This window comes from Muntiacus reevesi, chromosome 5, assembly GCF_963930625.1.
Source record: "Muntiacus reevesi chromosome 5, mMunRee1.1, whole genome shotgun sequence".
NCBI lineage: Eukaryota > Metazoa > Chordata > Mammalia > Artiodactyla > Cervidae > Muntiacus > Muntiacus reevesi.
Window position 1 is genome coordinate 76,414,230 of NC_089253.1, and position 144,179 is coordinate 76,558,408.

Consider the following 144,179-nt stretch of genomic DNA (forward strand, 5'->3'; position numbering starts at 1 on the left):
ACCTTGCCTCTTCCCAAGCAAGGGCCTGGGTTATATACACACGGGGGTTGACCAGATGCAGAGAAACTCAAAGCTAAATACAGCTAACGGTGGAAAGAGTCCATGGGGAGTGGGGAGGGGAGGGGGGCAGTGGCCAAGGCTACATCCGGGCTCTTTCCACTGGGTGGGAAAAGGCGTTCAGAAAGAAGGCAGAGCTTTAAAGGAGAAGTAGCATCCAGCCTCTCAGACTTAGTGTTTTGTGCAATTGAAAAACCCACAAAATAAATATAACTTAAAAACCTCTTACATGACACTAAAAGCACATTTGGGACAAGCAGTTGAGAACCCCCCTCCACTGCTAAGCAGTGCTGAACCCCAGGAGCCCCGGGGCCCCAGGAGGCCACCCACTCACCTGCGTGCAGGTGTGCACACCTCATCCCTCCCTTCTGACACCTGCAGGGCCAGGACCCAGGGGGTCCCCGCCTGGACCGGGCTGGCTGGGGGAGGTTTCCAGACTGCCTGAATCCCATTCCAGGATCCATCCATCCCACTTGGACAACGGAGGAGTGGGGGACAGCGGGGAGAATGGGGTGCAAGAGAGGTGGTGTGCAGGAGAACTAGCATGGGAAATACAAAACCCTCAAACCCCTAAGTAATAGAATAACCCCACAGAGATACCACTTTCTACCATTCACATATATACTTGTAACCCAAAGCAAAGAATTGCCAAGAGGAGGCCCTCTGGGGCACCTTTAATGAACAAATCACTTGTATATTAGCACGTTGTTTGCAAACAACTGGTGTCTGCTTAAAGTGCTTGGAAAGTTTGTTCTCTTCAATCGGCTAAGCTGGTCCCCTGTAATTTTTGTTCATAGCGTTATTTTGCTTTAGCAAACTTTTTTTCTTAGATAGAATGAGGGTAACTCGGCCAGCCCCTAGTGGCGCTTTACATCTGAATTCATGATGTCCCAGGCCTCTGCCCCCCAGACAGTTGCAGCAGAGACCCCCGGGGTCCCTTCTGACCCAGCTGACCACAGCTCCCAGACCCCAAGCTGACTTTGGCGCTTCTGCCTTCTGGGGTCACGTGGTGTCACGAGCTCTCTAGTGCTCAGCCAGGCGGGGGTGTGACCTTTAGCAAGTCTGCCCACACTGGAGCTCACTGCTGTTTTGAACAAGAGCCAGGAAGTTGAAAAGTGATTTCCTTTTTTAAAATCTGTACTTACACATCCTCGTGTGTCCCACCCTCCACCCCCACCAACTGTCACTCACCCAGGATGAAAAGGGAAATGTAAGTCATGCGGGCAAGTTGACAGTTCCCCCAGAGACCCTGGGGTGATGGGGGGCAGCCCAGGAAGCCCTCCCTGTGGACTGGTCCACCAGGCGCACACCTGGGGACACATCCACTCCACATGTCCCCGGAGCATCTCCCTGCAGAGCAGTGGGCCCAACCTCCTGTAGCACAGGTGAGCACCTGGGGCACAGCACCAAATGGCCACAGAGCTGGAGTTTTGTTCTTAAAAGTCATGTGAGATCTACATCCTTCTCAATAATACAGACCTACTTGCTTTACAACTAAAATAAGGCTTACAACCCTAACCCTAACCCTATGAATCTTCAAGCAACCTAGAAACCCCAGGAAGAGATGCCTGGCACCTTCCACATATTCCGGAAGTTGCTCCCACCACATTTGGGAAATGGGTCTAAGCCCTCCAGGCTACTAAGTGTATTTCAGGGGGAAAATGATGCCAGTGAGCCAATGTCCTGCTTCCTCCTTGCTCAGCACTGGCCCGAGGCTCTGCCCCCTAACTGCTGGGCAATCTGGGTTTCATGAGAGCCCTGGGTGTGCATCAGGGGGACCAGCTGGCACTAGGAAGTGGGGAGGTGAGAGGACAGGAGAGGAGTGTCCTCTGCAGGTTCTTTCTTCCCTTGACGCTGCCTGGGCCCTGGCCCGCTGCCATCCAGCCCTCAGGACCTCTCAAAGTAAGGGGGAAAGTGGGAGGCACAGGTGGGAGGCACAGATGGAAGGCCCCGGGGGTCAGGGGACATCTCTGAAAGCTCAGGTTTGCAGAGTGTCCCCCTGAATTCATGCCAAGACCACAGAATGAAGAACAAAGCTCCTGCCTGTGCCCTCCTGGGAAGGTCAATGTCAGAGAGCACAGTCAAGTGGGATCTGGGACCTTTGGATACTGGGTCTATCCCACTGCTGGGACGTTTCAATACCCAATGGGAGGGGTCCTTGCTTTGGCAAACCTACAAAGGTCGCCAGAGCATCTCTGGGAGTCCCTCGGCTGATAAACAGAGCATCTTTTATTCACGGCCGACATTCTGTTCCCAGTAGTTTTGTGCCCCAAATACCAGAAAGCCTGGCAGCAGGTCGCCACGTCCAGAGAAACAGTGGGCCCATCCCCAAAAGGGTAAGGCAGAAGCGGGCTACACCTAACAGTGCCATCACAGGCACCAGCCACCAGGGGGCAGCAGGCCCCCACAGGTAACTTGCCCAGAGGCTGGGGGGCTCTTCTGCTAGGGTCCTCTCTGGAGCCAGGAACCCCATGGCTGCCTGAGCCTCCCTCCACCTCTAAACCCTACTGGCCTCCCAGCAGGCAGTCAAGCCTGGGTTTGGGCATTTCTCTGCTAGTAGGAGACCCTACTGACAAAGAAAGTGGAAACCCCAGCTCCAAGCCCTTCAATAAGGAAGTAACCAGAAAGTCTCACCTCTTCTACAAAGTGTCTTGTAGTGCGGATCGATCAGGAGGGTCAGTGCTGGGGCTTCCACCCAGCGGGGGAGTGAAGGAAAAATTCAGCGGGAGAAGGAAAGCAAGGGGGCAGAGGCCAGGGCGGTGGTGGGGCGGGGCGGAGGGTGGCCTCAGGCGAGCGGGGCACTGGGGCACATTTCCGTCAGGATGTCGATGAGGTTGTTCAGGCCCGAGAGGTAACCGTCCTCCCGGTTCCCTTCCTGCCACGGGACATCGTGCCGCAGGGTCTGGCCCTCGGGCAGGGGCGTGGTTTTCCCGAAGTCGATCATCCACACCTTGGCCTGTTCCTTCTTGTCGTGGATGAAGAGGAGGGAGCTGCCGATGACCTGGAGGGGAGCAGGGAGATGAGGCCGGGAAGGGCCAGGCCCCGCCCTGACCCCCCACTGCTGCAGACCAGGCTCGGGAAAGCTGGAGACCTCAGTGTGAGGTGGGCAGAGCTGCACTCAGGTGAGGCCCAGAGCCCACGGCTCCATTCCCCCATTCTCTCCTGGGCAGTAGAGCCCAGGAGGGTGGCCATGCCCAGGGCAGAGTACATGGGATCCAGAACACGACCACCCACAGTGTGAACAGAGCCAGGGAGGAATGTCCAGGGTGGCAGGCGCTGTGCATGTGTGTGCATGTTCGCACGTGGGCCTGGGCTCCCCAGCAAATCAGGGTCTTATGAGCCCCTCTGGGCACTGCTGTCAATCCCCAAATCCTCTCTCTCTCTCAGGCGCCTCGCGTGCTGCCTTCTGCCCTGCTCCAGAGTGGTGCCCTGAGACCTGCCTGCCCTTCCCGAAGATTTCAGGGTGGTGATGGAGGGCTACTTAGCTACTCCAGAGGCTCAGGGATCCTCGTGTGGGAGACACAAGTCTGCCACAGCCACTCAGAACGGAGGAGCCCCCGCGGCTGGGAGGGAGAGGGAGGAGAGGGCGACGGGACCACAGCTCACAGTCCCCGTGGCTGTCCCGGGGAACCTGGCAGATGGCTGCAGTGCGGTTCCTGCGTGGAGTGAGGGGCCTGACCCGGCTGCAGTCAGCCTAAGGACGGCCCCCGGGCTTCGGGAGCAGGTCTGCTGGTGTGGGGGGTAGGCCCACAACTCAGGCAGGCGCGCCCCGAGGTCATGGCCCACCACACAGAGCACAGGTCTCCGCCCCTGAGGACAAACGGCTGACACCTACCTCGTGGCACTTGAAGAAGGGAGAGATTTCCAGGGTGGCCCGGATGTCCTTCAGCCGGTCCCGGTAGGCAATCTGAGAACAGAAAGATGCCCAGATTTTTAAATATATCGGGGTGGGGGGTGGGTGGGGGGTGTGGTGGCTAGGTGTCATTTAGCCCATTAAGAGTCGCTGACGTCAGTATGAGAGGGTCCTCACACTCTTATTTCAACCTCCTCATCTAGAAATGAAGAAACTGAGGCGCCATGAGGGCAGGGCAGCTGGGGCCCTGACCCCACGCTCCCTCTACTCCACACTGCCTCGTGACAGGAGGTGCCGGGGTGGAGGGGAGTCAGCTCCAGACGCCCCTCGCACAGGGGTTAAGTCTATTCTGGAATGCCAGCAGTGTGGAGGCAGCACCCAGAGAGCCCGGTTGCCATGGTGCGAACTTCCTGACACAAACTTAAGTGCCCTGAACTTTTGAAAAGAACAGCATAAAAGAGCCAAAGCCACAAATCCCTCTTCCAGCGGCTTCTCCGCAGAGCTATGCTGGCCCTGGGGTGTCCACCCTCCCGGGGTGCTGCAAGGAGGGAAGCCCGTTGCACACAAGCACTTAGGGTCCCCTCGACGCCCATGTGGAGCAGCGCCAGCCTGGGGCTCAGCGCCAGCAATGAACCCCTCTTGTCCAGGCGCAGGCACCGTGTACTCTGTAGCAGCTCTGCTGAGCTGGGGCACCTGTCCCATGCCTGAAGCCTCTGGCTTCATGAAGCTCTTACCACGGGGGAAAGTCTTCCGACTGGAAAAGGCAGGAGGGAGACTCCCCAGTACCAGCCAGTGCTGAGTCTCCTTGGAGAAGGGCTGTCTGGGTTCAGCCCTCTAGCTCAGCAGTCCTGGGGAGCCCGTGCAAGAGAAGGCACCTCTCAAGCGGGATCCAGGGCCCACCTCCCTGGTGTAGTCAAGTCCTTGACGGTCACAGGGTGCCCTGTAATTGGGGTGTGGGGGCTCAACACGCCCTATCTCACATGATCCCAGTGCTCAGAGCATCTGTCCAGCCTGCCTACAGCAAATGAAGTCATCTGTCACGAACTTCTGCCACCCACACCTCCAGGCACAGAGAGCCCGTCAGTTCTTGCAGGGGAGGGGGATGTGACATCTCAGCCCCAACCCCCGCACACTTCCGTCTCAGCCTGGTGGAGGGCTGGCCAGGCCTAGAAGTGCAGGGACCAGCAGGCTGCCGGCCCACTGGGTGTGTACCCCAGCTCCCCCGCTTTCCTAGCTGTGTGCCCTTGACCACTCAGTCTCCTCATCTGTAAAATGGGGACAAGGATGCCAAGCCGCTGCAGGCAGCTGCTGTGAGGGTTTGGTGGGCACTTGGCGTAATACTTGGCAGGCAGTGGGCAGGGGGCGGGGGGGAGGCTAGAGGAACACAGCGTTGGAAAGGACTGCTCTGAAGGGGATGGAGACGTTTTGGGGAGCTGAGTTCCTGGCGAATGGAAAAAACGAGCACATGTTCACCCGCCAACAGACTGACAACCACACCACCTCCCTCTCCTTCCAAGCAGAAGTTTGAGGCCAGGGTTTTCTGCATGGGTACCATGGCTCCGTCTTGGGCTGGGCAAGAACCCCCAGAGAGGGCCCGGCCCCTGTGCAGGGGGCATCTGACTCACCAGGATGTTTGGGTTTCCTTTAGTGAATTCTTTGAAGGCCTCAATCACTTGCTCCCTCGTTTTGGTCTTCTTGAAGTCCCGGTTTACAGAGCCATCTTCTTTCTGAGAACGACACCCACCCGGGAGGCAATGCAGCAGACAGCCCACAGGTGGGCACTGCACTCATTCCCCCACCCCGTGCTTCAGAGCCAGGAGCCCCAAACTGAGCCCCAGGCAGTGAGGTGCCCGCGTGCAGCACCAGGAGGTAGGCGCCGGACTGACCGGGCACGGGGCGGTTAATCGGACGCACCGCAGAGGGCGCCTGGCCTGGGCCCTGGCTGAGGAGAAGGAGCAGATGGCACCAGCGTCTCAGGCAGAGGAAGAGCATTAGGAAGGCCTGGAGGCCTGAGGGGCGCCTGGGCCAAGGTGGTGGGGCAAGGCCGTGACAGCTGCCCGTCCTGAGGATCCCGAGTGTGAGCAGCGGGGTTCTGAGAGAGCCTCACGGGTCTCCACTGCCCCTAGAGGCCCGGATCCTGGAACCGGGGTGCCAGAAGGTCCCTGATGCCCAGGGACGCCCTTGCTCACCACAGGAGAGAGGCGCCCCTTGCCCCACGTTCAGATTGCCTTTGTAATTACAGGTATCTGACTTAGGTTCCTTGAGAGCTGAGGTTTAACAGCCCACCCGGCTCCCAGCCCCGCCCAGCACACAAAATGGGTCCATTTCCTGAGACCAGTGCTAAGTCTGTTCCAGGCAGACCAGGCAACACGTGGGGCTTATTTAGCACCTCCATGAGAAAATCTGTTCTTTAAGATCAAAGAGTGAGCAAGGATGGCTCCCCTAGGAGCCCCCAAACGTGGGTCTGTGCACCCCAGGAGCTGAGCTTAAGGCACTGTGGCTGCCTCTGCAAGAATGGGCAGGACCCTGGGCAGCATGAGAGGGCTGTGGGCTGGGCCTTCCCCACCCCACAGAGGGTCTCTGCGGGTGCCCTTTCCTGGACCAAGGGAGGGGAGAGGCTGGTGAAGAGCTGGTGAAGGCAGCTGGCTTCTCTCAGAGCCCGAGAAGACGGGCTGTGGGCTGCTCCCACACAGCTGGACAACAGAGACCAGAAGATCCAGCTTGAGAAGGAGAGAGAGGTGAAGAGGAAAGCAGACTGCCTCAGACAGATCCAGAAAGGAAAAGGAGCGCTGAGAGGGAGAGGATGTGCATATAACAACACTGGACACAGAACACAGCAAAAGCTGCTTTCAGAAGACAAAGGAGGGGCAAGTGGCTTTCTCAGCTCGTAAAGCAGCTGTTCCGGGGGCCAATGCCCAGCAGAAACTTCCACCCAATGCCATCTACAAGGAAGCTGCCCTGGTTTCACTCGCTCAGGATTCATGCCCTACACTGGGCAAGGGCTGGCCAACATGAGCCAAGAATGGACAGAGCAGAGATACCCAAGAATGCTCAGGGACTGTCCTCCACTGACAGGGATGGCTGCCTGAGACCGAGGGGCTAGCACCTCACACCACGCTGCTTGAGGCGAAATGCACGTCTGAGCTGACCGCCAGATCCAAACAGCAAGGGCAATGTCTAGGAGCCGGGGTCTGGGGAAAGCATTCTCAGGCCCTACTCAGATGAGTGAAGGGGAAAGAAAGGAGAATGAGGTGGCTCAGAAGTTGGGGGGTGGCCTCGGTGCAGGCTCCCCAGAGGTGTTTGGTGACCCGGACAGAGCAGTGCCTAGTCCTGCCCACCTGGGCAGACGACTCGGATGTCAAAGCAGCTAGCAGGCTCCCTCCCTTGCCTGCATCTCACTCTAAGTCCTCATTTTGGGACCCTGGGCAGAATGAGCCAGCTACCAGCCCTGGCATCCAGGCAGGGGCCTCCTGGGTGGGTACTCAGGGCTGGGCATGGTCTAGACTGAAGGCAGGGTCATTGGCAGAAAGCTTACTGCTGGGCAGGGCTAGAAGCTACCCCTGCTCCAAGACCCCAGCCCCCCTCCATGGCCATCCTACCCGGACTCAGATCAAGCAGTAGGCCAATTTCCCCAAACGTGTGCCCCCGGGGCTGGCTGCCCATGCCCTGGTCTATACTGGGAGGAATCTTACAGCCTCTGAAGGACCCCTGGGGTGAATGTTGGTGGAATCCAAGGACCCAGTCCTTTCCCACCCAGGAGTTGGGCGGCTCAGGCAGCTTCAGGCCCCACCTGGCCATCCTCACCTTGATGCCCTCAATCCTGAACCCGAGGGTGGCCGTGGAACTGATGGTTTCCCTCCACTGCATGTACCGCGGCTTGGTCACGGCCCGCTGGGCTTTCTCCTCCTCGGTCGGGGCCTCTGGGTCCACCTCAATCATCTTCTGGTACATGTCCTTCCGGAGGCTGGGCTTCTTCCGGGCCTTGGTGAGCTCCTCCTCCAGGTAGGTCCTGCGAGGGAAGGGAGGCCTCATGAGGGCCACTGGCTGGACCGAGGCCCACTGGCGCCTTGCCCGAGGGCTGCAGACAGCTTGGCCAAGCCAGGCTCACCCAGGGTGGGCACACGTTGGGTTGGGCTGGGCCTGGCTCTTTACAGAGACTGGGGCAGCCTTGCCTAATGGGGCAACTTCATTCTGAGACTGGGAAGGCCTGACAAAGCTCAAGGAGCTCTTCCTTCTCGGGGAGGCTCACAGGACCAGCAGGGGAGGAGGAGGCAGGGCAGCTTGGGAGCTCGTCCTGCTGGGGTGAGGCTGGGGAGGGGGCTGAGGGCAGGTCCATTCAGGGCCCAGCCTCCCTGCCCCCCATGGCTGCCTGGGACGCTCCCAAGAAACGAGGGCTTCGGAAGCCAGCACCTGTGTGGGTCTGGGAGCATGTTCTGTCCCTCTACCCTGCCCATCTCCCTGGTGCTCCTGAGGGCTCTCTCTGAAGAGGGAACACCTTCTTGAGTAAAAAGGCCAGGCTAGAAGGCGGTCTCTGAAGGAGCCACAGTGCTGGAGGGAGAAGCATGATGATGGGGAGGAGAAGGGAGCCTCGGGGCTCCTTTTGCTACAGAAGAGACATGCTGGGCTCTTCCTGCCTCTCGGACACCAGGCCTCAAGAAGATGCAGTTAAGCAAACTGTTCGCCGCCGTGCCCTCTGCACAGGTGTTGGGGGCGGGGCGGCAGGGGGGGTGGTGGGGAGCCTGCAGGCCCAACTGGCAGGGGTTCCCTAGAAATCAGCAGACATAACAGAAGTGGGGACGGTACAGACTCTGAGCAGCCTGGCACTGAATTCCTGGCCGCAGGCCGCCTCCCTGACCCCCAGGGCCAATGGGGTGAGTCACCCCCCTGCTGCACACCCCAGGGCCAACGGGGTGAGTCAACTCCCCTGCTGCATATCAGACGCCCACCCTCCTCCCTGCTACTATTTCAAACTCCCCGTCACCCCCGACAATGAGTTCAGCAGCTGTCTATGACCCTTCCTGAAACAGAAATCTGCAGCGTCAGTTAAGTAGACGGAAGTTTTCTTCCCGGGCCGGTGTGGGTGGGCATTGCCCACACAGTAGCCTGTGACAACCGGCCTGGCCTCCACCTGCCATCTGTCCCCAGGGGCTTTGCTCCACTGACACCCACCACACCTCCAACCGGCCAGTGTGGGACTCAGAACACATTAGTCAAATCTACATCTATTAAAAAGTTTCCAGAACCACTGGACCAACTCTTAACAAGAAAAAAGTAAATCTGTGGGTGTGAACTTGGGCCTGGTCATTTAGGACCTTCCAGGGAGTGATGAGGGCTTCCTAGGTAGCTCTGCTGGTAAAGAATCCGCCTGCAACGCAGGAGAGCCTGGTTCGATTCTTGGGTAGGGAAGTTCCTCTGGAGAAGGGATGGGCTACCCACTCTAGTATTCTTGGGCTTCCCAGGTGGCTCAGACGGTAAAGAGGTCGCTGCATTGTGGGAGACCTGGGTTTGATCTCTGGGTTGGGAAGATCCCCTGGAGGAGGGCATGGCAATCCACTCCAGAATTATTGCCTGGAGAATCCCATGCACAGAGGAGCCTGGCGGGCTACAGTCCATGGGGTCGCAGAAAGTCGGACGCGACTGAGCAACTAAGCGCAGCACAGCACAGGGAATGATGACCAAAAGCAGGCGGTCTGCCTCGGTTGTGTCGTCTACACACACACACATGCATGCACACACCACTATATATACACCCGTGCACACAAACACCACCGTGTGCAGAGCCAGGTCAGTGATGATGACAGCTTCAGGGCAGAGGCTGTGGGCAGGCGGCTTCTGCATGAACTTGCGTCATGCTGGCCCGTGCTATGTATTTGTGTGTGTGGTGTGGAAGGGGCTGCCATCCCAAGGCTCCTGAGTGCACTGCAGAGGCCTGCAGGGCGGGTGGGTGGATACACTTCTGCAAAGGTTTCTCAGTAGCTCCTTACACAGGAAGCAAGCCTCAATGTCAAATCCCTCTCCACATGGGGCTTTCTCCAAAAAGGGGCCCGCGTAGCTCAGTTTGGGCAGAGTTGCTCACCTTTCAGGGAGGAAAGGGGCTGGGCAGATGCCTACAAGGGTCACGAGCTGGATGGTGGGGTCAGGGGTCCACTGGGAGGTGTCGACACTGGCCCAGCCCACCTCGTCCACCCCTGTGGGAAGGTCACGACTCCATGTCATGTGGAGGAGCAGAGGCCCAGGGGCGAAGTCACAAGATGAAACAGAGGGAGGGCGCCTCTCAGGAAGGCAGCTGGCTCATGAGGAGCCAACAGGTGACACAACAAACCCACCCATGCCCACCACCCTCCCCAACCTGCTTCCACAAGGGCAGAGGTGCTAAGGCAGCTTGGTCTCTGCCTGCCAGCCCCTGGCCCGAACATCAGGAAGACACTCCTGACTCTCCAGACACAGAGATACAGGTTAAATCGAAGAAAACTCCCTAGAGCAAAGCGGGCTGATGTCCTTGTGGAACCGGGGTCCCAAGAACACCCCTCCTTAGGACACCATAGGTGCCTCCATCACCCTCTCCTCAGGCCCCACCATGGCTGAGGCTCAGTCTGCTGACCAGCCCTTCCACCACAGTGACGAGTCTGTGACGAATCTGAACCCCTCCTGCTTGGGATGCAGGGTCTGTGGTGGCCCCGGCTCCGGCCTCCTCCTTCTGACAACCCCAGAGCCCCTGGGAAGGGCCAAGCTGCAGCCCAGGCTAGACTGGCAATCAGAGGCCGGCTGCGGAGGTGGGCGGTGTGTCTGTCTGGCTGCGTGGCCCTGATGAGTCCCTTAAGCCACTGGTGGCCGAGGCCTCCTGCCCCAGACTGGCCTGAGGCCCATCTGCCAGGACTTGCTGGAAGAAGTCCCCAACACTCAGAGCACAGAAGGGCCCTCCACGCTCAGGACCCAGGAGACAGGGAAGGTGGGGCTGGAGGGGGACTGGTTTGGGGGAGACTTATCCCTTTCCCTCCACTCGGGCCCTCACTTGCCCACACTTTCAGTCTCCAAGCTCTGCCCAGGACTGAGCTAACTGTGTCTCAGCCCTGCTGGTGGCTCCCGAGAGCCCTGGGTACAATGGGACAGAGGCTCCAGGTGGCAGGGGGAAGCGGCAGCCTTGGTGAGAGGGGAGGCTCCTGTCCCCCCAGCCTGCCAGGGAACAAGACGGGCACACCGGCAGCCTTTCAGAACTGACTGGTCAGGCATTCTTCCCACGGGGTGTACTTTTTTTGGCCGTGGTCTGACTGTACAGCGGGTGGGATGGAAGAGCAGTGGCCAAATGGTGGCTGAAGGGACATTCTGTCTCCTCCCTGGTGGGCTGGAGATGGTGAGACCCCTGGATGGAGGGAGGAGAAGGCTGGGGACAGTGTCACAGCAAAGACTGGGACCTATACTTACCCACCCCTTCGTCCCCGCCCTCGGGGCAATGCCAAGGGGACTCAACGGGCCAGCTTGCAGGGTCTGATTTTATGACACAACTCCCAGGAGGAATGAAGAGGGAAAGAAAACTGACCAGCTTGCCTGCTTCTCTCCTGCATGGACGCACACACGCACGCATGCACACACTCTCACACACACTCCTCTCTCTCAATCTCCTCTTTTAGGAAATAAAACTGCTTAAACCATCCAAAGCAAACACAGGCTCCAGCTGTGAGCTCTGCGGCTGGGAGCCTGGTCTCCCCAGCGGGCAGCGGGTGGGATGGAGGAGCCTGCGTCTGGCCGCCTCCTCTCGGCACCTGCAGCAGGGCTCTCTGAGGCCTGCGGGGACTTCCCCACCCGCTGCCCTGCTGGGGAGAAGGAGTTACCCTGTGACTCCTGAGGTGAGATGGCCAGAGTCTGAGAGATGAGAAAACCTGACCAGCAAAGCAGGGACGGCGGCCAGGTCTCAGGCCCTCTGGGCTCTGCTCACACCACCCTGTCTCCTCCAGCCCACTCTTCCTGTCTCCTTCCCTCCTGGGTCCTGTCTGGGCAGAGTCTGGGGTGGGGTGGGGGGCCCCAATTCCACACACAGGCTGCCCACATACACATCTGGCCATGTGTTCAGCCCCTGACCCGGGAACACGCAGCTGCCAGGCTGGGGCCACCACCGCCCCAGTCCAGAAGGCAGCAAGCCGGTGCCTGCTGTCAGGGGACAGGGGCGGGAGAATGGGATAAGAAGAGCCTCCCTCCCGCCGCCCCTCTCCTAGCCCGTGTAACAGGAAGCCGCCCCCCTGCTTGCCCCAGCGATCCCGCCTGACCAAACAGGCAGCCCTCTCCGTGGGGAGGCTCTGCACCCCGCCAGGTCCCCTCGGCCCCTGGCTCACTGGAGAAGGAAAGGGGTCGTCCTGGGCAAAGCCAGCCTCCCTGTCCCCTCTGCACCTATGCAAGATGACTGGGGTTGGGGTCCACCCAGACCCCTGGCCCCTCCTCGCACACATAAGGCCTCAGGGACCACCCAGAAAGCCTCCGCCTCCTGGGATCCCTGAGCGCCGCCGTGCCCAGGATCTGCTGCCCGGCCAGCTGGGTGCCGAGGAGCGGGCGGGCCCCGTCCCAGAAGCCTGGCTCACCTGACGCCCATCTTGCAGTCCATCACACACGGCGAGTCGAAGTCAGCCAGCAGGTCGTCCATCTGGTTGTAGCGCTCCCCGTCCTTGACCACGTCCCCGTGGTAGGCAGGCACGAAGGGCTTCAGCACGTCGCCCATCAGCCTGTCCAGGCAACGCTGCTCCGACTCGCAGTGCTTCTTCAGGATCCTGCCGTTGGCAGCCGCCTTGAAGCTCCCTGCGGAGCGAGGTGGAGGAGACCCTGGGTCTCCGGCCCGGGCCCTCCCCACCCTGACCTCCCCCTGTGGCACACACACCCCTCCATCACAGGAGATGCTGCGGGGTTGGCTAAGCATAGGGCTCAGGGTGTGCCCAGGTCCCTGCTGGCGCAACGAGCCCTTTAAGGGGACTGGGGGCAAGTCCCAGTTTCCCCCACACCCAGACGGCAACTCTGGGCTGGTTTCCCGACTTCCCAGACCCCAGGCTCCTCCTCTAAAGTTGGAAGCAGAGCAGTGCTCACAGCTGGAGGGTGAGCAAGACTAGCAGAGGTTCTGGGCAGGACCTATGCACCCCACTCTATGCAATTTCTACCCCCCACCCCACCATCAACCCTTACCAGCCATGAAGGTGTCTCCACTCTCAGTGGAGAAGCCCTGATAGGATGGGACTTAGTGCCAGGACAGCGAGAAAACCTGGGCACTCCACATTTCTGAGCCACACCCTCAGGCAAGTATTGAGGAAGGATGTCCATCGGCCTGCCTTGAGCTAGGCCAACATGGTTGAGGATATAAAAAAAATGTCAGACCTTGCGCTGCCCTGAAGTCCACAGGCAGCCACTGAAAACCCCCCTGATGATGGATGGATCATCATTACAAAGGATGATGCATGACAAAGGGCCACGGCTAGTGGGCTAGACAGCTCTAGATGTCCTCTCCTGTCACTGAGGGCCACCTGGAGACCTCACAGCTAGCCCAGGGCCTGGCCACTGCATCCCAGCACTCCACACCGTCTAACACTCATGGAGTGACCTGCTCGTCTCTCCCACCAGCTACGAGTATCCTCTGGGGCAGACACTGTATCTGCATTCGTGCTGTTACCCCGAGGAGCACGGTGAGGTGAGCATACAAAAGGCACTCAGGGAAGCACTTAGCTTTGTCTCTTTGTCCAGGGTGACAAATGGCAGGCAAGCTAAAAAGATGGATGACTTTGTTTTATTGAGTTAAAATGAAAGCGAGATTGAGAGAAAGAGATTGAAAGAGACAGAGTCTGAAGAGAGAGATGTGTGATCTGTGAAGGGGTGATGCAGACTATGGAGAAGGAGATTGTCACGTGCATTTTCAAGGCAGTGTTAGGGCCCTTCTCTTGGACAGCATGTCTGTTCGGAACCTTGAACTCCCGGAATATCCAGAGCCACCCCCGACACGTGTTGGTCGCCTCCCCAGAGAGCCAGACGTCCCGGGAGAGCTGCAGCTACCTGCGTGTCCTGCCAGCTGGATCCAGGGGTACTTCTTCTTGAAGGACATGACAAAGGGAGACCAGTGCACCATGTTTTTTATTTTCCTCCATGATTTGCTCTAGAAACAAGCAAACGAAAAACTCTACGTTAGAAGCAGAACTACTACTTTCTGGTGAGAATGAATTCAAAGCCAGGTAAGCTCTGGCCACAGGATGAGCTTTGGGGTGAGTGCCACACCCCAAAGCAGGCAGTTCTGAGGACCTTACCTCCAACATCTATGTGGCATCTATCTAGGGGGCTTTGCCCCCTTGTACAAACGGGATGAGCAAAACACCCCGAATCAAGGGGACAGGCTCTGACGCACTGTGAGAACAGAGGACAGGGAGGGCAGGGGTTCTCCATCCAGGGCTGACCCCATCCCATGCCAGTCCCCTATCAGGGGACAACTAAACCAATACTGCCCTTCTCTGTGCCCCTCTCGGGGCTTCAGCTTCTTCATCTGTCTGGGGAGGGTTTAGTTGCTCCCCAGGTTCTTTGGATCAGTGGACACTCTAGGACTCTGGAAAGTGACCTCTCTCATCCCAACAGCAAGGGCTCGTAAGGGGAAGACCAGTGAGGCTGTGGTCGCCCCTCGGCAGCATGCCATCTCACTCCGCACTGGCACAGGCGGCGGCAGCAAAGGCAGCTCTCGCCTGTGAGAAGTATGAGGCGACTTTAAAGGGAATTCCCCGGGACTGCAGTGCCACCAAGGCTCTGGTGCACACCGCGGTGAGCAAGCCCGTGAGGCTCCTTCTCCACTGTACTTCTCCTTCTCAGGACGTTTCTTAAATGAAAACTGTGTGTGTGTCTCTCTGTGTGTGTATAGGAGGGGCTCCTTGGGCAGAAAAGAGAACTAACCTTTATTGAGCACCTTACTTTATTTTCTCAGCAAGCATGGTAATCATTGTCATTTCGATTTGCAGAGCCCCAGCCTCAGACAAGTAAGTAACCCAGCAGCATTTAAACCCTCACCTACAGGACTCCTTTTTTTAAAAAATCATTTTTATCCTCATCAATAAACATTTCCCTGTATAAAAATATCTCTAAACGAACTTTAATAAGAATGGGTTATAGACCTGAAGATCAAGTGTCCCCAGACTCGAGCCCCTGAAGGGGGTGATGAGAAATGAACTGAGAAACATTTCAAGTTCCTGAGAAGCGGATCCCTGAACCAGCAAAACCACAGACAGTAAATCTCCAAGACTGTGCTGGGAAGGCGAAGCTGGGAATTCTGCAGAAGAGGGGGTCCTGCCTGGACAGGGTACCCTGGAGAGGCAGCTCCTCCTTCCCGGTCCTGCACCGTCTGCCAGCAGCCGCCCAGAGGATGCTGAACGGACTCCCCAAGGTTAAATCAAGGTTAAATTGGTCTCCTTTGTTTTTTTTCTCCGTGGTGAGACTCAGCTACTTCTGTCATCAAGTTTTCAAGTTGAAATTTGTTTAAGGAGAAAAATTCTTCCCTACGTGAACCTGGCAATGTTTGCCCCATGCCAGAAACCCTCGCTCTACCGTCAAGACCTACTCTATCCTTAAGTGAGGGCAGTGCTCTGCCAGGCCACATGACAAAGGGCTGGGCTCATCGACAAGGGTGTTTTTCCTAGATCCTTCTGATGGAGATCACCGAAGAAGGCTGAGGAAAGTCAGTGTTTCTTATCTAAGCACCCAGAAGGCTGCATAAATACTCAGGGCAGACAATGCATGAGGGCAGCAATGGTAAAATCTAGTTACATGAGACAACCAACCAAGTGATGGCCTGTTTCACCCAGGGGGAAGACATTTAGGTGGGTCCAAAAGAAAAGTGCAAGTGATCACCATCCTCTGGTCACACTCCTGCAACAAAGCTCAGAGGGAATGAGGGTCCCACAGGTTCAGAGCCGGGTCGGAGGCAGGGGAAGGTAGAGTGTTCTCCATCCAGGGCTGAGCTGACCCCATCCCACACCACTCACTCATAAGGGGTCAACTAAACCCGCACTGACCTTTTTCTTTTTTGGCCTTGCGGGTTAATTGCTCCATGGCATGTGGGATCTTAGTTCCCTGACCAGGGATCGAACCTGCATCTCTCATACTGAGAGTTGGGTTCTTAACCACTGGACCACCAGGGAAGTCCCCCCACATTGCCCTTCTTCACGAACACTCTCGGGGCCTCAGTTTTCTCATCTGTCTAGGGAGAGATGGACAACTGGTCCCCCATGTTCTTTGGTCCTGTGGACACTCTAGTAGGTCTCTGAAAAACGACCCCTCTCACATCCCAAGATCAAGGGCCCCTCAGAGGAAGACAAGAGGCCCCGATCACCCCACTGCAGCGTGTCATCTCATACTAGATTTGCAGATGTGGTGATAGCAGAGGACCCAGGGAGGACTGTCAGCTGCCAGGGTGGGGCTGGAGGTGGGGTGATGCGAAGACTGAGGTCTGCTGGGAAGGAAGGCTGTGACGGAGGCTGACCCCCAGAGGCGGTCTAGGGGCAGACTCGAGGGGGCAGAAGACTTCTGCAGGCAGCGGGGCCTGTGGGAACAGAGGCCCAGGACCGAGATTTAGAGCAACTGGGCTATGTGTGCTGGGAACGAGAGCTGGAAGCAGTGGTTGATAAACATGAGTAGGGGCTGAGATGGTTGGACTCAAGGGACTGTGGTATGGGGGAGACAGGCTGCCCTGGGCCTGAGCCCTGGCTCCATCCAGTCCTCACTGACCTGGGACATGTTCTGGACCCTCCCTGAGGCCCTATTATCTCACCTGTAAAATGGGAATAACATATAGCTTCCTCTGATCCCAGGAGGTAAAGCCATTAGGAGTTCACAGGCACCGAGGTGTTTGTGGAAGAGTCTTAGCGGTCTGAGTTCAAGGAAGAGTGTCCTTGAAGTCACCCCAGGAATAGTCAGTCTGGAGCTAAGTTTACTAAGGAATAAAGGCCATGGAGCTGGGGCTGGGCCAGACCCAACCAGTTGGGAGGCAGCTCTTTGGGGACCCACTGGGACCCACCGGGCAGTGGGCCTGGGATGCAGGAGACAGGAGGGAACTGATGCTGGCTGAGAAAAGCCAGGCTCCGGCCCAGCAGGGGCATCTGAGCTGTGAATCCTCTACGTCCAGGGGTCCAAAAGGGAGAAGGGTGCTCCAGGGCAGGGGTCCTCTGACAGCTTATGGGACCCAAGAGCCTCCCAGTATGACCGAGCTCTGAGTAAACGGGGCCTTTTTCTGGGTAGCTTCCCTTTTCCCACACCTCCTCCACAAGGAAGCAATTCTTCAACGTGAAAATGGGCCCCACGTGGCCAAGGCCAGAGAGCCCGCCCCTTCCAAGGTGGAATATTCCACTGGGCCGGGTGTGCACACCAGGGGATTTCTCAACTGCGCTGGCAGCAGCACACAGGGGATTTTCCTGTGGTTTTAAATAGCAGCACCCAGGCCATGCCTAAGGTCGCTGCCAAACATTAAACAGAAAAGCAGATCCCGGTCCAGGCCCAGGAAAGGAGGCTGCAGGGTGATCATGGCGCCCCCACCCCCAGCCCATAGAAGCGGAGAGAACAGAAAGGTGGGAGATCGCAGAGAATCGGTTCCCCTACGATGATGCCAGAGAGCCCAGCACCCATCCAGGAACCACCTGCTCCAGGTAGAAGCCATGTCCCAGGCAGCCAGTTCCAGAAGGCAGGCGGGGGGCTAGCAGTCTCCATCCGAGCCCCTTGCTGGAGGAAGCCACAGTCCTCAGAAGTAGAGGCCAGGCCTCTCCCCCAAACCAAGACAGGAGGCCAGCAAGACAGGAGAACAGCCCGACAATCTGGAAGAATTTCATCTCGAGGAGCTGATCACCTTTTCTCTCCGGGGAGAGCCTCAAGAGCATCAGTCGCTGGAATCAGACCACAACCCCAGGTCTCGAGTTTCCTGAGCCCAGCTTTGTCAGACACATAGGCAGCCCTCACAGGCCTTGAAGGTGGTGTGGCCAAGGGTGCCTGGTCCCTCCTCCAGGGCAGCGCTGGCTGCCTGCTCATCTTGCTGGTCCCGGTTCTCCATCACCTCCCAGTCACCAGGACTATCTGGACACCCTCTGCTGACCCTCCCTGGAACACCCCCAAAGCGCCACCTGCCTGACACGCCCCCTGACCTCTCTGGGTGGCGGGGTCCTCATATGTCAATCTGAGGAGTCCGCTAGCTGACTCAGGCAAGCTCAGCTCTAATGCACTCCTTACTCACAAGTGGATCTGGAACTGGCTTAACTAAACGGATAAGCCCGGGTGTTCCTCGCCAGTCTGCTGAGCATGAGAGAGCAAAGGGGACGGCTCTCAGAAACTGCCTGCAAGCTGGCATCATCTGTCACCTCACCAGGAGGGCTCATTTCCCTAGACATGCAACAGGATGGGCGCCAGCTCCCCCAGCACTGGGCCTGGTGTGCGCACTCCTGACTCATCACTTATGGGCTCTCACTATGTGACAGGAGCTGGGCCGGGAACTTTATGGCCTCATTTCTCATCTTCAAACTACCCCATGGTGGACAGGAGTCTTTCCTCTGGAAGATGAAGAATCTTACTAGTTGAATTGTTTCCCAGTCATTCCATTCTCCTCCCAGCCTACAGGTGCCAGTTCACCCTGGGAACCTCACACCAAGCTAACAACAGCGGTGTCTACCCACACGCAGAGCCCCTTCCAGCCCAGAGTACGCTGGACAAGGTGACGGGGATAGAAAACTGGGCAGGAAGGACAAGATTTCTACACGGTGGTTCTCCCGGGTGGCCAAGGCACAAGGCTGCTCAGGGGGAAGGGTTGTTCAGGCTGCTTCTTCAACAGAGGGGCCCAGAGTGTTTGGGAGATGCTCCACGACCGGCCAACAAAACCCCGGACAGGTCTCATTCTGGAGCTGGGCAGCGGCCACTTCCAGCTCAGCCAGCAGGTGACCTGGGGCTCGCCCATGAGTCAGATCAGACCGGCTAATCATTCCTAGACTGTGGCTAGGATTCTGTACTTGGGGTGTTCTTGGGTGGCATTCCAAGGGGAAATTAAGCCCCACAAAGCTGATGGCCTGTCAAGCAGGGTGGCAGGGGGGCGGGGGGGGGGCGCGCGGAGGTGGACATCTCTCACCTTGATTCTGTGCTGGATATAAGTCAAACTGCAGACTGGAAGTAAGGTTTTTCGCAGGCTTGGACAACCTGGCTCCACAAATCTCTAGATGACTGCCTGCATGCCTGGGCTAAATAAGCGCTGGTCTGCGTTTTGCTCTGTTTTCTTTACCTGCGTGCAGGGCAGGAAGGCCTTCCACTGATGTTTGCTACAGCCCTGACCTCGCTCTGTGAGAGGTGGGGTTTTGTTCTCTACTCTGGCTGCACGGGAAAAGGCACGGAACCCTAATGCACTCAGAGAAGTCCAGAAGGATCGGGAAACAGCCAGCCCCAGCGGGCAGACACTGGTCCTTTAAGACTCAAGAGATGTGTGGTGCTCTGACACTGCTCTGGCCAGTTCCCTCCCTTCATACCTGACTTGACAGGAGCTCAAATATTCAGAGAATGTGGAGAGGGATTTGCAGCGGGAGAAAAAACCCAACAACAACAAAACCCCAACCCTCTTCAAGCTTGAGGTGTCAGAAGTCACCCGGAAAGAGAGTTTCAGAACCTGGCAGACACGCACCAAGCCCTCTCCAGCCACTAGGTGCCTTTGGAAGGCTCGGGGCCTAACACATTCTGTCTCACTTTTCCCTCCACATCTTTGCCCAAAGATTCCAGGCAGATGTGAGTTTACTCCCTATAAGCGACCCCTCCACCCAACACACGGAGCCTCAGAGCACCCGGGGCAGCCGTGGCCAGGAAAGCTGCTCCTCACCCCCACTCTGGCCTGAACTCGAATCACCCGGAGCCCTTGAGAGCCCAGTGCGGAAACCATCCACTGGCCGGTGGGGCTGCTGGGGCCCCAGGGAGGAAGCCTGGGCAGCGTCTCTGATTGTGTGTTTATCTTAACCAGACTCCAAGCTTCCCAGTGATGCTAATGGCTCCTGGGCAAACGCTGCACTCTGGCTGGTTCCCCCAGCCAGTTATCTGCCTTGTGCCACATGGAACGTTGCCGTAAGACAAATAAAAGGGCTAAACGGGATGACCTCAAAGCCGGGCCATCAAACAGGCAAAAAGGACTGGTGGAGACGAGGAGGAGGAAGATGAAGACGGGAAAGCAGGGACCCAGAGCCAAGGCTAGGGGATGAGGGGGCCTCTGGCCACCCCACCCACAGCTGCTGTCAAGATCAGCTGTATGATACACAGGGTTCAGTGCAAAGTGAAATTCAGGCCCTGGGTCCAGAACTTGTTAAGAATATCAGGATTGGGAGGCAGAGCATGTAGCAAGCGTGGGGCCCCTTTGAGGGCCCTCAGGGACTGCACACTCTCACTCCTCCCGGGAAGCCGGCCCTGACTCCTGGAGTGGAAAACGCCCCTGCTGTTAGGCGGCTGGTGACTTGGGGCTTACAAGGCCTTCCAACTCCTGACCTGCTCCTCTCTGCCGATGACCACAGACTGCTGGGAGGGGAGGGCTGGAGATTGAAGATGTCTAAGATTCTCCTTGGGGGGAGAACCTTAGCAGTACACCCCAAAAATCGCAGAAGGGGAATGATGTCCTCAGCTCCCCCTTCATTCACCCTCTGCACATTCCTCAGGGCCTGGCCTTGCTCTCTCCTTCCTCGTGGCCTCTTTCTCGTCCACTGAGGGGGGAGTGGGCCCGGCAGTGGCGTCGGAACCGAGTGCCAGTCCAGTCCCTGCTACAGGAGGGCGGGTTGCCCAGGGTCAACATCATCTTCTCCTCAGCTCGGCCCACATGGGGCCTGCTTCCTGTCTTCTTTCGAGCCACCGCCTGCCCCTCAAAACCAAGGCCGTGTCTCTCCACAGAAGTCGGGGTGGGTGGAGGAAAACAGGGTAGTGACCTGGGGGAGCAGATGCCCTTTTGCTAGAGGGCTGCCTCACACGTAGCAGGAGGTTTCCAGGCCTGGGGCCCCTCCCCCACTCACACACGGAGGTATCTGCAGGTCACTAAACAGCTTCGGGTTTTGCTGGTGGCTCAGATGGTAAATAATCTGCAATGCAGGAGACCTGGATTCCATCCCTGGGTTGGGAAGATCCCCTGGAGTAGGGAATGGCAACCCACTCCAGTTACCTGGAAAATCCCAGACAGAGGAGCCTGGTGGGCTACAGTCATTGGGTCACAGAGTCAGACACGACTGAGTCACTAAACATACACACACACAAACACACCTTCTCTCTCAGGACTGTGAGATTCTGCAGGCAACTCCTGGTTCCATAAATCCCTCCCCACCCGCCCTCAACACTTTTAGCCACCAGGGATTTTTCACAAGCATGGGTGCAGAAGCAAAGGATTCTGCTAACACCTAGGCAGCTCAGAGACCCCTTTCCCCAGAGGCTGTTCCTCTGAGTGGGGTGTTCCCAAGGTGTCATGGGCATACCCGCTCCCCACTTTTCCTCTGGGTGAGTGTAACCCTCCAGAGACCCAGGAGCCCCTGCATCTAGCTCCACCAGATACTCAGCCAGTGCTTACTGAGCGGGTCCCCGGAAAGGTCACCACAATGAGCTACGCCTACAGCTGCAAGAGGTCCCCCATGGCTCACGAGGAGGGCGACCACATCCAACGTGACCCATCAGAAACCTAGTCAAAGTTGCTCGAAGCAAGATGAAGTTGCAGGCTGCTGAGCGCTCTGCTCCCCTCCTGATAGTCGCAGCGGAGCCTGGACAGTCTCAGACAAGCAGGCCTCCTGAAGACAGCTCCTCACAACCCCACTTCATCCACGGCAGCTGGCCTTCCTGCAGCTTCCCTTCCCCTTGGCCCTGCTACGCCTGCCGCTGTTTCCGCCCCGCAGATTCTCTGTACTACCCCCCTCCACCTTGAGTCTGTCCTAAGTCCTCTGCCTCTGAGGCAGGCCACAGCATTGGATTTTGTTTCCAAAAGGCACATGACCTAGGTTTTGGAGCTAGAATGATCCCTTGCTCTGCCGCTTCCCAGCTGCAGCTGTGAGCAAGTCTTTGAACCTCCCCTGCCTCAGTGTTCTCATCTGTAAACTGGGCATGATAACCTCCCACTGGCCACCCCACCAGGTTAGAGAGAGAACTGATGAAGTGGTAACACATATACATGGGTGCTCTGTATACTGTCATCGAACAGGTGAACCTTAGATGTTCACTTTGTTTGTACTTCTGTGTACAAGCTTTTTTCTTTCTTTCCTTTTTTTAAAAAAAAAATGAATAGTTTTCTCCTCTGAGGCATAAGAGACTGGCAGAAAATCCACTGGGCACTTCTCGAGGGTCAATCATTGCCAGTGGCAAGAAGATGAGCTAACTGTGTGACTAACTGCTTACAATGCTTCCCTTTGGATGTTCGAGGTAGCTGGGAACCCGCAGGGCGGCTCCGGGTCCTCTGAGCTCCATGACTCAGGGGGAGCAGAGGCGGCCAGCGCCCAGGTGTCTTGACACCAGTTTCTGGTTCAGAAAGTCAGTAACATTGCTAAAAAGAGAAAGAAGCGCTTCCCAAAGAACCCCACTTCACACCTGTGTAACTCTGCCAGGCTCCAGTGGAGAAAATAATAAACAGTGAGACTGCTGAACGGATTTCATTTTATACTGGGGTTTACACACTCTGTTTAATCCCTTTCCCAACGAGTTGTTCCCTCAATAGTCTACTCTTTCCTCCAGCACCTCCCTTTTCAGTTAAGTAGATCACTTGGCTAATTTTTATTTTCAGATAATTATAAAGAGTATCCTTTTTTTTTTCCTGAGTGAAAGAGATGAAGGGAAATCTCTAAAATATCAGAAAAGGGAAATTATCTCTGTACCCCATGACTCTCCAAAGCAATACTGCTAGAATCCTTTGCCTTGCTGCTCACGTGTGCGTGCGTATGCGTGTGCATATGTGTGTTGGTTAGTGAGGATAACCGGGCTTGTCCTCAGAGAACTCAGAAAAATGTTATCCTCAGAGGCAGAGAAATCACCTATTAAATGCCTAACATGTCATTAGGTACCATGCTCATATCTCATGTAATCCTCACTCACTACATGCATCTAGTTATCTCCATTCTGCAAATGGTGCAACATGTTCCGAGAGGTTAAGTAACTTGCCCAAGGTCACACAGCTTCCCGGTGTGCTCCAAGGATCTTGTTTTGTTTCAGCCAACAGGATAACTGGGCCCCCATCGTCTCTCCTCCAGTTAAAAAACAGTCTCAGATAAACAGCAAGTGCTTTGTCAGAAGAGTGACCTTTCAGATGGAGTAGGTCTGAATAAAGACCTGCCTTGCCCTCCTTTCCAAGCTGTTCCCAGCACAGCCTCCCTGACACACACTGAGGGAAGGCACAGTGACAAAGCGCTGAAAGTGGGTGAAGACGCCCCTGCCCCGGGAGGTTCGTTCTGTGTCAGGGCCTTTGTTCTGCTCTTGCAGAAGTCTGAGCGAAAGGCATTGAGTTGTCCATGTTTGGAAAAAATGCTTTTTTCTTCTTTCTTCTTTTGGTCTTTCTAAAAAAGCAGCTTGGGTTTCCCTAGTGATCATTCTTTCCTCCGCTGGGGAAAAGCCTGTGCTTCTCCCAGGCGGCAGAGCTGAGGCCAGCCAACTTTGTTCATTGTACTCGTCTGGCAGAGCCTGCCTGTGACGGCAGCTGGGTGCAGGCCCAGGCAGGTAGAGGCCCCTGGCTCAATAGCTCCGTCCTGAAGCCCTGGTTAGAAACTGACTGGGGCCAAAAGTGAAACCTGCCCCTGCCAAAGGGAGCTGGGAGCCTGGAGGGGAGGAGGGAAGGCCTTTCAAAACCTAGACACCAAGGATCGGAAAAATGAAGCCCAAGAACTTGGCAGGGCAGGTAGCTCCGGCTAAAAATAAGGATCTGCATTTGAAGACTCACCGTCTTCCTCCTTTAACAAACAAGACAACTCCCCTAAAAGCCAAGTGCAAAAACACTTTTTGAGAAAAATCCGAGTAGTGTTGAGTTTAAGCTGTACTGCCTCCTCCTGCCCCTACATGATGTTCCCACAAGCTAGGTGGTTCAGAACACCTTTCACAGGGTCTATGCCTGGCACGCTGTTTCCTCACCTGTCCTGCAAAAAGCCCACAGAAGAGGGTGAGAATCACGCTGAGGGGTGGGGTGGGTGGAGTACCTCCCCCAGAACCAACGGCTGCTCTAGGGCAGGAGGACGAGAAGAGCCGGCCCGCGCCAACCCCAGCAGGCCCGGACCCCTCGGCTCCGGCGAGCCCGAGAGGCGGGCTCTGGCTCCGTGTTCTCAGGGGGAGTGCTCTGTCCTCTCCGCTCCTGGTCGGATTCGAGGGCTGCTCTGCTCCGGGTCTGGAGGGCAGGACCTGCTCAGGACCCAGAGCTCCTGACAGGAGTGTGCCGCTCAGCCTGGCCCTCCCTGAGGGAGGTCCACCTCCGTCGGTCAACTCCTAGTGGCACATTCTGGCCAAAGCCAGGAAAACCCTGAGCAGCAGCCCAGCTCTTCTCTCCTGAGCAACGGCCTCTGTCTTGCTGCAACCGGAAGCCCAGATCTGGGGACAAGGGTAGCACCTGGCCTGGCACACAGGGGTCCTCCCTCACAGCCACTCTCCCTCCTCGAGCATCACCCAGAGTCCCTGCCCGAGGAGGCTGCCCAGGCCCAGCTGGCCACGGCAAGTCCCACCGAGCGCTCCCTGAACACCTGCAGGCAGGATCCAGGCCCCACAGGCGCACGCGGCCGCCCCAGACACCTGTGCGCCCTCCTTGCCCACACTCACGCTCTTCGCCGCCCTTTCTGATTCCCCAGGGCCATCTTCTTGTCCTACGACTGCTCCACCCCCAGGTCCTCGCTCATGCAGGTGCTCTGCCTGCAAAGCCCTCTGCCCTCCTTTGCTTGATCCACATTTGACCTCTGGCTCCAGCCGACAGTGCTAGAATCTGTGAGCCGGCTTTATCTTCTCCATAAAGCTTCTCAGACCAGCCACATACTATTCCAGGGAGCCTCTCCCTAGCAGGATAGGTTTTGAGAGCTTTGGGATTCTGGTGGGCTGTACAGAGGGTATCAGAGGGTACACTTCTGGAGAACTGGGAGTGTGTCCTCACACTGCTAGACAGCCCCCAGGCTAGACAGAGTGGAGTACAATATAACCAACCATGTGACTGATGAGAAAAGCTTACAGACCCAGCCACAAGGCATGGGCTGAGGCTCTGCTACATCCTACCTCCTAGAAACTACATGCATGCATGCTAAGTCACTTCAGTCATGTCCGATTCTTTGCAACCCTATGGACTGTAGCCCGCCAGGCTCCTCTGTCCATGGGATACTTCCGGCAAGAATACTGGAGTGGGTATTGCGGTGCCCTCCTCCACGGTATCTTCCTGACCCAGGGATCGAATTTGCGTCTCCTGTGGCTCCTGCACTGCAGGCAGATTCTTTACCACTGAACGACTGGGGAAGAGTCCCATAGGAGCTGAAACAGACCTAAACCAGCTCCTACCTCTCTACACTCACGTGCTTGAGCTTGGATCTTTCCAGAGACATCTCCAGGGGCCATACTTGTGGGGATTTCCTGTCCAATCTGCCTGGGGTTCACCACACACCGCTAGGCTCCAGCACGGCAGACCCGGCCCCAGGGGCCTTTTCACATGCACTCCTGAGGGCCTGCAGGCTGTTCTTTCACTCTGGTTCATGAAGAACTTCTACCAATAATTCTTCCAGATCCACCCTCTTCCCCTCTTCCTAACTTTACAGGAGCTGGCAATCAAGGGGCTCACAATCCTGCCAAACCAGCTTTTTTTTTTTTTATTGTTACCCAGGAATGGAGGTATCCTTCACCCAAAATGGAAATGCTCCGAACACTCCCTACCAGGCAGCCCCAGCAAATGCTCTATCTCTGATTGAGAAGGTCATGGGCTTGGCTCCTCCTACCTCCTCCCTCCTGGACTTCATCCTCTTAAGAACTAAAAATAATGGAGCGCTAGAGGAAAGAGGCTAGACGGGGGAAGCAGCTGAAAGCATAGGAAATGCTTTGGTGCGCAAGAGCCTAGCCCACCTCTCCCACCAGGAGCCTGCTGGGGCCGCAGGAGCAGAGGCTGGGGGGGGAGCCGACAATTGCAGGAAACAGGGAGTGGTCAGGGGGCAGGGGAAGAGCCCTGGGGGTGGGGGTAGCAGCTTCTAGCAGCTGACTTCCTAATGGACAAAGCTCACAGGACAGAAAGGTTCAGCCTTTCCTCTGGGAAAGGGCACCCGGGGCCCTGCCCAGCTGGTGGGGGCCGCCCCTCAACACACACCAGGTCCCTTCCCTCCCGTCGCCTCGTTCACCCCTCCCCAGAGATTTTATTTTTACTTTGGTTAAAATGCAAAAAACAAGTTGCAGAGGGTGGAAATTTACTGAGGTCTTTACTGGTCAACAGACAACTGGCACTGAAGGCTGAGCACCCCCAGCGCCCCTCCCGGAGCCACTTCCTCACAGGGACCAGTTAGGACAACCGCAGCTCCAACACACCTCCTTCAGCCCAGTCCCTCCTTCTCAGCTTCTGGGATGTAAGGCTGGGCAGGCAGTGGGGTGGAGCCAAGAGCACACATAAATACGTGGTATGTCTCCAGTGTTTAGGCTTCCCAGGTGGCTCAGTGGTAAAAGAATCCTCCTGCCAATGTGGGAGACACAGGAGATGCTAGTTCGATCCCTGGGTGGAGAAGATCCCCTGGAGGGGGAAATGGCAACCCACTCCAGTACTCTTCCCCAGAAAATCCCGTGGACAAGAGGAGGCTGGTGGGCTACAGTCCATGGGGTTGCAAAGAGTCAGATATGACTGAGCATGCATGCATGTATGCTCGAGTGTTTGCTACAGCTAGACACATTGCTAAGTGCTTCGTAAGTGTTGTGTATACATAATACGTGTATCTCAACCTGTCACCTAGGTCATTTCATTAGCCCATTTTACAGTTGGGGAAACTGAAAAACAGTTTGCAACTTGCCCAAGACTGCAATTTGCCCAATTACAAATGGTAATTGGCAAAGCTAAAATTTGAACCCAGGCAGTCTGGCTTCAGGGTCCAAGCTGTCCATCCCTCTGTTAGGGTGCCTCATTGGTCATCTGTAACATGTACCATTATACCAGATAAACCCAGGTTTAGATCCTGCTATTCCTGGCTGGGAGTATTAGGCCAGTTATCAAACCTCTCTGAGCTTCAGTTGCCTCCTCATTTGTAAAATGGGAATACCACCTACTGGCAGGGTTATTTTCAGGATTAAAGTCTCTCTACGCAGTGCCTGCGACAGAAGAAGCCCTCGGCAGAGGTAAGTACTGCAGACCTCTCGTGTGTCCAGTCTGGTCTGTAAGCCACCTGAGGACAGGAGCCCGTCCACGGGATGAAGCACACGGAAGGGTGCTTTGCACTGGCTCAGCAGGGTCTGATCACCTCCTTCTCTACCCCAGCCCTGGCCTTCGGAAGCCACCTTTCCAAGAGGAAAATGCAGAGGGTGAAGGCCACAGACATCAGGCAGTGGGTCCCCAGGAACAGGTCGACTCTTTCCTTAGGCAGAGACTTCCTGAAGTCCAGAACTCCCAGGAGCCCTTCTAGGACGGGTATGAGAGGCAGTCTTGCCCAGCAACCACCAGCATTTCCTCTATTTACTGCTGACCCTCCCCTCCCACCACCCCAGTCTTCCCCCAGGGACCCAAGATGTGAAAGAAGTCACTCCGCCTGTTCCCAGGCAACAGGCCCCAGGCAGCTCTGACAGGTGGCCCATGTGGAAACAGACTTCTTCACCCCATGCTTTGTTGTTCCGTTGCTAAGTCGTGTTTGACTCTTTGCAACCCATGGACTAGCACGCCAGGCTCCCCTGTTCTTCACTATCTCCCAGAGTTTGCTCAGATTCATGTCCATTGAGTCAATGATGCCATCTAACCATCTCATCCTCGGTTGCCCCCTTCTCCTTTCTGCGTGCTAAGTCACCTCAGTCATGTCCGACTCTGTGTGACCCTGTGGACTGTAGCCTAGCAGGCTCCTCTGTCCATGGAATCTCTCCAGGCAAAAACACTGAAGTGGACTGCCATGCCCTCCTCCAGGGGATCTTCCCAATCCAGGGATCGAAGCTGAGTCTCTTAGGTCTTCTGCACTGGCAGGAGGGTTCTTTACCACCAGCGCCACCTGGGAAGCCCCTTCTCCTTTCTAGAAGATGACATTTAAAAGGCCAGGAATCTGAAAGGAAATTTTCTGCAAAATGTGGAAGAATGGAGAATGTCCTCTTCTCTCCCTCCAGAGCTCACAAGCACAACAGCGCTGCTTATGGAAACAAGCTTCTCCTGCGTCAGCAGCTCAGATTTTCCCTGTATTTTCTCAAAGATGCTCTGAGACTGAAATCTTCTGGTTATAAACTTAAGAACCCGAGGATCCTACTGTGTACATAGTATTAATAGAAGAGACAAGAACTCCTCACTCCTCAGCTTGATAAAAGTTTTCTTCTCTAGGGAAGCACATTCACAAAATAAAAACTACCGTTTAAATAGTTTCTGAGACCCTAGAAAGCACTTGTAAGGGTGTTGGTAAAAAAGAGGATACTCTGGACTGACACCAAAGTCAGATTTTGGGGGAACTCCCACCGAAGGCATTTCTAACAAGGAAACTTTTCAGGAAGAGCGTGAATACCACATGAGAACAAATCATGTGCAGTATCAAATATTTAGCTATATTTAGAAAATATTTCCAAGCAAGACACATGGGTGCAATTCATGTTTCTGACAGATGACACTGATTTGCCTGTGGCTGAACGGCGCTCAGCAAATAGGAAGGCGGGCTTGCAGAGGCTCGGAACTCAACTGCGGCGGCCCTGCCCACCAGAGCTGAGGCAGAGCTCTGAGTCACCCAGCCTGCCTCTCCCGGCCAGGGCTGTTCTGGGTAGAGGCCTGTCTCAGTGAGGCAGTCATGCATTTGTTCACGTGCAGACTGCTGGAGGCACAGGAAATGGGTTGCCAGAAAGACACACCAGTGAACCCCCAAGTATGAGCAAGACTTGTCAGCCATCAGAGGTGCAGCTGTCCCCCGGGTCATCCTGACGTCTGTCGGTATGTGTGATTTTCATAAACAGATTGACTCATCGCCCGTCCCCATGCCTCTCTGTCGACTGGGGCCCTGAGTGCTTACTTGGCACTTTACTGCATAGCAGGAGCCTCCCAGGGCACCTCTCATTCCCTGAGCAGCCCCCAGGGGCCAAGGGGTTCAGTCAGGCTCGGATCCCAATCAGGGGACAGACCTGGGGCTCCTGCCCCAACTCCCATCCCTGGCAGCCCACATGCCCAACTGCAGGGGGGTCTCCCACACACCCCACGACCGTTTCCTTCACTTTTCTGCTTTAGGCTACAATGCATTAATGTTTATCTCACACTGAAGTATTTTCAGCAGCTCTTGGGATAATTAAGTTACTCAGGGAACGGATCCTAACACCGCCTTGGGGATCTCCCGTGTTAAGACACAGGCAGTTGGTGATGGACAGGGAAACCAGGTGTGCTGGAGTCCATGGGGTCCCAAAGGGTCGGACACAACTGAGTGACCGAACTGAATTGAAAGCCAACTTCTGCCACAGTCTCTCCCAGCTTCTCCCTCAGATGTATAGAGGAGCTAACCCCCAACCCAGCATCAGCACCTGCATATGGATGGTGAAAGGTTTTCTACATAAGGGACACCCCACCCTCTGCCTCAAAGCTTGATCTACAAAACTCCCCCCTCTTGCCCACATGGCTTACGGAATGCTTCTGATTCCCTTAGACGTGTTTTCAGCCCCTTCCAACTAAGTCGGGGGAAGTGAAACGTTATTGAGAGATGCAAGTGGGTTGTCTGGAAAACATATTCTCAGATGGCAGAAGCTGAGGAACAGGCTTAATGACCGAGGGTCCTTCCAGCCAGCGGGCCTGAGCCAAAGCAACCAGAGAGACCCTTGGAAGATTGGCTGCTCCAGACAGACTGGGCTTAGGTCTCGCCAAGTTCCAAGCCTCTGGGCACAGGGAAAAGGCAGGAGTGGAGAAAGCGCTTTGTCTGCCAATCCACGCCAAGTGCAAACCTCCTTTGCACTGTCCACCTGTCATGTGCCGGGAGCCCAGCAGCTGAGCTGGGTGCCTGGACTAGGCGTGAGAGCTTCCCTCCAGGGTAAACCCAGCCGCAGGGACTCCATCCCAGAGAGGGGGGCACTCTGGAGTCTCATGGTTACCCTGGCCCTGTCACAGGCTCTGCCTCCACCCCAGGTCTCTGGGGACAGCCCACATTTGGGAACTGTAACATAACTTCTAGGGAACAGAACCAGCTGGCTCATCTATCCCCCTCGACTTTCGATGCTATTATTAGGGCACATCTGTCTCCGAGTGAGGTCACCAAGGAAAAACCCAAATGGAGAAAATATTTTCAAGCCGTCGTCATTTCAATCTTTGGAAAAGGAAGCGAGGCAATAAACTGCCAGAGAACCCCAGAATTCATGGTGACCCAAGAGGAAAATGGAAAGTATTTGCCCTGGGAATGCAAGCGGATGAGCTATTTACAGGGTGCTTGGCCAGCAGGGCGCGGATGGACCGGCAGCTCCTGGGACGATTTCCTCTTCCCCAACTTCCCAAACCCTTGGCTGGGGAAGTCAGGCGGCGGAGTTCCCCCTCAGCCCCAAAGCAGACCCAGAGGAAAGCCACGAGCAGCTGAAGGACGCAGGACCGAGCTTCCAGCCAGTGGCCAGCAGACTTGCTTTCTTTGCCAACAATTTGTTTTGTTCGAAACTAGCTGCCAACATTTAAAAATCAGGACATTTCACACAAACATCCAGATTTCCAGCTTTCTTTGAAATACTGTGCTTCACACCGCGCCCCCACCCTCCGCCCCAATTTGGGGTGATGACCGTCTGTGGGCAGGAGCTAAACTTTACACCTTGAGATGGGCCTTCTGTCACCTGTCACTGGGTGTTCACCTGCGTTACCTGCCTGGCCTCTGACAGCATTCAAGCTGAGTTTCTGGATGACAGACAAAGGGGATCAGGTTCCAAGGATGCCTTAGGACCTCAACTGGTTGTAAGAGAACCACTCACTGCCATGTAACATGATCAAGTCACCTACTTCCCTGAGTGTCTATTTCTCCATCTGCAGACAGTGCAGAGCACCACCCTGCCTCTCGGACTGTAGGGAGGATGATGTGGGAGAATGAGGGGAATGCTTTGAACACCTGCCCACCCCACAGGCAAGGTGAGACATGGCCATTTACGTCTAAAGGATAAAATAAAACACTCAAAGAAAGGTGCCCTCTCTGATTAGATTAGTAGCCGGGGAGAGGGAGGCAAGAGGTGGCTCAGTGGTTACTTAGGGAAGCTGAAGGAGAACCCAAGACTTCTGAGCCACACAACCAGGCCCAGCCTCCTCACCAGAGAGGTGCGACATCACTGGGTCATGGCTGAAAAGAACAGGCTCTGATGGGCTTCAAATCAGAGCAGAATTTAGAACTAGGGGTGACCAGCACTTGGGATTGCCAGCTATGGCCCAGCCTTGGGGAGGAGACGTTCACCATGGCATCACCACAGTGGGTCAGGAGAAAGCTTAATGTCTTAGCCACAAAACTTAACACTCAAAATACTAGGGGAATCCAAAAAAGTGGGGATATATGTATAGCTGATTCACTTTGCTGTACAGTAGAGAGCAACACAACTTTGTAAAGCTTTTGAACTGTGGTGTTGGAGAAGACTCTTGAGAGTTCCTTGGATTGCAAGGAAATCCAACCAGTCCATCCTAAGGGAAATCAGTCCTAAATGTTCACTGGAAGGACTGATGTTGAAGCTGAAACTTCAATACTTTGGCCACCTGATGTGAAGAACTGACTCACTGAAAAAGGCCCTGATGCTGGGGAAGATTGAAGGTGGGAGGAGAAGGGGACAACAGAGGATGAGATGGTTGGATGGCATCACCGACTCGATGGACATGAGTTTGAGTAAGCTCTAGGAGTTGGTGATGGACAGGGAAGCCTGGAATGCTGCAGTCCATGGGGTCACAAAGAGTCACACAACTGAGCGACTGAACTGAAATGAAACCAACTATATTCCGATTAAGTATGGGTGTCCCTGGTGGCTCAGACGGTAAAGAATCTACCTGCAATGCAGGAGATCTGGGTTCAATCCCTGGTTTGGGGAGATCCGCTGGAGAAGGGAATGGCTACCCACTCCAGTATTCTTGCCTGAAGAATCAAGGAAGAGAAGAGCCTGGTGGGCTACAGTCCATGGGGTCACAAAAAGTCAGACATGACTCAGGAACTAATGCACACATAGATACTCCAATTAAAGTTTTAAAAAAAGAATGCTAGGAGAAACCAGAGGGTCCCATGGCCTCTGAGTATTTCACAGGGCAGTGCCAGCTGCACTTTTAGGTGTAGACCCACACCAGAGCCAAAGGTCCTGCCCAACCTCTCTCTCTTCCCCTAAACCTGGTGAAAATGAGAATAAAATTATAAACTGGATGGTAGAGGGCCAGCCACCAAGGGGCTTCTCCTGGACAAGCAGAGGTGTGAGTGATAAATGCCCTGGTCTCATGTCCACCCTGCAGTCCTCCCGAAGGCGATGCATAAAGCACAGGCTATCTGCAGGGAAGGCTGGTGAGAGACCGGCTATGAAACGGGAAGAGCAGGGACCACCGGATGGGATCCTGTGGCCAGAGCACCTATGGCTGGGGGCTGGGGATGTGAGGTGACCAAGCCACCCAATCAGGGTGCCTCCCCCAAAGCCAGAGGCTCTCAGAAGCCAGAGCCCAAATGCTCACTGCTTCCAAGACAACCAGCTCCTTCAGAGAGCATCAACAAGACAGGAGTCCCACTGCTTGCCCACATACCTAACTGGTTTCCTGGTGGCTGGGGACTTACGGGGCTTTGGGCAGAGTCCTGTCCTGATACCCGTTCAGCAGGCCTGACAGCAACTAATGAGGATCACAAACTATGTGGGAGACCTGGGGATCTCCCCTCAGGGGAGCTAAGGAGACTCTGGCCTGATGTTTTCAGGACACTCAGCAGATGGTCTAAGGCCCCCGATTTTATCTCCCTTACAGCTCTCCCATCCTTATCTGCACCACCCTGTGCTTCTCCCATCTTACCTGGATTAGACGGCTTCCCTTTCTCCAGGTGTGCCTTCCTCCAATTCCCCCTCTGCATCTCTTTCTACAATGTAAAGCTCATCTCGCCAATTTCAGCAGACCCCTGCCTGCTTTAAACCCTCAACAGCTTCCCCAAAGTCTTCAGAACAGAAACCAAACTCCTTCAGAGGGGCTCTTGAGAGCTCTGGCCCAGCCACGCCCCTTCACCCCCTGTGCTGAAGAAGAAAATCTGACCTTTCCGCCAAGACACATCATGTGGCTTCATGCTTCTGAGCTTTTCATGCTGTTCCCTCTGGCTGGAGAGCCACCCTCCTAACTTGCCAAGAGAGCTGGTCTCTATTCTCTCAAACCCTGCTCACTTATCACCTCCTCTCTGCCCTTCCCCAGACCCCACGTCCCCTTGCCCAACACATGAAGAAGCTCATTGCTTCCTTCCCTGGAGAACTGCTCCTCCACACCCTGCACATTCATTTGCGGCTCCCTTTAGAGTACAATCAAATTATCTGGTTGTACCATGGGTGTCACTCAAACTACAGCAAGCAATCCGTGAGGTCAGAGAACGGCTGAAAGCCTAGGCCCTTGCTCATGACTTTCCCAGAGTCAAGAAGCAATCAGTGCCCATTACACTAAAGGGCTAGTGCCCTCCGAGACTCTGAGGCTGCTTGGGAAGGCAAGAGGGGGACTCCTCCAGAAGCCCCAGTCCTCACTGTGGAGTCTGGCTGAAAGCTGTGATTCCAGAAGCAGGAGGAGGAGCCTCACACACACCCAGAAGTCAAGATCCAGAGGTGGCAGCCTCTGAGGCCTTCATGAGGTCCTGCCGCCAGGACCAGCCCCTCAGGGAGAACCCCAGACCTAGGACCCAGGCAGGTCACCCTGAGCAGGCCCCCTGGCCTCTCCCATCCCCATCAGAGGCTGGTCCAGGCTGCACACAACTCCCAGAAGGGGTTGGCTTCCTCCCACAGACCCAGAGCACGGCCTGGACACAAAAGGGAGGCGGAGCCCCTAAAGGTACCTTGTGTGAACCCTAAACCCTTTAGGAGCCCCTAAAGACACCTAAAGTTCACCTTGTGAACGCTGGCGCAAGAAGCAGCTAGAGTTCAGGCCACTCTGTGCAGGCTCCTCACTGCAGAGAATGCCCAGAGCGAAGGGACCTGTCCAGATCCCAAGCTCAACAGAGAAGAATCCAGGTTTCTACAAACCCAGGCCAAAGCTGGTTCCACAAGAGTGCCCCCTCCCTTTGTCGGCTGTCCTCTCCAGAAGCTTCTATCCTGACTGAGAGCAAACAGTCCAGCTTTGCTCTCTCCTTGGCCCTGTCCCGACAAAAACAGCGTCCACTCACCTCCCCTGCTTGTGAAATCCAAAATCCCATGATCTCTCCTGCCTATTCCTCCTCGTTTTGCCCTCTACCACCCAGGACAGTTTGTACCCGTTCCAATTCAGCAAGGTACACCAACCCTTACAGTATGTTCTAGGTTCAGTGCTGAGTCCTTTATGGGGGATAAAAAACTCCATTAGAGGGTAGAAAATGTTGGTGATTTTACAGAGGTTCAGATACGGGCTATAGGAAGTTAGCTTAGTTGGGAATCAGGGGAAATACATTAAGGAAGCTCTACAGGAAAGGTGGCATTTAAGCTACATCCTGGAAGATGAGGATGGTGCAGAGGCTGTGTGTTTGTTTCAGGTAAGATTTCAGCCCTGGGAAAAACATAAGCAAAACAGAGAAATAAAAGCACATACAGAACAGCAAGCAGCTTAGCTCAACACCAAGCCCAGGCGAAGGGGGGCAGTTTGCCTCAGAGGCAAGCAATTAAGAGGGTTAACGGTCTGCTGGGAATTTACAATAATAAAACCAATCAGCTTTTTATTATCACCACAAGCTGGCAATTCTGATTGAACATATTCCTAACCTAACATTTTGTCTAATTCCTCCAAGCCTCTTATTTAACTCTAAACAACTGAGCACATGACCGTTTAATTTTTAATAACATATGTAAGCTTCAAATTCACCGATTTATTACTTATCCTTTACCCTCTGAGCCACCAAGCAAGCCCCAAGAATACTGGAGTAGGTAGCCTTTCCCTTCTCCAGGGGATCGTCCTGACCCAGGGGATGGAACCTGGGTCTTCCACACTGCAGGCAGATTCTTTCCTGTCTGAGCCGCCAGGGAAGCCCATTACTTATCCTTTAACAAATTTATTGTATTCTACACAGAAGTTGGCTTCCTTGTGACTCAGATGGTAAGGAATCTTCCTGCAGTGCATGAGACCCAGGTTCCATCCCTGGGTCGGGAAGATCCCCTGGAAAAGGGAATGGCAACCCACTCCAGTATTCTTGCCTGGAGAATCCCATGGACAGAGGAGCCTGGCAGGTTACAGTCTGTACGGTAACAAAGAGTTGAGCACAACAGAGCAACTAGCGCACACAGAAGTTAAATCAGAGAACTCGTAGTTACATAGTCAGCCTCAACACACATTCCAAGGGCAAGCTCACAGGATTCAGAATCATTCCAGCTCAATGTGGGACACAGTTCGTGTCCCCAAATCCTGTGGAACTACAGGCTCCTGAACGCGAAGAGCAGCTCAGAAATCAATGATGGTAGCACAGGAAAGAGACAAAGAAAGAAAACCTGGGCTACCTGCATCCTGTCATTCTGTTAAGACCATCTGTGGAGGTTTTTTGTTTTGTTTTTTTTTTAATGTTTAAATTTTTTCAACAGCAGAGACATACAATCAACCCCAAAGATAGAACAGTGTTACAGTTTCTGAATTTACTGTGAAATGGGAAATTGGTGAATTTCTGTCAAACATATCTTTATGTTTAAGATTTTTGTATACCTGACATTTCAATTGAAAAAACTTTCAAAATTAAAATGAATAAAGTTCTCTACAACCAACTACAAGCGAAGACAGATGAAGAAATCTGGCTCTGTCTCTCTAACATGAATATGCAAAGGAGGTCAGTTTTTATGAAGTCTGAAAAATTTATACAAGCCTCAGAAATAGAAGACTTCCCCAGTAGCTCAGCGATAAAAAATCCACCTGCCAGTGCAGGAGATGAGGGTTCAACCCCTGGGTCGGGAAGGTCCCTGGAAGAAGCAAAAGGCAACCCACTCCGGTATTCTTGCCTGGGGAATACCAGAGACAGAGGAACCTGGTGGGATACAGTCCATGAGGTCGCAAAAGAGTCGGACTTAGCAACTAAACAACAACAGCAACAGAAATAGAAGCTATAATGTTATTAGTCATTACAGCTACAGACCAATATGTAAGTGCAAATTTTCCCTTTTTCCCAAAGGATGCACTAATGTCTTTAACAAGTATTAAATCCATTACTCATCTCTGCCTCTACCCCCCAACCCACCACCACCACCACCACCACACAGAGTTTTTATTGACTGGCATGATCATATATACAAAATTCAATAAAAAAGTTTTATTGTCTGCAAATCTTTCCTGGCCATTTTTATTATTTATTTCTTTATTATCACTGAAAATAACTTTGTCATACAGAAGAGTGTTTAAAAAAAAAATCCATGCCAGATGCCAACTATGCTAGATATGCCACTGGTTCAGCTTTCTGATAAGACGGTTTCAAGAGGAGAAGAAAAGGTGAGGCTTTGGGAGAGGAAAACCAAGCCAAGATCACTAAGACCTGGACTGCTGGGCTAATGAACTTGGACTATAGTCTCTAGGGAAATGGGTAGAAATGACAGAGGAAAATAACAGAGCTTTGACTATCCCAAATATAAGACTTCCAAGTATTAAGAGCAAAGCAACCCCCAAATGTAAGTAAAAGTCAAACTGGAAATAATATTTTACAGAATACATTATGATGGAAGGTTAACACATTTTGTACATAAAGAACTCACAGAAATAGGTGAAAAAAAACTCTAAGATGCCAATAGATAACTTGGCAACATAAATTCAACCAACACATAATGAAAAAAACAATGTAAGATTTCCCCATCAAGTTAGCAAAAAACAGAGACATAATCAATACAAGTGCTTGTGAAGAGCAGTGCACAGTGGAAGGCTGCTGGAGATACCCCAAGTGTGTAGGATCTCGAGGGAAATCAGTTCACGAATATGCTTGAAGCCATAAAAACGTCTGAAGCTTTCATTAGTTATTTTACCTCTGGAAATACTCTAAAATATGGAAAAACTTACAAGCACAAAGATGTTAATTAGGCCATTGTTTATTTAACAATAGCATTGAAAATAACCCAAGATCTAACAATAGAGGAATGATTAAATAAATTAGGGGTACGTCCTTGGGATTCATCATTCCGTGTTGACCAATGACAGTTAAAAGGAAACATGGAAAATTTGGTATAGTGTTAAGTGGTGGCAGGAGAGAAAGCACAAGAGTCTACGAAGAATGTGCATAAAATTAAAAGACCAGGAGGATATACATGAATTTACATGAATAGTTACATTAATATGCATTTCTGCATATTGTTTATATTGACTTCCATAAACCTATTTAAACCTTTGTTCTGATTTCTTAGTTGTTTATTATATTCTATTGTACTACATATAAGCTTGTAAGCATCCTCAAACCTCTTCGAATTAAGATGAAATACAGGGATTTGCCTGTTGGTCCAGTGGTTAAGAATCCACCTTGCCGTGCAGGGGACACTGGCTTGATCCCTGGGCAGGGAACTAAGATCCCGCATACCTTGGGGCCTGGGCAGGGAACTAAGATCCAGTATACCTTGGGGCAGCTAAGTCCACAAGCTAAGTTGCCCCAAAGGTAAGCCCCAACTAAGACCTGATGCAGCTAAATAAATTGTTTTTAAAAAAGAAGATGGAATATAAATTAATCAAATAGTTAGTCATCAACAAATCAATAGACTTAGTTAAAATTTTAGGGTTATGATGATAGCAGGGTTATAGATAGGTTCTTCTACTTTATTTCTAAAATGTCTATGATACAGTTAGTTGGCTTTTACAATTTTAAAAATGCACAGATCACAAGCAAGCTAAGTCATATCTGACTCTTTGCGACCCCAGGGACTGCAGCCCGCCAGGCTCCCTCTGTCCATAGGATTCTCCAGGCAAGAACACTAGAGTAGGCTGCAATGCACCTTCTCCAGGGGATCTTCCCAATCCAGGATCAAACCCGCGTCTCACGTCTCCTGCATTGGCAGGCGGGTTCTTTACCACTAGCACCACTTGGGAAGCCCAGATCACACACACACACAACAGGTGACATGTATACCCTGCTGTCCCGTCTCCTCCAGCACTTCAGTGCTTCTCCTCGCATTTGATCCAAGAACACAGCCGCCTCCAAAATACCCCTTCCTCTGAGGGAGAAGCAGCCTTCCTTCCCCTCTGGGTAGGCTCCTCAAGGTCCAGACTGGATACTGTTCCCTGAATGGGGCCCCATGGAACTCTGGAAGCCCAAGAACATTAGAGGAGGATAACAGCTAGAACAACAGGGTGAGTGGCCTTTCCTATACTCAGAAAGTGCAGGTAGGAACAGTAGTGAGGGACAGAGTTATGTGTCCCACAGAGAAGAGATCAAGATGGTGCAAGCAGGACCATAAGAGTCATCTTTGTATCCCTTGCTACAAACACGGTGCCCAATCAAGAGCTCAATAAATGCTGCTGCTGGTGGGTTCATTTCTCTGCTGGCCTTTGGACAAGTATTTATAGAGTATCTGCCACATGCTGTGTCCGAGGCACAGCGGCCACAGCAGTGAACACAGCAGAGCCCCTCCCTTCCCAGTGGAAAAAGGCATAAATATATAAAGGGTACATCATATAAATAAATACCGGGTACATCGGATGGCAGTGAGTGTTTTGAAGAAAGATAAAGGGAGGCAGAGGAAAGGGTGTGGCTCAGGGCAGGGGGAGGGTTTGCTATCTGGGCCAGGCGCTCAGGGAAGGCCTTCCTGCAGGAAGTGAGGAGCTGAGCCCTACACACGGCCTGGTCCTGGCCAAGGTCAAGAGAGCAGCCGAGTTCCGGGGCCTGAGACACAGTGAGCTGGGCAGGATCGAAGGTCAGCAAGAGCTACAAGCGGCCGAATGGAACGAGCAAAGGGGGATGGCAAAAGAAACCAGGTCCATTCAGGCAGCACTCCTCAGCCTGCCTTGAGGATCTTGGCTTCTACTTGAGAGATATGGGAAGGCAGTGGGGGTTCTGGGAGAGGAGCGTTGTGATCAGCTTTGGGTTTTAAAGATCTCATTCAGCCTGTGTGAAGAGCAGACCTGGGGAAGAGAAAGCAGGGCAGAGAAGACAGGTCGGTTTTGAGGTTGTGTGATCGTCCAGGTAAGAGAGGAATATGGACTAAAAAACAAACACCTAACAGCTCTCTGCTTTGGACCATGACTGTTTTATCTCTGGGTATGAGAGCACGACTCTTTCACATGCTCACTCCAGCCTGGAGGCAAGATCCCTGTTCACAGGAGGTACTTGCAAAGGCCTTGGGATCCTGACAACAGGGAAACTGGAAGGAATTCTGGACCAGAGATAAGAACCTGTCTGTGGGCTGATGAGGGGTGCAGCCCTGGGTGTGCCTCTGAGGGAGGTGAAAGGAATTTCAGGTTTGATGAGGGGGAGTAGATATCCCTGGTGGCTCAGACGGTAAAGCGTCTGTCTACAACGCAGGAGACCCAGGTTCAAACCCTAGCTCGGGAAGATCTCCTGGAGAAGGAAATGGTAACCCACTCCAGTATTCTTGCCTGGAAAATCCCATGGACGGAGGAGCCTGGTAGGCTACAGTCCATGGGGTCGCCAAGAGTCGGACACGACTGAGCGACTTCACTTTCACTTTGTAGATATCTCGCTCCAGACTGCAGCTCCTAATGAGAGGTGTGAACTCGGGCAGACAAACAGGAAGACGGTCTGGGGGACAGAGCTTGCACTTGGTTTCTGCCCCCCAATTCCACTGATTAGAAATACCCACTACCCTCAGGACACTGGTCCTTCCTAACCAGAAACCTGCTTCTGACAAGTGGAGAACATGGAGAACGTGCTTTAAATTGTGCCAAGTGTGTGGCAAGAATGTTTTTCTAGATATTCCTGTTTTAAAAAAGGGAAGCACTGGAGCAATTGTGAAAACACCTTCAGTCTTGTTGAGGAGTAGGGATGACATGAAGAAGACCAACACAGAGACCTCGGCAGTCTAAACACAGTCACAGGAACTGTGACTCCAGCCAACTCCCAACCTGCAGTTGGAGTCTCAACTCTTACCTATCAAGGGATCCTTCTAAATTCTCAAGATGTATGGAAATTTTGATAGATCTTTGGCACCTATAGAGTACAGAATATAGCACAGCATAGACTGATACATAATGTGCATCATATACATGAGATGTATGTCATATATTTCTATTTCTTGGCCTTTCGGCTTTTTTATCTATCTGCACAAAGTGGGAACTATTACAAGCCTGTGTGCAATTTAAGTTTCTATATCTGGACTGTCCTCCAAACCCTCCAGAGTTGCAGGAAGCTCCCGCTTGTTCTGCTGAGATCTCTCTTCCAGATAGGCTCAGGGACCTGCTCTTTTACTGTTCTGTTTAATAATGCATAAAGATTAAGCACAAGTTCACAAAGAGTGGTTTTACTTTTTCCCCTTCTTTGGCTCAGTCACCAACTGGAGGACAGAGTCAGGAGGTATTATGGTTCAAACATGCCTCAAGCTCACCCACATGCCACTCCACCTCAGCTGCCGCCCTCCAAAGTCGGCGTGATCAGCTCTTTCCTGGGGGTGGGATTCCATGGTCTTCAAGGCTCTACGAAGCGCTGGGGTGGAATCAGAAGTTCTTGTACCAAGTGTATGGCAAACCAGCAATTATAAATATATATTTTTGAGTATTAGTTTTAAAATATCTAAAATCAACAGCCCCTCTTCAAACATCTTACTCATTCTTTACTGATCCTTTCCTTATATCCCCCACACTCTTTTCATTTCTCTAGAATCCCTATTTGCTTCCTTCTCATTGTTACCTAACCACCAAGTCCTGCTCTACTCCCCTGAAAGTCTTCAAACAAACCCCTGCAGGGTCTGTTCCTTTTCATTCCTAGCAACCTGATGCAGTGTGCTCCCCCAACTCCTGATAATTAACGGCTCCGTATTCCTACTAGGTGGAACGCCAACCCAGTTTCCTCCAAAATGAAGCAGGATGACAAGCACCTTGGGAGCCCTGCAGTTGACCTGCATGTGGGTTTTCTGTACTCCCCAAGCCCTGTATCAGAGGGGAAGGAGACCTATCCTTCAGACCCTGTGTGTATTACAAGACAAGAGGGAAAAAAGGAACCCAGCTCTCAGAAGGGAATACTCTGCTGTAACTGGTGTTTACCACGTTCCACTGGGTGCTGAGAAGGAAGTGGTTACTATAACCCCAAGGGGGAAACGCTCGCTTGAAACAGGAAAATGGAACTCTTACTACTTTCCACTAGCAGTGTGCAAGAAGCCCAGCCACACTTGGAAATGCTTGCACAGCACTCTCCGGAGAAGAGTGTCTAGAGCTCAGCCCCATTACCCCCAAAAAGCACAGATCAGGATCCAGATACAGGTCCACTCCTTTCCAGAAACATCTCAGCATTGGAAAACTTCCCTTACCTCTAAGCAGACAGATGGTCAGGAGCCCCTAAACAGCTCAGGGGAGGAAGAGGGGGAAGAAGCCTGGGTGGTGGATTGGAAAAAATACTCAACTGAGCAAGGGTCGGACAACCTGGGCCTTGGGCCCGGCTCTGCCATTTACTAGCTCTGGAACTTTGGGCAAATTACTCAACCTTCCTGCTTCTCGCTTTCTACTTCCCCTATAAAACGGGGATATTATTAACTGCTCTGCTCACATCTTTGGTTGTGAGAGCGATACGGAATAAGTCATAAAGGTGAAGGTTCTCAGGACACTCCAAAGTGCCATGCAAATGCAGGCTTTTACCATCAACAAAAATCAAGTCCTCACAAAGCTTTCTTGAGCGCTAAACTCTGGCTCCTCCAGTTTATCCCCTCAGCTACATTTCCACTTGAGTACTTCCCCAACTCATCCTTCTGAGCCTTGTTTATTATTACTGCCCACAGTTCTGCAGGATTTTGGTAGAATATTCTGTAAAGTCTGGCCAGAGGAATCTAAGCAAGACCAAACAGAAGAAGTGGGGAGAAATAAACAAAACTATCTGACCCTGGGCCCCCTGGCTCCCACATCCTCTACAATTGATCCAAAGACAAAGACTTTACCCTCAAGGGCTAATTTGCCTGCCTGGAGGGTCAGAGTGGCCCCGGTTCTGAGTCATATTTTCCATTTATTAAAATGAACATCTGGCTGCTGCCTGATGCCTTCTGTGTACCGTCTTTTAACTCACGATTACCTGCCGGGCAATTTTGATGTGTAAAGCAAGGCAGAAAGGAGAATCATTGACACGCCCATGCTAATTCATGCCATTGTGCACAGTCTGACACAAAGTCAGCCATCTTGGCTTACCTGCAAATTCTAATGAGGCAAAAAAGTAGCCACAACCAGCGAGTTCACACACTCATAAAGAAGAACTATGAATTAATTTAATCTAAGAACATTCCCCCTAACTCCATCCCCCCACACCCCAGATCTTGGGTCCCAGGAACCATCCTGCTATTTCATCTCAGTGGGAAGCAGGCCAATTAAGAGAAGTTTGAGCTCTAGGGCCCTCTCCACCCCGGTGTGACCTTGAGCAGGCCACTCAACCTTCCAAAACCATGGCTTCCTCATCTGTGAAACAGGATAATAACAAGACATGCCCTGCCTGGTTCCCAAGGTTATTGTGACAGCTAAGTGAGAAAACAGATGTGAAAGTGCTTTGCAAACCACAAAACATCATCCAAGTGCAAGGTATCTAGCAAAAGTGCCTGGAGAATAACCCCCAAGTCTGGAAGTGTTTCATTTATTCCATTAATGGACAGATATCCTACCTTGAAATTTAAAAAGAATTTAAGGTAGCTGCCCAGAGGGGTGCTGAAACAATTTCTAAAGAAGTTTATACAAGCAAGAACTATCTACTGCATTGGGTAGGTAGGCTTTGGGGATTCTTATTTTTTTTAATAGGAAAACTGTAGATCTTTTACTTTTCTTCTTTCACTCTGATTTCTGCTCTGGAGCCTCGAAAAGGATAAGCATATCGAGTTGCCTTATAGGTAGATCTAAGAAGAATAGCCGTCTTGCAGTGTCCCTTCGCAGCCCCCAGATGGCCTGGAAGTCTAGGGCTGTTGGAAACCAAGTTTCCCTAAGATTTCCAGGCCAAAGGCATCCCCATCACCCTTCCAGGAGGGTGCTGCCCTCAGGGAGGGATGGCAGAAGTTTCTAGGACACACAAAGGCTTACTCTGCTCACAAGGGCTATTTACCAAGTCAGCCCTGCCCGTTGGCCAGGATCACGGTGAAAGAGCAGAGCTGGGACAGTCTCCTGAATGCACTGCCTGGCAGACTTACTCCTGTCTATTATTAGCACCCAGGCAAGACGCCACCTGGCTGGGGAGAGACCTGTGCATCCAGGTGGAGAAGGCACGAAGAGGTGCATGTGCAGGAGGAAGCACAAGGAGCTGTCTGAGGTTTGAGGGGGAGGAAGGGGGGGTTAAGGCAGTCTCTCCTTCCTCTTCAGTCCTCTAACTTCATTTGAATCTCACACAAGCGCAACCCCAGGATCAGAAGGCCTGGAACTCAGACCCAGACTCACTCTGACTACTGCTCATGGTTGGGGAAGAGAGCTCCACCTGCCTTCTGGGACTGGCTGGGGGTTCCCAGGAGCAGCTGCCCACTCGAGCTCTGGGCTGTACCACAGGCTGCAAGACAGAGGAGACTGGAGAAACTGAGCGAGCAGGAAAGTTGATGAACCCTTCTTTCCATGGCAAAAACGCAACTTACTGCAGCCTGAACAGACGTATGTTCCCAACACATAATAACTACCATTTTATTTGCTTATGTCATTGAAGTATAGTTGACTTACAATGTTTCAGGTGCACAACAAAGTGATTCAGTTATACACACACACACACACACACACACAAATATATAATTTCCTTTTCACACTCTTTTCCATTATAGGTTATTAGAAGATATTGATTATAGTTCCCTGAACTATACAATAGGTCCTTGCTATCTATTTTATATATAGTAGATTGTATCTGCTAATCCCAAACTCCTAATTTATCCCCCTTACCTCCACGTTCACCCCACTTTTCAATGTGTATTAGTCGCTCAGTCGTGTCCAACTGTTTACGACCCTGTGGACTGCAGACCACCAGACTCCTCTGTCCATAGAATTCTCCAGGTAAGAATACTGGAGTGGGTTTCCATTTCCTTCTCCAGGGGATCTTCCCGACCCAGGGATCAAACCTAGGTCTCCTTCATTGCAGGCAGATTCTTTACTGTCTGTGACACCAGAGAAGCCTGTTTTCCCCTGGGGTAATCATAAATTTGTTTTCTATGTCTGTGAGTCTATTTCTGTTTTGTAAATAAGATCCTTTGTATCATTCTTTTAGGTTCCACAAACAACTACCATTTAAAGAGAACCTTCTACATAAATTACGCTCAGTCCTCTACAAAATGGGGCATCATCCTTGTGTTATTGACAAGAAAACAAGCTTGGAGAGGCCAAGTAAACTGCCCAGTAGAAGAGAGTATCTAACAGTGATTAAGAGGGACAGAGCTGAAGCAGGAGATGACCAACTTCACTTCTCTACATCTTGTATTATCCCACCGGTATGGGTATTTCACGTATTTCACAAGCTGTATCAAGCTGTATAAGCATTACTTGAACAGTATGAAAAACATCAAACGAAGGAATTTTTTAAAAAGATATGTTGCTGGTCACTGGTAGGATTTATATTTAAACAGATCTGTCCAATCCCATAACACACTTTCTCTGGTCACACATTTGCACTTGTCCAAACCCAAACTAGGACATGGAAGCTAACGAAGATTATTTTTCTAACATTATTGGTATGAAAAGTTTTACAAAAGTTACTCAGTGACAAATTAGTTCTTAAACATGACAAAAACATCCTATGGAAAACAAAATGACACAAAATGAAAACTGCTGCCACATAAACTTAGGACAGGGCATAGGAACAAAGGCTTCTAACTTAAGTGTTCGAAAGACCACAGAGTCTGGCTCAGGAAAGAAGAAAAGAAAATCCCTGTGCAGCTGGTTGAGACCTCTTCTAGCTTACTGCCCCTTGGGGAAAGGGCTGAGCCCATAAAGGAAATCAATTCGCCTAGTCTAGTGGTTAGAAATACCATGTCTGGAGTCAGCCGTGTGAACTCTGGCTCTGCCATTCACTAGCTCTATGACTTCAGGTAAGCCTGTCTGTGCCTCATCCATTGCTTTATCTGTGAAATGAGCTTGGGACATGGTGAGATAGCATTAAACGCTCTCTAGGTGTTGTAGGAAAAAACAAGGCACGAGACAATGGTCACGTTCCAGGTCTCATGTGAGTCCTCGGCATGGGACTCCAAGGGCAGTCTCTCTGGCTTCGTGCAGGAAAAAATTTAAGAGTGACCCACAGTAAAGGGAAAACAGTCTTATTTAGTGAGATACCCACTCCATAGAGAGAGAATGGGCCACCACAGAAGGCAAGAGCTATAGCCCCAGGATAGTGGGTCCAGGCCTCTCAAAAGGCACTGGGAGAAAAACATTCCATAGACAGAATGCTGTCTGGTCTGTCTTAAAAGGCCCTGATGTGTGGGGGTGGTAAGTTTTTATGGGCTGGGTAATTTCACAGGCTCATGAGTGGGAGGAATATTCTAGCGAGTCATTTAGTATATGCTAATATATTATACTTAGCGTATAATGAGGCTCAAGGTCCACTGGAAAGCGAATCTTCCACCATCTTGGGCCTAGGAGGTTCTAACCAGTTTTTGTGGTATCCTGTTCTTCTTAATGGTTGTGTCATTTTTTTTTATCCTTGTGCTTTGCCCCCTTCCTTCCTATCTCTTAGGTGTTCACTTGTATTATCATTACAGTCCAGTCTGGGAGAAAAAGAGTGAGTTATCTATTCCAAAAAAGCAACTTTGGGCTTTGGTCTGGTTTTCACATGGTCTTGACAACCCTACTCACATTAGGCTTACTCTAGGCTGCTGTCAGGAAAGAGGTTTCCTTTGTGAAGAGCAGGCCTCCCAGGAAGTGACAAGGAGTCGTCAATTAACACTCCCAGCAGGAGAAACGCGGGGGGGGGGGGGGGGGGGGGCAGGCCCCAGGGCCATTACCGAGGAGCAGTCCTCGTGGAGGTACCAAAAATGGAGGAAGGAAGAATGGCAGCTGCCCAGCAGAAGGCATTGTCAAGACTTACAGAACAGACTTTCAGCCTCTGTGGGAGGAGGAGAGGATGGGATGATCTGAGAGAACAGCACTGAAACACATACATTACCATATGTAAAACAGACAATCGGTGCCAGTTTGATGCACGAAGCAGGGCACCCACAGCCAGTGCTCTGTGACAACCTGGAGGGATGGGTTGGGGAGGAAGGTAGGAGGAGAGTCCAGGAGGGAGGAGACACATGTATGCCTATGGTTGATTCATACTGATATATGGCAAAAAACCATCACAATACTGTAAAGTAATTATCCTCCAAGTAAAATAAATTAATTTTTTAAAAGTCTTAGGCTAGAGGAGATTGGGACTGACTTCTTCATAGATTGGTCCATGTATCACAAAGAAATGCATGCCTAAGACAGCACCCTCTGCCTCTCTATGTATCTGTCTCCTTGTTTTCTTCCATGGAGGGATAATGTCTATCAATATTTAGAATTATAGAATATGTCACTTTAACTTCATTTGTTTAAAAAAAAAAAAAAAAGAATGCATCAAAATTCCAAAGAAAACTGTCTCTTTTTAATGTGACTGCCTACCTCACCTCTACCCTTCTCAGCCTTTCTTTTTTAAATCTCCAACCTGAAAATGAGTTACCCTATTCTGTACTCTTAAGAGTCTGGGGAGCTAATTTGGCAACCCCAAGCAAGTCATGTCACTTCTGAGCCTCAGTCCATAAAACAGAAGAATTCACCACATAAACTCAAAAATAACAGCTGGCTCTGAAATTCCGTGGTCTTGGGATACTCTCAAAAAAGGATGAATTGTGGTTACTGATCTGCATTAATATTCTGCTTCCCTTTTATAAGTGCTTTTTAAGGGAGAAAGCAGATAAGAAAATGGAAATTTTCTACCTTATAAGAGTAACTCAAAGCATATACTTTAAACTGTATTTTGACAGTATGAAAGCAATTTTTCAAAAAACGCTTCAAAGTATCTACCACGATGAGTATAGGTGATTTTTATTTCTTTATAGTTTTCTGTATTTATCCAATTATCTACAATAGACGTATAACGTTTTACGTTACTAAGTGCCGGAGACAGGGTTAAGAATTCGACTTAAGAAATCCCTCTCTTTACCAGTGTAAGCTGCCCTCACTCGCGCAACAAGGCAGAAACCGGAGAATTAAAGTGATGCCAGGCGTGGGAGAAAGAGAAATGCGAAAAGTCCCCCAAAATCTGTTTTCCTATTGTTAGGGACACCCTGGCCCCACGTCTGCGCTTCTAACCTGCCTACAGAGACCACCTCCAAGCCTAACAGATCTCAGAAGTGCTGGTCAACTCCTTGGCCTCCCTAGATCCAGCAGAGGGGCTGAAATTGAACCCAGAAGTCAGAGGGCGGGGCCTCTAGGCCTCGGAACAACCACTTGAGCGCGGCTCCGCCCCTACCTTTCGGAGCCGCGGCACCGGAGGCTCCGGCGGAGCGCGAGAGGGCTGGGCGGAGCCGGAGTGCAACTAGCAGCCCGAAACAGCGTGACCCCGAAAGAGCCCCCGGCCGCTGCCAATTTTAATTCTCATTCCTTTGAGGTTTGAAAGGCAGCATCGAGGTTCTCAGCCCCTTTTGGCCGCGAGGCGGAAGGCAGGAAACCCCGAGGGCAGCTGAGTACCGTCAGGAGGAACAGAAATTCGTCCTCTAAGGGGATAAGGCTGAATGTGTCAGGGTCCTTGTCTAAGATCAGCGGGTGGACTGAGAGTTCCTGGACTGGTGACTTCACCGTGATCAATTGTATTAAGTTATCCACGATTTTTATTGAAAAGGAAAGCCAAGTCTCACAATTTGCGGAGGAAGCAAAAAGGGGGACCCAGACTTTTCAGCTTAGTTAGGATGCAGCTCAAACTAAAGAAAAGTCAAAGCAAGGGCAATAAGCCAGGAGTGCCCTGTTGTCCGGGATACATTTTTAAGTGTCTTCTCTCAGCACAGGGATTTATGCTGCCCTCTTGCCTCGAAGCCCACTGGACACAAGACAGCTAGCCTGTCCCTGCGATAAACAGGGAAGAATGTTCCACCTCATGCTGGGTGAATGCAAGACCATACCCCATCCCACCACACACACATACCTTGTGGATAAGCTAGGTGTGTGTGAGTGTTTCTTCATATGTTGAGAGAAAGTCCCCACATAGGAAATGGTCAGCCTGTGAGGTGACATCATTGTGCCTGAGGGTGCCTTTGAGAGGCACTGTCCTCTGAAACTAAAATTCACCAGGGATGGCAAAATTATTAGTGCCACTTCAGGTGGCCTTTCAGCTAAGCACCTTGGTCAGAAAATTAACCATCTGCTTCCTTTTACCAAGTCAGACCTGGAGGTCTTGAGAGAAGATCGAACACCAGGTGGTGGGCTGTTGGCACCTTTCTTCCCAGCCTGTGGATCTTGTCTAGACCAGCCCCTTCTGCTCTTGAGGGGTCTTACTTCACTTACCATCGGGTTGACCAGCAGGTTTACTATTGTAGACTAGTGAACCTCATCTTTACCCATTGTGCCCCACTGGGCAGAGAAGGAAAGGGAAAGAATTCATGTGTTGGGTGTGCACTGTTGCCTGGCCCTGTGCGAGAGGGGCTGTGTCTATTCCCCCAGTCTTATCAGCCACTGTGGCAAGGGCACAGAGTGGGTAAGTGCAGAAATTTTGATAAATCCAGAGTCAAGATCTAACCCAGGTCTGCTAGATGTCAGCTTGCCTTCGTTCAATTGCTTGGAACACCTACATCAAGGCAGAAGATTTGATTTAAAAATTAGTCTTTTATTTTAAAACCCAATTTGCATATCTTTGCATGGTACAGATTTGGATCTGTGCTTACCCTGTCCCACCTGCAATGACATTTACATGCCTCAACCTGAGTGCTGAAAAAGGGAGTGAATGCAGATCTTCTGGCTCCCCTGCAGGACACAGCTCTCCTGGACAATACTGTACCTCTCCCTTCAAAACAAATACCTGCACTCCCACATCTGTCTTGAGAGGCCCAAGCTGGGAGTTCCAGATGCTGCTTAGAAAGTTTATAGGCTGACTGACACCATTAAATAAAAAGGCAGTGGCAGAGCTATCGAGAAAGAGTAGCGCCGCCATTGAGGTAGGTCACCTAAAGGGCTGAAGAATTTCTCAGCTTCCTGAAGGATCCCAGTCACCTTTCCACCTTATTTACTCAAAGGAGCACCACCAACTTGAGGCCTGGTGGACAAGTGCAACATTTTTTATCCTTGGCTGCACATCATCACCTGGGAGCTTTACCACCATTGTTGCCTGGGTCCCCCTCCCAGAGACGCTGACTTACTAGGTTTGGACTGTGGTTTGGCATCAGGATTGGTTAATGCTCCCATATTTCCAATGTGCAGCCTAGGGAAGAACGTTGGGGCTAGTGTTTGGTCATAGTGGCCCCAAAGAGCCAGGAAAATGGAAGTAACATTCATGAAGCAAGCCATTCAGGGTTCTTGAGGACTTCTGCTGACCAGCAGTGAAGAGGTGTAGAGGGTAGGTTTTGGAGCCAAGCAAGCAGAAATCTGAACCCTAACTCCAGCACTTGGCCCACTGTGTGACCTAGGCCAAGCCACTTCATGGTCTGAGCCTTAGTTTCCTGGTCTATAAAATGGGAATGATAATAATACCTCCCTCACAGGACTATGTTAAGAACTAGCTGTACTAGGACATTGTGTGGCACATACCAGGTCCTCAGTAGGTGATGCCTGTGACTGTTAGCAAACCACCTGGGATTAACCTGCAGTTGGCATGAAGAGAAGGGATGTGGTGGGCAGACAGTACCCTTCAGAGGGGCCGTCTTCAGTGAGTGAGAGTCATACTTCTTTGGGGAGGAGCCCCATGAAGCTGAAAGTGGCGTGGGAGACAGGCAGGACAACCTTCCAAGTCTCCAGGAGACGTCCCACTTTGGTTGCCCATGTCCAGTCCCTTTTCACTTCCAAGTTCAGCCTTAAAGGGAGGTGGCAACTTAGGGAGAGAGTCCAAAAGCATCTGGCTACAGCTGTACCTCCCAAAGTGGGTGGCCATCAGACTGGATTATGTCACCCTCAGTTATGTCACCCATGCATGGCAGCTCTGCTCAGGACAGGTGTGTCCGCCCAAGGACCCACACCTCCTCCCTCCCTCCTACTTCAGGCTATGATGCCATGATGCTCTAAGGAAAGCCAGGTCCCAGGGGGCAGCCAAACCACTGCAACCTGGCCCCTGTTCTGTGCAAACGTGTGCACACCTGGGTGGAGGAGACAGAGCGTGGCCATCTGTGTCAGGTGTCCCAAGGCAGGGACAAGGGGGAGTCCCAACTCTGGAACAACAGCTGCCAATTCATGCTCTGAGCAGCCCAGCATAAAAGATCCTGCTTCCAACATAATTGTTTCTCCTTTCCTCTCTTCTCCCTCCTCCCCATCCACAGAGTTGATGGGGCTTTTTTGCATATATTATATCCTGTGAAGCTCAAAATAGCCGTGGGAGGCAGGAGATGTAGGGACTAAATTACCCCCCATTCACCAACAAGAAAGTAGAAGCTCAGCAGATCCCATGATTTGTTCAAGCTCACAGAACTTATCGGGGGCAGAACCAGGACTTGAATCCATGCCTGTGTACTGAGAACCCATTCCTCTCCGCCTTGCTATGTCCCCTTGCCCATACCCATTTCAAAAGCCCTCCCACTGCTGTGCAGTGTAAGTCAATTGTGAAATGGCGGGGAGAGGAGGGTGAGGAGTGGTAGCTGGTTTGATTTTCAATTCCGAAATTGTAAGTTTAAGCAACACATCATTCCCTCTCTCCTATCCTCATCTGAGATATGGCAAGGCTACCAATGCGAGGCCAGATTAAAGGAGGACCCAAAAAACCAACCTCCAAGCCCCTTACAAGCTCTATGCCCCCCAGAACAGAGCTTTAATCTTACCAAATGTCATTTTAAAAAATTAAGGAAATGAGGGACTTCCCGAGCTGTCTAGTGGTTAAGACTTCCTGCATTTCCAGTGCAGGGGGCACAGAGTCAATCCCTGGCTGGGAAACTAAGAGCACACATGCCGTGCGGCACGGCCCCAAAAAAAAAAAAAAAGAACAAAAAAACTAAGGAAATGAGGATAGTGTAAGGTATTTTGCAAAGAGATTTTATTAGTTGCTGGCCCAAAGCGGGAAATGTTAAGTTCCAGCTGCAGAAGGCAAAGATATCCTGCTAATTCCCCAAGGTATGCTCTGTATTGACAAACCATCTGGCTTTCCCGGTCTCAGGGAAATGTCCAATACAAAGAGTAAATGAATTTAAACTAGTAGAAAAATAGCTCCTGTGCAGCACCCAAGTCTCATCAATGGAACTCTCACCCTTAGCATCAAGTATGGATATTGGGCTATTAGGAACAAAACCAAGGGGAAGAAATGGAACCAGCACAAGCATTAGCAGAAGGAAATGAGGGAGAACAGCAGACTCGCCCCCAAAGAACTCAGGGAAGGAGAAATTTCTGCTCGTCTACTACCAGCTTCTCTCCAACCCACCCTCCTGGCACGGGGCTTCCAGGAGAGCCACACCAGCCAGGAAGCCAATCTTTCTTGAAACCCTGTATGGAATGCCTACACTTGTATTCACAGAGTCTGTCTATGAGGGGGCAATAGCGGGAAAAAGGTGGCATTTTTTTTTCTTAAACCAAAAAGGGAGACCCATGGTACAGGCCACGCAAACCCGAAATCATACTTGGCCTAGAGCTGGGGTCTCTAAGAGCCCTTCTCCTGGGGCAGAATGTTCTTTCCACAATGGAGGAAACCGGTGTAAGCCCTTGGGAGCGCCACTACAGGGCTGCAAATGAACACGTTCCGGGGTATCACCTGCTGTTCAGGGAGAATCCAGAAAGAAGGCAGTCATTCACATCCTCAGAAAAGAAAACCAAGGCACAGGGGCTGAAACGACTTGTCCAGAAGGACACCCAGGTGGGTTCAGAGGCCATGAGCTAGCTCCTCCATCCTGGCACCTGCCTCCTGCCCTCTGCCGCTCATGCCCATGGGTCAGCATTCCCAGGGCAAGAGAATACAGAACTCAGGATCAGACTGATTCCTGGTCCATTGAAACCAAGGTGAGGTTCCCACGTACCACGAGGAAACGGTCTTCTACAGGAACAACACAGAGTGGCCTCTCTACACTCAGATATATTGATGAAGTTCCCCAAACTTGACATGTTCTCTCATCACCCACAGGATATCTTAATGTCCTGAGAGTGTAGCCTGCCAAAGTGCAGCTCCTCAGCAGCTTAGTATTCAGTACCCCTGGCACGGCAGTACAGACACTCCAGCTGTTCCCCACCCCTGCTCCCCAGTCCCGGGATACTCACTCACTCACCATTTCCCGCTCCTGCCACATTCTCTCATCTTTCTTGGCTGTTGGATCTTTCGACATGGAATCCGACTTCCCTCGCCTGTCCAGGCACTGATGTCCAGCTCACCACTGAAGACGTGGCTCCACGGTCACCACGTCCAGGGAGCCTTCGGGGATGGCTCTGGGCTGGAGGCTTCCCAGCATGCCCCACAGCCCTGCCCTGCCACTCCCAGGCTCCTGATCTGATTGGACCTGAGACCAGCTACATCTCCAGTTCCTCCAGGGCCTCACTCAGCTGGAATGTTTAGCATGTAACAGGTGTTTAGTTCAGTGTTTATAAAATGAACTAATGAAAAGTCCAAACGCACTGTAGAGGGGGGAAAAAAATCCCCTTTCTTGATTACAAAGCTCTAGACTTGGGGAAGTGAAGTGGCTTCTTCTGGGTGCCAGAAGGGCAAGGGACTGACGGGCTTAGACAGAGACTTTCCCTGAGCAGGTAAACGCAGAGCAACATGGAGCTGATGACAACTCTGTGGCAGCTGGGCAAAGATAAGCTGGGGGAGGATAAAGATATCCACCCCTGATGAACAGGACCAGCTGCCACCAGAAAGCAAAGAGCTCCTCCAGCATGGTAGATAAGGCCCATGCCCACAGGGAACTTCAGGAGAACCCATGGGAAAACCATGTGGGCCAGCAGGCTTTTGAACCGGTTTTGTCTGCTGTAATGAGGCAGTGGAGGTAGGTGAGCAGCGGGGCAGGTCACGGAAGCATCTGCCCTTAGATGAGCAGTGAGTCTCCAGTGGCTGGAGAATCTCTCTAATTCTTTAGCCACCCACTGGATCTAATTTCACCTCTGGTCATGCTTGGTACTGATGGAAAACGAGGTCATGTTTAGTTACTAATGGACATGGAAAAATTCCCTCAGCTTCACAGGGATAGCATTACTGGTCTCAGGTCCTCGCCAGCATTTTGCAGGCCAGAGCTGGGGATCCACCTTGTGTTTTGCAATGAGTGAAGAGTGAAAGTGTTAGTTGCTCAGCCTTCTCCGACTCTTCACGACCCCATGGACTGTAGCTCACCAGGATCCTCAGTCCATGCCAAGAATACTGGAGTGGGGAGCCATTTTCTTCTCCAGGGAATCTTCCCAACCCAGAGATTGAATCCATCCAGGTCCCCTACACTCCAGGCAGATTCTTTACCATCTGAGCCACCAAAGAAGCCCCGGGCTTTGGGAAAAATGGGAGAAATTTAAAAAGATCAGCCCGTTCAAGTTTCCTTACACCCAGTCCTTTCTCAGCCTCTGAGAGAGCCCAGTCTCCTCCAGCCTGACTGGTGAGCGCCCTCCACCCAATACAGGCCAACCCAGTGTTAAATGTCCCTCCTGCCTACCTACAATTTCTTTCTGAAATATACTATTAACTATGTACGATGTTGGAAAAGGGCACTCAAAGGGTTTGGCTGTATATCCAGTCTTCCTAAAGGTTGTTCTGTATGGCAAGTATGAACTGGCCACTGTATCCAGGGGGCCGCTTGTGGCTGGCTTATGGTGATGGGAGGGGCTGAAGAGGAGCAGAGGTGCAGACGGACACGTGGTGAGAAGAAAGGTGCTGGTCAGCAGGATCTGACTGTGTAACAACAAATGCCCCCGGAGCGCTTGCCGGACTGGATGCACCCAAGGAGCACTGTGGCCCTGGACCAACTCCTGCCTCACTGATGCGGCTCAAGTCATCTGCTGCCTTGCATTTCCAGTTCTACAGTCAGTGAGCAAGAAGGAATACCTTAAAAAGGAATCTTCCTATAGTGTAATTTACACGTGGACTGAAATAAGCTCAGGGTGGAAGAACATAAATTCTGGTCAAGAGGAGAAGGCAGAAACAGCACAAAGGAACAGGAAACAGGAATGCCGCCAAATAGACCATGAGCTACAGGACCATAAATTATCTGCGAAGAGAGCTCTTTCGCAGTCAAGAGTCTACAGCTCCCATCCTGGGATGGAAACAAAAACCTCACCCACTGCCCACACCGAGCTGCCAAAAGTGGGCTTAAAAGGGGGTCATTTGAGGGTCTCAGCTGCTACCTGCCATGGCCTGTGTCCCTCGCAGCTCCCTGGTTTTTGTTCTCCAGTTCAGGTGTCAGCCCAGGAAACAGCTTCCCAGACTGAAAAGGAACGTGAGCGAGCGCTGACACGAAGCCTGCTCCTGAACTTGCCGATGTGAAGCCAGTGAAACCAATGAGATCCCTGAAGTCTTGCCCTGGCATCTCCACTCACCCAGAGATCGGTGCCTCCCGTGGCTCAGCCTGGAGTAGACACAGGGAGCAGAGGCCAGCGGGGGCCTGCGCAGCTCTGGGATTGCTCCTAGGTTTCCAGGGCCCCTTACACATGGCCCTCAGCGAGGCAACAGAGGCTGAGCTCAAAAGACACCATCCCTCCACCTCTCTGAGGACCTCACCAGCTCCCCTGGGCATCTAGGGAGAGGAAAGAGCTGCTCCCAAGATCAAGGACCAGTCAAGGGTCTGCAACCAGACCAGTCTGCAACAACCACCTCCCCTACCCTTTTTTCTAAACAAGATACAGGAGAAAACACCAATCACCATAAATTTCCCTGAGGATAAAGAAAAGTGGAAGCTCATCCACTAAACTGCCCCAAATCCAAAGCAAGCAAAAAAACAAACAAACTGGGTTTAACCCATTAAATGGTAGCACCAATTCTGAGTCCCTCTGAAACAACAAATCAGACTAGTAATATCACTGTAAAGAAGATCCTTACAGCCCGGAGGCCTCAGAAAAGAAGGGTTAGTGCGTTAAGTCACTCAGTCGTGTCTGACGTCTGACTCTGTGACCTCCATGGACTGCAGCCCACCAGGCACTTCTGCCCATGGGATTCTCCAGGCAAGAATACTGGAGTGGGTTGCCATTTCCTTCTCCAGGAGATCTTCTCGACCCAGGCATGGAACCTGAGTCTACTGCATTGCACACAAATTCTTTACTGTCTGAGCTACCAGGGAGAGAAAAGAAGAGTGCCCCCTTAATCATTCCTAGGGGACACATGCTATGCTGTGCACAGCTGCTCCTGGAGACCCAGCATGCAAACCCCCAGCACTGCAGGACGGTCCCATCTGTTTAGGGTCTCCCGTGAGAGACAGAGAAGAGCCATGCCATCCTGCTACATCTGGCATTACATGAAGGGCACGAGAAGAAAGGAGGAAGGGAAGTCTTGTCACCAAAGCAGCCCTGATGGCAGAGATGCTGCTGATGCTAACGAGGACCATCACCATGAGCAGAAGGCTCAGAGCCACCAGATGGATCTCAGAGCTAGTACAACATTCCCATGAGTGGGAGCAGCCTGTCCAGTGCAGGACAGAGCTTTTATGCTAGAACTTTCTCCTCTGCCTTCAACCTGGCTCCTGGAACCCCACCAACAACCCTTGCATCCTCCTCTCTGCCCAAGCCGCAAACCGTCCACAGAGGCTGGTATGATGCATTGGTCAAACCAAAGACAGATGCCCTTAGTGGGGGTGGGGGTGAGGGTGGTGGTCTGGAAAGAATGATCGGAACCCCTTCTGTTTCCCATCACCAATCCATCCATCCCCACCCCCAACACACAAGCCCTCCCAGCTTGACTGACCTTCAGATTCCACGCCACTTGCTGGGGAGGGGTTGAATTTGTTCTCTGACCTCCTCAGAGTATTTAGTGACTTTTCATCAAAACAGCTCTCTCCAAGGAGAGATGTTTAGCTTTATGAAAATACCTAAAGCTATTGGGATATGTTTTCTTGCCAAGACATCTGACAACTGGCCTATTTTTAAAATCCCAACTAATAATCTTTGAGAAGTGCTCTACACACAGCCAAGGAGGCGACGACCAAAAAAGCAACAAGACCAATATCAGGTTTTTGGTTTTTAATCCGGCCAGAATCTACCCATCTAAATAATATTTCTTCAAAGTATTCTCTTTAGGAGGCCCTGCCCTCATTCCACTGGTGCCGTGTTTGTTCAGAACACTTTTGGAAAGCCTGGTTGTAGCAGAGCCTTTGTTTTGCATATAGTCCAGCATATTATTAGTAAGCACTGAACTAGCTGCCACTGCAGTGAGCTCTGCACTGTTTAGGCCCCGAGGCCAAACAGGTAAGTAAAACAAGGCCTGTCCTGGCCAGGTGCACACTACCTGGTGGAAAAGGGAGGAGAAAGGGAACAAAGATTTTTTGGAAACTGTATACCATAAGCCAGGTTCTGTGCTAACAGCTTCTGATACATTGCCTTTAATACGCACACCAGAAAAAAAGGAAAAGTCTTCTTAAATGCAAAGACTGAGACTGAGCGAGGTTCAGTGATTTAGCCAATGTCATACAACCCAGGAACTGCAGGACTGGTGCTGGCCCCAGGCTGTCAGGCTCCCAGCTAGGATTTCCCACCCCTGCAGCACCCGGCAGTATACAGGCCATCCTAGTACACGAGGCTTCCCAGGTGGCGCTAGTGGTAAAGAACCACTCTGCCAGTGCAGGTAGACATAAGAGAGGCAGGTTCAATCCCTGGATCAGGAAGATCCCCTAGACTAAGAAATGGCAACATGCTCCAGTATCCTTGCCTGGAAAATTCCACGGACAGAGGAGTCTTGTGGGCTACAGTCCACGGGGTCGCACAGAGTCGGACATGACTGAGCATGTGTGCACTAGAAAGCAAAGGAGGCGAAGTGGGATAGGGCAGGTTGGCAGAGACTGCTCAGAGCAGGGAAACTTGATCTGGGCACCCAGGACCTGAGGGAGGAGCTTGTCATGTTTGTCTCCTCTTGCATCAGGAGCTGGCCTCGCACGTGTCTACTGTTTACCCTTTCATAAAGGGTCTTAGACAAGTCAGGTGGGCAGGAAGAGTTTTTCCAGATATAAAATAGGACGTGGTGTTGTTTAGTCGCTAAGTCACGTCTGACTCTGCGACCCCATGGACTGTAGTCCACCAGGTTCCTCTGTCGGTGGGATTTCCCAGGCAAGAATACTGGAGAGGGTTGCCATTTCCTTTTCCAAGGGATCTTCCTGACCCAGGGATGGAGCCCAAGTCTCCTGCATTGCAGGCAGATTCTTTACCACTGAGCCAGGAGGTTTATCTCCTAACTATTTATGTAAACATAGACAGACAGACTTCCAAACACATCCAGACGTGTCTCACTCACACAGAGTACTGTCCATGCAACTTGTCAACCTCACAAGAAGGCAGGGAAAGCAGGCCTTCATCCCAACACATCAAAACTATTATATTACAATAGCCAAAAGGTGGAAACCATCCAAGTGTCCATCGATGGATGAATGCATGAATGAAATGTATTCTACATGTACAATGGAATATTATTCAGCCCTAAACAGGAAGAGAATTCTGAAACATGGAAGAACCTTGAAGACATTATGCTAAGTGAAATAAGCCAGTCACAAAAAGACAAATACTAAATGACTCCACTGATGTGAGGGATCTAGAACGGTCCAATTCATAGAGACAGAAAGTAGAATGGTGGTTGCCAGGGGCTAGGAGGGAGGATGGGGAGTTAGTATTTAATGGGTACAGAATTTGAGTTTGAGAAGATGAAAAAGTTCTGAATATGGGTGATTCTGGTATTGGTTACACAGCAATGTGAATGTAGTTAACGCCACAGAAATGCATATTTTAAAATGGTTAAGATGGCAAATTTTATGCTGAAGAGGACATGGAGAAAAGAGAACCCTCCTACACTTTTGGTGGGAATGTAAACTGATGTAGTCACTCTGAGAAACAGTATGGAGGTGCCTCAAAAAACTAAAAACAGAGTTATCATATGATCTAGCAATCCCACTCCTAGGCCTATATCCAGGAAAAACTAAATCATAAAGATACATGCACACCAATGTTCTCTGCAGCACTATTTACAACAGTCAAAGCATGGAAGAAACCTAAATGTCTATTGACATATGAATGGATAAAGGTGTGGTGCATATATACAATGGACTATTATTCAGCCATAAAAAGAATGAAATAATGCCATTTGCAGCAACACGGATGGACCTAGAGATTATCATAATAAGTGAAGTCAGAGAAAGACAAATATATGATACCACTTAAACATGGAATTTAAAACCTGATACAAGTAGACTTATTTACAAAACAGAAATAGACTCACAGACATGGAAAACAAATTTATGGTTACCACAGGGGAAAGGCAGTGGGGGAGGGATAAATTAGGAGTCTGAGATTAACAGATACAAACTATTATATATAGACCAGAAATCAATAAGGACCTACTGTATAGTACAGGGAGCTATATTCAATTTCTTATAATAATCCATAATAAAAAGAATATATAATGTGTGTATATGTGTCTATATATAGTATATAACTATATAGCTATTTATATAGTAATAAACTGTTCATAAGATCAGTTTCTTCTATTCTCTTCCCAACCTCAGGCCATAAGGCTTCCAGTAACAGCAGCATGAGACTGGTTGTGGCCAAATGTGACTGTACAGTCATCAGACATTCTAAAATCAGCCCCAGAAAAATCCCCCAAATATATATAAATGCCTTAGCCCAAGCCTGAATCAACAGGAGGAAAGGGAGGACCTAAAATTAGCAGACATACACCCCTTCCCAATTTGCAAAGCAGTACTTTGGCTTGTATATTTGGCCCAGTAGAAAGCACAGCAAATAATTTCAACACAGGAACAATGAAAAGAGACTTCTGGTATTAAGACTGATGTGTTAAGGAAAACTTTGTTCTCTGACCAAGTTCAACTTTCCCTAATAAATAATAACGCCGTAATGCCCCGCAGCCTGCCCTGTCACTGCAGCTGCTATGCACTCTGCTTCCAAACGATCCTTCTGTGTTGCTTCCATCTCTCCCCATCGAGTCTTTGCACGTGATGGGTTCAATTTTAAATGACCCCCAAACGAAAAATAAACACGGAAGGGCTCTGGGAGCAGCACTAGGTTATACCAGCTCTAATCCTAAAGGCAGATTTCAGTGGGTCCCAGGAGCCCTAACCAGGACCACCCAAGTCCAGAGCAGGCACTCTTTGTCCTGGGTTCCCAGGTACCAGCTGGAGCCCAAATGGGTGACCTATGACGGGCCACAGTAAAACATAACCGCTCTGGAAAAACAAGGATAAAAGTTCTGGGAGGGAATCAGTATTTATCAAAAGCCTACTATGTGCAAGGGGCTAGGCTTTTATTTTTCATGAGCCATCAGAGCCCTGTAATTGTCCAGTTTAATGAAAGGGAAGAAATTCTGCAGTCCGCCCAAGAAGCAGAGCTAGAACTCAATTCCAAGTCATCTGATTCCAGGGTTTACACTCTTTCCATTACGCTCGGCTGCCTTTCAGAATGACTTTTATTTTATTTTTTTTAAATCTCACTTGACTTGCTGCTCTGCTTTCCCAAGTTTTCTGTAGGCCCCAACCCAGTCCAACTTTCCATTTGGGTAAAAAGAACATCATCCCAGCTGCTGTGTCCCAAGTCACATGAAATGGCGGGAAGAGATTTTATAAACACAAGTCCAAAAGCCTCTTTAAATAAATAGGAAAGTGGAAATTATTTTTAAAGTGGTAAGTTTCTAAAGAAAGTACCTCCCTACTGCAGCCCTGGAATCCCAGGGCTGATCTTCACCCTCCCGGCCCCCAGAGGCTGAACTTGGCCTCCAGAGAGCCTGGGGGGTCTGGGCCATGGTGGCTAATTCTGAGCCACCACTGTAAGGAAAAGTCACATCACACCAGCACCTAGCTTATTCCCAAAAAAAGAGCTGGAGGGCATGTGGCATTCTAGAGACAGCCTTCACCTGCAAAACTGTTAATGCCCAGAATATAAATACTCAGGTTTGAGAAAGATGCCAACTTCTTAAAAAATGGAAAGAAAGAAAGAAAAAGACCAGCACACCAAGTGACACTACTCTGCAGAAATACTTCTGCCAATGCAAACGCTGTCTCTCATTTCTCCTTCTCTTCTTCTCCTCACATGTACCAACAACCAGCAGACAACACACTCTCAATATCTGGCCCGAAGTCCATGGCTTTAGTCTCCTGACCCTGGAAATGCTTCAGACCCGAGTAGAACAGAGCTCACTGGTCACGGTATGAAGCAGGCATTTCGATCCAGTCTGCTTCTTTAATCTGGAGACCAAAGAGCCCTTCAAGGCAACTGTTCCAATAAATCCTCCAGTCAACTGCTAGGAGCAGACAGTGCAGAGCCTTACTTTTCCAGAAGCTGAACTCAAGTTGCTACTGGGGACGGGGAGGCCCAGGAGCCCAAGAGCCCAAGGGCACAGAAGACATTGAGCTAGGAATGCCTTGAGCTTCTTGATGGAGTCAGGCCCCTCCATCCCCCTCTTCCTCCTCTCCTGCCTCTTCCTCACTGGTCTAAACCAACCATCAAGCAATGCCGAGAATCTCTTTACACAAAGAGATCAGGGAAACCCTGGTCCAAGAGTCATGGTTTTAGAATTTAATTTCTAGACTCTAGCACCACTTCCTATGTGGGTCTAGAGACCACTGCCTGCTGCTTAGCCAAACTTTTCATTGTGACCCTTTTGGGGCCATCAAATTTACAGCATGCCCCAATGCATCCCTCACATACACACACACAAACTAGAAAACAGACGTTTCGCAAAACACACACACACCTGAAAATTGACGTTTCACAAAACACACTTACCATTGCTTTGTGTGATGCTTTTCTGACGTCTCTATTCGACTCTTCATTAAGACATGTTGGTTGCAACCATCTATGCCAAACCTCATGGAACTCATGCTCTGTAGTTCTAAATCCACTGTGGTTCACAGGAGGCAGGCCTCACATTCCGACACCATGGGTCAGATGGAATGTCTACATCAGGGGACTCATCTGTACCTTATTCCTCTTTCCTGGATAACTCCAATTTCCCCACAAAGCCTCACGCCGGTGCTTTTAGGAAAATTCAAGTTATCCAAAGGCCCCAGTCACGGGGGATATCCCAGCACACATTGCTGACTATCCTTGTCTTCAGGGACAGCCCCAAAGAACTCAACTACGTGTTCACAGAACCGTTGTTAGTAACCTTTAAGACAGCACAGAGAATAGGAGAAGGGTCAGAGGACTAAAGACAGGTCAATATTTGCCTACTGTTCTGCCAAACTGGATTCTGGAAGCTTCCAACTGGCAAACATAGGGCTGGTTTATAGAACAAGTGAGTTGTAAGCATTTACAGAGAAAAGTAGACATCACTACCACTCTAATGGGTTCAGCAAGAAAAAAAAATCTCAGCAAACCACTCTCATCTCTTCTGTGGATGCAGGCTAGAATGGAAGAATGCTACAGAGAACGAGTTTATATCTCAAGTTGCAAGAAAAAACAGAGAAATAGAATCTGTACTAGACAGTGGGTAGTTCTGAACCTGTTTGAATTATATCCTGGGGGCTACTGACAGCAGAAATTTAACCTCAAGGAACGCTTCTGTTAAGGCCCCAGAAGGTTCCTTCTTAAGTCGAATCCTAGGCAACATTTTCTTTTCTTTATTTTTATTTATTTACTTATTATTTATTTTTGGCTGTGTTGGGTGTTCTGCACACCGACTTTCTCCAGTTGCAGCAAGCCGGGGCTACTATTCATTGCAGAGCACTGGCTCCAGGTGCTTGGAATCAGTAGTTGCAGCACACAAGCTTAGTTGCTCTGCGACATGTGGGATCCTCCCAGACCAGGTATCAAACCCGTGTCCCCTGCAGTGGCAGCAGGTTCTTAACGACTGGACCAAGAACGTCCCAGGCAACCTGTTGATCAATGACTTCTTTGTCATTGAATACAGCAGGTGAACACAGCAGGACTAACTGGTCTAGAGTGGCCTCAATCATAATCGATGAATGAATGAACTGGACACCTAATACTGCACTTGACGAGTTTTATCAAGTACTTTCACATATTTTATCTCATTGGAGCACCGCCCCCCACCCCCAGATGAGGGAGACTGGGATCATGACGTTAATTTTGCAGCTGAAGAAGCTCAGACTCATCCACCAGGGTTTCTCCGCCTCTGCCACGTTCATGGCTCGGATGGAGTAATTCTTGGGTTTGTTGTGCACTGCAGGTGTCGCACGGCATCCCTGACCTCCACCCACACAACAGCGGTGTCTGTAGTTCTCCTTCTCACCCTCTCAAAAAGCTGGGATGGACAGAGAGTGTGATAAAACACAGAAATCAGGAGTCAGAATTCTCTTGAGCAAAATGCTAGGTCAAAACCAATAATAAAAGAAAATGCAGGTTCTACATTTTGGTGTTGAAAGTACTCCCTATATAGTGAGGTGGGTGCTGGTTTCACAGCGGTTATCTATGGCAGATCCGGGGGCGGGGGGCCAAGTGTGTGAACAGCAACGCAGGTGTCTCCCACCCTCCCACCCTCCCACCCTCCACGGCCCCAACACTGCCCTGTGGTCCTCTCTCCCCCCGAGGCAGCGGACCCCGAGACACTGCAGAGCGCACACCACCCCTGAACTTGCCGCCTCCCCATCCGCGCCCTGCCCTTCCGAGGAGTCTGGTATGCAGTGAAACCAGCACACAGATGGCAAGAAGGAAGAGAGAGGAAAGGGCTGGGAGAAGAGGAGGTGGGGCAGGCAGAAACCATAGCGAGGCCATCACAGGAGGGTGAGGAGAGGGAGGGGCTGGGGGGGCCCTAAGTCTAGGACCAGGAAGAAAAGAGAATAAGGTGGAGCGTGTCCCCTAGGCCTCCTCCTCAGCCCTCCAATGTCATTCCCACTTTCATCATTTTCCTTCGTCCCCCAGCCTCTGCCTGGCCCCTCACCCAAGACACCCAGCTTCACCCACTACCCACTCATGATGCCCCTACCTGGGAGTCTCTGGAATTCAACACACTTGGTTAAAATCCTGGCTTTACCAGTTACTAGCCTCTCTCTAAGCCTTAGTTTCCATATCTGTGAAATGGGGATAATAACTTTGCTCTGGGATTAAATGAGAACTAAGCTGGCACACAGAAAGTGCTCCCTGTAGCTAGAGTGAGATGTAATGGACACCCCTGGCAGGTAGAGAGTAACCTTATTCTACGGCCCCGAATGCCAGCTCCCACCTCTGACAAGGCCACGGCTAAGAGATGAAACAGGGGCGGGCCAGGCCCTGCACTTTTTCCTCTGTTTCCTGAGGACACTGTCTTCTTGTTGGAGCATTAACTGCTTCTACTTCTCAGGGTCCCTTCAGAGACAAAGTGCCCACTAAGGTGACTGATTTTCTCCAAAAAAAGCCACTGTTGGTATTAACAATGAGAAAAACAACACGCCATGCCTTGATACCCAGTGAGGGCTCCGCATAGTGTCTAAGTGCTTCATCACACTTACTAAAGTCACAGAACCCTAGAGCTGAGACACTGCAGAAGTGACATGTTCCCAGACTCCCCCGCAGGCTTCCTAAGGGCTGCCGGAGGGCTCAGCACAACCAGTCCCCACTCCCGGGAAACACCCACCACGGATCACGCTTAGGGATACCAACTCCCTACATAAGGACAGACAGCATGTCCTTAATTAAAAAGAGGACACACCCTGACGTTCATTCACCTGGCCTTCTTGGGAATAAATCATACCAGAAACCACTAAACAAACTGGTTCACTTGAATCTGGAGGTGTCATTATCTGAGAATAATGCCACATAGTTCACCGAACCAGAAAACACAGGCAAGTGTCAGTTACCAGCTGGAGGTCCAGGAAGAGATCCACTGATTAAAGAGATGTGCCCGTCACCAGGTGGTTAACCTTTCTGCATCTGTTTTCTTGGCTGAGAGATGGCAGAAATAATCATCCACGGGGCATGATGAAGGCATGACGCACTTAAGGGCCCTGTGCGGTGTTTAGCAAATACTCAACAGAGGTTAAGTTTCTTTCCCCTTTCTTCACAAATAAGCAAATTGGAAAAGTTCACACACACAGTACAGCGAATACAAGGAATAGAATCCCTGCCTTAGAGACAAGTGAGCGCGGCAGATGGCACGGGCCAGCGAGGGCGCTGGTTCCTCTTCTCGGCACCGTCACTGTATGGGCCTCGGGTAGGGGTTCCCTTCGCTCTGGTTGTCTGCAAATGACGTCGCGCCGCTTCTACGCTGAGGAAGAAGCACTGAAATGCAGTGTCTCTCTCGTGAGGAGGGTCTGCATGTGGTTCCCCGCACTCACTCACTTCTCGACATGACCGTGGGAGCGAGAGGCAGGTGACCACAGGGGAAGACACTGGCACCCCGCTCCGGGCAGTGAGAGAGAGACAGAGCTCTCAGCATCTCTGCACAGAGCCCTGAGCTCTCCACGAGAGGGCTGCCCCTGCAAGGTTCTCTGTCCTCTCCTGGCACCCTGGGCCCCAGCCATGTCCCAGGCTAGGGCCCCTAGCTAGGGTTGGTGGTTTCTCCTGGGAGACCTCACCAAGGTGAGTGCAGGCCTGAGGGGCGACGAGCTCCCAAGTCTGCCTTTCCCAAGCCAGGCCCTCAAGGGAAAATATAATTGCCAAAACTGAACTCTAAAGGGATGGCAGACTGTGGTGATGTGTCCAGTCCTCTGCTACACATTATCCCTGAGAAGTGCCTTTCCTTGTGCATGAAGGCTAAACCATCTTCTCAGAGATCGTTCCAGGGATCGGTCCTGTCAGAACGAGCAAGAACAGCCAGCCACACAGGTGACTTTACATCTGCAAGTAAAGGGCCCCAGAAAGGAATGAATGGACTCCTGGGGCAGCACGGCTCACGGCCACCAAACCCAGACACATGTGTCACACTGCCCTCTCCAGACAGATGGGGGGCAGGGGTACTGCCCCATGGCAGGATGGTACCACAGGCTCAAAGGCAGCTTGGGGTTTGTCTGCCCAATCAGATCAAATCTCGTTTTCTGTTCCCTAAATGTCATGGGTATGACTCTCAAGGGCCAAGAGGACCCACAATGGACCATTTCCTAAGGCCAGAAGTTGTGTTGAATTTGTGTTTCTGCAGCACCTAGCATGGTGCCTGGAAAACAGGGTAGATGTTCAGGAAATCTCTGCTGATGTGCAAGACGAGAAAGGTCATTGAGTAGTTAAGGCCTCTAATGTGGCAGTTACAGCTCATTTCTGGACTGAACAGGGCTGACCTCAGGGCAGAGGGGCAGGGCTAGGAACGCTGAGCCCATGGGTGATGAGAAACCTCTCTTAACTGAAACACAGATGCTCTGAGTTAATGAGAGGAGGAGAGCTTTTCAGAATCATAAGGTTGGAGAGTGCACGCCTTCACATTTCATTTTGCTTCTTCCCAGAAACAGAGCAGGGCCCACCTAAACCACATCTGGAAAGACAGAGGCCAGGGGACAGGTACGGTTCACTCACGTTTGAATGGGTCATGACTCTGTCACTCCAGCAGCTGGAGACAAACGGAAAAGACACGCTCCTCCTGCAGGTGGCTGATCCCAAAGCCAGGGAGCCCCTGGCCAAGATCAGGGCATCAGGAAAAGGAGAGGCATCATCTGCAGAAGGTTCTGGAAGGCTGCACCCCAATGGGGCAACCCTCTCCTCATCAGGCCACGGAGCTGGAGCCCAGCTCTGCACCTGGCCTCTCCTCCTGTCCTGGTGACTCAGCACTCACAGGCCTGGTGCTGGGCTCCAGGAAGAGCACCCGGCCGCACCAGCTCTATTACTCCGGTCATGGCGCAGGCTGGTGCCCCCTCCAAACTGCTGCACTTACTTGCTTAAACTGAAGAAGGCTGAGCCTGGCAGCTCAAGAAAGAGCTGGAAAACCAGTATCAAACCAAGGTCGTGTGGAAACTCAAACATACTGCTGGGGAGGACCCAGGGAGGAGCTGATGGGCAAGGAACAATGCCTTAAGTTTTCCTTGGGTTCCTTGAACTCTCCATGGCCCTGTGGCCTCCACTCCCACCCCTCCCCCTGCCCTACCGCCATCTCCCATAAAGAGCAGCCTTGACTTTCTAACACACTGATAATAAAGACCTATCAGGCCAAGGGAGAGGGAAAGGTCTCAGCCCAAAGGGGAGTATTCAGTGGCCGTTGACTCAATAGGAAGGCTGAATAAGCAGCCTTCTGGTCACAGCAGCTGTGAAACAGAGAAAGAAAGGTGCAAGGGCAGGACGCCTGAGGGATGACCTCTGAGGGTCTCAGCACCACCAGGCACCCACTAGCTGCTGCCAACACTGATTCCCTAGTCTGCAGTCTGCACTGAGAGGCGGGGAGAGCAGAGTAGTTCTGACCCCAGACTCCAGAGCCAGGCTGCCTATGATCACACACTAGAACTTTCCCTGACACTTGAGAAGTTACTTAACCTGTGTCTTAGTTTCATCATCTCCAAAATAGATATATTAACAGCCTGACCTCACAGGTCCATTATGAGGATTAAATAAGCCAGGATATTGAAAGCACCAAGAACAACGCCTGATGTTGTTCCACAAGAGTTAACTACCAGCATCTTTACTGACAACTTTCTGAGAGCAGTCCTTACTCAGATATTCTCCACAGCACCCAGCATGGCCTCATCAGTGTGAAACAAAACAATCAGTACCATTTACCACGTATGCATCATGGGGATTTACATCACTCAGTCCACACATAAACCCAATGCAGGAAGTATTCTGACAGACGATAACTATCTTGCCTAAGATGATACTAGTAATTGGCCAGCTGGGACTGAAACTCAGCCTCTGACCCCAGAACCACAGGCTACACTGCCTGACTGCTGACTACCACCTGCTCCGCACAGAGCGAGACAGCAGCAGGAGCCCAAACAGCGGTCAAATAAGAGAGCACAAGAATATGAAAAGAGATGCTGCAGACTTCAGAAGAAATTCACTATCTTGTAAAAGTCCGTGTCCTTCTCTGGACCTGAGTTTGTCATCATCTGCTGCTTTCCCTTTGACTCTGGAATTCCGACTGCACAGGGTGCTGCTCACAGCACCTTGGAGTCTTCGTGTGAACACACTCCCAAGAACTTCAAATGCTCTTGGCACTCTGATCAGAAGCCAGCCACACAGGATCGGTGGGAGCTGCAGGCGAGGCTCCCTGCTATACTAGCCAGGAACTTCCAGCTTTTGGAAGAAGTACCACTTCTACAGAACAGAGAGTACAATCCCCAAAGGAGAATTCCTGTAAGGCTCTGAGGATTCTAACATCTTCTAACAATTGTCGTACTTCAAAAACCTGACCTTCCCCATTTTCTCCAAGGACCTCATCTCTTAAGTGCGGCAGATACATGAAGACTTGCTCAGTGAACTGTCAGCGTGGCAGGGAGTAAGAGAGGTGGTGAGTCCTCCCACTGTTCCCCAGGCCTGAAAAGAGCACACTTTAGGGACACTCACTAACCCAGCTGCTTGTGACGGGAAGCCTCCTCCTTCCTTGTGCACTGAATGCTCCTCACTGACCTCACACAGCATCAGCACCATAAACATCCCTACTTCTGCAGAACAACCAGTACCAAATAGCCATTTCCTGCTCACCAATTGCTCCCTTATCAGAAAGCTTCCTCCTCCTTCCTCCTCTAACACCGCGTGCACACACACACTGAGAGGATCAGAAAAGGCAGGAAATGCTTGCCTAAGACCGGAGAAAATATCAAGAGAACAGAAAGAGACCCAAAAAAAAATTACCAGCTATTTGTCTAGAAGGGCAACTGTTTCCCCAACAGAAAAATCAACTTGAGACTCCCCCTTGATCTCAACACAATGAAGCACCAAGAAGGAATTACTAATCTTCTGCTGGGCTGCCTATGTTCTTCCTAGGGCCTCACTGTATCTCTGTTAAAACAGCAGGACACAGCAGGCACCACGGCTAGAGATGAACTGAGCCGACTACACTTGCAGGGTAAGAGTATAGATTTAAGTCAAATCATTTGGCCCTGAGAAACCCATGCAACAACTCCTCACTGTTTCTTTACTGGGCAGGTGTTAACGCGGTTTCACTAACAGGGCTCTTCCCTACTTCATCCGTCTAGAACTCAAGTCTTAAGTCTAGAGTGGAGTCAGAACCAGGAAACTCAGAATCAAGGAACCTCCGTTCGTGTGCTAAGAGCAAGAAAGAGAATTTAAAGGAGGGTCATCACCAGGAACCAACATTTCAAAGGGTTTTCTTTAGTCTCTAGTATGTTTGGTACTGATCTACAGAACTGTTCCTTGCCCCATCTCCCAGCAATATCAAGGAACCAGGAGTTAGAATAATTTCATTCCTTTCTAATTAAACATTTTTTCCTCCAGTAGATAATCTACACTGACCCTATCGAGGAAAAAATCTGAGCTGGTGTAACTGCAGGAGGTGGTTTATTTTCACAACAGTAAAATATCTAAACCAAATATGCCCCGTGTTTTAGCAGCTTAAACATTGAGGTCTGAGAAGGACCCAAGATTCCACTTCGCTTGCCAAGGGCTAAGTGTGTATGTTTAAGTAGGAGAAAGTGATTATGAAGAAAAATGGGAATGTCTGAGTAGGTGAAGGGAAAAGAGGTGCAGATATTGCTAGAAAAATGAGATTGCACTCTAAAGTTCCATCGCCTAAGCATGAGAAAAAGCGAGGCTCAGTACCCCCTGGGTGTTTAGGGTTAAGCCTCGCCTGAAACCAACGAAGCCTGCACCGGGGACACAGGAGACCCGGCCTGACTTCATTTCCCACTCGAGTTGTTTACAATTAACCGACAGAGCGGCGGGCCTTCCGGCCTCCGTTAGGGTTCGCCCCACCAGAGAGGTCTGGGGAGGGCCGGCTCTCGGAGGGGCTCACCGCCTCGCGGTTCCTCCGGGCTCCCAGCCCCAACCCCCCAGCGCGGGTTCCTCCCGGGCGCCCCGCCTGCCGCCCACGCGCGGAAGCCCGCGCCGGGGAGGGGTCGCCGCCTCCCGGCATGCTCGGCGGCGGGGCGCGCGCCCGTGGTGGTCACGTGACGGCAGGGGCGGGCCCGCGCGTCTGCACGCGGCGGCCGCGGCGGGGTGAACCAAGCCGGAGATGCTATTCTGCTCATTTGCTTGCTTCCTCGGCGGTGGCAAAGAACTGGGGGCCTCCACTGCACGGTTTCAGAAGGCATCCCTGCGCCGCTCTTTGCCAGCTCCGCGGTCTTTTCGAGAACTACAGAAGTCTCAGTTTCCGCATTTGTAAAATGGGTACAATAGCTCTTTTGTAGGGATTTTGTGAGAAACGAAAGGGATAGTCTAAGTGTGCTGACCTAATTTACTGAGTTAGCAGTAACTTATGATTGATATTTTATGGCACGCTAAACGGGTTTATTCTGGAGTATTTGTACTGTTAATATTTATACCACTCATTAGTTGAGCAGCCTCCATTTTTCATATGGCCAAGTATGTTGAATTCAGCCTAGATTGAATTCCCGAAATTATCAGCTCTTATGTCTTCCCTGGTGGCTCAGTTGGTAAACAGTCTACTTGCAATGCAGCGAGACTTGGGTTCAATCCCTGGGTCAGGAAGATGCCCTGGAAAAGGAAATAGCAACCCCACTCCAGTATTTTTCCCTAGAGAATTTCATTGACTGCAGTCGGCTATGGTCCATGGGGTCACAAAGAGTCGGACACGACTGAGTAACTATGTCTTCCCCCATCCCTCTTACCCCCAGGAGCTTTTGGTCTGTTAGTTAACTTTGTGTGAGACTGATACTCAAAAAAATGCCACAAGTAAACAAAAGCCTTCATTTTTTCAGAAAACGGTGCCCAACTCCTCGGACACCTTGTGAAAGATACTGACAAGTTCTGCATCCAAACCCAGCAGACTTAAGCTTCCCAAGATCTCAAACACTGAGAGGATCAGGCCCTAATACTATTTGTTCACAGCCCAGAGAACTTTGAATAATTCAGTCTTAGGCTGAATTCAATATACTTTGGAGTATGAAAAACAGAGGCTGCTAAACTCAGAATTTAGAGTAGAATAAACATTAACAGTACAAGCACTTAAGAAAAGTGTATTTAGCATGCTCTAAAATATCAGTTACAGATTATTAACTTATTAAATTAGATCCCCAGTGTAACTGTACATGACTAAGAAAGTAATAAAACAACTTATCTTTTTAAAAATTGCTGTATCATCTAGGCTAGCCAACCCCCTCCCCCCTTCAAAACAAATATAACTGATCAAAGTTGTGAGAATTCCCTGTATAAAGCTTGTGTGTGCTGATGAAAATGTATGAGACTGTAGGGGGAAAAAAAGACCCATCTAGTTTCTTTCCTGGGTCATTATGAAGAACTGAATGAGCAGACAATATTGAAAACTGTCTTTCTGGGGAATGCAACGTTTTCTCATTCTACGGAAACAAATAGAAAGACCTAGACAAAAGCACTGGAGATAAAAATGACTGTGGGGAAAGAGTTTACGGTGGATTGAAACAAAGCAGTGCATCATTTTGGCAACTTTACAGCCAGGCTTTTTTCAGGGATCACTGGCTACTTAAACAGTAAGAAATAGAAGTTCAACAATGCAGTGCCCAGTCTAGGAATAAGAGGCTTTCAGCTCCGCAGCTGATACAGGAAAACCTGTGACTTAACACAACTTCAACTTTTGAATTCTTGAGCTGGACTGAATTTTCTTAGTTGTAGGCTCCTTTACACTGTGAAAAAACTTCTCCAAGTTTAGAACTGGGAGGGAGAACTACTGGCAAAATTGTTGGTGTGCTTTTTAGAAGAATCACTGCATTGCTCCTGCTTGGTCAGAGGTGCTAAATGTTCAGAGATGAGTTCTAGAAGAGGCAGGAAACAAGAAGAGCATCAGCGGTATGGTTGAACCAGATCCATAGGTTCCCCACACTCAGGCCACTGTCCTACACAGTGAAAGCATCCTAATAGTTAGGGGCTAATGCCTTTGTCACTTGCCCTCCAATTTACAGAAACATTCCAATGGCCAGAGGGAAAGAAGAGATCCCAGAAACATAAAGTCGGGGTTGAAGATTCTGATTCTCTCCCTTCTGCCCCAACTCCTGTTGACTTCCTGGGTCGTATCCAAGTACTGAGAAGCAGCGGTGCACACATATATGCACACATACCTTTAACCGCCCACCAGAAGGATTTGTGACTGTCTCCACCCTATTGCAGGAGGCTGAGCTGGCCTGGACAGCTGGAGGCCCAGTTGGGGACCATGGGCATCTTCCCTCCAGCTAATACCAAATGATCCTGGGACTTTTCTCCTGACAACACATATTGAGGTCCGAGTCATTCCTTTCAGCTCCCTCTCAGGCAGGTCACTTGAGGAATTAGAAAAGTCCCTGGGAACTGGAGCAAAGCTTCTTAACCAAGTAAGCCCAGAGGTGCTGGGAAAGCACTCTGATCAACCAGAAGAAATTTTCCTCCTTCTCTTCCAACTCCCAAGGACCCATCTGTTCACAAAAACAACGCAACCAGCCCATTCTCTCATGTCCCAGGCTTTTAAAGGCGAAGGGTCAGCAGGCAAGGGTAAGGGCTGCTGGGAGTTGCCAGGGACATCTGGGCAGATGTTCCCCTCCCCATTCCTGTGATAGGAATGTCAAAAAGCATTTGGAACCCATCTCCACCGCATACACTTGAAAGATTTCAATGGTTTCGGAGGCAGTACAAAATTTTCAAAGAATAAGATACAGGGAAATATAACACAGTTGAACTCAACCCTGGAAAATAACAAACACCACAAAACCAACCAACCAAAACCCCAGATAGTAACACTCTGGGCTGGATAGTTGCTTTCTCCAAGTAAGCACAAAAGGCTCCTTTTTGCCCACTTCCAATCCCAGGTTCCTTGACCACAAACTTTCTAGAACTTCTAGAACTTTCTAGAACTAAAAGGGACCTCAGAGATCAACAGGTCTTTGGGTTCTACACCTGCAGACTGTGGACTGAAGTGGAATGGGCTTCTAGCTATAAATGTCCTGAAAGAGCATACATAATGATTTGTGAAATGTGCACTTTTCCAGGGAAAGGACGTGCTACTTTCAACCCCTTTCCAAAACACAAGGTCCAAAGCAGGGTTAAAAACCATCAATCTAGTCCAACTCTCGGGCTTCAGAGATAAGGCTCAGAAACTCAAGTGAGTGCTCCAGGTGACAGCAGATTACATGCCACCTTCCAAAGCTGGTTGGGCCCGTGGGAGGGGAGGACACCGCATGCACTAACAGGCTCTTTCCCTTTCTAATTACAAGGATTCCATGAAGTCTCCAGCCGCCACTCTGTCTGGCTTTCTGGGCCTGGGTGTGTCGGTCATCACTTGGCTGCCAAGGTGTACAGATGGCCAGGGGACTGGGGGTGGCTGGATGTGGCCAGTTGCCAGCTAGCTAGCACCCGGGCACCAGCTTACATCACACTGCTTCCTGGAAGCTCAAAAGGGGGTTTTCAAAAAACCCAGTTTTCACAAGGTGAGGCACAGTTCAGTCCTCTAAGGACCCATCACAAAGGTTGGTTGCATAAGCAAAATCCGTAAAAACCACTGCCTTCAAGTGCCAGGTGGTCTCTATTTCCAGGCCAAGACAATTAAGAACAATTTCACAAGGGGGCAAATAGAGATTGATTAAAATAAATTAGAATGAAATACTTTCTCTTTTTTCAGAGAAAATCATGGAATAGAAATATATTTGTAATAACGGAACTAATAGCTTCAAGTGCTATCAACATGGGCCATGAACACTGCAGTCTAATTACATGGTTGCTCAATGGGGCTAGACAGTCGGTTTGCACATAAGTAATTAAAGGCCATCATCACAAGGAAGCGTGTAGAGTCCCACTTAAAGAATTACAAATTAAAACTCTTAAGGGAAAAAAAATTAAAGGACAATTAGACAATACCAGACTAGAAAGAAAACTCAGTGGTGGTAGGGAAGCCAGAGCATTTAGACCTTGCAGATGACCCTAAATTGGTTCAGTTTTTCCAGAGGGTAAGGTGGGACAATGACACAGTCATATTTTCTTCTTGGGCTCTGACCAACAATTCCACTAAGAAGACCATTTCCCAAGTTAGTAACTAACAGGAGTAGAGAAAAGGTAATCTTTAAGAAAATGCTCATTGCCGCATATAGCAACAGCTACAGTAAAGGCATGACCATGTAAATTATGTAGTGATTCAAAGCTGAAACTCAAGATTGAGACTGCAGTCCCTTTCTAGATACTCTGTGCCTCCGTTTCCTCACCTGAAAATGGGTTGCTTTGAGGATTAAGTAAAATAATCCATGGAAAACACTTAAAACAGTGCCTGTCCTACAGTAAGTGCTTGATAAAAGTTAGGTGCTATTATCATTATATATTCACTTACAAAGAGGACTTCATTGGTGGTCCAGTGGTTAAGACTCCATGTTCCCAATGCAAGGGGCCCGGGTTCAATCCCTGGTCAGGGAACTAGATCCCACATGCCATAACTAAAGATCCCACAAGGTGCAATTAAGACCTGGTGCAGTCAAATAAATAAATTTTAAAAATTTTCTTTTAAAAATTCACTTAAAATGACACACAGATGACCCCATGTCTGTTCCTGAAAACGTGGGATGACATTCAATTGACAAAGTCAAAAGATAAAACTACTACAATCGCATTATAAGTATGTAAAACAAAGTTATGCAGCTTATCAAAGTCCGCTGAGAATAAAAAGTTAAAATTGCTTGTTATTGTTAAGACTCTCTCTGTAATGTTTAGTTAAAAATTGAAAAGAATAAAGAAAATAATCAACACTGCCTCAAACCTTTGGCACGATGAGGCAGGGAACAGAAATAGACACCTGGTACTGTTTGGGTGTCTACACTGTGCCAGGGAACCCAGCAGCAAGTGTGCTGGGTGGAGCTCCCCGGGAGTAACCGAGTACTAATTAAGTTCCTCTCACACCAGAGGCGGACTTGGGCGACACATTCTGGTCAGTGAGACACTGGGGATATCCGCTGGTGCCTTTTGAGAAAGGTGCCTCAGACACAGAAGAATCACCCCCCTTCCCCTCCACGCGGGACACCTGGACCTGCGGCAGCTATTCCGTCATCCCAGAGAACAGGGGCGTCACCATGCTCTGGGGATGCGGCAGACTGATGCAAAGGACAGGAGTGACTCTGCTGCCCTAAGGAATTACCCAAGGCCACAGCTGCCTATGCTGGGGCCTGTGAATTAAGGTGAAAGAATACCTTTTCCTTATGTCTTCCCAGGTGGATCAGTGGTAAAGAATCCGCCTGCCATGCAGGAGACTCAGGTTCTATCTCTGGGTCTGGAAGATCTCCTGAAGAAGGAAATGGCAACCCACTCCAGTATTCCTGCCTGGGAAATCCCATGGACAGAGGAGCCTGGTGGGCTACAGACCACGGGGTCACAAAAGAGTCGGTCATGACTTAACGAGTATACCACAACAGCAACAAAATACATTTTCCTTATGTTCAAGCCAGCAGAGTTGCAGTTTCCTGTTACTTGCAGCAAGAGCATCTTCACTGATGGGGCAGGGAGCGTGAGCAGCCTTCTGATGGCGGCCTGGCAGCCCCTCAAAGCCCTGCGCCCTGTGGATTCTGCAGGAGGCCTCGATGGAGCCCATCCTGGAGACCGCTCAGGGTGGAAGGAGAAAAGGCAGTGGCTCTCCTATCTCCATCCTACAGAAGATCTAACGACAACTTAGGCTTTTACCAAGCCTAAGGACATCCTACCCTGGCCTAAGGACAACTCCAGATGGCGCAGCAAGCAGGTGACAGCACTGGGCGGCCGAGCTCCCAACGTCTAGTCCCTTAAGAGGGGACCGGCAGGGGCCTCCTGGACTCCAGTGTTCATTTCTGGATTCACATGTTTCACAAAGCCTGTGACAAAACTGTCCTCTGGAGTAGGGCTGCCAGGAAATGCACAGGACACCCAGTTAAGTCTGAGTCAGATAAAGAATGGTAACTTTTTGCTCTGAGTATATCCCACATGTGAGGCTTCCATGCCTCTGCTCCAGCTCTCCCCTCTCTGCTAGTGCCAGACTCAGGACACAGGCCTCTGCCTGCACACTGGACATGGAGATGACCTCCCTGCCCCCTGCTCATCATCTGGGCATCCCTAAGTGGGTCTGGCCCAGAGGCAGGAGGATGGGCGGCGTCTGGCCTCACGAGGTCTCCGATGAGTCTAGGAAGGTCTGGTTCACGCGTTAGAGGAACAGACAAGAAGTGGCTGATGCTTAAAAGGCAGGGGTGGGGCAGGCATCGCTCTGGTCTTGGGAGGTGGGTAGCTAGGCAGCAGGCTGTGGAGGACTTGGGGGAGCACAGTGGTTCCTGACTTCCAACTTCCCCCATAAGAACTTCATTGATGAAGCAGAAGAGGTGGTTCCCCCAGCCTGTTCTGTCTGAACGTGAGTCCCCTGACTCTGGTCCACTGCCTGTAGACTCACCTCATCTGTGGTCATGACGGCAGCATGGTCTCCGTCCAGCAGATCATGTCTTACGGCACCACCCCCCAGGCCGAGGACAACGTGTGTGTAATTTGCTTGGTGTGACGCTGTCTACACCTGCTCACAAACTATCCCTTAATATAGCTGGCCCATGAGAGCAGAGCCTCATTTCCTGGAACCTGGCTTTATGGTTCCTGTCTGGTATCCCTCCAGTGTCCTGCCCAGGCCAGCACTGGCCCAGAACTGGCACACAGTAAGTGCCTGTGAAAAAAACATCTCACAGACTAAGAAAGACCTGACCAAAAACTCCAGCCGTGGTTCAGTGACGGGACAGATTTCCCTTCCCCGGCCCCTCTCTCCTGGTCCCAGGCTTGCAGCCTCTTGTAGAAGGGGCTATGCCAACAAGGTATCTGGAAAAGTTTGGGGCTGGTGACCGCGAACATCAGAAGGACAGAAGGGAGAAAATGAATGGAATCTGCATTCACAGTGACCCCTTTTTTCTTCCCAGAAACAGGAAGGAGAACTAAACAGAAGTGGCAGGTAAAAATGCTGTATTATTTGCAAGGCCCAGTGCAAAGTGAAAACAGCTGCACCTTGTATTCAAAAGGCGGGGAATAGGGCCAGGAACGGCAGTAAAATAGAAAACTTTTTTCCTTTTTCTTTCACAGTCTCTCTTTCTCTACCTGAAACAGTGTCAATCTCTGCTGTCTAAACATCTCTAGGCTCGGGCAGACCCTCAGGGGACCCAAAGGCCTCGCCCTGTGACTCTAGCCACTCAAGGGGGCTGCTGGGTCCCCTCCCATCAGCCACCAGGTCAGGGAGGTTTCCTCCCCCAACAGGCCCGCCCCAGGAGAGGAGCATCCACAGGATCAGAACCTCTCCGTGGGACACACTTGGTACCTGAATGGGGAGTGAGTGGGAGACTCGACCCCACTGAGTCATCGCTTTGTGGCGCTGCCAACCTGGGGTGGGATGGTCGCCACGCCCCACCAGTGGCACAGACCCTGGCCCTCCCTGAGCCCTCCCCCAGGCCCCCGCTGGGACGTCATCAGTTGCTGGGGTGTGGGGTGGGGAGAGGAGGCAGATGGAGCCCCAGTCCAGGGGACCCAGTCTCCCCAGACTTCACTTACAAAACACAACTCAAAGACAGAATTATTAAGAATTTCAAGATGGTGACTGCAGAGCATTAAACCCAAGGGTGAGGGAGAGAGAGGGGGCCCTGTGTGATTGCACTGGTCGTGCACTCAGGAAGCCGGCCCTGAAGTCACAGTGCAGATTAAGAGAGGATGCAATGAAACAAAAGAAAACAGACACAAAAGATCCTCCAGCTAACGGAGGGTGCCCAGTGCTCATAAACAGGATGAACAATTACACTTGATCACTTCAAAAAAAATTGGGCCTGTACCTGGCCCAAGGTAATAAGGCACTTCTCAGCCTGACACCCTACCCCTGTCTCCTCCCCACTGCCCCTAAAATCCTCTGGCTCCATTTGATATCCTCCTGAGATGCTGCCCAAGTAAATGATTCCTTTCACTGGTTCCTAACCAGCAGCAATACCTGGCTGGGCCCAGTGGATATCTGGAAGAGGGGTGCATAGTGGACAAGGGGATCACTATAGGCAAAAGGGCAGAAGGTATTAGATGACCGGTAGTGTGCTGGGCAGCCCCAAACCATGAGACAGGTCCCCCCAGCACAGCAGTGACACCCACTTAGAAAAACCACACAGGGGAATTTCAAGCCACTGAAGCTTCAGTGGAAACCTGCCCGTCAGGGCCTCCTCCTCTCCTTTGTTGTGGAGGCGACAACAGAAATCCCTCTGGAGTCCCGCCTGTTGTCCCCTCGAGTTCTGCGCTGAACCTGCTGGGACGTCTGCCAGTGCTGAGCACCCCTCACCCACTATGCCCATCCCTGGCCCCGAGGCCCCATGTTAAAAGGCAAGAAGGAGAAGAAAGAGGAGTTTCACTGTAGGTTGGGACCATGCAGGAGCTGGAGTGTGAGGTTGGTCATTTTTCTAGATGCCCTTCATTGCCCTCCTCTCTCCTCCTCTTCCCAAGCAAGCCCTACTAGGGCTGCCCTGGGAGGGATGGGGGAGGGTCCCACGGATGCCCAGGGCTGGGAGGAGGGCTTCAGGAAATCTCCCTGCGGTGGCTGCAGTGAGCCACCAGGGTGGAAACTTAGCAAGCGTGAGATAATCGCCCAGTTTTATATATAGCACCTGTGTCTTCCGGAGACCTCAGAGCGGGGAAGGGCATGTTTAACCACCTCGCGCCTCCCCAGGGGCAGGCAGGGCTCACTGGGAAGCAGAGACCTACCTTCTCGGAGCCCTGCTGGGAAGGGTCGGGCCCTTGGGAGGGGCACAGAGCCTGGGTCCCCTGCCCTCCTGGCTGCTGTGGGCGCAGGGCCAGTCTGAGGATGAGTGGTGGGTGAGCAAGACTCCCCACACTACGTGGGCAACTGAGAAAGATGGTGAGGGGCAGCTGGGCTACCGGCCTCCTCTGCCTGAACAGATCCCTAGAGCCCATGCACTTGCACACAATTCCTGCTCAGCTGTCTGCCACATGACCGCTTTACAGCTGAGAAAAAGGTGTTGAAGGGACAGTGGGCCTGGGAGGAGAGAGGGCTGGCTGGGCCCTGGCCCTGCACTCAGCAGGCCCACCTGTCTGTCCCCCTCTGGTCCTGCCTAACCTGCTAAAGGGCACCGCAGACCTTGATGCTCCCCGAGGGAGGAAGAACAGGAAAGGCTGGGGCTTTGAAAAATGTGAGGGAGCCCTGGAGCATCGTGGAGCACCCTGGGGTGCCTGACTACAGCAGAGGGAGGAAGCTAACACAGCCCAGGTTAGGCAGCTGTCAGCAAACCACAGGCCTGTCGGGAGTGCTCCCCCATTGCTCACCTGATGTGGCACCCCTCCCTCGGGCACAGGCCCCCACGTGCACGCCTACAGCCTTGCAGCGAGATGCTCCACCAAGACCCCAGAGGTGAAGAGACTCTGGGCCTAGCTGGCTATCCTCCACTCTTCTGGTCTCTGGAGGCCCCCTCCACCAAGTTCCCAGACTGTGACTAATCCTGTCTCCCCGTGAGTCGATGCCTGTGAGTCCCCCTGCCGTCCCCCACCATTTCTCTCCACCCCTCTTGCCCTGGCTCCCTACACACACCACGGTGAGAAATAGCTCGGAAACAGAGGGGAAACCAGGTTTGGAAAGAGCGTTTCACTGGGGAGGGAAGTGGCCAACAACTGCTATATTTATTTCTATTTTTCTAAGACCTCTGTGCCCCCTCTGCCTAGGGGTGACAAGGACTGCATCCTCCCCGCAGATTTCCGTTCTTTTCCCATTTTAGATCCACGGCAGCCTGTCTCTGTGTCTATCTCCTCGCCCCAGGGCCCAGGACAGAGGCGCGGTCTGAGTGAGTTTCCAACAAGGAAAATTTCTCCTAGGTTATTTATAAGGCACCGGCGGAGACTTTCTAAAATCATCCCAAATGCTCTTGGTGGCTCCTGCCCTCATTCAATGCTTCCTTCTATCTCAGAACAGCCCATGAAGGAGACCATCTTTCTACTTAGTTCAGGCTTGAAAGGTCTTCTACTTACTTACTATAGAGACAGCCAGCATCCTGTATGCTGAAGACAACCACCTGTATGCATCCTGGACACCTACACCCACTTCCATAAAACCACCTACTGCATCCAGGCCATACTTACTGGAATCCTTTCTCCCCATCTCACTCCTCGACACCCTAACTCTAAAATGAGGGCCTGTGACTTGGTCCTAACCCACAAAGACCTCTCTGACTTACTCAGAGAATTAAAACTTTTTGGACTCTTGATTGTCTAATTTTCTCTTTTTGCTCGGCGATTTCACAGTGGCTGTGGCAGTAGGCCGTCGTTGAAAGCCAAGTAGGAGGCCCTCGGGGAGAGGATGAGGTGTCCATGCTCACACATCCCAGGTGTGGGCCTCTGACATCTGTGGGAAGCGTGAGTGCTGTCTCCAGCACATTTCCAGTTCTTCTCCCGGGCACGTGGTAGGCCTTAAGTCCTCTGTCCCCTTAAAGTTAGGTGAGGGCATGAGACTTTCTTGGCCAACTGAATATAAACACAAGTGGCAGGTGCTACTTCTGGGCTGAACCTTTACAAGCCAGGACAGGATCTGCCACATTCTCATTCGCTCTGTCCTGGTGCCCAGAGGAGCTCCAGACAGTGCTAGCAACACCGGCCTGAGTCACAGGGTGAGCACAACACACAGCAGAGCCCACAGCTGACCCAGGTCAGGTAGGCTGCATGAGCAAGACACACACCTTTGTTGTTTTAGGGACTATTTGTTATGCAATAAAACCTAGCTCATCCTGACTAATACAACACCTTTGATTGAAAGTAAAAATTATATAGCTGCTGTGAACCAAGCTTGCTGCTAAGACAAGAAAACAGCAACAGAGAGGGAAGTGAAGGGTCCAGAGGGAATTATCTGTCATCCCTTAAGCCAGATTTGTTTTCCCACGTTTCATGCTTTTGTGCAAGGGGGTCCTTCTACTCCAAATATCCTTCCCCTTTTTCTGCCTAAGTGAATTCCTCCAAAATTTAACTCAAACAGCACCATCTCGGAGATTTCTCTTCCCAACAATCCCAGATGGAGTGGCATCTGTCCTCTGCTTCCAGCAGGACTCCAAATGGACTTATCATTCTAAACACACAGATACTGTGCTGAACACTATTACCAGGGTAGGCAGTATGGCGCCATGGTTACTAGGACAAGCTCTAGAGCGGTGACTCAACCAGAGGTGATCTGCCCCTCACGAGACATTTGGCAACGCCTGAACATATTTTTGGTTGTCATAATCTGGGGAAGGTGCAACTGGTCAGGGATGTTGATAAACCCCCTACAGTGCACAGAACAGCCCCCCAAACAATATATATATTATGGCCCAAAATGTCAATACTGTCAAAGTTGAGAAAACCTATTCTAGAGCTGGATTCACATTCATATTCTGACTCTTCTATTACTGTAATTTTAGGCAGATTAACTCCTCATTCAATGCTGACCACATAATAAAAGCATAGTTAAGAACTTCCCTGGCGGTCCGGTGGTTAAGATTCTGTTTCTCCACTACAGGGACTGTGGGTTCGATCCTGGTCAGAGAACTAAGATCACACAAGTCATGAGTGTGAGAGAAAAAAAAAAAGGACTGAAATAAATTATTGCATAATAGGTGTTACATATTGTCATTTGCATCCTTGATTGAACTGAAAATTCCTAGAGGGAAGGAACTAAGGTTCACTAATACACAGATCCATATCTGCCAGGACAACCTGGATGCAGTCAGCACAGAATAAATACTGTGGGCTGTATGAGTAAAGAGTTATTAAGAGTTCACCCTTCCCTGAAAGTTAGCGAGTTGCAAATAGTAGATAAAACCCTTCACCTGGTCCCAAGAAGACAAAGTCTGTGCATTTAGCAAAACCGCTGCTGGTTTTTATGCCAAGTATTTTATTACTTCTAGTTCACTGCAGAGTACTATTACAAGTATAGTAACTCTCATTACAGAATATTTAAGAAATGAGATCAACACACACACCATCCTGGAAGAATGCAAGTTCATGGGATATGAGTTTTATAACAGTGATGCTATCTGGAGAAGTGACTTGAATCAAAATGAACTTCTCACCAACAGCCATAATACTTTTTATTTCTTCAAACTCAAACCAAGGGCAAATATCAACTTTTAATTTGAACCAGGAATGTAACAAGAGGGGTTTTTCCCTTTCTTAACCCTATTGAACAAGTTCAAACCAGACATAAACCTAGATTTTCAAAAAGTACCAAATCAGAAAAACATTTTGGACCAAACCATCATGTGTTTCAGCTGCATCTTTGATCTCAGGTCCAATCAAACGACTCGCTGAAATGTGCTGGAATATTCTAATGGGCCCCGGTGACTGTGTGGAAAGCCTGTGACCATCCACTGTCTTCACTGCCTGGGTTGGGCTCAAGGGACACGTGTAAAAATCCTCTGTGCGTTTTCCAAGACTCCTCTAAGGCCACGTAGAAAACAATTCCTTCTTTGTGATAGATTGTTTGTGCACATTCACCAAAGGAGATTTTGCAAATATTATACTTCATTAGACCAAGGGTGAAACAACCATGTCCTTTCATTTCTTATGACTCACTGACGTGAAGATTAAGGATGCTTATTTCACGTGCTGTGAAGTCCCGTATACATCATTAGGCAGAAACACAAAAATAAATGCATTCTTCAGTCATCTACCCTGCCTCCCAGGGGAGACCAAACACCCCTGCGGGTCCTCAAACTGGCAGCAATCCCATCAACACTCAGGACCACTTCCTGCCACCACCCCTACCCCCCAGGAGGCAGAAGACAAAACATCAACAACACTTCCAAGCAGCTGGGGGTGAGAGGATGCCATTCAGGGCACCCTGAAAAATGACTGCGGTCACCACTGTCTTCAACGGTTTTAAATGATACACACACTTTTCTCTCTTTGTTTAGTTAATATAAAAAGGGAAGCATATCTGGGACCTTCAGGATGACCATGGTGCAAAACTAAACCACGCAGAACAGGCGCCACCAAAGAGACAAAGAATGAAGAAGCATCTCAGGGAGGGGGGACTTGCTGGGCCCCAGCCTTCCAGGAGGCCCACGGGGGCCAGGGAGGCGGCGGAGACACTCGGCAGTTCTTCCTTTGTTTTTCCAGGCCCGACTACACCTTTCCCTAAATACAGCACCCGCTGAGTCAGCCTGGGTGGGATCCTAAGGAGACAGAGCTGTGTGGGTAGGGGCGCCCTGGGTCTCCTGCACGCCGCGGTCCCGCCGTGGAGGCGGCTGCTCCGGGTCACCACGCTTTTTTTGGAATCAAGAGATGGCTGGGGCAGGAAGAGACCTCAGAGATGACCAAGCACCACCCCCCGCCCCCCACCAAAGTCCTAAGAGAGGAAGCTTATGCCAGGGTGGGGGACCAGTGCCCAGGGCTTTTGACTCTTGTTTGACAGCATCTCCGTGAAATTTTCTTTCAAAGCCAGATCATTTCAGCAAAGAGGATATACAGATGGCAGCTAAGCATGTGGAAAGATGTTCAACACCATGTGTTGTCGTGTGGTTGCTAAGTCGTGTCTGACTCTTTTGCGACCCCATGGACTGCAGCTCTCCAGGTTCCTCGGTCCACAGGACTTCCCAGGCAAGAATACTGGAGTGGGTTGCCATTTCCTCCTCCAGGGGATCTTCCCGACCTAGGGACCGAACCCCTGTCCCCTGCATTTCCAGCTAGATTCTTTACCACTGCGCCACCTGGGCAGCCCACCATTAGGGAAAAACACAACCACCATGAGACAGCCCTGCCTGGCTATCAGAGTGGCTAGGAAAAAAGAGAGTAACACCACCATGTGCTGGCGAGGATGCAGAGAAACTGGATCACTGCTGGTAGGAACACACAAGAGTGAGGGCATGCTGGAAACAGTTCGGCAGTTTCTTAAAGAACTTAATAAACAAGCAACAGTCTAGGCCCCAGAGACTGCATTCCTAGACATTCAATGCAGAGAAATAAAAGCTTAAGGCCACAAAAATAACCTGTACATGAAGGTTCACGTCAGCTCTGTCTAAATTGCCAAATGATGGAAACCACCCAGATGTCCCCTCCTAAAAGTGAGAGTTTCTTCAATGTCTCAGAAGTCACATCGAGGGTGAGAATTCCAACTGCCAAGCTAAGGGACCCCTGATAGCATGGCGCTCACTCCACCCCACGCCTTTGACCCGTGGCGGTCGCCCACTGCCCCACATGGCCCCAATACAGTGCCACCTTCACTGGTGACAGTGCTGGGCTCCTCTCCAAGAAGGCGCTCAGAGCTCACGCCCTCTGGTCTCAGCTCTGCCCACTGAGGATACACCAACAAAGAGGTCCCTTCCTGTAGGTCAGCAACCCCGAGGCAATCATCTGTGGAAAGCTGGGGCCTCCTGGCCACCTGCCCCTTTGGAATAAACTTCTTCCCTCTGCTCATCCGGTGTCTCCTAATTTAACTGAAGTCTGTAGGCAGGTGATGCAACCTGATGCACCCACTTCTAGTTTAGGTGCTAATGTTATGTTTGAAATATAAACCCCGGCCAGGCTTTTACCTGCGCTGTTTGAAAGGAGCCAGAAAGCCTGGGGCTGTGCAGTGTAATCAATCCAGGAACCACTGAAATGGAGAGGCCCGTGACACCTGCGCTGGGTGGCCTGGGGAACCGGGACACTAGAGATCAGAGCTCTGTACCTGCAGGACCCCTGCCCTCTGGCAGCAATGCCCTCTCTCTCCTATGGGAGGAGGCAGGAGAGATCCCAGGCTGCAAGAACCAAGGCCTGATGCCCTCCCCTCCCACCATGGTCAGAGGTTCACCGGCTGAGCAGTGAGCAGTTTTTTCACTTTTTATTGCCCTTTTGGGTTAGGAGTTCTTCACTTTTCCCCTCCCTCAGGCCAGGGGCAGACAGACGGCTCCAGAAGCTCACTTCTGCTACAGTTCCATCGACCCATCTGTTTCTCCACAAAAGCCTATTCATTAGAAGGAAAAGACTCCTCTCTTAGTTCCACCTCTGTGAACAGAAAACTTATCTCAAACAGACTAAAGCGCTACTCCAATGCGCGTGTATGAAGACAACTCTCTTGTCCCCCAGGTGGAATAAGTCCAAGGCAGCAAGCAACTCTAGTTCCCTCCACCTGTGGGTCAAACCTGTGGTTCAAACCTCTCATCAGCCCAGCATCTTCCTCTGCTTTGATGTTTGGTAGCTAGGTCTGACTCTTTGTAACCCCATGACAATAGCCCACCAGGCTGCTCTGTCCATGGGATTTCCCAGGCAAGAATACTGGAGTGGGTAGACACTTCCTTCTCCAGGGGATCTTCCCAACCCAGGGACTGAACTTGCGTCTCCTGTTTTGCAGGCTGACTCTTTACCACTAAGCCATGGGGGAACCCATCTTCCTCTGCATTCAGTAGTTAGCCCTCATCTTCCAAAAGCATGAGGCCTGGAAATAAGCTTAGCACCCCTCTGCGTGGAGCTCCACCTGCTTCGTCTTTTCTCCAGGTAACATACAACGGAAGGAGCAGGGACCTGGGAGACACTGATAGGTTCAAATCCCAGCCCTGCCACTGACCAGCTGCGTCCCTGAAACTGGCAACCTCGTCTGCCTGATCCCTAGTCTGCTCACTGTAAAAGGAGAAAACTAACAGACGCCTTGAAGAAATTAAATGAAGTAACTTATGGAACATGCCTGGTACATAACATAAACTTCAGAAATCACAGCTGCTGTTACTTCATCATTACTGTGTAGCCTAAGACTGCATTTGTAACAGACGTGCCACTAACTAGTGCATGCTGAACATTTGTTGACATTATAACTCCTGGTGAACATCAAAAGAAAAATTTCTGAGCCAGGTCCCTGCCATCCATCCTTTGTGCAGTTGACTTTGTAAAACTTCTATTCAAGACTTACATTCTTTTGTTTTTAGAATTTTATTTATTCATTATTTTTGGCTGTGCTGGGTCTTCATCGGTGTGTGGGCTTTTCTCTAGTTTGGAGAGCAGGGGCTGCTCTCGAGTTGCGTTACATGGGCTTCTCATTGCAGTGGCTTCTCTTGTTGCAGAGCACCGGCTCCAGGGCATGGGGGTTTCAGCTGTTGTGGTTCCCAGGCTCAAAGGCACAGACTCAGTAGTTGTGGTGCATGGGGGATCTTCTCGGACCAGGATCAAACCAGTGTTTCCTGCATTGGCAGGCAGATTTTCTCTGCCTGCTACCTTACCCGAGCCACCAAAGACCTTACATTCTCTTTTACAATACCTGGTCATGGAGTCATTCTGAACTATTTTCTGAAGTTCTTGAAATCTTTCCAAAGTCACATGTCACATGTCTGTAAGCCACAGTCAGAATCCCCCAGACTAATAATCCCCAGCAATGTGCCACCTCGGACATTCAGGGCACTTCCCACCAAGCTAACCCACACCGACCTTTAGGTCCAGCTCCCTTCCTCTGCACCTCCTGGTGAGACTCACTGCCTTCCTCTGGGGATGTGGTATTTGAGGCCAATGGTGACAGACCAGAAAATCTAGGCCAGTCCAGAATGCCAAAGAAAGGATGCCAGGAAGAACCTCTGACCTGCAAGAGTTGGTTCAGTTTCTCGGCATGAACCAGCAGCCCGCAGTGAGGCTGGAGGCGGTTCCCTGGAGGGAGCGGGCTGATGCTTAATGTACAGTGTGATACCGCAAGGTAAACAGCGTCCCAGACACTGCTCCATATGGCCTTAGCCTGGGATGGAAACTAATTACCGTCCTGTGTACATTTCCAGGTCGGAGCAATAAGGGAGCTACTGTCCAGCACACTCACCATCCAGACCGCCTCTGAGGTCAAGGCTGCCACATGCTAACAAGTTCTTTTCGTGGTTTCATTCCTCCCAGACGTCAGCCCCTCCATCGTGCAAAAAGCAGAAGGAGACTGGGGTTCAGGGGGATGTTATCACAGGCCAGCCCTGAGACCCATCTCTCTGGAAGGGTATGTGGTCCTGTAACGTCACAGGAAGGACTCAACAGTTCAGGGCCTAGAAGCTCTGCCCAGACATCGAGTGGCCGATCTGGGGGTAAGCAAGTGGCCGACGTGGGGGTGAGAAGGTGAGTGTGGACCAGAGGCAGGCAGGAAAGATGTGAACCCCGAGAAATCACACCATAGGCCGTCACCCCATATTATAGTCAAGAAGGAAAGGGGGATTTCCACATTGGCAGTACAGCAGAGGAGAGGCCCGTGTTGGGCAAGCAGGATGCCCAAGACGGTGGTGATGTGTGGCCCCAGAACAGTCTGTGCTGCTCGGTGGGTTGGCGGAGGGGACCCACACAGCCCAAGCTCCTGGGAGAGTCTACACAGGCTCCTACATGCCCTCCTGCAACGCCAAAGTGTGCTGGTGTGCCCCAGGCGGTCCAGCTCAGCCCGGCCACCTGACTGTGTTCTGCCACCACACCACCCTCCGCCCTCTTGGCCCCAAGAGCAGCCCAGCAGGCCCAGGGTCTGCTGAGCCAGGACAACGGCAAAAAGCAGCTGTGGGGCTGGGAAATGCTGGGCAAGCTCTCCTGTGCTCACTCTCCTTTGGGGTGTGCAAAGTGGGCTGCAGAGACCCGGCCTGGGCCTCAAGGCCTCCACTGGGTCTGCAGTGGAAGAAAGCATCTCTTAAATCTAAGAAAAAGTGAAAAAAGTGCAAGTGTTAGTCTCTCAGTTGTGTCCAGCTCTTTTCGACACCATGGACTGTAGCCTCCATCCATGGGATTCTCCAGGCAAGACTACTGGAGTAGGTCGCCATTTCCTCCTCCAGGGGATCTTCCTAACCTGGGGATGGAACCTGGGTCCCCTGCATTGCAGATTCTTTACCCTCTGAGCCACCTAAGAAAGATCCTGTCATCTTCTTTTTTTTTTAAGTCTTTATTGAATTTGTTACAATACTGTTTCTGTTTTATGTTTCAGTTTTTTGGCTGTGAGGCATCTTAGCTCCCCCAGGGGTCGAACCTTCACTCCCTGCATTGAAAGGGGAAGTCTTCACTGCTGGACTGGCAGGGAAGCCCTAAGAAAGATCCTGTCTTAATAAGCAGGTGCCCAGCCCACAGCAGACACGGTACAGGGAAGCAATGAAGGCCAGTCAAACCACACACAAGTTCAAAGACCTCCCTGGTGGGAAGAGCCACAGCTAGACAAAGTGGTGGTGTTTCTTACATACACACAGGCACACACACACACTCCATCCTCTCTCTTATGTGTGATGGTGACCCTAAAAGATGCAGCAAGAAAGCCGAGGAGTGAGGGGAGGGGAGAGAGGAGGTGGAGAGTTCCTCACCCCCAGAAGGCTGGGCCTCCCCTGCCTGGGTGACCTCAGTCAGTTTCCACCTCCCAAACAGAAGGAAAAGAGGCAGGTCCCAGATGAGTAACCTGACACCTCTTGCCCAGCAGCTGGATCTAATGGATTGTTTTCTACACTTGAAGCTCTGAGCCCTGGTGACAAAGTGAGGCCTCTCCTACAACTGAGAAACCTTCTTGGAAAAATAAATCCTGCCACCTATTTTGTCACCATCCTTCACAACTAATGGCACTTTGGGGTGAGGTGGCCAGGACCACTCCGTGAAAGCAAGTTAGCGTCCTGGCTGGGGATGAAGGGCCATAGATGCGCTGCCTCTATCCCTGCCTGTTCTGTGTCAGGACCTTGAGACACACAATCTCAGCTCATCAGCACCAGAGCCGACGAGGATGGGTGGTCATCCTCACTTGGGAGATGAGGAAACCGAGGCTCAGAGAGGTGAAGTTCTTGCCAAGTTCTGGGACAGAGTGAGGGTGTGACTTCACCTGTGGTTGGCCAGAGCCCTCTTCTCCAGCAGACCCCCTTAACTTCTTCCCTACACCTCCCACTAACCTCAGCATCCAAGAGACCTCAGGCCCCATTTTTTCTTCTAGGGGAAGAAGGGCACCAGTAGGCAATATTCTCTTGGGTACCCTCATCACTTGCACCAAAACAAAGAGAATGGTGGACACTGGAAGTTCAGCTTAATATGCTCAGGAACGAGAGCATGGCTACCTCTGAGCCCTCCCAGCTTGCTGTCTGCTGAGCATTTCATACGTCTAGACACGGTGCCAGGCACTTCACACAGGGCCTCATTTAAGGCTCACAACCTTAAGGCTGGTATTATCAGCCCCACCGCACAGATGTTGAAACCGAGGAACAGAAAAAGAAAAGTAAGACATTTCTCTCGGGTCACACAGTCAGGAGGTGGCAGAGCTTAGACTCAAACCCAGGACTGTCCTGACTCCACACCAGGGCTCTCTCCCTGGAAGGGTCTACACAGCCCCTAACCCAGCCAGCCTCCCCAAAACTCTTCCAAAGATTCAGACTCAAGCTTCTCTGGTAGCTCAAACAGTAAAGAATCTACCTGTAATGCAGGAGACATGGGTTCAATCCCTGGATTGGGACGATCCCCTGGAGAAGGGCATGGCAACTCACTCCAGTATTCTGGCCTGGAGAATCCCCCTGGACAGAGAAGCCTGGCGAGCTACAGTGCATGGGATCGCAAAAAGTCAGACACGACTGAGTGACTAAGCACAGCACAGATACTAATTAGGAGCCCCTCCCAAGTTTTCCTGACCATGTCCCTCTAGTCGACTGGGGTGAGGATGGAGGGGTCCCCCGAGACCCCATCTTAGCCTCACAAGCGCACATCTACAGCACAGTCATTTAAGTATTGCATTAAGGTGGGTGCCCCCATCCTCTCCAACCTCCAAGAGCCTTTGGATCCAGAATAGTGTCTTTGCTTGCCCACTTTTAACAGAGATAGCAAACCCTTCAAGGCCTTGACTGTCTTCAGTGGCTGCTGCCCAGATTCAATTCCTCTATTTCTGGTTCCACGACACGCACTGAAGCTTCCTGCATTTTCCATGCCAACACCAATTCATTATTTATTAACTCATATTTAATGACTGTGCTTGTTTAATGGTTAGACAACTTGTTCTTGCGTTTCACAAATCTCAAGTACGTCTGTTGGCATCCACTTCGCTTTAGAGGGCACATACCCAAGGACAGGAATCGCATCAATTGAGCCATTCTCCTCAGGAGAGGTAACTGCAGACAGAGATGGTAGACCAATGCCTGTTGTTTGGGGAGCCACGGGGGTGCTACCTCCGCCTCTCAACATGGGCAGTCACCGGAAGGGAGGTCCAGCTCTGGGCACGGGTTTCAGGATCTAGCCAGGGCCCAGCCATACTTCAGAAGTGCCCAGCATCTAACTACTGAATGAAATGTCTGCTTTAAAGACTCAAGATTTTGCTGAATTCTTCTCTTTCACTTCCTAGGACACAAGAGAAAACCACCATTTGGTACTGGAAAAATCAATGCCCCGATTAAGCATCCCTGGACTCCAGATGGAGTTGTGGTCTGCTTTCAGTTATTCAGGAGCTGACAGCCCTGCTCCAGGTACATCAGACCCCTGCTCTATCGCCAGCTGTTCCTCGTGTCCATGACATTAGCAGGATTAGCAAACCACAGAAGCATAAAGTGCACTGGCCGTGATGGCCACTCAGGCAGGAAGAGGCTCTACTGAGCAGCTGCAGTGGAACTAGGATGCAATTCCGAGTGTCTGCTCATCCCTGCTCCCCAGCCCCACCGTCATGCCCATGTCAGAACTGGCTCTTGCTATTGACATAAAGGTTGTCTCTGACATAGTCCTTAGCAATTTCTCCTCCAGCAACACAGACGTGGGCGTTATCTTGCATTGGTACAGTGCTTGCCCTCATCCACCCACTTTTGGAAAGATTTAAAAAAACAACATCACATTTCTACACCTGAAAGTAATATGATACTGTAAGGTATCATATTAAAAAATAATATAGATCATTGTTTATGAAAAAAACAAGTATACATAAGAGTATGCATGACAGAAATGAGTACTGGAGAAATAAGGAGAAAACTTGGGGGGAAAAAGCAACATCATAGTATTCATAATAAAAAACTTACGCGGGAAAGCATACACTCTCAAAATGACTCTACAAACACAATGTCATTTGAGACTCACAAAGACCACATGGGATCGGAAGATGATCGATATACCCATTTTACAAATGACGTCACCAAAACCCAGAGAAGCCAAGGACCGAATCTGAGCGTCCTAGTCTTTCCAGCACACTGCACTCCTGGAGCAAGACCTTCTTAGAGAACGTCTTGTGTGTCCTAAATTACTGGAATTAGCTAAATGCTGAATACTAATGAGTACTTAATGCCGTGACAAAGATGATGACAACGGTGAAGAGGAGGAAAAGGTTTCAATGGTCTCATACAGACTAAAATATCCAGTTACAACGCATTCAAAATGTCCTGTACGTCAGCACATTTTTCTATCTGTGAGGATTTTCCAGAAGTCTCTCAAACCAGTGTCTTCCCAACCTCCCAGCTTGAATACATAGCAACCCATTTTCCCATGCTTGGGTCAGCAACCTGGGTCTCAGGATCTGCCGTCCCAACAAAACCTCCTAGCCATTTCTTAAGAGCCATTTCTTAAGCTACTGGCTGCGGTTGGATTTTCCACTTGACATTGTTAACAGATTAAACTGTTTATCTCATTGTCATACACAGGCCTTTTCAGTTTCCTGCTAATAGATTCAGGTTAGATAAGGATTACAGAAGTGATACTCCCTGAGTTCCTCTCTGTACCCCAGCCGGTATCCTTTCCCCAAAGTTATGAGGTGTATTTTCTTTCTTTTTTTTTTTTTTTTTGAGGTGTATTTTCTTAAACCTACTCTTCAGATAGCTAACTTGCAAAAAGAAAACCTTACACACCCATGCATGGCAGAGGACTAGCCAATCACCAGCTGCTACACAACTGTGGAAGAAGCACTTAACGCGAGATCCTGCTGAATTATACATTTTACGACTCAGTCATCAATTGCCATAGAGAAGAAGAAAACAAATTGAGCTGAGCCTGGAAAGAATGTCAGCGAAATTGGAAAAACACTCGCTGGGAACTGCCTGGGGGTGCAGGGACCTCCCCAGTAACTGCCGGGGTCCCACAAACTCACAGCATGCCAAGAGATTGCGGGGTGAGCTGGTGGATGGCTGGTCACCGGGGAACCAAATCCCTCCATTCTGAGGCACGCTGAAGACTACCCAGTGTGAATGAAAACATTAAGCGCTGTTAATATAAAATGTATTACAGCTTCTTCTTGGGAAACAGTACAATCAGTTTATTCATCCTGATTAAATGGATGGTGGGGGGAGTAGGAAGCAGAGGACCCATTGAGACGGGTAAAGAAAGAAAACTGCTGTCACATTTCCAAAAGCCCAAAGCAAAAGTACCTCGTTCCTGCCTTCTGGACGCATTAAGATCAGTTTTATAAACGTGCGCAAATGGACCAGGTCCTGCCTGGCCAAGGAAAGGGCTTACCCTGCATCATAATGCTTATATCATCTCTGGGTTGTTGTTGTTCAGTTGCTAAGTCGTGTCTGCCTCTTTTGCGACACCATGGACTGCAGCCACCAGGCACCTGTGCCCATGGCATTTCCCAGTCAAGAATACTAGGGTGGGTTGCCATTTCCTTCTCCAGGGGATCTTCCTTTTCCACGGATGGAACCCATGTCTCCTGCATTGGCAGGCGGATTCTTTACCACTGAGCCACCAGGGAAGCTCCATCTCTGGGTTAGGCAAACCCTAATCTTAGTCACCAGGTCAATGGAAATGATCTCAATGCCTTTGTTTGAGATGCTGCATCATTTTATTTTCCCTTTCCACCCAGAACCTTACCACAAAGGTAAAAAGCTAGACTAACAGAATAATAGTGACTTTCAAGAGGGTGGGATCTCTTCAGCCCAGTATTTGTCACCACCAGATCAAATAAGGAGTTTTTTTTCTACTTATTCTACGATGGGAAAATAAAAATGTATCCTCCCCTTCCATGTTCCACCCCTCCCCCTTTAAATCCTACATAAATATGAACTGCAAAGATTCATTCTGCTTGCTTACTGTTAGTACCTCCTCCTTTTTGGTTACTTATAAAACTTAACAGCTGGTTTGGAGCAAAACAGAAGAAAAATTTTTGGCAAATTAAACATGTAGTACTGGCTAGTGGCCTGAAGAGATATCTTTTGTTGAATGGGTTTCTATTCAGTAATATCAAGTCAGTAAAATGCCTAAGTAAAACCCAACAGAGGGGAAAGATCAGATCTCTAAGAATGAATTCTTAATGAAATTGTTTCAGAAACACTCCAGACAAGTTAGTCAAAAGCCTGCGTGTTGGTTTACCAGTGAAATGACGATCATATGTCATTCCTCATCAGAGAAAGCTTGGAGGGCCCTGCCTTCCCGTGAGAATCATCAGAGTGGTCTTCCCTGCTCAGACACTCTGGGAGATCTTGCTCCCTGAGACCTGTGCTGGTCTTTGATCCCCAACCCCATCACTGAATCAAAGGAAACTACACTAGAAGACAGAGACAGAAGGTAAGACCAGCCTTCTCACTCTTCTATGAACTGCACTTTAAGAAGCTGCTGTGGTCCCACAGTAGCATGTGAATACACACAGAGAGAGTGAAGTTGCTCAGTCGTGTCCGACTCTTTGCCATCCCATGGACTGTAGCCTACCAGGCTCCTCCGTCCATGGAATTTTCCAGGCAAGATTACTGGAGCGGATTGCCATTTCCTTCTCCAGGGGATCTTCTCAACCTAGGGATTGAACCCAGGTCTCCTGTCTCCTGCAGACACTTTACCATCTGAGCCACCAGGGAAGTCTGGTGAATTCACAAGTAGAGTGTAAACACTGGGTTTTGAGAAATCAATTTCATTCTAGCCTTATTGGGTGAGGCAGAATCATTTTCTAGGATTGTACTGGATGAATGTAGTACCTAAACAAAATCTTAAGCTGCTACCAAGCATTTCTTCCAAGAGGCCCAATGGATTTTCCAGACATTACTACTCAAGATGTCTCCTAACTCCACCTCCACTTACGTTACCTGAGCCTCTACTACATTCCGGGAACCATCTAAGGCACTTTCAAATCACGGCACCCCTGAACTCTCATCCCCTACTCTGCAAGGTCATGCCTCCTCTCCCCATTTTTCAGAGGGTTTGCAGGCACATGCGTTCTTGGATTTCACCCAGTTCTCTGAAACCTCAGTCAGGCACCCCTACTCCTGTGGCAGAAAGGTCTCGGGAATGAACAATGAGCTTGCCTTCATTGTTCTTTCCCCCCTTTCTTTGTCCCTCTCTTGCAGATGACTCAACAGTTCTTCTTCAGGGAGACAATGCAGCAGAGCCACTGTCTGTCATTCATGCATTCATCCATCCCATTAACAAACATTTTAAAAGCAAGTCCTATGTTTAAAGCCAAGGTGGATCTTCCCAGGTGAGTAAGGAGTCTATCCACTAATGAAGTTTTATAAGTGAAAAGAAAAATGTAAACCTGACTATATTGAACACTCTCTGGCCCAACCTTTCTCATCTGTAAAACGTGGATATTGGAGGAAAGGAGCTCTAAAGCCTCTCCCAGAGTCAGATTTATATTATGATAATTATGCAGGTCATAGAAAAAGTTTTGTTATTTTTTTAAATTCTAAGAACAGAGGCCTAGCTTCCTAATGAGACCATATTTATACATTTATTGTCTTTTAGCCCAGGAGAACTGAATTGTCTTTAAAATAATAATTCACCTCTGGAAAAATGAATGCCCAGGTATCTGGTGGGACCACAATGAGAGAGTTGAGGGCACAACTACAGCAGGATGAGTTTGACTACAGGGTCACAGGACCAGGTTGGTAGATTCTTCCAGCCTGCCGGGTGGCCTCCACAGTCAAGCAGACTGGACCCATTGGTCTGAGGGAATGCTATAAGACTGAGTGTTTCTAAGTTGTTGAGGTCACCTATAGTGCCACAATCCTTAGTTAACTAAGTTAACAGTATGCAACCACGGAATGGCACACAGTCTCAGGAGAACTGGACTTACAAAATCCCAAATATTCCAATGAGACAATGGCCACTGGCACTCTAAATGGTTTTTCATGTTACCAACAAGTTCATGGTTGGGTTTGCTGTGATTTTGTAAACAATGAGCTCCCTGATTCATGAAAAATAAATCATTCACAATGTCAATTCCACCTAGTCAGGAAAAAAATAATTACAAGACACATTTGTCATGGACCGGGGGACACAACATACATAACCTACCATGCCAGTATTTCGTCTCTTAACAAAACCCATAGACGGGAATTCTCTGGCAGTCCCATGGTTAAGACTTTACCTTCCAATGCAGGGGATGCGGGTTCGACCCCTAGTCCAAAAGCTAAGATCCCACAAGGCTTCCAGTCAAAAAAACAAAACATAAAACAGAAGCAGTATTGTAACAAATTGAATAAAGATTTAAAAAAAAAAATCTACAGACCCTTCCATGCTGAGGGTGTGCCCACAGCATAGTATAGAAGAGTTCATGGGTTAATCCCGAATCTCTGATTATCTGAAGTCTACAAAGTTTGTTCAACCAAGACATAAAATTATTTCCATTAACTGCTTTAAAATCTACCTTTAGATAACTAAATTGAAACCTCACAAAATAAAATAAGCCTAAACAATGTTATCAATGCTCCTAGGAATATAAATAAACTACAGAGGACTAATCTAATCTGTAACTACATTTACCTGGTATGTGCCAACAAAAATCAGAAAAGGGACTCAGTAGTAACTCATCACTAAAAACAAAAAGTTCTGAAAATGCTTTATGTAACACCTGAAATACATTTCTCTAAAAGCACAAACTTTCCAGTTTCATGTTGGAGGTTTTTGTTTTGTTGTTGTTAAACCTAAAAGCCTGGTAAATCTTGAGGTGTGTTTCTGTGATGCCTAAATACCCATCTCTGTTTCTCTCTGTCCCACCTTCACTTGAAGGATTTTAAGCTGGATGAATTATACTTTCATCTTTGATAAAACGAGTTCTTTGAAGTGATATTTTGGCTCTGCACAGGCAAAGCCTCAATTTCCAAACTTAAATATCTGAGGAGGCCAGAGACCTCAGATAACAGGATGCATTTTTCACTTTTCAGGTTAGCAAGCTGGCAGCCTACCAGCACAGCCTCTAATATCAGTCTAATCATTAACAAGAATCTTGGGTATAGTGTGGATTTATTTTGATGAGGCTTTTTCAATGTGAAATTATAAAGAACCACTCTTCCAGGTAAGAGAAGCAAGAGAAACAGATCAATGAGTGGGTCTGAAAGGAAAGCACACAGTCTGTTTCAGACTCAACTGCCTGAGGTCCACACCACAGAAATCGTGTCACTTTTCCAGACACTCTGATACCTATTTCATAAACAGCAGGTTTTTAATCCAATCTCGAAAATTACATAGTCACACAGAGTTAAAACTCTACAGGTCCCCGTGAGATCATTCTCAAGCAGAGTGCATATTTTAAAAGGAGGAATCTGAGCCAGAGCTGCAGTCTTTAGGTTCCTTTGCTTCTCTGAGTCTTGGTCTCCTCCCTAAACAGATCAGGGTAACAGTCAGAACCTCACATAAATGACTTGGGGTTCTCTCAGATCCGAAAGGTCCTCAGCCCTTTCCAGAAAGATCCTTGCCACACACCTGAGGTGGAAAGGTGCCCCATCTTAGGAAAACAACATATGTAACCTGAACTCTTTACCCCATAAATCTGGGCCTTCAATATTCTCTTCCAGAATTTTCCACTTAAAAGAACTTACCACTAGATTCATTTTCCCCCCAAAGATCCCTCTAAGACTTTTAAATTTTAATTGCAAAAATTTCACACTTTTAAAAACCACATAAAACCATTTTAAAATGTTCAAATTTTTTACCATGTATATTAGTTTGCTTTTTGAACCTGAAAAAAAAGACAACTAGTTAACACAAAAAAAGTAAAGGAAACAAAATTTCAAAGGCCCTGAAAAAGTAGTAAGCACCAAGAAGGCAAAGATTTTGTATTATACTTCTTTATATGCCCCCCAGATAATCAGACCAACATTTCGTTTTCGTTATTGGGCACATGACTGATAGTACGATTTTGGAATAAATCAATAAAAAACTATTTTTTAAAGTAAAAAGCATGCTTTCTTAATTTAGTGCTTTAAACCTGGCATTTCAATGGTCCACTTACTTTTAAATGGATTAACAGAAAGAAGTCAAGAACTGTTGATTAATTTCTAGTTGCCTTAAAGAACAAGCGAGAACACCATTCTTCCTCAGGGCAATTCACTTCTGTTTAGATCTCAGAAAACAGTAAATGCGAACATGCCTGAATTTAAGCCATTGAACACAAAGCACTTACGACAACTACTTCTGAGCAAATTTCAAGCGTCTGATCCTTTCTAAACAGACACACAGGTGCAAAAATTTGGAACATTCTATTTCTGAGACAAGCATATCAGTCAGGCTCCTCTGAAGCCTGAAGCCCAGGAAAGGCCTCAAGCACTTTGCATGTTTCTGAGGGTGTCTTTACAGCTCCTACCCAGGGAAGCAAATGAGCAGAGAAGGTTCTCACCACACACCCGTTCAGTAAAAAGGCCTCTGCTAATTTGCATCATCTAAATGGCTAAAGAAGTTTCAGAGTGTGTTTCCAAACGACTTGCTTTTCACTTTGTTTTTAAGTACAAGGACGTCTTCGAATCCCCCTGAACCGAAAGCTCGGCCTTCTCACAGGCAGGGAGAAGGCAGAGAAGCCAGAAAGCAGGAGAGCTAACCTGGCAGGCAGGCTCCAGGCTTTGTGGGACTGTCACCTCCACCGGCAGACGCATCACACACAGTCACCCCTCACACGCATCACACACAGTCACCCCTCACACACGTCAGTCACCCCTCATACACAATGTCACAGTCACCTCTCACACGCAACACACACAGTCACCCCTCATACACAATGTCACAGTCACCCCTCACTCAATGTCACAGTCACCCCTCACACACGTCACACAGTCACCCCTCACACACGTCACACACAGTCACCCCCCACACACATCACACACAGTCACCCCTCACACACGTCACACACAGTCACCCCTCACACACGTCACACACAGTCACCCCCCACACACGTCAGTCACCCCTCATGCACAATGTCACAGTCACCTCTCACACGCTACACACACAGTCACCCCTCATACACAATGTCACAGTCACCCCTCACACATGTCACACAGTCACCCCTCACACACAGTCACCCCCCACACACGTCACACACAGTCACCCCTCACACACGTCACACACAGTCACCCCTCACACACGTCAGTCACCCTTCATGCACCATGTCACAGTCACCCCTCACTCACAATGTCACAGTCACCCCTCACACACGTCACACACAGTCACCCTTCACATACAACGTCACACACAGTCACCCCTCCACAAAAGCATGAGAAGGTTTAACTCTGTGGAAAGGCAGGGTGGCACAAAAAAATGATCTCAGCATGGGTCTGAGGGTCAGTGGTTGGGTTGTGTGACCGCCAGGCTGAACACTCAAGTTTCCCACCTGTGCGTCCCAGTCAGGTGTTGGGAGTGTGTGTGGGCATGTGTGTGCCCCTGAGTGAAGGGCAGCAGTGTAGACAGAAGCAGCACAGTCCAGAGACGGGAAATGAGTGTTGACTGAACCTCAAACAGCACCAGCTCGGATTTTGTCTGTAAAACACTGAACAGCCCAGCCGAGAGGCCCAGTCAATCAAGTTGTCTGGCCTTCCGTAGACAAAATATCCATCTCAGGTAATCAAGTGATTTTTGACCCAAGGAACAGATGTTGCGGTGTCACTGATAAGGCTCCACCATAACAATCTGTACAAAAAAAGAAAACTGAGTTTATCACTCAACCAAAAACTCAAAAGTCCCTAGGATTCCATAATTTCCAGCTGGCTACCCATGCTTCCCTCCCTCCACCGCCCCCCCCAACTCACCCTCAGCCTCATGTGATTCAGAAAATGAGGCTGAAGGGGGATTTTTTTCCCTGGCCTTATTCTGTGGGTGTCTGAAACCTTATTTAAAGGAGGGAGGTAAGCTGGACAGCCGGCAGGCCTCATTTCCACCTCTGGACCTGTTCGCTAACTTGACACCACTCAACCCTCTGGTTTCTCAGCTGGCATCCCTCTGGCAAATGAAAAAAAAAGAGAAAATGATCACCTGTCATTATTTATCTCCCCTTTAACTCACTTCCAGACAAGAGCCCTTTTCAAACATCAGGACACACAAAATACTTTGAGAGCCAGCCAATAGGAGCTGCTAATCCACCACTAGAAAGGGCAAATGGAAAGTTGGAGAACAAGTGAAAAAAAACTTGGCTGCGCCGGCTATGCTTCAGGGTTTAAAAAGCCAAAGAGAGGAGAGGAACAGAGGACCATCTCATGGGCCTTTAACTGTGGACAAGAGGGCACAGAGAAATCTGGGCCATACCTTCAATGAGAAGCATATTCCACCTTCCCTTTACCACCATCCCCTTCCAGGAGAACCATCCCTCCTCTAAATAATGTGTCCATGTCAGATGCCCTGTGCTGGCCACAAAATGCCAGGGTGATGGGGACCACATTTTGCATATACATTTGCCCCCCTACCATCAGCAGAAAGCCGAGTCTCATGAAGAGAAACGCTTGGTCTTCTAAGATTCAGACTGTGATTTCTGAAGTGGGAGTGTGATAGAAATATGCTTCAGAGTCCAAAATACCTTAGAAAAGAGTGTAACGTAGAAATATAAAGTTCTCAGCTGCTGTGGCTTAACATATTGAGTGAATAGTACATGATATTCAAGATTAAGTCGGAAGACTACCCACTACAATAAAAATGCAGACTTTCCCCCAAGGTAGCACAAGAACCCCCTCACACACTGAACTAGGAAATTCCCCAGACTCTGGAAAAGCTTAGAGAAAGTCCAGACCTTTTCAGAAGCGCTAGCTTCAACTCTTACGTCTTCCGTACGATGCTCTGATCCTCCTAAGAGTGAAAACAGCCTAGCACTGAGATAAACCGTGTACAGAAATAAACCCCTGTCTACCGCCATAGCCAGAACACGTCAGTGTGCTCAATCACAACAGATGCACTTAGAACTGTACTTGAAATGTACCTGTACCAGACAATAAGCATGTCCATGAAGAGGTATATACCCTAGGGGGTATCACCCAGGTGCTTATCTCAGCCAATTCAACCTACTGTAATGTTCTGTCATTAAAGAAACTTACCTCAAAGCATGGTTTTCATTTTAAATCATACAGCAAACTGTATCTTACTTCTGTTGGCCCCACAAATATTGCAACATCCTGACAATTTACTGAGATGAGGTGGTTCTTCACCCAATAGACACAGCAATTATCTATAGGTTTCAGGGACCTGTCACAGAATCACATCACTCATTTTCCTGGCCTATTAGTACAGGCTGAGTTAATTTGCTGACATCCTTGTCAGTTTCCCTTCTGCCTAAATGAATCACAGAATTAAAGTGTTTCACCTGATCAGACAAAAGCTACAGCTCTGTTCTCTATCTCTGGAGATTAATCAGGAAGCCTTTGGGAACACTCATAAATATGATCTTCCCAAGAAGTGACTGGTGATCTACCAGAGGTACCTTTAAAAATGTCTTTTAAGATGTACATGGAAATAATAACAGAAGTAACTCCAATTTACTGTCCAAGCTACAAAATGCAGGGCCAGGGCCTAGGCGCCTCCCCAGGAAATACACCTGGAGAGAATTACAGGTTGTGACTGCCTCAGGGCCCTGGTCAGGGTCTTCCCAACTCAGTAGAAAGAAAAACGGACACACGGGCATGAAAGCAGCACAAGTTCTAGAAAAATCTCAAGGCAAGACATACCACTCTGGGCTTCTGCTGGTCCAGGGTATGCAGGAAGGCAGAGTTGGGGTCCAGGCAGCGCTCAGGGTCACTGGAGATGTCCTCCTCCGAGTCCTCATAGGAGGAGGAGAAGCCAGTGGAGGAGGCAGAGGAAGAGGAGAGTTTCCTCAGTGGCAGGCTGCCCCGAGGGCTTCCCTGCGCCTCCTCCAAGGCCCTGTCCTCCTGGGCATCCGCGTCTGTACCCATGTCTGTGATGATGACAGCAGGGATGCTGTTTCGGCCGCAGGCCTCTCCCAGGGAAGGCTTGTCCTTCTGTGCTGGGGAGAGCCGCTCTGGGCTGAGGTGGGCGTCTCTGCCCTGTGGCTGGCCTCCCCAAGTCCCCTTGGATTGCACCGCTGTGCCACACGTCCAGGCCAGACAGGCTTCTTCCATGGGGCCCAGCCAAACCCTGGAGCTCCCAGGCTGCACACCCACCCTGTCCCCAGGAAAGTACTGGGGTTCTTTCAGTTCTTTTGCTGCTTCCCAGCGGGGCAAAGGCTCCAGCATTCCGCCAGAGGAAACTCCAGCCTCCACCTCCCGGGTCCCTTGTGCTGAGCAGCTGCCCCCAAGCAAGCCCAGGGTCGCGGACCCTTCATCCACTCTGTTAGAGCCCGGCGGTGCCCCCCTGACCACTAGGGCCCCACTCTGTGTCCCCTCAGAGCCTCTGGAACCCTGCCTGAACCAGGTCGGAGCTTCAGAGAGCTCTGCCGGACACTGCACGTTCCCAGCCCTCTCCTCCGGCCTCAGGTCCGCCGCAGGCGCCCCGGAGCCCGGCATGCCACCGGACAGCGTTCCTCTCCCCACCTTCCCAGGGGGCTCTCCGCAGCAGGGTCCGCCCCTCTCTGGGGCGAGGCTTGTCTCACTGCCAAGAGACTGCCCCTGACTCTTGGCCAGGGCCTCCAGGGGGTGCGCACCCCCAAGTTCACGGGCTCTCTCAGACAGCTCAACGAGGGTAGGGTCGTGTGGATGCTGTGGAACGGTGGATGTGGCTCGAGCTGCCACATCTGTGTCCACGCTTAAGTTCACTCTGACCAGTCCCAACGAGGGAGCCTGGGAGTTCTGAGTTCCCAACGGAGGAGACCCCCGCTTATCAACTTCCATGGCAGTGGGTGAGCCACAGTGGGGTCTGGCAGGGAGCACCTTCTCCATTCTCTCCGAAGCGCTGGGACCCTGAGCCCCTGATCCTGACGACGCCGCAGAGCGGAGAAAAGGTGCCACTACTCCCTCCATGTCCTTGGAGAGGCGGACGCTGGGCGTGCCTCCTCTTCTCCCGGATTCGAGCTCGGAAGTCTCCGGACATTGTTCCCCCCAGGACTTGGTCCTCCGCTCCTCACTCTGAACCAGGACCCTTCCTGGGGGCTGACTGACGCTGCGCAAGGGGCACGGAGAGGGCGAACGAGCCCTGCCCAGACGCGGGCTGCGGGGCGGCTGCGTGGCGGAGTTTTGCGCCTGGATGTGCGCCTCGAACATGCCCACTTTCTGGTTCACCTGCACGTTCTGCAGCTCACGCTGCAGGATTCGAAGCTTCCTCTTGGCCTCCTCCGGCCCGGGAGGGGAGAGGGTACCGGCGGTCACCACCTGCTGCCCTTCCCCTCTTAGACGACCGGCCCAGCCAGGACTGCCCACGCTGCTGCCGCTGCCGCTGCTGCTATTCAGTCTGCGCCGGCTACTCCGCCAGCCCGGGGGGCTCCCGGGGTCCTCCGGTGACAACGACTCAGCTGGGGGGAAGAGGAAAGAGGAGCCACTCCCGGGGCTGAAAACGCTGCCGGGGCTCAACACGGCCCTCCCGGGCGGCGGGGGCGTCTCGCTGCTGCTGGACCGAGGGCCGCCGCCGCTCTTCACCTGGTTGGCGCTATTCATGATCACCAGGCTGTTGAGGGCATAGCAGTACATGGCCATAGTACTGGGTCCTGCGCGCTGCCCGCCGCCGCCGCTCCCGTTCCGGCTCTGCCGCCGGCGTCTCCTCCTCCCGCGGCTCTCGGCTCCCGGCTCAGCCCCGGAGGCCCGGCGGCAGCGGCTCCGCGCGCAGATGGGGCGGCATGGCCTGGGCGGCGGGCGGGGGACAAGACAGCGGGCTCAGCCCCCGCCCAGAGGTCCATAAACAACAGCGCCGCTGTGAAGACACAAGGAAACAAGTCAGGACCCCAGAGGGAGGGTGTGGGGGACGGCTAGGGGATTAGGACGGTCCCCGGCCAGCGGAACCCCAATCTGTCGGGGATCCGGTGCCACTGGATGTCTTATCTACACGGGCAGTGCGGCACGGCTAGGACACAAACCTGGGGGGACCCTCGGTCGCCAGCGCGGTAGTGATGTGATGCGCTGTGTGTGATACGCTTAAAGGTCCCTTCCAATTTCAAACGCTAAGAGTTGTCTCCAGAGCCACGCGGGACGGGCGGGGAACGATGTACAACTACTTGGATGCTATGTGCGGGGCGCGGCAGATTCTGAGCTTTCTGAGAGTGAGGACACCCTCTCCACCGTCTCGGGGTCTCTTCGGCTTTGCAAACACTGGCTACACCGGGTATAACGGGACAGCTTTCCGCCTCCTCCCTCCCCCCCTCCCGCTCCCCCAACCCCACCTTGGGCTTCAGGATGTCCTCGCTCCACCCTCTCCTGGCCATCAGGGACCGACTCGGAGGAAAGCTGATGTGAACCTGCTTTGCCCGGCCGCTGCTTGTGCCCGGGTCTGGGGCGACCCCTGCTTGCCTGCCGTTTACCTTCCTGACCCTGGCCTTGATGCTGTTTCTCTCGGCCTACGACGGCCTGGGCGCTCGGCAGGGCGGCAGCCGAGGCATTTTAAGCACTGGCTTTGTCGCCAGTCCCCAAACAAGTGTGTTTTGTGAGTGTGGGCGCGTCTGCGCGCGCCCGGTGTCGAGGCGCTGCGCGTCCCCTGTACCGGAACCAATACTGCCGCCCCCCACCCCCACCCCGCCGTCGCCCCAGTGGAGGGGCGTGTGTGTGTGTGTGTGTGTGTGTGTGTGTGTGTGTGTGTGTGTGTGTGTGTGTGTGTGTGTGTGTGTGTGTGTGTGTGTGTGTGTGTGTGTGTGTGTGTGTGTGTGTGTGTGTGTGTGTGTGTGTGTACGCGCGCGCACGCGTGGGGACAACGAGTCCGCGCTCCACACTCATCCCGTGCCCGAGGACGCGGCTGCCTCTGCGGGCTTCGGGACTCGCGCCCACACCGATGGGTGTGCGTTGCTGCAGCAGGGCTGGAGCCCCGGCTCTGCAAACCTCCCGGGGTCCCGCTCTAAGCCTCGAGGCCGCGCGGCCGAGAGCAGGGCTTCTCCGCATCCAGGGCACCCTCGCCCGGCGCCAAGCCGGCCGCCCGGCTGCCCGAGCCCGCGGATGCCTGCAGCGCGCCGGGGTAGGCGGCGGAGAGCCAGCGGTCCGGAAGAGCAGAAGAGACGGCGAAAACTCGCCTCCCCCTCCTCTGCACGCCGCCCTCCCCTTGCCCGTCTCCCCGGCCCACCTCTCCGCGCTTTTTCGGATCCCAGATTCCTCAGATTCGCTCCAGAGCAGACAGTGAGGGGAAAGAGGGTTCAGGAGGCGAGAGCCATTAAAAAGTCGCCAAGCTTACCTGCAGTTTCTCAGATTCCCGGGTCCCGTGCAGACTACATGACCCAGGGACGCAGACCTCGTAGGTGAAATATGACTTTAAAAGTTTTTTTTTAAAAGCTCAGAAACGATTTCCTCACTTCGTTTGGAAGACAAAAAAAGGGGGAGTGGGAAAGAAGAGAAACCGGTCGGCAGGGGCGGGAGATCCGGGCAGTGGCGACGCCGGCCGGCCCTGCACGCCCTTCTGGGCCGTGGAGATACTACCCTGTCAGCGTCTGCTCCCGGCTACTTCAGTGTTTGTTCAATGTGCGATTAAAAAAAAAAAGTTGGGGCGGGGGGGGGGGTGGGGGATTGGGGGTGGAGGAGGGAGGAGGGAGAAAGGCGGGGGCTTGGGGGAGGAAAGCAGGAAGGAAGTTGTGAGCCTGTCTGGGGTTGAACTCAGCGGAACAAGTTTTTCTTTTCTTCTTTTTTTTTTTTTCTATTGCTTGGCAAGACCGAGGGAGGGAAACACTTTTAAAAAAAAGTTTCCATTGTTAGCTAACAACAAAAAAAAAAACCTTTTAACTTCTGCGGGTTAAAGATATACGATCCATTTTCCACCCCCTATATCGAGCCTCGCTGATGGCTAGCTTTATGAAACTTTTTTTTTTGAAAAATGTTCTTAATAAAGTTTGAGTGTGCATTTTAAGCAGAGCAAATCATGGGGACCTTTTTAAGCATTTTAAACGGGCCTCACGTAAACGGTTTGTGTTCTTGTACACAAATATGCAAATTCGAAGAAGGTACTTTGTGGGCACCTCGTTGCAGAGTTGCAGATTTTAAATGCATCGCAGTTGTATTTTGGAAGACTGGTTGGGCTGTGAGCTGTTGATGGTTTTGCAGTGCAATTGCTAGTTGTATAAACATGCCTTTGCATTGCACATTTTTCTGTTATTAAATGCACTCAGCAAATGTGACATAGGCATATTTTTTGCATTTCATTTTCAAATTTAAAGGATAGTCCTGGAACTAAGAAGGCCTGGGACCCCTTGCTCAGTCTCCTGCAACCGGATCACTTTCCAAAGACATTTTCCCTCACCATTATTAAATACTACCCACCAGGGATATTACCCATTTAAGCTCTGGTGCTGCAAGGGTGTTTTGCATAATTCCCTAAATTCTAAACTATAGATAGCATTTAGTGGAAAGAGGAAAAACCAGGTTGCCAGGCTCAGGAAATGTAAAATACTAAAGCCTGAATCAGTCCTAATATTCCTATTAGTTATAATTTAGATAGAAATTTTTACTTTGCTGGTGGCAAACCTGTCTCTTGATTGTTACAAAAGCAGCCTGCTGCTCCATCAGGAAAGGACTCATCTTAAATCTGAAACCAAGAGATCTTCTAGCTAAGAATTCCCAGGAATGAGACAATGTTGAGTCCTACTTGTTTTTGGTTAAATTTATTGATTGATTGATTTTTTGCTGTGCTGGATCTTAGTGGCTGTGAGCAGGCTTTCTCCAGTTGCTGTGTGCAGGCTTCTCATTGCAGTGACTTCTCTTGTTGCAAAGTGTGGTCTCCAGGGCAAGTGAGCTTCAATAATTGTGGCATGGCTTAGTTGCCCAGGGGCATGTAAAATCTCCCCAGACCAGGGAATGAACTTGTGTCACGTGCATTGGAAGGCAGATTCTTAAGCACTAGACCACCAGGGAAATATGAGTCCACTTGTTGCCGTGTTGAGAGCCTGAGTCCTTTCTCATCCCCTGTGTGAAGTGAGGTGAAGTGAAAGTTACTCAGTCCAGTCCTACTCTTTGTGACTCCAGGGACTATACAGTCCATGGAATTCTCCAGGCCAGAATACTATAGTGGGTAGCCTTTTCCTTTTCCAGGTCCCATCCCCTATAGAAGTAAGAAGTGAAGTTGCTCAGTTGTGTCCGACTCTTTGCAACACCATGGACTGTAGCCTACCAGGCTCCCCAGTCCATGGAATTTACCAGGCAAGAGTACTGGAGTGGGTTGCCATTTCCTTCTCCAGGGTATCTTCCCAACCCAGGGACTGAACCTGGGTCTCCCGCATTACAGGCAGATGCTTTACCATCTGAGTCAGCAGGGACGCCCACATCCCCTATGGAGCTAAATAAAAAGATCCCAGAGTTTATTCAGGTGTTGACTCAGGACTTGGGCAGTTGCTAAGGCATAGAAGTCAGCCCTACCCTTGTCCCTAATTCGGTTCCCTAGTGGCAAGAAACAGGAGCTTCCAGTTCTCAGGAGACCCATTCCATGGAGTTTATTTCTATCATAGGAGATGCAAACACCCATGTCAGTCAGGTGTTATGGTGGAAACAGCTGGAGGACCTAACAACGCATTCAGTGAACACAAAATCTTAGCTTTCCAGTCTCTGGGAACTCTCACTGTCACCTCACACACCAGATATCACTGACCTTCCCTAGAATTGAGAAATCCGGGCTTCCTGAATGTTCAATGAGCCTGAAGAGTTCTTGCTTAAAACGCAGCTAGCAACTGGTTAGGTGTGGCATGCTGAAGAAATTCCTGCCTTGGGCTGGCAGTAGAACTAAATGATCATTCTACCAGTCCAAAATTCTAACTGTGCCACTAAGGGTGACAGAGATGAGGGGAAAGATGGAGCAAAAGCTGTATCTGGAAGCCAGCGTGGTTGGCTTGCATCTTGAAGCAGAATCCAGTAGCCTCCCTTGATTTTACATGAACAAAGAAAAAAAGTTATATAGCACTTAGTACTTATTATTATCCAGGCACTGTTTTAAGTACATTATACATATTTACACATTTCAATCCTTATAACAATTCTATGAGATACATACTATTATTATCCTCATTTTATATGTGAAGAAATTAAAGCACAAAGTGGTAAGCAATTTGCCACATCTATTCAATATTGTACTGGAGGTCCTAGTCAGTGCAGTTAGACGAGAAAAAGAAGTAAAAGGCATCTAGATTTGAAAGAAAGGAGTAAAACTGTATTGACTGACAATATGATTGCCTATGTAGACTATCCTATGGAGGTTGCAAAGAAGCTACTAGAACTAATAAGTGAATTTAACTTTTTAGTGTATTAGTTGCTAGGATTATTGTAACAAAGTGCCATAGATTGAGTGGCTTAGACAATAGAAATTTATTTTCTCATAATTCAGGAGGCAAGAAGTCTGAGATCAAAGTGTTAGTAGGTTTTGTTTCTTATAAGGCCTCTCTCCTTGGCTTTTAGATGGCTATTTTCCCGTATGCCTTCACATGTTCTTCTGTCTGTGTATCTGTGTTCTAATTTCCTCCTCTTGTAAAAACATCAGTCATATTGGATTAGGACCCACCTAATTTTAACTAAATTATCTCTTTAAGGACCCTATCTCAAAATATGGTCATTCTGAGGTACTAGGAATTAAGACTTCAGCATGTAAATATTGGGGTACACAATTCAGCCATAACAACAAGATTGCTGGATACCAGGATACCATAATCAATTGAGTTTCTACATATTAGCAATGAATAGTCAGAAATCAAAACTTTAAAAATAGCATTTAAAAAATTTATTTACTTTTAATCAAAAGATTATTGCTTTACAGTATTGTGTCTGTCTCTGCCAGGCATCAGCATGAATCAGCCATAGGTATACCTATGCCCCCTCCTTCTTGAACATCTCTCCCACCACCCTCCCCACCCCACCCCTCTAGGTGGTTACAGAGCCCTGGTTTGAGTTCCCTGAGTCATACAGAAAATTTTAATAGCATCAAAAACTATGAAATGCATAGGGATAAACATAACAAAAGATGTACACAATCAGAATAAAAACTACAAAACGCTACTAAGAAAAATTAAAGAAGATCTAAATAAATGGAGAGATATACCATGTTCATGAAATGGAGGACTCAATATTGTTATGATGTCAATTCTCCCCAAATTTATCTGTAGAGCCAATGTAATCAAAATCAATATTGAAGCAAGTTTTCATCTTTATAGAAGTTGACAAGCTCATTCTAAATTCACTCGAAACTACAAAAGATCTAGAAAAGCCAAAACAGCTTTGAAAAAGAACAAAGTGAAAGGACTGACACTATCTGATTTCAAGATAAATCTTTATCATAAAGCTATCATAATCAAGAACGTGTGGTATTAGCATAAAGTTAGACGAATAGATCCATTATATACATGTGGACATTTGATTTTTGATACAGGTGCAGAAAAGTGGAGAAAGGAATGTTTTTGACAAATAGCCCTGTAACAATTGACTATCCATATAAAAAAAAGAATTTCAATCCATATCTTACACCATATATAAAAAACTAACTCATTATGGCTAATAGGTCTAATTGTAGAAGCTAAAACCATAAAACTTTTATACAAAAACATAAGAGAAAATCTTTGGGGGCTTTGGTTAAGCAGCTATTTCTTAGATACAGTACTGAAAGCATGATCCACAAAAATTTTGACAAATTGAACTATATTAAAATGTAAAACTTCTGCTCTTCTGAAAAGCATAAAAAGACAAGTTACAGACTAGAAGAAAATGCATGCAAAGTGTATATTTTATTAAGGACTTGTATCTAGAAGAGATGAAGAGCTCTTAAACTTCAGTAATAAGAGAACAACTCAATAAAAAATGGCCATTGAAGGAGGTGTGAGTGACAAATATGTATATGAAAAGATGTTCAACATCATTCATCAGTAGGGAAGTGCAAAGTAAACCAAATTAAATACCATTAAACACCTATTAGAATGGTTGCAAATGTAAAAACTTACTTGATAAAATTGTTGGGGAACCAAGCTCTCATACACTGCTAGTAGAAATGTAAATTGATATAACCACTTTGTAAAAGAGTTTGACAGCTGCTTAAAAAGTTAAACATACAAATCCTATGACCCAAGCAGTCCACTCCTAGGTATTTACCCTAGAGAAATGAAAGCATATGTCTATACAATATATATACACTGGTGTTCACAGCAGCATTATTTGATTTAGCCATAAACAGCAAACAACCCAAATGTTCATCAATATATGAATGAATAAACAAATTGTGATATGTCTATACAATCGAACACTATTCATCAACAAGAAAAATGAACTCTTGATATACATACAACATGGATGGGTCTCAGTGTAATCATGCTGAATGAAAACAGCTAGACTAAAAGAATATTTACTGTACAATTCCTTTTCCATAAAATCCTAAGAAACACAACTTATCTATAATAACAAAAAGCAGATTGGTTGTTGCCTAAAAATGGGGAGCTGTGGGGAGGTATGGGAGACAGGGGAGACAAAGGGTCTTGAGGTAATTTTTGAAGGTAATGGATACTTTCACTGTCTTGATTGTAAGGAAATGTTTACATCAATGAAAATTTATCACATTATAAAATGTTACACATGTGCACTTTAGTGGACTGTATATCAATTACAACTTAATAAATATATTTTTCAAAAATAGTTATGGACAGATATAGCTTTTGACAAGGCTGTTATGGGCCCCCATCCTAGTATCAGGCACAGTGCGTGACACATAATATCATCTCCAGGTAAAATATGAAATCATTCATTTGGTAATTCACTCAGGAACTTCATGGAATAACTGTGCCCCCTCCCCTCATCATATATACCTCTTGTTAAGTTATTGGCTACACTGTAAAAATCTTCAGTCTTCCCTTCTTTGTTCCCTACCAGATAGTGAGCTCTTTAAGGAAGTGAAAGTCACTCAACTGTGTTCGACTCTTTGTGACCCTATGGACTATACAGTCCATGGAATTCTCCAGGCCAGAATACTGGAGTGGGTAACTGTTCCCTTCTCCAGGGGATCTTCCCAGCCCAGGGATCAAACCCAGGTCTCCTGCATTGCAGGCAGGTTCTTTACCAGCTGAGCCACCAGGGAAGCCCCTTCAAGGAAAAGACCCTGATTTATTTATTTTCCTAGCCTTAGGTTTTAGCCCTACAAAGAATGGATCTTAACATTTTTATTTATTTATTTTTAATGTTTTTTTTAATTGGGTTTAGTTGACTTGCAATGTTGTGCCAGTCTTATGTTTTTAAATTTTTTTTAAAAATAGAGGAATTAAGCAATCATATCACTATGCAAAAGGGCCAAGGAATTAGCACATCAGGAAAGCTGCCCACTCCTATTTCCCAGACAGAAGGAAGTACTTCCCACTGCCATACTTGGTTGCTGCCAGCAGGCAATAGAGGGGGTGATGATGGAGGTCTCCATCAGTTTTTCCCTCCTCCTACACTCCTTCCTTGAAATCTTAGTTACAAATTTTCCAAAACACCATTAGCCCAAGGCATGGCTGAGGCTCCTCTCCTGCCTAGCACAGAACAAGGCCACAAAGAAGCAGTTTCCTGTTGCCTTTCACCTCTGCCCTGGACCCTCTGGTCCCTCTGGTCCCTCTGGTCCCTTCTTCACTGGTTTCCTTCACCTTCCCTGATCTGGGTAAGGCAGTAGATAACTCACTCCTTCCTTCAGGTATTGAACCACTGAGTGGGAGCTTGTGCATCAAGCCTGCAGCAGCTACTAGACACAAGATGATGAAGATAAGCCCTGCCACTGAGTCTAGGGGGAGACCAGTAAGGCATCCAGAACAGGCTGTGCGCGTCTTTCAGCCGTTGCCAAGGAGGGTAGGAGGGAGACACAACTTAGTTAGATCTGAGGTTCCTATAGGCTCCTTCATTTACCATAGCTGTGTGTCCTTAGGCAAGTAACTGAAACTCTCTGAGCCTCAGTTTTGAGCTCGATAAAACTGAAAGCATTATAATACCCTCCTCCATGGTGTTCTTATAAAGATCTATTGGATAATGCACAGAGAAACACTCCAAAAGATATGCCTTCTTAAAAAGTACCTCTCAATCCTTTAGCCCATCGCACCTGAAAGATCCAAGACTTAGTGGATCTAAGAATCTGCCTTATATATGGCAGGTACTCAATAATAAATAGTTTTTTCTAGTATAAGATTCTTCAGTACCCAGAGACCCTTCCTTCCTATGATCAACTACTCTGATCATAGTCCTGGTGACAGCACTAAGGGTGGAGAGGTTTGGGCAGTTTCTCTTTGCTCTATTTTGAGAAATTCTGAGGTCTAATGACATCTAGCTGCCTATGCTCACATTCAGGCACATGAAACTACATGAGAGATGCCTGTTCCCAGCCCACATCCCCTTCTAAGTGAATCTGGCTGCCTGATCCAGCTTAGAAATGCTGGGTTATCAAAGGGCCACACTGGACCCACAGCTAATTAGACCAAGATGGACAAAGCTCCCAAAGACAGCAAATCCACAGGCTGCCTAATGACCTGGCATGAAAATGTGAAGCAGTCAGTCAGATTGCTCTCACGGGATTTAGGAATCCTTATTACAGAAATGAGCAGAAGGCCATGTGGTAAACTTGGGACTAGTGTAGCACATATAAGAGCTGTAGGTGAGAAACCAGGAATGAGGGAAGGGTTCCTGGGTGAGTGGGGAGTGCAGTACAGAGATAAGAGAAACCACAGCACCTGATGAAAGCCAGGGAGAGAGAAAGGCAGGGAGTTGGCTTACCAGCTGGCAGCATGACAAGAGGCTGGCACATTCTGTCTGCCCTTAGATTTGTGATCAGCTGTGGCATTTCTGTGAATGACCCCTCCCTCCCCCAGACACCTAATACCTTACCTTACACATAAATATTTATTCATGATTAATTCCTTAGCCTAAAAAAACAAAAGCTATTTTAAAAAAGACACACACACAGTCTTGCTGCCCTCTGCCACTAGTAGTAGGTGATAGAATCTGGAGGAGAAAAATGCAAATTGTGTAGATTGTGATTCTAGGTTGAGACGAAGAAGAAAAATGTCCTCATGACCCTCCCCCCAGACCCCTTGTCTTCCTGGGTCCAGCCCTCAGCGTCAGTTCTTCCTTGTGTTATGAGAGTTTACTCTTCATTTCTTCCAGTCATTCATCAATCATTTACTAAACACCCCTCACTACACACCCGTTGTAATCGGCTCCCTTGTCTCCTTCTCTTTGAGGCAAGAAATTGTAATGCCTCGTTCCATCAACACCTGCTGGACCTGATGGAGAAAAGTTTCTTGATCAATGTTTGTTGCATGATCAGTATCTCCACCCCAGGCATGGGCAAGAAACAGAAGGATTTTTTGACCTTCTATTTTGAGGTGGTGCTAGAAAGGGAAAAACAAAGCTGGTTGGATCTATTCCTGCAGCAAAGCATCCAAAGGTAGATCCTATTTACATGGGGAACACTTACCTCATTTCAAATAGAATTTTCGCCCACGTGAAAAGCAGATTTCTGCACAGTTGCATTGGCTGTGTTGCAGATCTGATTCAGGCGCAGACATGCAAAAGCCGTGGATCTGCCATGACCTGAGTCAGTGGTTTATATATACAAATGCATTTTCTTCATTGTCTGCAAGCAACCATGACCTCATAAGAGATGGATTGAAAAGATGGGCTCCTGCTTTTCGTACCTAATTGCGAACTTAGCCAACTTAAACATTCAAGTTGAAATACAGTACCAAGACTTCGCTCAAATTTCAACCAAGTTGTTTGTTATCAATTTAAGATACTGGCTCTATGGTTTTGCACCACGAACACCCCCTCTCCAGGCATCCCCTCCCATCACTGGGCCTGTTTGTCACTGAAGAGGTTGCTCTTAATGTAAAGTTTAAAAAGTGAAGGAATGAGGAGCAGCCTCAGCATCTACATGACAGCTTCTCTAGATAACTGGATTTGTGTGATATCTGTGGACCCCGCAGGACAAAAAGAAGTGATGAGAAAGAGCATGGAGGACATGTAAGTTACATGACATTTATAAGACATTTTCTTTGAAGTTATGATATATTCTCCCTTGGGCTTGAGTGATCTCAACGGGCAAACCCAAGAGGGCCAGAGAGGGCCTTTGAGTCAAACCTGTCCCCTTAACTAATATTTTACGAAGAGGAAGGAAGTGTAAAGTTTACACGCAGAGTCTTTAAGGACAGAGCCTCAGAAAAGGTCACTCTGTAATGTACTAATACAAAATAGACAACTATCTCCAGCAAAAAGAGGAAGTTTGTTAGGCCTCCCATTTCTCCTGTCCCTCACAATAAAGGAACAGTATTAGCAACATGAGATCATATCTCTAGTGCTTGCAAACCATCAACACTGTAGGTGTCTAGAGCTTCCCCTGTAGACCCATGAACACAGCCTGTTTAGCTCTTGTTTGACTCAGGGCACCTTGTTTCAGCCTTGGGTATTATTATTCAAATTAAGGCCATTCGTTCACTCATCAAACCATTCTCAGGTTTTCCAGGCCAGAGTTGGAGGGCAGGGCAGTGGGGAGAGAAGGACAAGAGGAGGTATGTGAAGAAGACTAGAAGTCTAGGAAATTCTTCAGAGAACTCTCAGACTAGAAGGGGAGTCGAGCTTGAAAACAATGATGACTCCTTGCCATATGTGTTATAACAGCATTCAGGGACTTCCCTGGGGGTGCAGCAGTTAAGACACTGCTCTTCCAATGCAGGCTCAGGTTCAACCCCATGGTCAGGAAAGTAAGATTCCATGTGTTGGATGGCGCAGCCAAACACAAAAACAAAAATCCCAGCAATCAAAGCACCTGGAGAGCACAGTGGCGGGCTGCCCTTGGGCTGGGGGAGGAGGTGGGAAGGCCCTAGAAAAGGGCACTGTCTGAACTGGGTCATGAAGAGTAAGTATGGAGGGCTTCCCTGGTGGCTCAGCTGGTAAAGAAACCAACGGCAATGCAGGAGACCGGGGTTCAATCCGTGGGTTGCGAAGATTCCCTGGAGGAGGGCATGGCAACCCACTCCAGTACTCTTGCCTGGAGAATCCCACGGACAGAGGACCCTGGTGGGCTATAGTCCATGGGGTCGCAAAGAGTCAGACACGACTGAGCGACTAAGCACAGCACAGAAACTCACTGGGCAAAGAAGAAAGAGTGTTGTAGGCAGAGGCCCAGCATATATAAGGGCTTTGGGCCGTCGAGGAGCAGGTGAAAGAGAGGTAAGTGGTGTGGCTGGAGCATAGTGTGGGAGAGGGTCAATAGTGGGGGAGAAGTGGGGGAGAAGAAGTGGGGGAGAAGAGCCTGGAACAGAACTTTGGAGTCATCCAGTGAAGTTCCCTGTGTGCTATGCTAATAGTTTGGACTTTTATTAAAAATAATAAGGGGCTCTGAGGAGTTTGAAGCAGAAAGGGACACAATTACATTAGCATTTTAGAACCATCCCCTTGAGGCAACGTGGAGGATATATTAGAGGGGAGGCAGAGGCCAGTGCAGTGGGGCCACGTTCTCAGAGCACCTGTGCTGGGTGCTAGGACTTCAAAGATGAATAGAATGACATCCCTGACTTTCAGGAGCTTGCAAGTGAGGGCATATACCAATTATCTATCGCCATAAATATTACCAGAAATGGGGACTTCCCTGGTGGTTCAGTGGTAAAGAATCAGCATTCCAATGCAGGGGACATGGATTCAATCCCCGGTTGGGGAACGAAGATCCCACATTCCAAGGAGCAACTAAGCCTGCTTACCACAGCTAGAAAGTCCATGCACCACAACAGAAGATCCTTCATGATGCAAGGAAGATCCCGTGTGCCAGAGTTAAGACATGACACAGCCAAATAAACATTTTAAAAAATATTACCAGAAACATAGTGCCTTAAAACAACACATATTTTTCATTTTATTTATTTTATTTTTTGAAATTTATTTAGTTTTAATTGAAGGATAGTTGCTTTACAGTTATTGTAACAGATATTTATTATCCCAGAGTTTGTATGAGATGCAATGTGGCTTACCTGGGTCCTCTGCTTCAGGCCACGGTTAAGGTGTTTGTCGGGACTGAGGTTTGATCTGAGGCTCAACTGAGGAAGGACCTGCTTCCAAGCTTACGTTGCCAATGGTGGGATTCAGCTGCTTGCTGGCTTTGGTCAGTGGCAGCCCTCAATTCTTTGCCATGTGGACCCCCTTAGCATGGCAACTGGCTTCATCAAAACACATGATCCGAGAAGACAATAGAGAGAGTCTGCTAGCAAGACAGAAGTGGTGATCTTAAGATATCACAGAAGTCACAGCTCATCATCTTCTCCATGTTCTATTGCTTAGAAGCAAGTTCCAGATCCCACCTACACTCAAGGGGAGGGGATTACACAGGGGCATGAACACCGATAGGCAGAAATATTTTGGGATCATTTTAGAGTCTACCTAGGGAGGGAGACAGACCTTAAGCTATTTCAGAATATTCAGGAGAAAATAAGGTAGGAGTATTCTTGGGGGTGGGGGGAGGTTGTGCATCCAAAGGGAGGTTATCTGGACCAGTCTGGCTCCTCTGGTGATGCTTCCTTGAGAAGCTTGATTAGGAAGCCAATGCTGTGGGCCTATAAGATGTCAAATATCTGATCTTTTCCTGTTGTTCTATTCTTATTCTTTGTTTTAAAAATCTGTGATGGTCACAGTTTGGGATTCCTGCTCTGACATTTAGAGCTGTGTGAATCTGTAAGTTAGGTATCTTCTCTGAGCATCAGCTTCCGAATTTACAAAATAGGAATACTCTTGCTTACCCTGCAAGGCTCTTGAGGGGTTAAATGAGATGGCGTCTACAGAAGAACCTACCTCGGACCCTGCCACATCCAGGCTAAGCCAGTAACTAAGGTCACTAGCACTGAACCAGACGGACATTTGGCCTGTTCAAGGTCATGCACAAAGCAAGCCCCAGCTATGAGAGAGCCTGGGCTCCAGGCTTCTCCTGAGAGGGCGCTGTGATCAAGACTGTCACAGACACACCCAACATCAAGGTCACCTCGGTGGTAAAAGTAGGAGGCCCTTGCATCTGGTGGTAGGGACACTCCATCCATTTGATAACTGCCTGATCAATACTTGCTGACTGCCCTCTAGGATGTGGGCTCCAGGGCCATGTCCTCTCCAGATGCTCTGCCAGCCTAAAATGGGCAAGTCCCTTCCACCCTTAAGGTCCAGCATTCATTCAATGGCATGGCACTGCCAGGCACAGAAGGGATGTGAAGCCAAGTCCAATATGGTGGACTTAAGAGACAGCAGAAATCCCTCAAGGTAATTACATCTTTCTTTCCCAAAATAATCATAACCAAAATGACTGATGAGTGCCTACTGCCCCATCTCCGGTTCTACAATCCACAGCCTCCAACACTGAACTTGACTTCCATGCATCCCTCAGTTTTACTTATTATGTGCCTAGCTAAGGCACCTAACTCATTGGAAAAGACCCTGATGCTGGGAGGGATTGGGGGCAGGAGGAGAAGGGGACGACAGAGGATGAGATGGCTGGATGGAATCACCGACTCAATGGACATGAGTTTGAGTAAACTCCAGGACTTGGTGATGGACAGGGAGGCCTGGCGTGCTGTGATTCATGGGGTCGCAAAGAGTCGGACACGACTAAGCGACTGAACTGAACTGAACTGAAGGCACCTAACTCAACTAAGACACATGATTAAAGAGGGAAAGCTGGGGTAAACAGGGTGGTGTGGGGTGGGGTGGCTCCCAACTAAGGCAGAGCTCAGAAGATGCAGCTGGAGACAGGCTGGGAGCCTCGTCCTCCATCAGGACTCCTGAGCACAGCTTCGGTGATTAAATATCCTGGAAATGGGGCTCTAGAAGAATATTCCCGAGAAGAGTCCTGGGGCATGAATGTTCGGGTTGAAAGCTTCCCATCCAAATTCCGTCTCCATGTGGTGCAATTGCCACCAAGTTGGAAAGCTCACATCATGTGCAGGAAATCCATATGAAGACTCCAGAATGCCCAGATACATAAGAACTTCAAATATAGACGTCTGTTGCAAAGACCACAGGCACTCTGAAAAAGGATAGAGGTGGACTGTGAGATGCAAAGAATACTGAATTGCTCACATTTGAGCAGGTAGATTGTGAGAGGTTAGGAAAGCTTGTACAAGGCTACTGCTTTTCCACTGGTCCCCCCACTCTCCGTGGTCACTGAACGTCCCCACCCTCTGTTGGTACTGGTGCTTATTTTGTATGGAGTATCACACGGCAGAGCCCCGTAGTAGTCAGAGTTCTTAGTGGCAAGCAACAGAAATTTGAGTTTAACCTTTATAAGCAGAAGATAAATTTATAGTAAAGGATATTAGGGAGCTCATAAAATCACTAAGAATGCTGGAAAATCAGGCTTAGGAAGTGGGGCAGGAAAGGGGGAGGTGCTGAGCCAGAGAACTAGTCCAGTGCCAGGCACAGCCATGTCCACACAGCTAGTGGTGCAGTGGGTTTCTCCTGGGTGCACCCACCACAGCTGCCCCATCACCACCAAGGTGGCCCTGCCAGGCCCCTGCTTCTCTGTGTCCAAATCTGGTGGGTGTGTCTGATAGGCTGAGTCTGGTCAAGATCTGTGCCTACTGCAGGGAGGCTGGAATGTGGGGCTCAGAGTCTGGGCAGCTAAAATTAGTCCGTGTCCACTGGAGTCCCAGGGTTTATTTCAGGTCTGGTAAAACCTTCTCTCTTTAAATAATTAAAAAGCAGTTACCTGTAAAAAAGGGAGATGACAAATTTATTCCTAACCATGTTGTTGAGCAGGCAGATTCTAGACTGTGAGGACAGAACAGAGGCAATCCCTGACCTTGGAAAGATGACACTTTTGTCAGATACAAGTGTAACAAGCACGTATTGAGTGTGTGACTGTGTTTGTGGTATTGCAAAGTACTTCAGAGAACAAGAGTGGTAAGAGGGGCATAGAGTGTCAGAGATATTGCTTTCTGAACTGACCAGAGAAGTGCGTGTTTGTACTCAGTCATGTCTGACTCTTTGTGACCCCTTGGGCTATAACCTACCAGGTTCATCTGTCCATGGGATTTTCCAGGCAAGAATACTGGAGTGGGTTGCCATTTCTGACTCCAGATCAGGGAAGACTGCCCTGCTAAGATGAAGTCTGAGCAAAGAGCTGAAGGGAGGGAGGGGGAGAGTCAGGAGACTCCCCGGGGGGGAGGATCATCGACGCAGAAGTCAGGTTGAGCAAAGGGTTTGACGCAGGAGCACATATGAGCGTTCAAGGAACAACAGTTAAGAATTAATTAGCACATTCTCCAATTCCTTGGACTTCCCTGGTGGCTCAGCGGTAAAGAATTCACCTTTACCACTCCTGCAATGCAGGAGACAGTTTTGATCCCTGGATCAGAAAGATCCCTTGGAGAAGGAAATAGCAACACATTCCAGTATTCTTGCCTGAGAGATCCAGAGGAGCCAGGCAAGCTACAGTCCTTGGAGTCACAAAGAGTGGGACACGACTGAGTGGCTAACATATACAGGTATAGTTTCTTATCCTACTCGCATCAGGAGCTCTAGAGCATGAATTACACTTGAGCCAAGTGTAATTGAGCCAAGAAGACAACTAATTTTTTGTTCCTCTGGTGCTGGTGGGTCATTGGCTATGGGCTGCAGAGGAGAGAGCAGACCTTCCCAGGTGAAGCGTCTCCCTTTTTGTCAACGGCAATTCTGAGAGGCGTTAGCAGCCAATGGACACAGCTACTGGGGACTGGCCCACTGGCCCAGTGAAGGGATCTCGGTGAGCCGTCAATAGCATTTGTTATATTCACATTGCATCCCTGACCATTGGCTGAATGAATAAATGAATGAATGTGTTACCTCGGTAATAAAACAGAATTGGTAATGTGTACTTCAGAAGTCGTTAGGAAGTGTAGATGAGCTTATGTATAGAAGTTAATTAGTCTAGCATTTTAAGTCCATAATAAATGAGAATAATTATTAGCTACAGGAAATTATATTATTTAGCAATAACTAGCCAATTATATTACTAATGATTATCATTTTATTTTTGTGACAGTTGGCAATAAACCCTACTCTCAAGTCTCAGCTACTTGATGGAACAAAGATGAAAACTTGCAAAACAGGAACTCCTCTCTACCTGACAGAGCAATGTCTTCTGGCTCAGATCTGCACATGGCAATTCAGTAACTAAAGCCCTGGGAGGCCAGGGAGACTCCACTTCAACCCACATCCCCAGCGTCCAATTTCTGTGAGCGTCAGGAATGACACTGCTCAGGATGGCTTTGGGCGTAGCTCACAGAGATTGGGCTCATCACCCCAGCCCTAAATACACTGTAGGATAAAGGGGGAAGGGACAGGGGAGACGAGGTAGGCTAGGAGATGATGGGAAGTGTCCCCAGCCCTGGGTCCTCGACACAAGCCAGAGGCAAGCTGGCGCCATCGCAGCACTGCTATTTGCGCTGATGTCATTGTTTCCAGACCCAGAGGCATCACCAAAGGTAAACCTCCTTGGGATCTTCCCTGGTCTGACCTTCAGCCTCTCCTGTCTGATGTTTGTCTACCCCCATCCCCCTTCACCCCACTGATTACACTACTAAAATGCACAGTTTCTGCTGAATTTTCAGAATCTCAAATGCATCATACTGTGCCCTTTAGTGAATGCAAAAAGAAGCAAACCATTTCTGTTCCAAATGCAGTGATTTCACTCTTGTTGAGATTATATAAATCTGCATCTTCTTTTGGTACCTTGGAAACACTTGATGGAGACGGAAGGATGGTAGAATGGGGGAGAAGGCAGACCATGGAGGAAGTCAGATTGGGCACAAATGCGATATACATCTGCATAATCATTTTTTCTATTTCTAGAAACACTATCTAGGATCTGGAGCTTAATGAATTGGATTTCTTTGCCTCTCATCCCTCCCCCACCTTAAATACAGATAAGTTGTTCTCTCCTCTGCCCCCTTCTCTTCTCTAACTCCACCTCTGCTGATTACATCTCAGACTGCTCAGCCCTGTGTTCTCCCCAATATCAGCCTCGTATCCAGGGAAGCCAGATGGAATCAAACTCACAGTGAGCGGTATCTTCTGCTCCTTTTGTTCTTCCTCTCTCAGTTAAGGACCTAATGATATCACCATCCAAGCTAGAAACCCTAGAGTCTTCAGTTTACCTTAAGGGATTGACAGGACTTCTTACTAACTGCCCCTCATCCCACCTGAGTTCAGTTCAGTTCAGTCTGTCAGTTGTGTCCGACTTCTTGCGTGAGACCCCGTGAACTGCAGCACGCCAGGCCTCCCTGTCCGTCACCAACTCCCGGAATCCACCCAAACCCATGTCTATTGTGTCGGTGATGCCATCCAACCATCTCATGCTCTGTCATCCTCTTCTCCTGCCCTCAATCTTTCCCAGCATCAGGGTCTTTTCAAATGAGTCAGCTCTTCGCATCAGGTGGCTAAAGTATTGGAGTTTCAGCTTGAACATCAGTCCTTCCAATGAACACCCAGGACTGATCTCCTTTAGGATGGACTGGTTGGATCTCCTTGCAGTCAGAGGGACTCTCAAAAGTCGTCTCCAACACCACAGTTCAAAAGCATCAATTCTTCTGCACTCAGCTTTCTTTATAGTCCAACTCTCACATCCATACATGACTGCTGGAAAAACCATAGCCTTGACTAGACAAACATTTGTTGACAAAGTAATGTCTCTGCTTTTTAATATGCTGTCTAGGTTGGTTATAACTTTCCTCCCAAGGAGCAAGCGTCTTTTAATTTCATGGCTGCAATCACCATGCGCGGTGATTTTGGAGCCCGGGAGAATAAAGTCAGCCACTGTTTCCACTGTTTCCTCATCTATTTGCCATGAAGTGATGGGACCAGATGCCATAATCTTAGTTTTCTGAATGTTGAGCTTTAAGCCAACTTTTTCACTCTCCTCTTTCACTTTCATCAAGAGGCTCTTTAGTTCTTCTTCCCTTTCTGCCATAAGGGTGGTGTCATCTGCATATTTGAGGTTTCTGATATTTGTCCCAGCAATCTTGATTCCAGCTTGTGCTTCCTCCAGCACAGCATTTCTCATGATGTACTCTGCATATGAGTTAAATAAGCAGGGTGACAATATACAGCCTTGATGTACTCCTTTTCCTATTTGGAACCAGTCTGTTGTTCCATGTCCAGTTCTAACTGTTGCTTCCTGACCTGTATACAGGTTTCTCAAGAGGCAGGTCAGGTGGTCTGGTATTCCCATCTCTTGAAGAATTTTCCATAGTTTGTTGTGATCCACACAGTCAAAGGCTTTGGCCTAGTCAATAAAGCAGAAGTAGATGTTTTTCTGGAACTCTCTTGCTTTTTCGATGATCCAGTGGATGTTGACAATTTGATCTCTGGTTCCTCTGCCTTTTTTAAAACCAGCTTGAACATCTGGAAGTTCATGGTTCACGTATTGCTGAAGCTTGTCTTGGAGAATTTTGAGCATTTCTTTACTAGCATGTGAGATGAGTGCAATTGTGCGGTAGTTTGAGCATCCTTTGGCATTACCTTTCTTTGGGATTGGAATGAAAACTGACCTTTTCCAGTCCTGTGGCCACTGCTGAGTTTTCCAAATTTGTTGACATATTGAGTGCAGCACTTTCACAGCATCATCTTTTGGAATTTGAAGTAGCTCAACTGGAATTCTATCACCTCCACTAGCTTTGTTCGTAGTGATGCTTCCTAAGGCCCACCTGACTTTACATTCCAGGATATCCAGCTCTAGATGAGTGGGAGTGATCGCACCTTCATGATCAATTCTACTCCAACTTGTGACTCAAATCCACCCCTTCCACTCCATGTCTGCCTCCACTGCTCAGGCATTCATCACCCCTGCATGAAACTAAGGTGATAGCCTTCTGGTTGATTTGTTTCTCCATCCCTCCATCCCTCCATTAGTCTGTCCATTCTGCACATAAATTTTTACTGATCCCCTACTATAAGCCAAGCACTGTTTCAGATTTGGGAACACAAGAATAAACCTAACAAGATCCCTGTTTTTATGGAATTTACATTCCAATGGGGTCACCGGATAACACACAACAAATAAAGGACTTCTAGACTAAGATGGCAGATTGAAACTTTCTCAAAGCTTTGTTCTGCAAATATCTCAAAAATAGTCAAAAGAATAAAGAAATAAAAACAGAATAGGGACTTTCCTGACTGTCCAGTGATCAAGACTTCACCTTTCAATGCAGGGGGTGCAGGTTTGACTCCTGGTGGGGAGCTAAGATCCCACATGCTTTGTGGTAAAAAAAAAAAAAAACAGAAAGAAACAGAAGTAATACTGCAGCAGTACAGTAAAGACTTTAAAAATGGTCCATATGAAAATAAACAGAAGAAGTCCACCAAAAACAAATTAGGAAAGAGACACGCCCAGTACAATAAACTTCAAAAACCATTAACCAAGAAAACAAGATGCTGGGGTAGAGTAGAGAAGGCCAGCAGGTTTTGACTCCTAACCTGGTCCCTGGGGTCCTGGGAGCTGCAGTGGAGAATCTGCCAAGTCCTGAGAATTCTCGCTAATATCCCCAAAGCCGAGAGAAGTCAAGCATGTAGCTGTCCACTTCCATTTCCCCCACTGACTGAAAAGTAGTAGAAATGGCTCTTGGGGAGAAATGGGTAAAATAGGGGGAGTGAAACATGGGACTGATTCTGACCTCAGTAAAGGCTTCAGGGCAGCAAACCAAATTTGGGCAACAGTGAAATTCTGAGGTTCTGCCCCCTCAAGAAATGGTGTGTACTATCCAACGCCAACCCTGAGGATTAAATCCTGATACTGTTCCAAAATCACAGCAAAAAGAGCAGAGCTCAGGCATTCCAACCACCAACACTCTGCCCCCTGAGCTTCCCTGATGGCGCCACCACCCCACAATTGCCTTGATCCTCACAATGAAACAGTGATCTCAGATACAACAGGGAGGGTCCACAAGTCACCCACACTCTATCAGAGCAAGTAAACCGAACAGCCATAGTTCCCTCTGCGGGAGCAAAATGAAAGCATAAGCATGAGAACTATAAAACCATACTGCAGCGCGAGGGTTGGGGAGAAGCAACTTGTGAAAAGGACGAAATCTTAACTCAAGCAACAGAAGGACATTCCTCCCAATTTCATGTTATATGGTTTAATTAGAGCATGAATCTGGTGAAAGAACTCAAAGACAAGATGGTAAAACAACAGAAATGAGAAGAAAGGAAGATTTCAGATTTGAGGAAACAGAGGGCAATGTTATTACAGAATGAAAATATAGATTAGAAATAAGAACAAAATAAGAAGAAACTGAATAGATACTGCTGAAATTTGAATTATGATGCAGGAGAAAAGCTTAAGATAGTCATGTGAATGTAAATGAGAAAGAAATAGGTATGGAAGAGAGAGACTGAGAAATAGATGTGGAATAGAGAAAAATAATGACTGAACATAAAGATTACTAAAAGCCCTTAGGTAGAGGGCCCAACTATCTTCCCCGGTGACTCAGTGATAAAGAATCCTCCTGCCGATGCAGGAGATGCGGGTTCAATCCCTGGGTGGAGAAGATTCCCTGGAGGAGGGCATGGCAACCCACTCTAGTATTCCTGCCTGGAGAATCCCATGGACAGAGGAGCCTGGCCGACTACAGTCCATAGGGTCTCAAAGAGTCAAACATGACTGAAGCATGTAAATAAGAAGTATATACTATGTTCCAAGAAAACATGATGTGGAGTGTTACATACCAACATATAGTCTAATTAAAATAGTGAACTTTGATGATAAAGAAAAAAATTCTTCAGGCATCTTGACAGAAAAAGCAAATCATTTAGAGGAGCAAAAACCAGCAAGATTCAGTCCTCTTCACAAGTGACATTCAAGGCCTGGAGAGAGTGGAGACAAACCACCAGGCAAGGATAGCACCAGCCCCCGACAGTGGGCATGGATGTTTGTCTAACTGTTCTATTTGGCATTAGATTGTAAAACTGAAAATGCACATCTATAATCATACCCATTCCACCCTTGAACATATGTCCTACAAAAATTACTGTAAATATTCTAGGAGACAAGCCCAAGAATGTTCATAACTGTATTGCTCATAATAGAAAAAAATAAAAAGCTAGAAACAACCAGTCAATTGACAAGAGAATAGACACCTTGTAGTATATTCATAAAATTGAATACTTTCCTGCAGTGATAATAAACAAACTGAAGCTACACATGCTAATGTGACCAAATCTTAAGAAACATACTGCACACTATTTATAATAGCCAAGACCTGGAAACAACCTGTGTCCATCCGCAAATGAATGGATAAAGAAGATGTGGTGTATACGTGCAATAGAATTTTCAGTTCACTTCAGTCACACAGTCGTGTTCGACTCTTTGCAACCCTATGGATTGAAGCACGCCAGGCTTCCCTGTCCATTACCAACTCCCAGAGCTTGCTCAAGCTCATGTCCATCAGTCAGTGATGACGTCCAACCATCTCATCCTCTGTCATCCCCTTCTCCTCCGGCCTTCAATCTTTCGCAGCATCAGGGTCTTCTCCAATGAGTCAGTTCTTCGCATCAGGTGGCCAAAGTATTGGAATTTGGAAGAACTTCAGCATCAGTCCTTTCAATGAGTATTCAGGGTTGATTTCTTTTAGGATTGACTGGTTTGATCTCCTGTCATAAAAAGGAATGAGAATGGGTCACTTGCAGAGCTGTGGATGGACCTAGAGTCTGTTACCCAGAGTGAAGTAAGTTTGAAAGAGAAAAACATTGACATATATGTGGAATCTAGAAAAATGGTACAGATGAACCTATTGCAGAACAGAAATAGAGACACAGATGTAGAGCACAAACGTGTGGACACAGGGAGGAGAGAGAGGGGAGGTGGGATGAATTTGTGAGAGTATATTTAACTTATAAACACTATCATGTGTAAAGCAGATTGCTAGTGGGAAGTTGCTATATAGCACAGGGAGCTCAGCTCAGCCCTCTGTGATGACCTAGAGAGGTGAGATGGTGGGTAGGGGCAGGGGGGTAGCTCCAGAGAGAGGGGACATATGTATACACCTAGCAACCGACTTTGTTGTAGAGCAGAAACTAACAGACTGTAAAGCAACTTCTTTTTGTTTTAGTCACTAAGTTGCATCCAACTCTTTTGCAACCCCATGAACTACTGCCCCAATAAAAAAAGAAACAGACTGCATATTTTGTATTAAAAAACTATATTACTTAAGGAAAATTTCCTGATAAGCTTTATAGAAAATTTAGGATCATGACTTCCTCTGAGGATTGTTGTCCAACCAGATGTTCAAGTTGGATTTAGAATAGGCAGAGGAACCAGAGGTCAGATTGCCATCATCTGCTGGATCATCGAAAAAGCAAGAGAGTTCCAGAAAAACATCTACTTCTGCTTTATTGACTAGGCCAAAGCCTTTGACTGTGTGGATCACAACAAAATGTGGAAAATTCTTCAAGAGATGGGAATACCAGACCACCTGACCTGCCTCTTGAGAAACCTGTATGCAGGTCAGGAAGCAACAGTTAGAACTGGACATGGAACAACAGACTGGTTCCAAATAGGAAAAGGAGTATGTCAAGGCTGTATATTGTCACCCTGCTTATTTAACTCATATGCAGAGTACATCATGAGAAATGCTGTGCTGGAGGAAGCACAAGCTGGAATCAAGATTGCTGGGACAAATATCAGAAACCTCAAATATGCAGATGACACCACCCTTATGGCAGAAAGGGAAGAAGAACTAAAGAGCCTCTTGATGAAAGTGAAAGAGGACAGTGAAAAAATTGGCTAAAGCTCAACATTCAGAAACTAAGATCATGGCATCTGGTCCCATCACTTCAAGGCAAATAGATGGGAAAACACTGGAAACAGTGACAGACTTTAATATTTTAGGCTCCAAAATCACTGCAGATATTGACTGCAGCCATGAAATTAGAAGACACTTGCTCCTTGAAAGAAAAAATATCACCAACCTAGACAGCATATTACAAAGCAGAGACATTACTTTGTCAACAAAGTCCGTGTAGCCAAAGCTATGGTTTTTCCAGCAGTCATGTATGAATGTGAGAGTTGGACTATAAAGAAAGCTGAGCACTGAAGAATTGATGCTTTTGAACTGTGGTGTTGGAGAAGACTCTTGAGAGTTCCTTGGACAACAAGGAGATTCAACAAGTCCATCCTAAAGGCCATCTGTCCTGAATTTTCATTGAAAGGACTGATGCTGAAGCTGAAACTCCAATACTTTGGCCACCTGATTTGAAGAAGTGACTCATCTGAAAAGACCCTGATGCTGGGAATAACTGAAGGTTGGAAGAGAAGGGAACAACAGAGGATGAGATGGTTGAATGGCATCATCGACTCTATGGACATGAGTTTGAGGTAGCTCAGTTAGTTGGTGACGGACAGGGAAGGCTGGCATACTGCAGTCCATGGGGTTGCAAAGAGTCGGACATGACTGAGCAACTGAACCGAACTGAGGGATTTGTGGGGAGACCTCAGTGTGGGGAGGTGCCTAAAGGAAGCTTTTCCAGTAGCAATAATGTACCCAATTAAGAGGTTAGCTGATGAATTCACACATGTTCATTTTATAATGGTGATTTCTAATACATAGATTATAAACATTCTTTAGTAGGTATTGAGCTTTCCTGGTAACTCAGCCAGTAATGAATCTGCCTGCAGTGCAGGAGACCTGGGTTCAATCCCTAGGTCAGGAAAATCCCCTGGAGAAGAAAATGGCAGCCCACTCCAGTATTCTTGCCTGGAAAAGTTCATGGACAGAGTAGCCTGGCAGGCTACAGTCCATGGGGTCGCAAGAGTCTGACACGACTTAGAGGCTAAACCACCACCACAGTAGGTATCAGTATTTCATAAGTAAAAAGGAAACAAAATTCTAGACATTCAAAAATTAATGTTAATCAATTAATATTGATTAATATAATGAATTTATATTATATCCATTAAAGGTTATAACAAGATAATGGATAATTCCTTGCACTGTCTGATATATCCTTGTTGGCTTATCCATTTTATACATAGCAGTTCGTATCTCTTAACGCTCTACCCCTAATCTGTCTCTCCCCCTCTCCATCTTCCCTTTGTTAACCATTAGCTTATTTTCTATATCTGTGAATCTGTTTCTGTTTTGCACATACATACATATAGATAGATAGATAGATACATAACATCTTTATCCATTCTTCTGTTGATGGGCACTTGGATTGCTTTCACATTTTAGGTATTATATTAATAAATAGTGCTATTGTGAACACTGGGCTGAATGTACCTTTTTTAAATCAGTGTTTTCAATTTTTCCCCACTATATACCCAGGAGTAGGATTGCTGGATCATATGGTAGCTCTATTTTTAGCTTTTTTGAGAACCCTCCATACTGATTTCCATAGTAGCTACACCAATTTACATTCCCATCAACAATGTTCAAGGGCTCCCTTTTTTCTGCATCCTCACCAACATTTGTTATCTGTAGGCTCCTGATGGTAGCCACGCTCACAGTTGTGGGATGATATCTTATTGTTGTTTGACATTTTTAAAGAACTTTTTAGTCACTAGGAAAATAATTAATAAGAAAGTAGAGCACTATAAAGACAAATATGTAGCACTATAGAGAAAGCATGGCTGGGAAAATGATGCCCAGATAAGATGTTATTTCATTATAGACAAAAAGCAGACATTCCCATACTTGAAAGAGCTCAGGAATGTAACACCTATAAGTTTTTTTTTTGGAGCAAAAAAACCCAAAACACCTATTTTGTTTTAAAATCAAACCTTTAGGGGAATGAATCAAATGAAAAACTCAAGAATTAAAAGATAATTATAAAAATTACACTAGGGAATTAGAATATTGGATCTATTTAAATATAGTATTATAGCTAAAAAGAAAAGAAAGGAGTAGAATTATGGCCACAAAACCAAAACAGACATGCTATAAACTTGGATGATGTAATAATAATCATAAACATAGTCACAATTTCTATTGAAAATCAGGGATGAGCTTTCATTTCTGACCGCGTTGGAGTAACTGGTACTGGATATATTCACCTGCTAAACTGATTAGAAAAATGAGCAAAATAGATGAGACAACTGTTTCCAGGAACTGGACTGTGAGCAACTCAGGGCTGTGACCCTTCAGAACTGAGATACACACGGACGGCCCGACATCCAAGCCAACTTCCTGCTCCGGGGTGGGGGGTGGCGCATTCTCTGAACAACAGCAAGGTGATGCAGAGAGAGGTGGTCTTGCTGAAGCCGCTGGAATTTGTGGGGAGGTTAAACAGAGAGAAGGGAGCCCAGGGCTCTGAGTGTGGTGGTCCTTGGTCAAGGACTGGACAAAGGGCTGAAAACTACCTGGAGACCCAGAAGCCAAGCAGTACCACCAGCAGCTGGCCTTCCCCAGAGCCAGAATGGACGAGCCCTGCTGAGTAGCTGGGGGTACCCAGCTAGAAAAGAAGAAACGCCATGAGAAGATGATGGGGTTATGGAGCCCCACTCCGACACAAAGTCAGGCACAGCCTAAAGTCTGCCTAGCAAAAGAGATGCTTATTCTAAAGACAAAATCATAATCAAGATGGAGAGATAAAATGTTTTCCTCATTACACAGGAAATGAGTTTACATGAAGCAATATGGACTCTCCTGCCCAACTTGAAGATGGTTTTGGATGCATTCTGAACAATTCAACCTGTGTGGACACAAAATGAAAAGTCTTTTTCTATCTGGAATATTTGTCATGAAACAAAGATCAAGACCATTGTTCAGGGCAATTGATGCTCTTTGTGTTTAAATATTTCATTTTAATAACAATAACTTTCAGTATTTGTGATAATATCTTTCAATTTTAATGACTTTGCTATTATTTTGGTATAATTTTTCATGTTTTCTATTCTCAAATGTCTACATCAGGTAGAGATTATTTGTGTTACTGAACTAAACAATGTACAAGCACTATATATTTCCTCATAAAAATAGCAAATTATGCATTTACTATTATACCTTTTTAAAAATGGAAAACCTCTGAAATGCTTATTATAATCCTACTGCAGAAACATGATTCATAGTTTATTACTGTGGTCACCCATTATTATTTGAAAAGAACTACATAAAATGTTATAAAAATATAGAATAATTTATAATTTTGGGGAAAATCTCAAGAATTCCTGGGAATTATGATTTGTTACTGAATCCGCAAAACTGATATCACTTTTTTTTGCCTGATGAACTCCTACATGTTCTTCAAATTCAGCTCATATATCCCCTCTTCTTTAAATTGGAGGAAAAGACACCTTTCTGTACTAGCTCAGGCTGATGATTTTAAATATCAGAAATGCAATACACTTAGACAAAAGGGTACTTTACTAGCTCATGTGATGGAGTAGCTTCAGGCTCAACTGGATCTAGAGGTTCAACATGCCACGATTGCTCTCTTTCTCTGTCTCTCTCTCTCCCACTCTCTGAGTTTTTCCTCTGACTTAAGTTCAGTTTCTCTCCACGTGTGCAAGCTGCATCACTTCAGTTGTGTCCAACTCTTTGAGACCCCATGGACTGTATCCCACCAGGCTCCTCTGTCCATGGGATTCTCCAGGCAAGAATACTGGAGTGGTTTGTCATGCCCTTTTCCACGGGATCTTCCCTACCAGGGGATGGAATCCACCTCTCCTGCATTTCACGCAGATTCTTTACCGCTGAGCCCCTCAGTTTCTCTCCATCTGAAGTTAAAAATGGTCACTGAGAACTCCAGGCAGGCACGCATTATCCCTAAAGCACAGAATCCCAGACAAAGAGAGAATGAATGTTTTCTAATAGGTTTGGTGAAAGTCCTCAGTAGTTGATTGTCCCCGTGTGTGCCACACGCTCATCTTGAGCAAGGACTGTCATCAGGGACATTGATATTCTTACTGGCCCGTCTTGGGTCACCTGCCATCCGTCTTACCTGACTACATGGAACGCATTCCCCATGAATAAGATAGGTTTCTCCTATCTGAGGAAGGGAGGGATGTGATGCTGGGTATACAGAAGCCGTCCTTCCCTTCTTCTTTTCTGCCCCAGAAAGAATGAGTCCTCCCTGTCTGTACTCCCTTAACTTTCATTCCTTCCTGTTGCGTTACTTCTCACCATGTGCTCTTGTTCTGCGCATGTCCATTTCCGCTGTGCCCACCTCCAGGAGCTGGTCTCGTTCCTCTTGGCATTCCAGGGCCTAGTTCATGCCAGGCACGTAGTAGATACTCAATAGCTAATGTTTACTGAAATGTATTATGTGTTAGGCACTGTCCAACATTCTGTATGAATTTGTTTACTCTTTGCAGTAACAGTATGAGGTAGATATTATTACTCCCCAAATAAATATTCATTGAATAAGATAATAAAGATAAGTTATGGTGTAAAGAAGTTACAAATTGAACCCCGTTAGAGAGCATCAAGGGCTGTCTCTCAGGATTGAAAGGACATGGAGCAGTCAAAGGGATCTGTTGTCTTGTGGGTACTTCCCTGAAGGTAGCCAGTCTGACTGCATAACAGGGTGGGATGACCTCCACCAAAGAGGCAGGGCCTAATGCCAATGACCGGGGCCCTGCGGCATAGGGAAACACGCCAGTCACTCACTGCCACCCTCGCTCCCCCATAACGTCATGAAATATCTGGGTTCCCCCTGGGGACAGCAAACAAAAGAACAACTGCCTTTTGGAATAAGTAATCCTGATACTGGACGTCATCCAAGACACACAGAAGGACTCCCTCTGGCAGAGAAATCCTGGCATGGCAAAGCAAGAGGAACCTTAAAAATCAGCTAAGACTGTGCTTTTGTTTTCAAGATGAGGAAACAGGCCTGCTGAGGTTAAAGACATTGCCCAAGGTCGCACAGATACTTAGTATTGAAACTAGAAACTGGAAGCAGAGCCCAGGTCACTTTCTGTATCCCCCTAAAGTTTCGCATATGCTGAACCTTCCCTCAGATGATTTACAGCCCCAACTGTAGCACTTGAAGGTGATATTTTTAACCTGGATAGGTGGCATTTTGTCTTTAGTATCTTGTAAACGTGCTCTGAAGGAGTGTTGGTTTGGGGTTAATCTGAAGTAGGAACCCCAATACACAATTCTGTTGCCTGGAACCTTCCATGCTCTGGCTGGACCAGGTCTTGGCCCCGTTGGAGAAGCCTTCCAGGGCCAGACAGTGACGTCACTGATTGCTTGTTCCAATCAGAACTAACAACCCTCTGAGGGTCCTGCTGTGGCCATCTTGACTCTGCATTTTCAGATCCCCTCCACTTCCGGCTTCCAGGCTGCCAGGGTGGACTTTTTCAACCCTGGGACAATGTTTAGCGCTATTATTAGGGAGTTTCTAGCTTGATTTGATGCTGTTGCTATCTCTTGTTCTGATATTCCCAGTGAAGCCTGATCAGAACATCAGTATACCTGCTAGGTGGAGCTGCTGCTCCTCTTGAATGCAGATTCCTAAACACCCCTCACCCCATCAATCTCCACAGAAACAGGCCCACCTTAGTGTGAGCAGCCCACAGGGCAAGAGTATGGATCTCCACATACACTGTCTACATAGTAAGAAGTGATAAAGCAAACCCCTAAACTGTTAAAACATATTCCACCCTCCTACCTTGAAAAACTTTTCTAACAACAAAATTTAAAAATATGTGTTAAGTTATGACTTTTATGTGATTGCAAGTCAACAAAATATCAAAGAAATCTGAATTTTATTATATAAATATAAATATATTTATTATATAATATATAATAAATATATATTTATTTTAATATAAAATATATATAAATTTTATATAAATATATTAAAGTATATTATATTATATATAAATATATAATATAAATATAAAAATATAAATATATATTTTAAATAAATACATTTATTTATTATATATATATAAAATAATATATCATATCATATATTATATTATATATTATATAATATAATAATAATACAATATAATATTATAAATATGTAATATATATTATAAATATATAATATATAAATATATTATATAAATATAAATATATTGAAAAAGCACAAGAGTTCTAGTAAAACATCTACTTCTGCTTTATTGACTATGCCAAAGCCTTTGACTGTGTGGATCACAACAAAATGTGGAAAATTCTTCAAGAGATGGGAATACCAAACCACCTTACCTGCCTCCTGAGAAATCTGCACACAGATCAAGAAGCAGCAGTTAGAACTGGACATGGAACAACAGACTGGTTCCAAATTGGGAAAGGAGTGCGTCAAGGCTGTATATTGTCACCCTGCTTATTTAACTTATATGCAGAGTACATCATGAGAAATGCCAGGCTGGATGAAGCACAAGCTGGAATCAAGATTGCCGGGAGAAATATCATTAACCTCAGATATGTAGATGGCACCACCCTTATGGCAGAAAGTGAAGAGGAACTAAAGAGCCTCTGATGAAAGTGAAAGAGGAGAGTAAAAAAGTTGGCTTAAAACTCAACATTCAGAAACTAAGATCATGGCATCCAGTGCCATCATTTCATGGCAAACAGATGAGGAAACAATGGAAACAGTGAGAGACTTTATTATTTTGGGCTTCAAAATCACTGCAGATGGTGAATGCAGCCAGGAAATTAAAAGATGCTTGCTCCTTGGAAGAAAAAATACCACCAACCTAGACAGCATATTAAAAAGCAGAGACATTGCTTTTCTGACAAAGGTCCGTCTAGTCAAAGCTATGGTTTTTCCAGTAGTCATGTATGGATGTGAGAGTTGGACTATAAAGAAAGCTGAGTGTCGAAGAATTGATGCTTTTGAACCATGTGTTGGAGAAGACTCTTGAGAGTCCCTTGGACTGCAAGGAGATTCAACCAGTCCATCCTAAAGAGAATCAGTCCTGATTATTCATTGAAAGGACTGGTGCTGAAGCTGAAACTCTAATACTTCGGCCACCTGATGTGAAAAACTGACTCATTTGAAGAGACCCTCATGCTGGAAATCACTGAAGGTGGAAGGAGAAGAGGATGACAGAGGATGAGATGGTTGGATGGCATTACCGACTCTATGGATACGAGTTTGAGCAAACTTTGGGAAATGGTTAAGGACAGGGAAGTCTGGCATGCTGCAGTCCAAGAGGTTGCAAAGAGTCAGACATGACTTAGTGACTGAACTGATTATTATATATAAATGTAAATTTATTGATAGGATATGTGTGGTCTCCAGTTGACAGACTGGCAATATCTTGATGAGTAACAAAATAAAAGACATACAGAATTCACATAGTATCATATTATTTGCTTCATAACATTATTTTTTCTTATCTTTGTTTTAGCAACACTGCTAATTATGCTACTGTTAGAAAGATATTTGGATAATTTGCTTTCCTTTAACAGTAATCATCTAAAGAATTAACTAATAAAAGCAATCATATTCAAAGTATGTTTCAAAATGTTTTCACAAAAATATTAAGAAAATGCAATAAGTTAAAAGTATGCTTTCTTAGAGGTTTTCTTTAAAAATATTTTAGCTTATCTATTATAAGTAAAAGTCAAATTGTAAATTATAATTAATGAATATGAATATTTTGATCAAAATTATTTAAATAAAGATGAAACTTTAAATTTATTTATTTAAGATTTCATTAAATCTTTTTATATCCTTTTATAAAAATAACAGTGTCTGCATTTTGGCATTCCATGCCTAACCAGATAATATGATATAAAAAATTAGTATCTTAATTCATATAGATTGTAGCTAGATCACATAAGCGTTGTCTCTCTTTATGCATGGATTCTGTATTTAAGAATTCACTTACTTGCTAAAATTTACTTATAACCCTCAAATCAATCTTTCCAAGACTTCTAAGATCATTTGGGTACTATGATGAAAAATTTGAGCCATGTGACATATATGTTTCCAGCTGAGGTTGAACAAGCTACACCCTTTCTTCTTGTTTCATACTGTAAATAAGTGTTCGTTTTTGCAGTCTGTTTGGAGTCACACTTTTTGAATTTTTGGAGGTCTTTGGGGTGACTTTGATTTTCAGAATGGCCCCCTGCATAGTGCTACAGTGCTGTCTAGTGTCCTAAATCCAAGAAACTGTGCTGGGCCTATGAAGGAGATATGTGTGTTATGTAAGTTTCATTTGGTCATGAGTTACAGCACTGGTGGTTATAAGTTCAATGTGAATGAATCAACGGTATTTTTTAAGTAAGGTGTCTTTAAACAGAAACACACATAAAGCAAGGTTATGTGTAAATCAACTGACAAAAATGTTGTGACCAGAGATTCACAGGAGCCTGATCCTGTATTTCTCATAGGAATAGTGGTTCAGTATTCATTAAATCAGTGTTTGTGATGATTTTATAGAACATTACTTCGAATAAGAATTGACTATATATATCCAAATCTAAGAGTGATGTTTAATATTGCAAAGTATTCCAAGGATGGCCCATCTACTGTAACAGATACGGCACTACAGAAGGCCTCCCGGACCACAAGTGAGAAACCAATGATAGATAAGACAACATGTGTTTGACCCCACTGAGAAATTCATTGCACAACAATCCATTGCGTTTGCACTGAGGACTTAAACTCGTAAATTAATTTGTCTTTTATCTAAATTCTTCCACTGCTCCAACCATTCCACACTCCAAAGACAGTGTCCATCTCCAATAGTGGCAACCCAGAGACCTTTAGTGTTACTTACGTCGTTGTACTCACATTGAGCACCAGATCCCAGTGACAAAAGCCATCTGTATGTGATTTGACACATTTATTTCTGGTGCTCCTGTATGATATGCAGAGTGTTGAAAGCCCAGACCCGGGGCAGGACAAAGCACTTGTAGAAGGTTTATAGAGGCAACCTGAGTTTTGCCCTGGAGGCATCCAAATACAAACACGGCAAGGATGTAGCTCTTCAGCCACATTTTTTTTTTAAATCACAATCCAACTCTATAAGCACCAAAGTTCTAGTAGGATTAGTTCAGTTCAGTCTCTAAGTTGTGTCCAACTCTTTGTGACCCCATGGACTGCAGCATGCCAGGGTTCCCGTCCATCACCAACTCCCAGAGCTTACTCAAACTCATGTCCATAGAGTCAGGGATGCCATACAACCATCTCATCCTCTGTCGTCCTCTTCTTCCACCTTCAGTCATTCCCAGCATCAGGGTCTTTTCAAATGAGTCAGTTCTTCCATCAGGTGGCCAAAGTATTGAAGTTTCAGCTTCAGCATCAGTTCTTTCAATGAACACTCAGGAATGATTTCCTTTAGGATAGACTGGTTGGATCTCCTTGCAGTCCAAGGGACTCTCAAGAGTCTTCTCCAATACCACAGTTCAAAAACATCAATTCTTTGGCAGTCAGCTTTCTTTATAGTCCAACTCTCGCATCCATACATGACTGCTGGAAAAACCATAGCTTTGACTAGACGGACCTTTGTTAGAAAAATAATGTCTCTGCTTTTTAATATGCTGTCTAGGTTGGTGGTATTTTTTCTTCCAAGGAGCAAGCATCTTTTAATTTCCTGGCTGCATTCACCATCTGCAGTGATTTTGGAGCCCAAAATAATAAAGTCTCTCACTGTTTCCATTGTTTCCTCATCTGTTTGCCATGAAGTGATGGGATCAGATGCCATGATCTTAGTTTCTGAATGTTGAGTTTTAAGCCAATTTTTTCACTCTCTTCTTTCACTTTCATCAAGAGCTCTTTAGTTCTTCTTCCCTTTCTGCCATAAGGGTGGTATCATTTGCATATCTGAGGTTAATGATATTTCTCCCGGCAATCTTGATTCCAACTTGTGCTTCATCCAGTTCAGCATTTCTCACGATGTACTCTGCATATAAGTTAAATAAGCAGGGTAACAATATACAGCCTTAACATACTCCTTTCCCGATTTGGAATCAGTCTGTTGTTCCATGTCCACTTCTAACTGTTGCTTCTTGACCCGCATATAGATTTCTCAGGAGGCAGGTGAGGTGGTCTGGTATTCCTGTCTCTTGAAGAATTTTCCATAGTTTGTTGTGATCCACACAGTCAAAGGCTTTGACATAGTGAATAAACAGGATAGTGGAATGTTGCATGTGAATTGCTCCAGAATAATGTATTTATGTTAAATTGTCATCCTTTTTTGCTTTCATAAGAGGAATTTTCTTTATTCTTTTGGGGAAGAGAAAACAGAGAGTTCTCTTCAGTCACTCAAGCATTGTATTTAAAACTCCAGCTTTTTTTTTTTTTTTTAAGATTTATTTATTTATGTATTTGGCTGTACCAGGTCTTAGCTGCAGCACATGAGATCTTTGTTGTATCATTCGGGGTCTTTTGTTGTGGCTCATCGGCTTCATTGTTCCATAGTCTGTAGGATATTAGTTTCCTGACCAGGGATCGAACCTGCATCCCCTGCATTGCAAGGTGGATTCTTAACCCCTGGACTACCAGGGAAGACCCTCCAGCATATTTTTTCTAGTAAAATTTGCCTTTTGTACCAAAAGGTTGGTACACAATCCTTTGTGTTTGTTATTTGCCCAAGATTATTCTAGAAGATCAGGATTTCCAGGAAGTGTTGTTCTGCCACTCTATAACATTTCCCTCATTTTTTCTTCATTCTACTTTTCCCTTCTGTCCATCATGGCTTAGCATCTAAGACTGCCCGTCACCAGTTGTGTGACCTTAGGAAAGCCCTCTTAGAGTTGATCAAAGTTGCCTGCCTTGGTCAGGCATGAGAACTGTTTGCCTGAGTTGTCTCACAATAGGAGGTCCCAATAAAGAACGTGGTGCTGCCGACAAAAGCTAACCAGGAGAATCTGAGAGGGGCCAAGAGGACATCCTACCAACCTCCCAGAATCCTTTGCACTGGAGTCCATCTTGGCTAAGAGATGCGCCTGCCACCACGAGGGACCTGAGTCAGACCAAATATGCGCCAAGCAAGATGATCGGCCAGAGACAACCCAGAAACTAACCCCATCACCGTACAACCCGAGACTGTGAGGCACGTGGCGGAGCAGTGGTCCTGACCTCCCTCACCTGCAGCTCTCTGCCCAGGCACCCCTTCCCAATAAAGTCTTCTGCTTTGTCGGCGTGTGTGTCTCGCAGACGATTCATTTCTGAGAGTCAGGCAGGAGCCTACCCAAGGAGGCTGGAGGGGGTCCTCCGTGCCTGCCACAGTCCCTCTGTGCTTTCATTTCCTCATCGACAGAGTGCGAGTGCTTGTGGCTACCACAAGCGTGGAACTGCTGTCACACTGGGTGACATGCTTTCTGCCACGTGTTGACGGCTGTGCCAAGCAGAATACTTGATCAGGACACTTTCACAGTCTTCATTCTTATTGTGACAGGAGGATTTGACTAATCCCTCCACACCCCTCCATAAAAAAAAATTTCATTGAACTTGGAGCCTTTCCCAGGGTAACGAAGTGAGGCGTCATTGGAGATTAATGTTGCTCATTTATGACCCAGGTAGGCCCCTGGGTAGAGCAAGAAGAAACTGAAGTTCCTCCTCCTTGTGACGCAGTTTCATTGATGAGGAGGGCTGGTCGGGCACCTTCTGAACTAAGAAAACAATTTGTCTTAAATATGGTGTTAGACAATGAGAATGAACCATACGAACATATGAAAAAGTGAACATGAGTTTCCATCAAGGAGCTTTTGTAGACTTTGGCTCCCCCTCTCACATGTGGGAATTCCAACAGAGAAATTCCAACTGGAGTACCACGTCCTCGCTCACCTGGGGCCGGACCTCTGGCATCAGTCCTCTCAGAGAGAGTGAGGGCGGCATCCCTGTGCAGCCACAGAGCTTGGAGGGACAGGCGGTCAAGATCTGAGGTGTATTAGGGGTAGGATGGGGAAGCACCCAGGGAACCAGATGAATTCCACCCAGGGGTGGGGCAGGCTAGAGGGTGGGGTTGAAGAGTTGGTGGGAGACACAGGAGGAATGAAGCTATGGGGAAAGGAGCAGGAATCTGGGACAAGGGTGAGAATAGAAGGTCTCTGGGAACTCACATAATTGACAGGGAGCTGGAGAACCAGGCTCAGACAGGTCCAAATAAGACAGGGCTTAGTCAAGACCTCCCAAGAGCCGTCTGTTTAGACCACCACTGCCCTCCTCACCATCGTGCACCGGCTCAGTTGTTCGGTCGTGTCCGACTCTTGCAACCCCAAGGACTGTAGCCCACTAGACTCCTCTGACCATGGGATTTCCCAAACAAGAATACTGGAGTGAGTTGCCATTTCCTTCTCCAGGGTATTTTCCTGACCCAGGGATTGAACCCACATCTCCTGTGTCTCCTGCATTGCAGGAGGATTCTTTACTGTTGAGCCACCAGGGAAGCCTCTTCATCACCATGTATATGTGTTATTAGTCCTCTAAACCCTAGACACTCACCAGCATCCCAGCAGATGCTGCAGCTCTGAAATCATCCCCCTACCCTGCTCTGGGACCCCCCACCCCTGCTCTGGGCTGTAGGGTCCACCACAGCTGTGCTGATGGCTCTGACTGACTCTGTCTTAGTATCCTTCCATCTCCATCAAGAGTCTAAATACTGCATAAGAGCACTTACCTGATCCCACCTAGGCCTCGTGCCTGCCCTCCCCTCCCACCAGGGCCAGAATTCTCCCAACCGAGGGCTGTTTGGTAGGTGGGTGACCAAAATGACATGTGTTCCTCACAGACCCCCAACTTTACTGCAAACTGATTGAATCTATTAGCACCTCTAAATTAAAAATCGTCAGTCAGAAGGAAATTGGTAAGTCTCAGAAGAGTATGAAATAGAAAACTGGAAGGCAATTGCAGGTGGTGTTGATTCATGTGTCTGATTTTGAAAGAGATTTATTGAGCACTTGCTGCCTACCAGGCACTCTGTTAAGCACAAGGCATGTGTCATAGCTCCTGTTCTCAAGGAGCTTGCATTTAGACAGGGAGAGAGAAATAATCCGGCACTTTGCAAGCTGGTGGAGAAGAAAACGGCAAGCCACCCCAGTACTCTTGCCTGGAAAATCCCATGGACAGAGGAGCCTGGTAGGCTACAGTCCATGGGGTTGCAAAGAGTCGGACATGACTGAGTGACTAAATTATCAACTTTCAACTTTTGCAAGCTGGGGGATGGGTGTGATGACTGAGGAGAGGACAGCAGCGGTGGGAAAGCCAAAAGCAGACTCCTGTCCTGCCTGGGGGTGGGGTGGTGTGGGGTCCTCTTGAGAAGGGGTTGTCTAAGGCCTGCAGTGGCCTTTAGGAAGGGAAAAGGCGTTTCAGGTCAAGGCGCATTCCGGGTCTGGATGAAAGGACAGCCACTGACTTCAGCCAAAGCCCTGTTCAGCGCACTGAATGGAGCGGAATTTTTAGCCAGAATCACTCTCAGTGGAAAAGAATGCTGTGTTGGAGTAATATGCTTCCTACGGGTGAGGGAGTGGGTACCATAGGATACAGATTTCTTAGACAGTGGAGGTACATAACAACAACAGCAGAATTTGAGAGTTGTCATTATCAGCTCTATGTAATCTGAAGTCTTCTTTTCTTTCTTTCTTTTTAACATTTATTTATTTGGCTGCACCAGGTCTTAGTTGTGGCACAAGGGACCTTCCATCTTTGTGGTGGCTTGCAGAATCTTTTAGGTGTGACCTGTGGGATCTAGACCAGGGATCTAATCCAGGCCCCCAGAGTTGGGAGCTTAGCGTCTTAGCCACTGGACCACCAGGGAAGTCCTGCAAAGCCCCCCTTTCCCCCCAACAAATAGTTTATATCTCCTGGAAGGGAATTAATGCATAATATAACCTACATGCATACATCTGTTTTCAAAAAAAAAACTATCAGGCCCAAACTAGGTCATGGAGGTCACATTGAGGAAGGAAAAAGGAACATATTTATAACAAAATAATACGCATTTCACTATGTGAACTTTGGGGCACAACTACTCCGGAAGACATAGTGAGATATTGGCATCCAAACTTAGAATCTCCATAAATGTGACTGTGATGAACACAGGCTGATACTGGTCTGGATGATTCTGGTGAGTCACACATCACAGGTAGTTTTGCCTAAAATGAGGAACGACTCTCGGTGAAATTCTGACTAGTAAACCTGCAGTCTTCCCTGGAAAATCTGATATATTTTAAAACTGTGCAAAGGGGTACTTCCCTGGTAGTTCAGTGGTTAAGGTTCTGTGTTCCCAATGCAGGCGGCATGGGTTCAGTTTCTAGTCAGGAAATTAGATCCCACATGCTGCCTGATGCAACCAGTAAATAAATAATTAAAAATCATGAAAAGGTAAAATTGTGGGAAAAAAAAATCACTCTGGGTTTTCACATAAAACAGACTTAGGTTCTAGGCCCAATTAATTATAGTCAGGTGTTTCAGCTGCCTCATGTTCTCTCTGACACAACTTTGTGTATTAGTTTTGGATGGCTGCTATAACAAGCTACAAACTTAGTGTTTAAAACAACACAAATTTATTTCCTTACAAGTCTAGAAGCCAGAAGTCTAAAGCCAATTTCTGTGATAAAGCCAAGATGTTACCAAGGCTGGTTCCTTCTAAGCTCTGAAAAGAAAATCCACATCTTTACCTTTTCCAGTTTCTCCTGGCCACCTGCTTCAGTCCCTTCCTCCACCTTCAGAGCACATCACTCCAACCTCTGTTTAATCATCACGTATCCTTTTCCTCTGAATTCTCCCGTGTCCATCTTATAATCAGTGTTGTGATTATACTCCCAACTGGATAATTCAGGGTAATCTTTCCGCCTTGAGATTCTTAACTGCATCACATCTGCACACTCCCTTTTGCTGTGAGGTAACATTCACAGGATCTGGGGATTAGGACGTGGACATAGCTGAGGGTTAGTACTCTGCCTGCCAGACCCTGACTCCAGCTCTTGCTGCAGTGTGTGGTCTCGTGCAGACTTCCACCCCCGGGAGAGAGAGGCTTGTCTCAAGTACACCCCAAGCGTATTGGCCTCCTGCCCCAGGCTTCTCCCACCCTGGGTATGTGGGGGGTGCACTTACCTGTGCCTGCAGGACTAGGAAGTGGAGGGGACCGTAGCCTCTGGGATACTTCTGGCCAACAAGGAAACATACGAGATAGCGCTCATTCTTCACCTGGGACTGAGCCCTGGTTACTACTGGTTTTTCCTCCTTCCTTGCTTCACTCTCTGTATTAGTCAGGGCTTCTAGAGCAGGGATCCCCACCATCTGGGATCTAATGCCTAATGATCTGAGGTTGAGCTGATGTAATATTAATAGGAATAAAATACACAATAAATGTAATGTGCTTATCCCAAAACCATCCCCCAAACCCCCATCTGTGGAAAAGTTTGTCTTCCACAAAAAGAGTACCTGGTGCCAAAAAGTTCAGGGACCACTGCTCTAAAGAAACGGAATCAATGGAAGACTGTATATGCATACATATATATATATAAAATGTAATTATATAATATATACTAGAATATATATTATTTATATTATATAATAGTATTATATAGTAGAACATATATTGAATAGGTGCATAGAGAGAGACAGAGATAAAGAAAGAGAGATGAGAGAGATATATATTATTTATTATAAGGAATTTATGGCCACTGAGAAGTTCCAAGGTCTGCAGTCAGGAAGCTGGAGACCCAGGAAAGTCAATGATATAGTTTCATCCAACTCTGAAGTCTTAGAGCCAGGAGGTGTTTTTCAGCTAGAATTCAACTCCAAAAGGAATGGAAGACCAACGTCCGAGCTCAAGGATAGGCAAGGAGAGAGATGCACTCAAACAACTCATCCTTCCCTTCAAGCCATCAACAGCTTAGATGAGGCCCACCCACATTAGGGAAGGCAGAGTGTTTTACTCAGTTAGTTAATTCAAATGTTAATCTAATCCAGAAGCACCCTCACAGACATACTTAGAATAATTTTTAACCAACTATTTGGACACTTCATGGCCCAGCCAATTTGACACATAAAATTAATCATCACACTCTCTCTGCTTAAATCACCTCCTAAATAAACCACACATAAACTTACACTTCAAGATCTGCTTTGGGGGCAATTCAAAGAACAGGATTTTTACCAACACTGATGTCAGATAAGACATCCACAAGTCTTACAAAACTATAGACTGCTCTCTGCTGTGTGGAATAGTCTATATATATATAGTCTATATACTGGCACCTACAAACTAAATTCCAGTGACACCTAAAATCCTTAACCTCTAAGACAACTGAAAGGACTTTATACGTTTCCAAAATGCCCAAAAGGGTAGTACTATCCACTTACCCCACAAATTTAAGAATTATTTGTTTGGAGGATGTGAGGTCCAGGTACGACTTGATCAGGACTCTGGAAGTGTTTTCCTCTATTTTCTCAGCTCTGCCTTTCTCTGTGTGCCAGCTTAATCATCAATTTGCCTTCCTTTTGGAAGCAAGTTTGCTGCTTGTGGATATGTTTCAGGAACATATACACTTAACTACAGAGGCCAGAAGAAGTGAGAACATTCTGCCCCTGTCTTTCCTGCAAGGTTCCTGAGATACACCCTGAATGGGTCAGATGAAGTCATTTTTCTGCTCTGACCGATGCTCTATTTAGGGTATGGAATTTTTAATGGGTTTTGAGAGGCCAATCATGTTCAGTCTGGATTGGGAGCTTCGGATGGAGTTAGTCTTTCCAAAGCCCACGGGATGTGTGTGGCTGACGCCTGGATAAAATTTTGAGCATTGTTTGAAGGGGAAAGCATACTGGATGTTTACACAATAGGGAACACGGCACATCTATGGAAATGCAAGTTGTTTGGTGTGACTGTGGTGTGGGGAACAAGAATAAGCAGAAAATACACCATTTAGTTTAAAGGATGTAATCAGCTCCCCTTGGTCCTCAGCCATGTTTACCAAGCAAAGTCCAAGTGACATTTTCACTTCCCACATCACTCACTCATCAACTGGGAATGCTCTGATCGGTTCTCTCAGTGACTGCATTTCTCACTTTGAATCAAGGCACTTGGGTCTATACATCAGTCCTCGTGAGCCAGGTTAGGGTTAATTGGCCCTTGAAAAATTGGGCACCCTCGTTGTGAGTGACATTAAATCCCTCAGCCTGAGTGATTGAACCTGGCCTGTGGTGAGCTTGCCAAGTTAAATGTGAACCCAGGAGGCCTCCTACTGTACACTCACATCCACATTTCTGCTGTACACTCACATCCACATTAATACATGACACTTTATCTCACATACACACACACACACACTCACACCATCCATCACATTCCTGGGGGCAGGGAGTCTATTAACAAATTAGGTGAGGAGGAGGCTGACCCAGCCTGTGTCTAGGTGCCCGTGAGGGGCCTTAAACAAGCACCGACAGCTCAGGGGCAAGCTGGTCTGAGAAACCCTGGTCTTCATCAGTGGCATCCATCCACGCCACAGTGCCTGCAAAAAACACCCAGCTGTCTTTACCCCTAAGTCGGAACCAGTGGGCTCAAGAATCTCTCAGTTTCTTAAAAACAAGATCTCCTTCCTAGGTACTTATAGCGACACCAGGAAGCTTAGGGGGAACAAAAGACTGGCAAGTGCAGTGAGCCCCAGCGAAGGCCGTCTTCATAATCTGAAGCTTCTCAGGGCACAAAGCCAGCTCCTGCCTCCCTGCCTCTGGCAGAGATACCACGGAGCAGGCTCCTTCCCCAAGCTCAATAGCCAGGACAGCCTCCTCACACCCAGCTGTAATAAGGACTCCAGAGTCTCTGAAGATCACCCTGGACAGCAGAGCCCCTCGGACCCCATGTGATCCCAAGACAAAATTTAGATTTCTCCATCTTATTGCCCAGAAGCTCAGCTGTCCAGTCAGTGGAAATTCTGATTACATTTCATGCAGCTTCCCGCTCGTCTCATCCCTAAGAAGGAGTTATGGATTATCTCAACAGTGTCAAGATGTGAAATAAATTTTTGTGTGAGCAAAAGGCCAAAATCCCCAGGGCTGGGGGGTGGGGTGGGGTTTGGGAGAGGAGAGGGAAATTGAAAGTCTGAGGCTGACATTCTGCAGACCAAAGAAGAATTTTTCACTCCTTTCCAGCAATAAGAGTCAAAACTCCCTGAAAGGGCCACTCTCCTCTTCCCTATTATGGAGATGCAGTTTGGGCTGGAGGAACAGCGTTTCTAATAAACAGAGGTGGACAGCTGGGCTCAGCCTTTCTTTTCTTTTGGGAGTCCTACAGGCTTTCCTTGTTGCCCTGGAATCCCTCCCTGCCCTGGATTACATTGCTGATAGTCACAAAACTTTCTGGGGTTTATTGCTGTTTTGAAGGTCCAGCCCCTTATTTGGTCTTTGAAAGATGATTTTTCCTAGGGATTTGCAACCTTCCCATTGTCCTGGAACAGGAGGGGGCTGTGAATGAGGGGCCAACAGCCTCCCTCAAGCAAAGGCAGGAGATGAGCATGTAGACTGAAAAAATACATGCAACCTAAAAATTGAGAGTTACGTTTTATTCAGAGGGAGGTTTCAGGACTTCAAGCCAGAGAGACAGCATCTCAAGCAGCCCTGAGAGAACTGTTCCAAGTAGGCAAGGGGAGGAGACAGGTTATACAGAAGTATATGGGAAGATGCAAGAGTCTGGGCTCAGTGAAATCATTCCTTTGATATGCACCTCAGCTATCTGGGGCCAGTATCCTGTGTTTCACAGCCTGAGCTTCCTCAGGGCTCACCAGCTCACCATCTGTGGTGGCTGCAATCACTGATGGCTGTGACATTCTCTGTTTACTGATATGGTGGGAAATGTTCCATTTCTCAGGCACATGTG

At 48.6% G+C, this 144,179-nt stretch overlaps 1 protein-coding gene across 4 annotated transcripts; it reads right to left on the reverse strand.

The window, feature by feature from the left end:
* Positions 1-1,493: 1,493 nt before the first annotated feature.
* Positions 1,494-103,993, reverse strand: ITPKB (inositol-trisphosphate 3-kinase B). 4 transcript variants are annotated; one of them, XM_065935554.1, is made up of 8 exons: positions 103,722-103,993; positions 100,130-102,260; positions 13,931-14,030; positions 12,481-12,694; positions 7,715-7,919; positions 5,536-5,637; positions 3,893-3,964; positions 1,494-3,058 (listed from the first exon to the last, which is right to left on the reverse strand). In XM_065935554.1, exons 2-8 carry the CDS (start codon positions 102,044-102,046, stop codon positions 2,843-2,845), a joined length of 2,826 nt encoding a protein of 941 aa, XP_065791626.1. In that variant the 5' UTR covers positions 102,047-102,260; positions 103,722-103,993; the 3' UTR covers positions 1,494-2,842. The 4 variants fall into 4 exon arrangements, 2 of the variants coding, with proteins under 2 accessions (XP_065791626.1, XP_065791627.1); XM_065935555.1 differs by lacking the exon at positions 103,722-103,993 and adding an exon at positions 102,727-102,940; XR_010663291.1 differs by lacking the exons at positions 1,494-3,058; positions 3,893-3,964; positions 5,536-5,637; ... (1 more) ...; positions 12,481-12,694; positions 13,931-14,030 and adding exons at positions 84,192-97,099; positions 97,371-97,415; positions 97,605-98,111.
* Positions 103,994-144,179: the final 40,186 nt, after the last annotated feature.

Excerpts from the sequence above, each read along its gene's own strand:
- ITPKB (XM_065935554.1), bottom strand. The coding sequence starts at position 102,046 with ATGGCCATGTACTGCTATGCCCTCAACAGCCTGGTGATCATGAATAGC. Across the intron at positions 7,920-12,480 it reads GACTGCAAGATGGGCGTCAG|GACCTACCTGGAGGAGGAGC; the intron begins GTGAGCCAGGCT and ends CTTCCCTCGCAG. Across the intron at positions 3,965-5,535 it reads AAGGAAACCCAAACATCCTG|ATTGCCTACCGGGACCGGCT; the intron begins GTGAGTCAGATG and ends TTCTGTTCTCAG.